This window comes from Lolium perenne, chromosome 2 (assembly GCF_019359855.2).
Source record: "Lolium perenne isolate Kyuss_39 chromosome 2, Kyuss_2.0, whole genome shotgun sequence".
Lineage (NCBI taxonomy): Eukaryota > Viridiplantae > Streptophyta > Magnoliopsida > Poales > Poaceae > Lolium > Lolium perenne.
In genome coordinates, this window is record NC_067245.2 from 60,655,213 (window position 1) to 60,798,824 (window position 143,612).

At 44.8% G+C, this 143,612-nt stretch overlaps 8 protein-coding genes, 1 long non-coding RNA gene and 1 other non-coding gene across 11 annotated transcripts; 6 read left to right on the forward strand and 4 right to left on the reverse strand.

Annotated features, from left to right (window-relative positions):
• The first annotated feature begins 19,110 nt into the window (after positions 1-19,110).
• LOC127332724 (glycerophosphodiester phosphodiesterase GDPD6) lies at positions 19,111-20,777 on the forward strand. The gene is made up of 4 exons (XM_071825115.1): positions 19,111-19,584; positions 19,683-19,757; positions 19,851-19,960; positions 20,084-20,777. Exons 1-4 carry the CDS (start codon positions 19,398-19,400, stop codon positions 20,633-20,635), a joined length of 924 nt encoding a protein of 307 aa, XP_071681216.1. The 5' UTR covers positions 19,111-19,397; the 3' UTR covers positions 20,636-20,777.
• Positions 20,778-23,923: 3,146 nt separating this feature from the next.
• LOC127332725 (LRR receptor-like serine/threonine-protein kinase RPK2) lies at positions 23,924-27,534 on the reverse strand. The gene has a single exon (XM_051359055.2). The coding sequence runs from the start codon at positions 27,506-27,508 to the stop codon at positions 24,146-24,148; it is 3,363 nt and encodes a 1,120-aa protein (XP_051215015.1). The 5' UTR covers positions 27,509-27,534; the 3' UTR covers positions 23,924-24,145.
• Positions 27,535-54,051: 26,517 nt separating this feature from the next.
• LOC139835492 (uncharacterized) lies at positions 54,052-55,138 on the forward strand. Its single transcript, XM_071825349.1, has 3 exons — positions 54,052-54,432; positions 54,484-54,775; positions 55,041-55,138. Exons 1-3 carry the CDS (start codon positions 54,052-54,054, stop codon positions 55,136-55,138), a joined length of 771 nt encoding a protein of 256 aa, XP_071681450.1.
• A 1,180-nt stretch (positions 55,139-56,318) lies between these two features.
• Positions 56,319-57,122, reverse strand: LOC139835157 (uncharacterized). Its single transcript, XR_011750886.1, has 4 exons — positions 57,086-57,122; positions 56,913-57,012; positions 56,710-56,838; positions 56,319-56,617 (listed from the first exon to the last, which is right to left on the reverse strand). It is a non-coding gene; the product is annotated as an uncharacterized lncRNA (long non-coding RNA).
• Positions 57,123-59,331: 2,209 nt separating this feature from the next.
• Positions 59,332-62,818, reverse strand: LOC127328598 (uncharacterized). The gene is made up of 5 exons (XM_051355188.1): positions 62,568-62,818; positions 62,075-62,156; positions 60,704-60,896; positions 60,469-60,584; positions 59,332-59,706 (listed from the first exon to the last, which is right to left on the reverse strand). Exons 1-5 carry the CDS (start codon positions 62,642-62,644, stop codon positions 59,332-59,334), a joined length of 843 nt encoding a protein of 280 aa, XP_051211148.1. The 5' UTR covers positions 62,645-62,818.
• Positions 62,819-64,547: 1,729 nt separating this feature from the next.
• Positions 64,548-68,392, forward strand: LOC127332726 (uncharacterized). The gene is made up of 5 exons (XM_051359056.1): positions 64,548-64,671; positions 65,041-65,183; positions 65,284-65,352; positions 65,445-65,551; positions 66,717-68,392. Exons 2-5 carry the CDS (start codon positions 65,072-65,074, stop codon positions 68,040-68,042), a joined length of 1,614 nt encoding a protein of 537 aa, XP_051215016.1. The 5' UTR covers positions 64,548-64,671; positions 65,041-65,071; the 3' UTR covers positions 68,043-68,392.
• Positions 68,393-72,326: 3,934 nt separating this feature from the next.
• Positions 72,327-73,912, forward strand: LOC127332727 (fasciclin-like arabinogalactan protein 2). Its single transcript, XM_051359058.2, has 2 exons — positions 72,327-73,053; positions 73,495-73,912. The coding sequence occupies exons 1-2, from the start codon at positions 72,452-72,454 to the stop codon at positions 73,535-73,537; spliced, it is 645 nt and encodes a 214-aa protein (XP_051215018.1). The 5' UTR covers positions 72,327-72,451; the 3' UTR covers positions 73,538-73,912.
• A 2,374-nt stretch (positions 73,913-76,286) lies between these two features.
• On the forward strand, positions 76,287-77,540 carry LOC127330030 (fasciclin-like arabinogalactan protein 2). The gene is made up of 2 exons (XM_051356393.2): positions 76,287-77,061; positions 77,319-77,540. The coding sequence occupies exons 1-2, from the start codon at positions 76,439-76,441 to the stop codon at positions 77,413-77,415; spliced, it is 720 nt and encodes a 239-aa protein (XP_051212353.1). The 5' UTR covers positions 76,287-76,438; the 3' UTR covers positions 77,416-77,540.
• A 4,786-nt stretch (positions 77,541-82,326) lies between these two features.
• Positions 82,327-82,400, forward strand: TRNAN-GUU (transfer RNA asparagine (anticodon GUU)). Its single transcript has one exon. It is a non-coding gene; the product is annotated as a tRNA-Asn (tRNA).
• Positions 82,401-82,988: 588 nt separating this feature from the next.
• On the reverse strand, positions 82,989-96,736 carry LOC127332728 (histone deacetylase 5). Of its 2 annotated transcripts, XM_051359059.2 has the most exons (13): positions 91,052-91,313; positions 90,281-90,482; positions 90,034-90,180; positions 89,804-89,916; positions 88,182-88,393; positions 87,529-87,593; positions 86,968-87,138; positions 86,777-86,866; positions 85,779-86,117; positions 84,449-84,642; positions 84,179-84,332; positions 83,557-83,621; positions 82,989-83,431 (listed from the first exon to the last, which is right to left on the reverse strand). In XM_051359059.2, the coding sequence occupies exons 1-13, from the start codon at positions 91,216-91,218 to the stop codon at positions 83,266-83,268; spliced, it is 2,085 nt and encodes a 694-aa protein (XP_051215019.1). In that variant the 5' UTR covers positions 91,219-91,313; the 3' UTR covers positions 82,989-83,265. The 2 variants fall into 2 exon arrangements, with proteins under 2 accessions (XP_051215019.1, XP_051215020.1); XM_051359060.2 differs by lacking the exons at positions 90,281-90,482; positions 91,052-91,313 and adding an exon at positions 96,621-96,736.
• Positions 96,737-143,612: the final 46,876 nt, after the last annotated feature.

A 143,612-nucleotide genomic window follows, 5' to 3' on the forward strand; every position in this document is an offset into this window, starting at 1 on the left:
TGGTGAGGATGATCAGTGGTGAGAGGGGAGTCGAGTGGTGTGAGAGGAGCTTGCTGGGAGGGCCTCTATTTATAGCGGCGAGGGGTGCCGCGGGGTGCTGCAAGGGCGCGGCCATGGCGTGGCGGTTCCAGCGAGCGAAAGGGCAAGCGAAGGACGGGAGCGTGTAGGCCTTGTCCCGGAGATGCTCAAGGAGTAGCCGGCGCGGCAAAAGGGGGATGGGATCGCTCGGGCGCGTGCATTGTCCATCACCGGGCGCGCGGCATCATTTCGTCTCGGCGCCGGCGACGGTGCAGGCGTGCACGGGCGTTCGTCTAGCTCGTAGAGGGTGCAGAGGCGATGCTCGACGCGGCGGTAGGGATGCGGTGGCGAGGACGAGGGCGTGCAAGTGGACGACGTCCTTGCGCGTCCAGTGGCGTGATCACCACGCCGGCCGGCACGTCCCGGAGCGTTTTGGACACGGGCGTTCGGGCAGGGCCGTGCAATGGCGATTGATTCATGGTACGGGCGTGATCCTTATGTATCATAGATGCTCAAGGACACGAAGAAACGACGAGGGAGTGGCCAGGGAGAGGAGTGCCAAAGGTGGCCGGCATGGCATTGTTTGGCATGGTTTAGTGTTTCTCCTCCACTTTTATCAGCCATGCAAGTACTGGGCTAGAGGCAGGGGGTGTAGGGGAGGCTGATGATCACTTTGCCAAAGTGGTTTAGGGTCAAAACTGCTGGATAATAGCATGTATCACTTAGTCTAGAGGCTGCCTGCCACCTGTTCGACCAAATGCCCGCATGAACTTTTATTTTGAAATTTGAAATTCTCTTTGGTGAATCTCATTTATATAAACATTGTGATGTATTGGTGGTGGTGGCACTCAATTTGGAATTGATTTGCAAGTTTTCAAAATTTGGGGTGATCTTCTTCTCTCTCTCGGGTTCCCTCTTTGCCCTCTTATTCTGGTCAACCTAGTCAACTTTAGGGAGGGTGGTCAACACCAAAGTTACTCACCTTGACATGGTCTTGGATGACCTGGCTTTAGTTGACCTTGCTTAGTTCAAGATTTGAGAAATACAGAGGGGTGAAGAGGTGAAGAAAATATTTTTGTGAGATGTGACCATTATCACATGTGTGAAGAAAATTTGATTTCTTTTGGTTTGATTCTTGATCCAAGGATGCAAAAGGGTTAGTTTATCACATTGATGCATTTTAGAAGCAATGGGGCAAGCTAACTTGGCCTTGGTTGAGGATTGGTTATTTTACATAGAGGGTATGTGAGTGAGAGAGGGGTTTTTCCCAATTTCTTTATTTCTCCCCAATTTAGGGTTTAGTGAACTTTGTTAGGGTTCTCAAAGCAAGGTTTACACATACTAACACTCATCATGGCAATTGCACAAAAGAAAGATCACTCATATGCATTTATCTATATGTGGGCCTATATGCATAGAAAAAGTTTTTGTTAATTGCAAAATTTGAGTTTGGGGAGTTTCTCTTTCTTGTTTATTATTGTTGAAACTTGAGATGTTACAGGACCTCACTCGAAATTTCCTGAGCTAGGGTGAAACATGAGATCATTTAGTATTTGTCAATATGATAAGATATAAGTGCATATCATACATCCCAATTGGAAGCAACAATCCCCTGAGAAAAATAGCATGCCACTTAGGACAAATGTGTATCAAAAATAATCATAAATGTGTTCCAAAAATAATCATAAATAACTAAAAAAAAATAAGGATGGTGGTGAACCTAAATAACTTTTTTGTAGAAGGTAATATGTTAATATCAAAAAGATATAAAGTAACCCGGCCTCTTCGACAACTCAGTATCATGAGAAATTCAAACATCAAGTTTTATTATTTGTAAATTTTTATCTAACTAGTTTACTCTGCTTTATAGATGTGTTTGAGCAGTCTTGGAGTGGTGAATGTAGGAACTTTGCACAGGGGGTGTCACGGTTTATATGTATTCCATATAATGAATGCATAACACAGATTTAATATGTTAGTTTACATTTGTATAACACTACATGGAAAACAGCTATAGAAATCGGCTTACCCGTGACGCATTGGAAATATGGTGCCCTACGGGTATGCGCTATGGGTAGTAACTTAGCCGTGGCGCACCGTTAGAAGTGGTGCGCCATGGATATTTTTGCGTTGGGCTGGCCGGTCTTGCCCCTTTTAGCCGTGACACACCACATCCATGTGTGCCACGGATATATTTGGTACCGGAGGCGCACATGTATGTGGTGCGTCACAGCTAAGAAGCTAAATTTAAAATTTAAAATTTGGGTCACCTATCCGTGGCGCGTGCCATGGCTAAGTTAGCCACGTTTTGGTGCCCCTCCCCCGTGTAAGCTTTTTCAGTTTTAAAAAAGTTATATGTAATTCAAATTTTAACTTTTTTTTTGTTGTAGTTATGTTGTGTAATGTACTTGTTAGGAAAAATAACAAATATGAATTTCATTTTTTTTTGCAAAAACATGTCATATTTGGAGAAAACGGCTGTAGATTTCGCGTGCGACATCGGATGAAAAAGTTTTCGCATGAAAAAGTATCTACATAAAAAGTTACATCCAAATTTAACCGCCCAAGTCCATTTACCGAGCTTTTAGAATCCTCAAAATAAAAAAGGTAAATAGTGTCTTCTAAGCTTTTAGATTTCGCTGAAAAACAATTTGAAATTTTATTCCCGTGACGCACCTAGAGTATGCCCCAGCCCGGCTATATCAGCAGAACATGACAACAACCTTCGCAAGCATCCCACTCCCCCTTCTCCTTCGTTCCGCTTCTCCACCAAAGGGAGACGCCCATGCCTCCTCTGGCGCCTTGCTCCGCCCCAGTGGCTCCTCCTCAATAGATCACGACCTGCTCCTCTACCCTTCCAAGGACGTCGGCATCCTACTCTACCCCGGCTGCTTGTCCTCCTACGACCGACAACGCCCTACTTCACCCCTACCATGGACGCCGGCGACCTGCTCCGTCCCGGCTGCTCGTCCTTGACCGATCATGCCCAACTCGGCCCTGCCATGGACGATGTTGTCGCTAACTCCTTCTCCCTACCATCCGACGAATATGAGGACATGATGGCAAAAATGTTTGGTGATGCAAGGGCTAATCACAAAAGTGTCATCGGATCTTGATCTAGGTTTCAAAAAAATTGAAAAAAAATACTTGTGACGCTCCAACTTTTAGCAGGGGCGCGCTAGCCGTGGCGCACGCATAGTGCGCCATGGGTAGCAAAAAGTGCCGCGCCATGGATGACCTTATTTCTAGTAGTGTAAATTACACAACAAATAATATATTTTGGTATAAACATTATCATAATTTTGACAAATACTCTTAAATATGCTTTTATATTTTAGACAACTAGTGCTAAATATGTACCCCCTCCGTTCAAAAACATGTGAATTAATTTTCTCTAGATACGGCCACACAATGAAATGCGTTTAGATATATTCATATCCGCAAAAGGTTGAGTCACTTATTTTCTGCATAGAAGTTGTAGATTGTTTTGCGTTTTAGTAAGGGGTCCCATGGCACCCATAGAACCCTTAGTAGTTTCGTCCATGCAGCTTTGTATCAACCTAACTTTAGAATCCGTATGTAATACTTAAATTGTCTTGATCCAATGGACGGTTCGTCTCAAAATGTAGACCACAAGCCAATTCTCTTTAGGAATTTGTGCCAAATAAATATATAGCTTCCAATGCATATACTTTATATATCATGGCAAAAAAATCATTTATAATTTGTGTAAAATATTGAAAATGTTCACGCGCATAGAAATTTGTGCCTAGACATTTTTTTGATAAATAATAAGATCATTTGCTATATTTTTAAAAATAAAAATTGTAACTTTTTTACAAATAGTAGGAGTGTTGTTTGGCATTGAAGTGTTCTTTATAAGTATTGCAAGGAATACTATGGTTTTCACAAATACCCCGGTGGTTTTGTATACTATGAGGTGTTAGGCAACCTTAAGTACAAAAGTTTTGTAAACCTTGGTTTCTCTAATACCGTAGTAATTTTTGTGTATTACAGCATCTCCAACAATATTGGTATTTTGCAATGCTAAAAATAGAGTATAGCAAGAGGAGAGAGAAGGTTTAGAAATCCCTCCAAAAGTTTCTCCGAGAGCATCCGATAAATTTAGCAATCCAACTCAATGACAAGTGGGGACTGGGAGCTGTGCGGGGCAGCATAAATCCCGAGGTTGTACGGCCCACTTGTCAATGGAACAAAAAGATTTAGGGACCACTTTTAGATGTTTTAGCCATTGGAGAGAGAATGAGCAAATATGCTCATCCCGGCCACTGTTTTTTACTCAGCTTCCTATAACTTTTTGATGGAGGCACTTATACCAGTGTTGCTGGAGCAAGGTTTTTACCCCAAATTGCTAAACGTGGAGTTTATAGGGATTGGGGCAAGTATAGAAATATTGTTGGAAATGTTCTTGGAAAATGAAGTCAACCCTCTTTTTTCCCTTGGTTTTCATAAATTCTGTATTTTGATATCAGTGGGTTCAAAAAAATCCAGTCTAAATTGTCTTGCACATGTTTATGTATTTGCACTTTTGCAGCCCAACTTCACATACATTGTGTTGTTATAGGACTGAAAAATATTATTATTTTGAAGCAGGGCAAAAGCTTTGCCCTATTTAATTAATTAAAAAAGGAGTTCAAACAACGTACCCCCAAGTGTCATATTACAAAAAAGGTTTTACCTCCCTAAATTAATTTACCCGTTCGCTCAGCGCCCGCAAGCACCCACAGTTTGGCCTTGCCTTTGATCTTTTTAAGGATAACTACCAGAGGTGCATGCTTACTTTTGAAAACCCTCGCGTTGCACTCCTTGAAAATTCGCCAAGACCCAGGAAGGGTGATGGAGGGTAAGTCTTTGTGCTTCGTCGTTGTGAGCAACCAAAAGGAGGTTGTTTGTGCGTCCCAGCTGTCCATGTCGATGAAGTGGAGATCTAGCCAAATCTTGATTTGCCCCCATAGCCTTTTGGTGTATCTGCAATGGATGAGTATGCGCTCCAACGACTCTGGAGCTGGCTTATAAAGTGGACAAAGCTCACAGTTTGGCCATCTTCACCTTTCAAGATGGTCGGCCGTTGAAATACTATTTTGAATAACAAGCCATGTGAAAAACTTAATTCATGGAGGTAACCAAACACTCCACACAAAGGATCTAATAGGAGAGGATGTCGCCCCCAAGAATCGAGCTTTGTAAGCGGTACATAACACAAGAGGGAAGCACACTGCTGTACTGGCCTAGCCTTTGCAGCGCACCAGTATCTGTTAACTGATTTTACCATTTACCATTGTTCTTGTGAAATACGGTCTCACAACTACTTCGTACGAATTAGGTAATTAGAACTAGTTTGCGTCTACAAGCATGCAGGTTCCATTCCAGCTGTAGATAGACAAGATCTAATTGGTTTGCAGCATGTGGGTTTGCAGTCTTGTACCGATGCTTGGTTTATATTTTAGCTTGGGTCCGTCATCCGTACCTGGTTGGCCTGCTGCTACAATCGTTTATCGTTCGATGAACAACAGTAGTACTACAACACTAATCTCTACTGCAAAAATCTTTACTATTAAGCTCCAATGCGACCGTGGTACGTCCTGGTTTCGCACGATCAAGTCGACCATGTCACTATCGCTAAAGGCCCAACAGCCCAGGCCGTGGTCACAATTGAACTCAATACATGGGCCAAAAAATAAAAATAAAACGGGCCAGTGTTTCGTGAGAACCACCAGCCAGGCAGCCACACGCATGGGGGTTGTGTTCTCGTTTTTGCTACGATTTGTACTCCTCAATTAGCAAACCTGTATTCAGACCTGATAGACTGCGAAATATTGATTGTATTGATATGCGATAATTGGTGATTACATTAAGCCTCTTGGGCTGTTTATATAGTACTAGAGACTTGGAGGGCAAGAAGCTTAGTAGAGATAGAATTGGAGTACAATCTTAAACTGCCTAATATAGCCTAGACGTGATATACTCTAACACCCCCCGCAGTCGGATCGGTAGTGACGCGAATACAGCAAGAGCGTCGCGGACGGTCCGACTGGAGCATAAGCCGAAGGCGCCGACTGGAGAGGGGGCCGGTGGATGATAGCCCTTGATGCCGATGTCGATGTAGCCGGTAGCCAGGGCGTTGTAGTCGCGATCGATGGAGCCGTGTGTGATTTAATCGCCGTTGATGAAGTTGTTGATGTTTGATGTTGTTGTGGTCGGTGTCGTCTTGAGCCCGGGGGAAGTCGCCATAGTGATAAAAGAAAAGGCGGTTGCAGCGGTAGTCAACTCGAGGTAGACGTAGTTGGATTTGTGGTAGTTGAGGTAGGCGACACGCCGCGCCGAACTTGCCGGGCTCGGGAGCGCGTCGGGGACGAAGGCACGCGCCGGTGTTGCCGGTACCGGGCGTGCGAAGACAGGGACCACCATGAACCATGCACGCCAGAGTTGGATGGAGTAGCAGAGAAGGTCTCCGTGTACGGTCGGTTGCGCGCCGTATGCGCCGGAGTAGACGAAGTGGTTGCAAGAAGAAAATTGAGCACATGCGGTGCAAACAAAAAATTAGACTGCAACTCTGGCGGTATGGTCATTGTGGACGAAGATGACGAGGTGGTTGTCGATGGCGATTGAACTGTAGCGGTAGTAGATGTCGGGGATCGAACCCGTTTTATTCATCTACATGCAGGAGCGCGGCGACGCAGAACCCGTTGGCGTTGACGAAGACCTTGATTGGTGATGACGGCGACGATGCAGTACATGCGGCAGAGTTGTTGGTGTAGATGGTGGTTGGCGATGATGACCAGCGACGATGATGCGGCCCTTTGTTGATGGCGAGGCGCATAGTTGGGACGGGTGTCCCGATTGGTGTTGGCGAAGATGATCCGACATGGTGGCGGCGTGAGGTTGGAGTAGAGAGGCGATTTTTTTTAAATAATACGAAATTTTTATTTAAGTGTAAGAATAGCGCGCGATTTGGAAGAAGTTGAAAAGTGTGACTTGGTCGGTCATTAGCTGACCGATCGGTCAGTAGCAGACCGAGTGGGAGTCGGCCGCCGCCACTGTCAGGGGAGAGAACTAGTTGGTCGATAGCTGACCAATTGGTCAGCTACCGACCAATTGGTCAGCTACCGACCGGTCGGCCATCTAATCTTTGCATGGATTCAGTTTAGGTTTATTAGCACTGATATGTCCTGGCACTTCTCCCCCATTTTTTTCCCGCCACCGCTTTCCCGCCATATTTTCTCCCTCAAAATGGCCACGATGGACGCAGGGAATGTAGTGTGATGGGTCGTACTGGCTATGTATCTTAATTTCAGGTTTAGTTTATCGTTGTATCTTAAATTCCGTTGTAGTGATAAGCTGTATTTTAATTTCAGCTGCAATGTATCTTAATTTCAGTTTTGTATTAATGTGAAAAGGAAGGCGACGAAGTCGTCGCTGTCGCCCTGGGCCTCCTCGTTGTGGTAGGCCAGCGCGCCGCAGTCCTCGTCGACGTCATCATCCTGTGGAGGCGCCGGCGGCTGCCGTGTTCGACGACAAGGCGGCGGTGGCCGGTCAAACAGGAAGTCCCTATCACCGAGGAAGCCCGCCTGCACCGTATCTCGTCGCACGGCGTCCAATTCTGGTGCATGAGCCGCGCCACCTCGATGAGCAGCAGCACCCTATTTGGTCGCGCCTCCTTCTTGATGCCGCTGCCGGACGCCTCGAAGTCGTTCTTCTTCTTCCCCATGGTGATGCGGCAGCGCGCGGTGGTGTGGGTGCGAGCGGAGGTGTCGGTGGTGTGGGCGATGGCAGGGACGATGCCGGTCGGCTTTTAAAGACCAGGCGCGCGTGAGACACGATGCCATTGATGGAGGCGCAAAAGCCCAGCCGCCGCCCGCCAGTGCGCGTGCAGAAGAGGCAGCCGTGACATTGATAGTGAAGGTTGCGACGTAGACGCGGAAGTGATGACCACCGAAGCGACGTCCACGGAAGCAGCGGCCGCGCCAGCCGATCGGCCAAGCCGGCCTCATTCACACACACACAAATAGTGGCTTGAGTGCTAGTGTAAGCAGTAAGAGTTGTTTTGGTGAACTTAATTGAATTGACCCCACCGACCTGACTCAGTTTTGTACATAAGAGCATCTCCAGCGAGGCGATGCATACAGCCGCCGAGCGATCGTTTGTATCCGCGTAGGCCAAAATTTAGGTGTAGTGGCCCGACGTATATTGACTGGGCCGTTCGCGGCAACGCAAACGCGGTGCATATTTACGCATGGGATGCGTCGCGGCGGACGCCCCAAGTGACCGCTCGCTTTTCCACCGGGCCCGTCTGACAGCGAGCCATAGGGCTGTATCGAGTGCATCGCTTCGGCGGTCATCGCTTCCGCGTCTACGCCGCAGACTTCGCCATCAATATCGCGGAGCGGACGCACAGCGCGCCGCTGCCCGTCGACGTGGTGCGGCTCATGCACATGAACTGGACGTCGTGCGCGGGCTGGCAGGACGTGCACCTGCCTGGCGGCGGCTGGCGGCTCAGCCGCCTCCGGGTGCCTATCCCGCCCGTGCCTCCGCGTGAGCCAGACAGACCGAGAAGGATCCACCACCGCCTCGTCATCGAATACGGCAGCCACCGACGCCTCCACAGGACGACGACTACAGCGACGTGTTGGCCTACCACAACGAGGAGGCCAAGGACGACAACGACGACTACGTTGCCTACATTTTCCAGGAATGTCAGTTGGCCATGGCGGAGAGCCGGGAGTTCGAGTACCCGTCGACAATGACGGACGACGAGATCGAGAGGCTCGGCATCCTCGTCTCGAAGGTGGACCGACCGGTGCAGCCGCCGCTGCCCCTGTACGCCACAAGAATCATGCCGTCGGGCCTCACGGAGGAGGAGGCCCTACGATGGGCGCTCGAGGACTCAGCCCCGCAACCGGTGCAACCACCGCCTCCACCACCGACGTGGTGTGGTCCACCTCCACAACCGGTGTGGGCTGCTCACCCTCCAGCACCGGCGTGGGCTGCTTAACCTCCACCATCGACGTGGGCTCCTTCCACCTCCACCACCGCCGTCGGCACCGGCGTATGTTCCGCCGGTTCCCAACTGGCCATGGCCGGTACCGGAGTTCGTCGTGATCGACGACGACGAGTAGGCGCAGACAAGGTTTTATATTTTATTTTCCTTTCTTTACTATGTAATATGTTTTTATGTTCAAAAAATTCAAAATCGAAAAAATGTGTCATGCCGCTGGAACCACCCGACGCAAAGAGACGCGCGGTCGATTTCGATCATTCGGGCCGACACAAACAGACGCTCGCGAACATTTTGATCGTCCGAAATGCGTCGTCCTGTTGGAGATGCCCTAAGAGAGACACTGTTGTTGTCGGCCCGCCTAGTTCGCTGATTTTCTTGCTTTGAAGATAGTGGCGAGCATGCATGTATGCTATCAAGACATCAGGTACATGCTAATTAACGTGAGGAGTGGTCGGTGTACTGGGAGCCCGGTCGGTCGGTAGGTGACCAATTGGTCAGCTATCGACCAACTACTTCTTCCATCTGACATGCATTAACAGCAAACTCCCAGACGGACTACTAGTGACCGATCGGTCAGCTAATGACCGACCGGGTCACACTTTTCAAAAAAATTGAAATCGCGCGCTATTCTTGGAGTTAAATAAATAATTCGTATTATTTTAAAAAAATCCTCGGAGTAGAGACGCGTGATGACAACATGGCGAGCAGACTATTTGGTGGCTAAAGAAAAAGAGAGAAAGAAATAGATCTGAAACAAAATTTGCTAAACTACGAAACTAATCTAAAGAAAAACCTAGCAACGAGATCGGATGCCCCCGGCGGAGATCATGGAGATCGATCTCCCCGGGGGCGGCGGAAGCGGTGGGTGCCTAAAACCTAGGTCGCAAAAAGAACCGCTCTGATACCATGATAGACTGCGAAATATTGATTGTATTGATATGCGGTAATTGGTGATTACATTGAGCCTCTTGGGCTGTTTATATAGTACTAGAGACTTGGAGGGCAAGAAGCCTAGTAGAGATAGAACTGGAGTACAATCTTAAACTGCCTAATATAGCCTAGACGTGATATACTCTAACAAGACCTATATTTTTAAAATCTAAAGACACGGGGAGAAATTCTTCCATTTCTCATAGTTCATCATCATCATCATACACAAAATTGCACGATCATACATTGGATCGCGACTTTTAACTAAAACTTAACTGACCTGGATCTACCACCGCCGCTGCCGCAGTCGTCGGGCGCGCCTACTCGAGGATGATCACCCCTGCTAAGGTGCGTGACTGCTCTGCCTCCCTCGCATTGAACGCCTCCACCTCGGCGATGGCGCGCGCCTCCTCCTGCCGCTCCTCCTCCTCCTTCATCTCGAACTCGGCCTTGGACTCGGCGATGGCCTTAGCGACGGCGGTGGCCTCCTCCACGTCACCGAGTCCAAGGTGCTCTGCGACAGCCGGTGCTCCTTGATGTCTACGGGTGCTTCTATTCTTGTAGACAGTGTTGGGCCTCCAAGAGCAGAGGTTTGTAGAACAGCAGCAAGTTTCCCTTAAGTGGATCACCCAAGGTTTATCGAACTCAGGGAGGAAGAGGTCAAAGATATCCCTCTCATGCAACCCTGCAACCACAAAGCAAAAAGTATCTTGTGTCCCCAACACACCTAATAGGTGCACTAGTTCGGCGAAGAGATAGTGAAATACAAGTGGTATGAATGAATATGAGCAGTAGTAACGGCGCCAGAAAAGTGCTTTGCTGTCCAGGACTGGCGTGTGATTGATGGTGGTAATATTGCAGGCAGTACAAATGCAAAGAAAACAAGAAACAAGCAGCGATAGCAGTATTTGGAAACAAGGCCTAGGGATTATACTTTCACTAGTGGACACTCTCAACATTGATCACATAACAGAATAAATAGATAAATGCTATACTCTACACTCTCTTGTTGGATGATGAACACCACTAATTGTGTAGGATTACACGAACCCTCAATGCCGGAGTTAACAAGCTCCACAATATTCGATATTCATGTTTAAATAACCTTAGAGTGCATGATAGATCTTTGCAATTACACCAAGTACTAACATAGCATGCACACTGTCACCATCACACTATGAAGGAGGCATAAATCACATCAATACTATCATAGCAATAATTAACTTCATAATCTACAAGAGATTACAATCATAACCTACGCCAAGTACTACACGATGCACGCACTATCACCATTACACCGTGGAGGAGGAATAGACTACTTTAATAACATCACTAGAGTAGCACATAGATGAATTGTGATACAAAACTCATATGAATCTCAATCATGTAAGACAGCTCATGAGATCATTGTATTGAAGTACATAGGAGAGAGATTAACCACATAGCTACCGGTACAGCCCTTAGCCTCGATGGAGAACTACTCCCTCCTCATGGGAGACAGCAGCGTTGATGAAGATGGCGGTGGAGATGGCAGCGGTGTTGATGGAGAAGCCTTTCGGGGGCACTTCCCCGTCCCGGCGGCGTGCCGGAACAGAGACTCCTGTCCCCCAGATCTTGGCTTCGCGATGGCGGCGGCTCTGGAAGGTTTCTCGTACCGTGGCTTTTCCCTCTCGAAGATTTAGGTCAGGGACCTTTATATAGGCGAAGAGGCGGCGTCAGAAGGTCAACGAGGCGACGACACAACAGGGGGGCGCGGCCCCCCCTTGGCCGCGCCAGGGTAGTGTCTGGTGGGCCTGTGGCCCCCCTCTGGCTCCTCTCGGGTGTTCTGGAAGCTTCGTGGGATCCTAAGATGCTGGGCGTTGATTTCGTCCGATTCCGAGAATATTTCCTTACTAGGATTTCTGAAACCAAAAACAGCAGAAAACAGGAACTGTCCCTTCGGCATCTCGTCAATAGGTTGGTTCCGGAAAACGCATAAAAACGACATAAAGTATGCATAAAACATGTAGATATCATCAATAATGTGGCATGGAACATAAGAAATTATCGATACGTCGGAGACATATCAGCATCCCCAAGCTTAGTTTTTGCTCGTCCCGAGCAGGTAAACGATAACAAAGATAATTTCTGGAGTGGCATGCCATCATAACCTTGATCATACTATTGTAAGCACGTGTAATGAATGCAGCGATCAAAGCAATGGTAAATGACATGAGTAAACAAATGAATCATATATGAATAGTACTTTCAAGACAAGCATCAATAAGTCTTGCATAAGAGTTAACTCATAGAGCAATAATTCAAAGTAAAGGTATTGAAGCAACACAAAGGAAGATTAAGTTTCAGCGGTTGCTTTCAACTTATAACATGTATATCTCATGGATAGTTGTCAATATAAAGTAATATAACAATTGCAATATGCAAGTATGTAGAAATCAATGCACAGTTCACACAAGTGTTTGCTTCTTGAGATGGAGAGAAATAGGTGAACTGACTCAACATAAAAGTAAAAGAATGGCCCTTCGCAGAGGGAAGCATTGATTTCTATATTTATGCTAGAGCTTTGGTTTTGAAAACAAGAAACAATTTTGTCAACGGTAGTAATAAAGCGTATGCATCATGTAAATTATTTCCTACAAGTTGCAAGCCTCATGCATAGTATACTAATAGTGCCCGCACCTTGTCCTAATTAGCTCGGATTACCTGGATTATCATCGCAATACATATGTTTTAACCAAGTGTCACAAAGGGGTACCTCTATGCCGCCTGTACAAAGGTCTAAGGAGAAAGCTCGCTTTTGATTATTCTCAACTTAGACATCCATACCGGGACAACATAGACAACGGATAATGGACTCCTCTTTAATGCATAAGCATTTAGCAACAATTAATGTTCTCATATGAGATTGAGGATATTTGTCCAAAACTGAAACTTCCACCATGATTCATGGCTTTAGTTAGCGGCCCAATGTTCTTCTCTAACAGTATGCATGCTCAAACCATTCAACTCATGGTAAATCACCCTTACTTCAGACAAGACGAACATGCATAGCAACTCACATGATATTCAACAAAGGGTAGTTGATGGCGTCCCCAGGAACATGGTTATCGCTCAACAAGCAACTTATAAGAGATAAGATGCATAGGTACATATTCAATACCACAATAGTTTTTAGGCTATTTGTCCCATGAGCTATATATTGCAAAGATAAAGGATAGAAATTTAAAGGTAGCACTCAAGCAATTTACTTTGGAATGGCGGAGAAATACCATGTAGTAGGTAGGTATGGTGGACACGAGTGGCATAGTTATTGGCTCAAGGATTTTGGATGCATGAGAAGTATTCCCTCTCAATAAAAGGCTTAGGCTAGCAAGGTTATTTGAAACAAACACAAGGATGAACCGGTGCAGCAAAACTCACATAAAAGACATATTGTAAACATTATAAGACTCTACACCGTCTTTCTTGTTGTTCAAACACTTTACTAGAAATTATCTAGACCTTAGAGAGACCAATTATGCAAACCAAATTTTAGCAAGCTCTATGTATTTCTTCATTAATAGGTGCAAAGTATATGATGCAAGAGCTTAAACATGAGCACAACAATTGCCAAGTATCACATTGTTCAAGACATTATACCAATTACTACATGTAGCATTTTCTGTTTCCAACCATACAACAATTAACGAAGCAGTTTCAACCTTCGCCATGAACATTAAAAGCTAAGAACACATGTGTTCGTATGAACCAGCGGAGCGTGTCTCTCTCCCACACAAGCATTTATTCAAACAAAAGCAAAAACAAAAACACACAGACGCTCCAAGTAAAGTGCATAAGATGTGACCGAATAAAAATATAGTTTCAAGAGAAGGAACCTGATAATTTGTCGATGAAGAAGGGGATGCCTTGGGCATCCCCAAGCTTAGATGCTTGAGTCTTCTTGAAATATGCAGGGATGAACCACCGGGGCATCCCCAAGCTTAGAGCTTTCACTCTCCTTGATCATATTGTATCATCCTCCTCTCTTGACCCTTGAAAACTTCCTCCACAGCAAACTCGAAACAAACTCATTAGAGGGTTAGTGCATAATCAAAAATTCACATGTTCAGAGGTGACACAATCATTCTTAACACTTCTGGACATTGCCTAAAGCTACTGGAAGTCAATGGAACAAAGAAATCCATCCAACATAGCAAAAGAGGCAATGCGAAATAAAAGGCAGAATCTGTCAAAACAGAACAGTCCGTAAAGACGAATTTCTAAGAGGCACCAGACTTGCTCAAATGAAAATGCTCACATTTAATGAAAGTTGCGTACATATCTGAGGATTACTCACGTAAATTGGAATAATTTTCTCAGTTACCTACAGAGAATTAGGCCCAGATTCATGACAGACAGAAATCTGTTTCTGCGCAGTAATCCAAATCTAGTATCAACCTTTCTATCAAAGACTTTACTTGGCACAACAATGCAAAAAAATTAAGATAAGGAGAGGTTGCTACAGTAGTAACAACTTCCAAGACTCAAATATAAAACAAAATTACTGTAGCAAAATAAACACATGGGTTATCTCCCAAGAAGTTCTTTCTTTATAGCCATTAAGATGGGCTCAGCAATTTTAACGATGCACTCACAAGAAATAGTAGTTGAAGCAAAAGAGAGCATCAAGAAGCAAATTCAAAACACATTTAAGTCTAACATGCTTCCTATGCATAGGAATCTTGTAAATAAACAAGTTCATGAAGAGCAAAGTGACAAGCATAGGAAGATAAAACAAGTATAGCTTCAAAAATTTCAGCACATAGAGAGGCATTTTAATAACATGAAAATTTCTACAACCATATTTTCCTCTCTCATAATAACTTTCAGTAGCATCATGAGCAAACTCAACAATATAACTATCACATAAAGCATTCTTATCATGAGTCTCATGCATAAAATTATTACTCTCCACATAAGCATAATCAATTTTATTAGTTGTAGTGGGAGCAAATTCAACAAAGTAGCTATCATTATTATTCTCATTATCAAATATAGGAGGCATATTGTATTCATAATCAAATTTATCCTCCATAACAGGTGGCACCAAAAGGCTACTATCATTATAATCATCATAAATAGGAGGCAAAGTATCATCAAAGTAAATTTTCTCCTCAATGCTTGGGGGACTAAAAATATCATACTCATCAAAACCAGCTTCCCCAAGCTTAGAATTTTCCATATCATTAGCAACAACGGTGTTCAAAGTATTCATACTAATAAGTTCCATGGGTTTTTTAATTTTCGGATCAAACCATCCATGTCTTAAATCAGGAAATAGAATAAGAAGCTCATTGTTGTCCATTATGCCTTACTAGTGTAAACAAGAAACAAAAAGATGCAATTGCAGGATCTAAAGGAAATAGCTTCGAGCACACACACAATGGCGCCAAAAAAGTACTTAGTTACCTGGAACCGGAGTATGAGTGCCTTTTACCTTTCCTCCCCGGCAACGGCGCCAGAAAAGGGCTTGATGTCTACGGGTGCTTCTATTCTTGTAGACAATGTTGGGCCTCCAAGAGCAGAGGTTTGTAGAACAGCAGCAAGTTTTCCTTAAGTGGATCATCCAAGGTTTATCGAACTCAGGGAGGAAGAAGTCAAAGATATCCCTCTCATGCAACCCTGCAACCACAAAGCAAGAAGTCTCTTGTGTCCCCAACACACCTAATAGGTGCACTAGTTCGACGAAGAGATAGTCAAATACAAGTGGTATGAATGAATATGAGCAGTAGTAACGGCGCCAGAAAAGTGCTTTGCTGTCCAGGACTGGCGTGTGATTGATGGTGGTAATATTGCAGGCAGTACAAATGCAGTAAAACAGTAAACAAGCAGCGATAGCAGTATTTGGAAACAAGGCCTAGGGATTATACTTTCACTAGTGGACACTCTCAACATTGATCACATAACAGAATAAATAGATAAATGCTATACTCTACACTCTCTTGTTGGATGATGAACACCACTAATTGTGTAGGATTACACGAACCCTCAATGTCGGAGTTAACAAGCTCCACAATATTCGATATTCATGTTTAAATAAAATTAGAGTGCATGATAGATCTTTGCAATTACACCAAGTACTAATATAGCATGCACACTGTCACCATCACACTATGAAGGAGGCATAGATCACATCAATACTATCATAGCAATAATTAACTTCATAATCTACAAGAGATTACAATCATAACCTACGTCAAGTACTACACGATGCACACACTATCACCATTACACCGTGGAGGAGGAATAGACTACTTTAATAACATCACTAGAGTAGCACATAGATGAATTGTGATACAAAACTCATATGAATCTCAATCATGTAAGGCAGCTCATGAGATCATTGTATTGAAGTACATAGGAGAGAGATTAACCACATAGCTACCGGTACAGCCCTTAGCCTCGATGGAGAACTACTCCCTCCTCATGGGAGACAGCAGCGTTGATGAAGATGGCGGTGGAGATGGCAGCGGTGTTGATGGAGAAGCCTTCCGGGGCACTTCCCCGTCCCGGCGGCGTGCCGGAACAGAGACTCCTGTCCCGCAGATCTTGGCTTCGCGATGGCGGCGGCTCTGGAAGGTTTCTCGTACCGTGGCTTTTCCCTCTCGAAGATTTAGGTCAGGGACCTTTATATAGGCGAAGAGGCGGCGTCAGAAGGTCAACGAGGCGACGACACAACAGGGGGCGCGGGCCCCCCCTTGGCCGCGCCAGGGTAGTGTCTGGTGGGCCTGTGGCCCCCCTCTGGCTCCTCTCGGGTGTTCTGGAAGCTTCGTGGGATCCTAAGATGCTGGGCGTTGATTTCGTCCGATTCCGAGAATATTTCCTTACTAGGATTTCTGAAACCAAAAACAGCAGAAAACAGGAACTGGCCCTTCGGCATCTCGTCAATAGGTTGGTTCCGAAAAACGCATAAAAACGACATAAAGTGTGCATAAAACATGTAGATATCATCAATAATGTGGCATGGAACATAAGAAATTATCGATACGTCGGAGACATATCACTCCTCCTCCTCCGCTCGAACTCCCCTCGCCCGGGAAGAGCTCGTGGCCCGCGAAGACGTACCTGGGGATGGGCGGCGCGATTCCCTCCTCGCGTGCGCATACGCGGCACAATCTTCCTCCTCCGCCGTGAACTCCTCCAAGAAGGCCGCCTTCATCGGCTCCATCGGAGGCTGCTCTTCGTAGTAGGCGCCGCCGGGCTGGTACAAGGAGAGGTTGCCAGGCGCAACCTCTCCCCAATTCATCCACTTCTTCGCCGACCGCCGCTTCGCTCCGACGAAGCGGACGAACTTCCTCCGCCTGGCTAAGGAGGTCGCCACGTCCCGCGTGACTGGCCGCCTGTCCGCTACAGGATCCAGAGCTGCTCATGGTGGTGGAGGAGGGCTAGGGTTGAGCTAAGGGCGACCAATTGCTCGCCGGAGTAGTTGGCGGAAGGGCGGTGGAGCTAGGGCTGTGCATGAGGGTTTTAATCCTCACTCGCAGCCGCAGCCTGTACTTGTACAGGTTGAGAAGGGCCATGGAGGGGGGGGCCTGTATTCGCAGCGCACGGGTCGGGCCGTATACGGGCTCTGCTAATTCGCCATTTTGGCCGAGAGCCCGTAAACAGCCGAAACTATAAGGGTCTGGCGGCATTTATGGGGCCTGCTAGACTTGCTATTAGTTTTTAAACCGTAGCAACGCACGCGTATTTAGCTAGTAATGCTATTCTCAGAGAACATGCAACAAAAATGCTAAACCTATGGAGATTTTTGACGGCGTTTTTACCGAATGCTGAGCTACACTTAAACGTGGCCATCTGCTTGAGAACGTGATCGAATTTGGTCCGTCTTTTTTTTAACATAGTACAATACGAACGGTCACAAATACACACATATATATGCACAATCTATCCTACGAGCACGCACGCACATCCAACCCCTACCTCTATGAATGCATGTACGCGTAGCCATAGACCTCTTGCTATCGACAAAAACATCACCTCCTAGTGAATAATTATTTCACTTTTATGGAACATCAAAATATCAAATTTAGGATTTAAACTCTCCTCCTAACCATTCAACTTCAGGCTGCAAGTGGGACACGACGCGGGGGCCCGCATGTTTTCTGCATCAGCCCGCAGCCAATTAGTGGGCCGCCTGCGGCAGCCCGCATGGACGCGGAGACCGCTTCTTCCGCAGCGAATCAATCGGCTTTCTTCCTCCCTGCCTTTGCTAGTAGTACTACTGCGACGTTTCTTGTCGCCGGCGACAGAGCGCGGGCGCTCGCACAAGGGGGTCATCTCTTGCCGCCGTTCCGGTCGTCCACACGCCCGCGGCGGAAGCTGTACTCCGACCCAAGACCCCCGCCGACACCGCGGCGGAACAGGAAGCGCAGCGCGGCGGCGGACGCCGCGGAACCGTGCAGGTGACCTTGGGAGAGGAGAGCTCGACGGCCTCCATCCTACCACGTCGGGCCCCGGACGCCGCCGTCGGACCCGTCGGGAACATGTGACTGGACCGCCTTGAGGCTCCCGGAGACGAGCGCAGCGGCGGTGCCGGTGCCGGCGCCGCCGCGGCCGGGGATGTAGGCCTTGGAGGAGGCGGAGGGGCGCAAGCCAGAGTAGACGATGGAGGGGCGGGAGGTGAAGCAGAGGAAGAGCTCCGTGCCTCCACCGCCGCCGCCCCGGTCCGCATCCGCCGCCCCGAGCTGCGATTCGCGGCTGGCCCGCATCCGCCGCTTACTTTTCTTCATTATCTGTGGGAGCCCGCGTATGTACTTAAATGGGCCTAAATCTGTAGCGCCGCAGACGGCCCGCTACCGCTTGCACCCTCAATTCAACTGGGTCCCTCTCTCTTCCACCGCCATATCAGCACCTAGAAATGTCCATCTAGCAGATCGGACGTCTGAGAAAAAGAGTTTCCCGATATTATCTGCAGTATCCAAGCAGGCGCAAAATCAGGATTTTGTTTTTGCTTGAGGGAATAGGATATGGGATATTCCTCCTACTTTCCTCGTATATACACTCGGCGTCGCCACAACCCTAACTAGCTACCACAACCTAAGGCGGCCAGCGGTAGCGCCACGCCGCCAACAGGATTTCGCGCACCGAACGGGAAAATGGCTTCCCTTTGTACGTGCACACGCCGCCGACCTCTCCCGTGATCCCGCCGTGATTCGACGAATCAAATCCTCGTGCATATACTTCTGACCTGATCACCAATGCGTGTGCATGTGCAGGGATCGTGGTCGCGGCGGCGCTGCTGGTCCTCGGGTGCGCGTGCGGCGGCGCCACGGCGCGGCCGCTGGTCGGAGCCGCGGGGGCGAAGCAGCCGCTGCAGACGTCGCGGCCGTTCAACATCGCGCACAGGGGCTCCAACGGCGAGCTCCCCGAGGAGACGGCGGTGGCGTACATGCGCGCCATCGAGGAGGGCGCCGACTTCATCGAGGCGGACATCGCCGCCACCAAGGACGGCCACCTCGTCTGCTTCCACGACATGACGCTCGACGACACCACCGACGTCGCCGACCACAAGGAGTTCGCCGCCCGCCGCCGCACGCTCGAGGTGCAGTGGGCCAACGTCACCGGATTCTTCATCAGTACGCCCCGCCCTACAGTCGATCTATCCATTAACCGTCGACCTGATCTGTAGTGACTGTCAGTTAATCTCCAACGAACTCCCCCTGATTTCTCGCAGCTGATTTCACGTTGGCCGAGCTGAAGACGCTGAGGGCGAAGCAGAGATGGTCGTTCCGTGAACAATCACACAACGGCACGTACATCTATCACATTGATCCAGTTTTTTTAGTGAACGGTCAGTCTAGATTAAATCTCTTAATATTTTTTTCGTTTATCTTTTCTGCAGGCATTTCTCCCATCATCACCTTCGACGAGTTCATCAACATCGCTCTCAACGCCAAGAGGGTCGTCGGGATCTACCCGGAGATGAAGAGCCCTGTGTTCGTCAACCAGCACGTACACACTTAACCTACATAAACACAGCTACAATCATCGTATATATAACTAGCATTCCAATCCCTGAATCCTGATCGTTAATTTACGATGAACTCTGTGTGTCGGTCGATGACAATGATGCAGGTGAAGTGGGCGGACGGGAAGAAGTACGAGGACAAGTTCATCGCGACGCTGAAGAAGTACGGGTACGGCGGCAAGTACATGACCAAGCCATGGCTGGAGAAGCCCGTCTTCATCCAGTCCTTCGCGCCGACCTCGCTCATCTACGCCGCCGGCCTCACCGACTTGCCAAAGGTGTTTCTCATCGACGATCTGACGGTGCGCACTGAGGACACCAACCAGTCCTACGACGAGATAACCTCCGACGAGTACCTCGACTACATGAAGGACTATGTCGTCGGCATCGGGCCATGGAAGGACACCGTGGTGCCGCCCACCAAGGCCAACCGCCTCGCCACGCCCACCGACCTCGTCGCCATGGCGCACGCCAGGGGCCTGCAGGTGCATCCCTACACCTACCGCAACGAGAACCGCTTCCTGCACTACAACTTCAGGCAGGACCCCTACGCCGAGTACGACTACTGGCTCAACAACGTCGGCGTCGATGGACTCTTCACCGACTTCCCAGCCAGCCTCCGCCGTTTCCAGGAATGGACCACCAAAACCAAAAACTGATCAGGAAACCATACGTTCAGTTCAGATAGTAGAATTTTCTTACCCCTGTTCTTCCTCCTATTAAGTTGGGTATTGTTCTCACGATGTGAGATAAACTAATCTCAGGATTTTGTATTGGCGATACATCGATTCATTATTACATTGGGGCTACATTCTCTTTTTGTCTGTTGTGGTTGTGTTTTTTCTTCTTCTGGGGATTTATTTGATTCCACTAACAGACAGCAGTTTAAAAGAGACCAACTGTGTTTTAGATCATAAGATCCAAGGTTGTTTCCGCAGTGATGCTAACAGAGTTACAGGCTAATTTTCTGTCATATGATCTCTTGATTCTGAGAGTTTTCCCAACATACTAATCTCACCATTGTAGAATTTCTTACCCCTGTTCTTTCTCATATTAAGTTGAGTATTGTTCTCACGCTGAGATAAACTTATCTCAGGATTTTGTATTGGCGATACATCGATTCATTATTACATTGGGGCTACTTTATATTATTCTGCGTTTGCTGTGGTTACTCTTCTTCCGAGGAATTTATTTGGTTCCACTAACAATCAGCAGGTTACACAAGAGCAAATAGGAAACAAATCAACTGAAAATGTTCTTTAGGTGATCCAAGGTTGTTTCCCTAGTGGCCCTAACAGACTTACAGACTAGTTTTTATGTCCTATAAGAACTAGTTTCCCCAGGCATACTAAGGGCATGTACAGCGCAGAGCGCTTATACAGGCGCTAGGAATTTGATCCTGCCAGTTTTGCCCAATTCCCAGTCGTTTTCTTGGCATCGACGCACAAATAAGAGCTAGGCGCTTGAACAATACACGCAAAGTATGCCTACGAGCCGGCGGGGGCTTGTATGCATCTAGTAACTGCTCAATAAGTGTCTAGATAAGCGCTCAGGCGTTGTACATGGCCTAATGTCACCATTGTCTAACGTTCATATGCATGGTGCTACTGGAAAAGAAAGTGTGCAGTAGTCTTTATATAAAATGGTAAAGAGGGCTCTTCTAGGATCATCCATACAAATACGAAACAAGATTTTATCCTTACCAACTAGATCTTGTTGCACCTGGTAACAAACTTTCATAAACCATATCTCGAAGTACATGTCCTGATAGCCCAAAATCTCGATAGTTAGCTTTAGGTCTTCCGGTCAAAAAACAACATCGATGAAGGCATGTATGTGCACTAGTATGTGGTAGGGATTGCAATTTTTCTCGCATTTTCATTTTGTTAAATGAGAAAGAAACTCCCTAGGGCAAAAGTACGATAAATACAAGATATAGTAAAGAAGGCAATGCTTTACAGACTAATTTTTATGTCATATAATCATTGATCCTAGAACAACTAGTTTCCCCAGGCATACTAATATCACCATTGTCTAACGCTCATATACATGGTGCTACTGGAAAAGAAAGTGTGCAGTAGACGCAAAACTGTAACTCTAAGAAAATGAGCCCTCCACTTCTTCAGAAGCAAAAGCTTGACATGCTCCTGCCAGCGTGATGGTGCCACCTATTCTCAGTTACAGAAGCGACTAGCAACAATATCAGTCCATGTTTCTTTGCATTTTCCTTCAATTGGTGAGAACTGCCATGTTTCTTCAATAGATATCCCAACGATGCAAAAAAAAAAAGTGCCGGCTTTATAGCCGGCGTCCACGGCCTCTTCACCAACTTCCCTGCCAGCCGCTTCCAGGAATGGACCACCAAAACGAGAAACTGATCAGGCCTGAGACCACCATACGTTCAGTTCCGATAGTAGCTTGTTTTCCCCTGTTCTTCCTCCTATTAAGTTGTGTATGGTTCTCGTTTTCGCGATACATTGATCCATTATTATTACATTGGGGCTAGCTACTTTCTCTTATTGTGCACTGGCTTTGCTTTCTCTTCTTCTGAGGGTTGATTTAATTGCACTGACAACCAACAGGTTAAAATAGAGCAAATAGGAAACAAATGAACTTGCAACTGTTTCTAATGACGCTAACAAATTTACAGATTTTTTTCCTGCACTATGATCCATTGATCCTGGAACGACTAGTTTTCCCAGGCATACTAATGTCACAGTTGTCTAATGCTTATATGCATGGTCCTACTGGAAAACAAAGTGCAGTAGAGACATAACTGAAACTCTGAAGAGAATGTGCTTCTGCCAACGTGATGGTGTAACCTGTTTTTAGTTACGGTAAGCTACTAGCAACAATATTAGTTTTCGTTAAATTGGTGAGAGTTGCCATGTTTCTCTAATAGATCTCCCAACAAGGAAAAACTGAGGGTGGCGGCTTTATAGTGGCAGTTATTGACCTTTCTAAGAAGTGGAGCTGCAAATCACTAACAAAGACCCAAAGGTGTCAACTAAACCAAAAGTTGCAAATTCATCTTGCTGCTCCTGGTTGCTGCTGTACATAATGTCTACTTGCTGAATTAATTGACTGCAGACGTTTTGTATACAAGTTCAGTTCAGATAGTATTTTCTTTTACCTTAGTTCTTCCTATTAAGTTGGGTATGGCTCTCACACTGTGGGACAATTTGATCTCAGGGTATTGTTTAGGCGATACATCGATTTGTTGTTTTCTCTTCTTCTGAGGACTGATTGGATTGCACTAACAACCAGCAGGTTAAAAGAGAGCAAATACGAAACCAATGAACTGAAACTTTTTTTTAGATGATAAGATCCAAGGTTTTTTCCGTAGTGACGCTAACAGATTTACAGACTAATTTTTCTGGAATATGATCCATTGATCCTGGGAGTTTTCGCAGACATACTAATGTCACAATTGTCTAACGCTCACATGCATGCAAAGTGCAGTACATGCAAAACTAAAACTCTGAAGAGAATGAGCCCTTCACTTGTTCAGAAGCAAAACCTTGACATGCTCCTGCCAACGTGATGGTGTCACTTGTTCTCAGTTACAGTAAGCTAGTAGCAACAATATAAGGAAAAAAACTGAGTGTGGTGGCTTTATAGTGGCAATTATTGATCTTTCTAACAAGTGGAGCTACAAATCACTAACAAAGATCCAAAGGTGTCAACTAAACCAAAAGTTGCAAATTCATCTTGCTGCTCCTGGTTACTGTACATAATGTCTACTTGCTGAATCAGTTGACTACATCAGGACGTTTTGTATACATGACCAAATAATCATAAGCAACAATGAGAAATATTTTTATACAAACACTTGAGCAGATTATGGATGCTAAAATTTGCATGAAGACATCAAACTTTTGTAGATGCATTTTCCTGCATTGACGCTGACACACTGAAGAATCTTTAAATACAATAACATGGAGTCAGCCAATCGTAAATGAAATCTTTAGAATTAAGATTGTTAATTTACATCTGCTCTTCTTATCAGCAGACACATTAGTGGGCAATTAAATTAGAACTGCATTATACAAAGCTGGCATCTACAATATGAAATCTAGTTAAGCAAATGATTAGCACAAAACTCGTCAAGGGGCCCAAGTTGCAGCTATCTGTACCTTCTAAATGTTCAGTATGTGAAGCATGCACCCTTATCTGTGTTCCCGTATTGGAGGCTGAAGTTGCTTTAGCCGTTGAACAACTTGCTTCATAGTTGGTCTCACAGAGAGCGATTCCACAGTGCACATCACTGCTAAATGCAGCACCTCTATCAAGTCATCATGTGGGCCCACATCCCACAGACCATCAACAAAAAATTCACGACCACGGCCTTGACGGAGCAGCATGCATGCCCAAGCAACTATGTTAAACCCATTACCATAAGGCGAAAATGATGGATCCAGGGCCTTCTTGTCTGATATTAACTCCATCAGTACAACGCCATAGCTATACACATCGGCTTTATCTGAAACTCGGCAAGTCATAGCATACTCTGGAGCAACATAACCAAAAGTCCCCGCTACACCAGTGGTCGCATGAGTTTCTGAATTTCCCAAGAGCCTTGCCAGTCCGAAATCTGAGAGGTAAGCATTATGGTTAGTGTCCAACAAAATATTGTTTGGTTTCACATCACGATGGAGGATCCTAGGAACACAAGTGTCATGCAGATAAGCAAGTGCTTTTGCAATGTCCAGAGCAATCTTGTGCAGCCTCTTCCAGCCTACCGGTCTCTTGGATCTCTCTTGTATGAATCTCTCAAGGTTTCCTCCAGGCAAGTAGTTATATATGAGAAACATTTCAGACTCACCAAGATGGTAACCTACCAAGGTAACAAGATTGGGATGTCTTAATCTCCCAAGAGTTTTGATCTCAGCATGGAACTGCTGCGCTCCTTGGAATCTCCCAACAGAGAGCCTCTTTATAGCTACCAGCACTCCAGGTGAAATTTCAGCTTTGTAAGTGGCTCCAAAACCCCCACTTCCAATGCAATTGCTTGCGTTGAAAGTTCCGGTAGCTCGAACAACAGTCTCATAAGTGATCGGCACCCCGATTTCTTGGAAGATTATAACTTCTCTTCTTCCAGATGACCGAGCTGACATACAGGGTACACACTTTCGTGTGTAAATAAATAGTACAATCAGAGCAAGAAGGACTGCAACAATAGCTGTTGCAGATGTTATCGAAGCTATTTCAATTGCATTGAACGAACTGCTGTCTCCTTGATTTTGTGGATCCACAGGCGCCGTGTCGTTATCATTTGAATTCAGACCACGACCCTGCTGACCAGCCGAAGGAACCATCAGGGTATACATGTGACAAGACTGTAGCAAAGGATTCCCCATAACGCTGTCACATCCAACTGCGCTGCTATTTGTTGGCACTGGACCAGACAAGTTGTTGAATGAAACGTTAAACTTGGTAAGAGATGCCACATTAGCCAATTCAGCTGGTATCTCCCCAGTAAGTTTGTTATTATCAAGGAAGAGGTCAGTCAGATTTGCCAAGCCAGCAAGGGCACGAGGGATCTCCCCTGCAAGCAGGTTTGAGGACAGGTCCAGAACCTTAAGAGAGTGCAGCTGATTAATATCATCTGGAATAGTTCCATTCAGAAGGTTATGGCTTAAAGAGAGGAGCTCCAAATGCGGTAATTTCTTCACAGAAGCAGGAATCTCACCACCAAGCTGGTTCCTACTCAAATCCAATCTGATAAGATAATCCAACTGCCCAATGCTTGTCGGTATCAAACCAGAAAGGCGGTTACCAGCAACGCCAAGAACAACAAGAGAACGGCACAATGACCCAATCTCTGCGGGAATCCCTCCTGTGATCAGGTTGTTGCTAACGTCCACAATGAAACCCCTTGAACTGTTGCACTTACCGAATAGACCAGGTTGCAACTCGCCAGCAAGACTATTCCCATCAGCCAGGAAAGCATAGGCCCCTTGCATTCCCAGCTTCTCGGCAGCAATCGGCAATGATGTCACAGTTCCAGTAAAATTGTTCCTGGCAAAACTATGGTAGCTCGTCAGACCAGTAGCCATGACTCCCGGAGATGAAACGAAGCCGGCGATCGCCTGATATGCAAAGAAGGAAGTGTACTCCGACACCAAGTCATCAAACGGGAGGAGCTGGGCTGAAGGACAGTCCCTTGAGAGGAACACCGGAATCGAGCCGGACAGCCGGTTCCCGCTGACATCAAACACATCCATGCAAGGCACAGGCAGCGACGGATCGACCGAACCGGTGAACTTGTTGGAGCTCAAGTTCAAGAACTTGAGATGCGCGCAGTCCAGCAGGCCTCTAGGAATTCCACCGGAGAACAGGTTCTCGCCCAGGTTCACCATCTCCAAGCTCTGGCAGGACCTCCAGTTCCCCGGCAGCTCCCCCTCGAGGGTCGCCCGTGGCGCCCACAGCACCCGGAGCTTCGGCAGCGCGGCGACGGCGCCTGGAATCCCTCCCTGGAAGTAGTTGAAGTCCTCGACATCCCCGTCGTCCGTCAGACGACCGTCAACCAGGACGTAAGGGTTGGAGAGAACTAGGACCGAGAGTTGCGCGCAGTCGCCGAGCTCGGGCGGTATGGCGCCGCTCAAGCTGTTCCTTGACACGTCCAGGGCGCGGAGGTTGGCTAGACGCCCGATCTCCGGCGGGATGACGTCGTCGAGCAGGTTGGAGGAGAGCAGGAGCGCTTGGAGGTTGGTGCAGTTGCCGAGGCTCCGGGGGATGCCGCCGACGAGGAGGTTCCCGGAGAGGTCGAGGAGCCGCAGCGCGGGGAGCGCGCCGAGGGAGTCGGGGATGGCGCCGCCGAGCCGGTTGGCGGCGAGGGAGAGGCGGCGGAGGGCGGGGAGGGAGCCGAGGGCCGCGGGGAGGGACCCGTTGAGCGCGTTGTGGGCGAGGTCGAGGGTGCGGAGCGCGGCGCAGGGGAGGGACGCCGGGATCTCGCCGTGGAGGTGGTTGCCGGAGAGGTCGAGCGTCTGGAGGCGGCGCAGCGTCCAGATCGCGGGCGGGAGCGCGCCCGCGAGCGCGTGGGAGGGGAGGGCGAGGGTGTGGAGGTTGCGGAGGGTGGCGAGGGACGGGGAGAGGGTGCCGGAGAGGAGGTGGCCTGGGGAGGCGGGGAGGGTGAGGGAGATGATTGAGCCGGAGGGGCTGCAGGTGATGCCTGGCCAGCGGCAGTGGGAGGGCGAGGCGGGGGTCCAGGCGCGCAGGAGCCCGCCTGGGTCGGAGGTTACGGCCGCCTTGAACTTGAGCAGGGCCTCCCGCTCGTTGTCGGCGGCGGCAGATGGTTGAGCGGCTGTGGTGAGGAGGAGCAGGAGGAGGAGGAGAGTGGGTAGGGTTTGGGGGAGGTGGGCGGCCATGGGGAGCGACGGCGGCGGGTGCCGCCGTCGCATTGGAGTGGGGCAGTTGGGGAAGCTCGGGAGCCGGTGGCAGGGGCGGCGGCGGCGGCGGCGGGCAAGGGGCCGAAGTTGGGGTTTTGCGACGGGGAGCTGGGGGTTGCTTGGTGTGGAAGGTGGGAGCATGTGGGCGGTGGTGGAGTGGAGTGGTGGGTGTGGTTGGCAGCGAGCGAGGGGAGACTCTGGTTACTGTCACTGTGTCACACAGTCACGCTGCACTTCCGACGTGACGGCTGGATTTTGGTTGGATAGCGCCAGCACTTTGATATACAATCATCTTAATTTCTGCCAATTGCTAACTGAGTTTCCGGTAACACACACGAATGAATTTTAGAATCGACTGCAGGCATCTTTTCTGTGGGAACATAAACTGATGGCACAAGATCGCCGTGGATCGCCGGTCCAGTGTAGTCGACATCGGCGCGTGGATGTTGGCACCTAGAGGGCAGGGTGAGAATGTGAGATAGAGCCCTAGAGTGATAGATAGACTGCTAGTATTAACCAACGGCGACACTTGGATGTCGGCATGTCGTGTATTGTGGATGTGGTAGTAGCCAAGATATCAGTGAAGAGGAGTCGCCGCCACTCATTATTCTGAAAATTGATCATTCACAATTCTTCATTAATCTTTATTGTAAGAAGAAAAAATATTGTCATTTGTAAATATCACATGACTAGGTTTATAGTGTATTTACAATTAATGATTTATATAAAATAGATATGCATGGCAAGCAACTATTTAAAGCGGGTGGAGTGTGAACTAATACATTCAGCAGACCGAGCATGGCAACTATTTCCTCTATACTGGTTGAGAAAATTGCAGAAACCAACTACTCTTGGGGTTATTGTTGCAAAGACCAATGAATTAAATTTTTCGTTGCACAAACCAGTCACTCTGGGGGGGTGGTGGGGGGGGGGGGGTGATATAATAACCATCAGAAAAAGGAAATAAATTATATCAATACATCTTGATTGTGTAACAAAACTGGAGCAATATAGCTTCATATATGGCAGCGATATATCACAAATATGAATTACTTAAAATATAATTGCATCCAATTGGTACCCGATGCAACCAAATCTATGTGTCCGATGACACACACACGTCTATTAAAGGCACTGCCTGGAGGTGGTTCTAACCCATAACAAAATGGACCAGCTCCAAACACTGCCCCATGGATGGTTCTTTTTGTATAGGATCCGCTAAAGAAATAACCTCCTCCAACAAAATATTTTTAGAGGTGCTCAAAATTAAAACTCGTCTCCAATAATTTTTGTGGTGGTCCTAAGCTAGGACTCGTGGCGACTACGATAACGATGACTCCTATATCGGCATGTACGCTCTGGTTTATTCCCCGGCGGTGTGATAATATTCGTACGTTCTGACCGCTGGAGGCAACAACTGTGAAAATACGGGTGGCCCGTAGAAATCCGGACGACCCATATATAACACATGCGGGTGGATTATTCGGACGTTGCTGCCGCTCCGGTTTGGTGTTTTTACACCGACTGCAATGTCTTTGGGACCCCCGTAAACTATCAGGCACCGCGGAGGTGTTAATGCGGGGCGTATATTTCACCTGACTCCGAAGAATGGATCTTTAGAGGTGGTAAAAAAAAACCGACCACATGCGTACTTTCGAGGCGGCACAGAAAACCGTGTGCAAAAAAAATTATATTATCAGCGACTACCGCTAGGAGACAGAATGGATAACCGCCGCCGGCATATGGTGGGGAACCGCCTCTGGTGGCCAGTTCTGTACTAGTGATTCATATTATTCGGGTTTTAGTTTTCAAGTTCCTGTTTTTGACATAGAGAAATAATTTAAAAAAAGTGTGTCTCTATTATTCTACTTAGTATCGGCGGGACAATACTCTTATTTTAGCACGCAAACTGGTCTGGCTTAGTCCATGCTTTTGATTTATTTATTTTTGTATGGGATGTTCACACGCTGCCATGTCACTTATAAGGTGGGTTCTCATTTTCTAATACACTGCTAGACAGTATAAATAGATCATCATAGCTTCTTCTATGCAGTTAACTCTAGATTCAGTTTGTGCAATAAAAAATTTGAATCACCGGTTTGTGCAACAACAACCTTAAGAGTTCCTTCTCATACTGGTTTACTTGGCTTATCTTACCGAGGGCTGCGACAGTGGCGGAGCTTGCTACAATTTTTTTTTTTTGGGGGGGGGGGGGGGGGGGGCAACCAAAAAAAATTCATGATTGAAGGGGCAAAATGTTAAAAAAAATTCCTTCACTAAATTTGTACAACCTATGGGGGCGGTGCCCCCCCCCCCCCCCCGAGTTGTACATAGCTACGCCAGTACGCTTCGAACCAGGTCTGTGTCTATTGGTGTAGGAAATCTTCGGATACATGAGAAAATATGTTCGATTGTAGTGCAACCAAATCAAACGGAAATGGGATGTGATCGCGCATGCATTGGATGAAATTGTTGCCACCGGGGTCAAACAATTAAAGATTGATCATAGGTTTAGGAAATCTGGCATAATGAGATTTTTCTTAAATTTCACTAAAAGCCTAAACATGTATGGATGGAGTAACCATGTTTATCCGGCTAGTCCGCGATACATCACCTCATGTCTTTTCGCCCGCTCCAACCGCGCCGGGGTTGGGGGGAGTACATTACTGTGTGTGCGAAAATGACAAGATACGATGGGTTTTGGTGTGTTCGTATTTTTAATTGTCAAATCTCATCATTTCCGCGCAGCCAAGAATATATGGAATGTCGAGTTGATTTTTGGGTTGATCAATGTCCTTTGGATCTTTGAAATACAGAAGTACTGGACGGAAAGTACCATGTGCACATGAGCACAAGTGCTCCTTGGACTTTTGGATTTTTGAAATTTTTTAAAACCTTGCTCTTTTATGTTTTCTAAAATTATGGCATTAAATATATAGATAGATTTAGACACGAGGAGTGTAGTAAAAAAAGTCCCATTAAAAAATACTTTGTATTTTGGAAAATACAAAAAAGACAAATTTCTGACTATAAATAGTAGTACAATAGTACGTATATTTTGTCAGTGTACTGTCAGAAATTTATCTTTTTTGCATCTCAAAAAATATAACGTATTTTTTGACGAGACTTTTTTGATTCCAATCCTCATATACACATCTATCTACATATTTAATGTCATAATTCTTGAAAGCAGAGAAATATGAGAATCTGAAATTTTCAAAAATCCAAAAGTGAAGTGAGCACTGACTCCCATGTGCACAAAATCCTTGTCCCGTACTGGAGTACAATAGAGTGGTGAATGCGAGCGTATCCGCGAAATTTGTTTCACTGAATCAGAAGCATAGAGCTGATGCTGTTTGTCGCATCTTTTGGAGATAGAAGTAGTGATGAAGTATGCCTACCACCAGTGATGCGTACCACCCGCACCGATCCGAATCTAGGCTGCCTGCCACGGCCGTGTGCAGCAGTCCATACGCGGTTGCGGTTTCGGGTAGTACGTCCAACTGTCCAAAGGCTGGCTGGGTGCGCGCACGCGCTTGGCGTCTCGCAGGTGTGGTGCGGCGATTTACACAAAAATAATCCTTTGTTATAACTATAGCACAGATTGACCCTTCGGCAAACTATTTCATTCATCTAACCATTTTGTGTGGCGCTCCTCTCATGGGCGCCACACATGTGCCTGAGTGGCGCATGGGCGCCACACATGTGCCTGAGTGGCGCCCATGCCTTCGGCGCCACTCTCCCAGCCGATGTGGCGCCCTCGACGTTGAGCTGGTACGTCGATCCGACGTGGCAGGATGTGTGGCGCCGCTCCCATCGGCGCCACACATGCACTTGTAATTGCCCAAAACATACTGTAAGACAAATCGCCTGGGACTTAGCCGTTTTGGCGAGGCTCTATGTGTGGCGCCGATGCCACGGGCGCCACAGAAACAGCCTCGTCAAAACGGCTAAGGACCAAGCGTCCGGAGCCCCTGAATGTTTTCGACATATAAACAACATATGCGGCACCGATGCAAAAGAGTGATCGGTTACCTGCTCAGCGGTAATAGTGTCCAACTCCTCAGTGTAGTGCCTGTACATGATCTTTGAATCGATCGTCATCTCGGAGACGTTGTCCCAAAGGTATGCCCAAGTGGGCTCCCGATCAAGGTAGTTCCGGTGATGAGGCCATGACCTCTCGTTGAGTTGATTGGGCCACCCAACTGATAGGCGGTCCCAGCTCCATACGGAAAGTAGGAGCAAGCATCCACCAATACCGCCGCTCCCAGTCCTGCGACAAGCTTCGTCCAACTGCGTACATAAGACATTTCGTTAGTACTTTGTCTAGCACACTACTATAGAAGAATAGTACATACAACAAATCATCACCTGCCGGTAGAGGTAGGCAAGTGCCGCTGTTCCCCAACTCCACCGGTGCTCCAACACCGTAAGCGCCTTGAGCCAACACCAATGGGCCAGCTTCCCATCACTGTCAGCAAAGAGAGTCCTCGAAATCATGTACCATAAGTACACGCGGGTGTACGTCCTCAGAGTGTCCAAAATTAAGCCTAATCCAAGAGAAAGCTGCGCCGGCGGGAGCTCTCGCCTTTGGATCTGCTGGCTCCGGAGGAATAAGCGCCTCCATCTGCTGGCGCCACCCATCAGAAGTTGTGTTCATACACAGTGGGTCGCCCTGAATAGAAAGTCCAAGAATCATGGAAACATCCTGGAGAGTAGGGGTCGTCTCGTCGGCCCTCAAGTGGAAGGTGTGCGTCTCCGGTCTCCACCGGTCGACAAAGGCGGTGAGTACCGCGGCGTTCATGTTCGGCCCCCCACGGCTTACAAGCGATATGAACGGGAGAAGACCGGTAGGCTCGATGAACTCCGTGTACCTCTCGTCATACGCTATATCCACTGTGCCATGGTAACGAATCTTCAAAGGTTGAAGATCCGTTCTCCTCTCCGTCATATGAAAAGCCCGGTGATCTCTGTCATACTCTTGATCTAGGAGCCACACCATCCTACATGTTTACACAAATACACCATATTATGAGTCATTCCTAACAAATATGAGCAACACATACATGAGAATATATCCAAATAAGCCATCACACATACATCACATACATACATATATATACTTATCTATGTTTCGTACACATACACATTCATGAAATTTGATGTCTAGGGTTCCTCCACAAATCTAGGATATATACATATCTAGGGTTCCTACACATACACATTCAACACATACATGGCCATTTCAACACATACATAGCCATTTCAAATCTAGTTTCCATGTCTTGGATTCATGTACAAATCTAGCAAGATCTATGAAATTAGTGGATGAATGTGAGGGATTCGAAGGGGATTACCTTGAGGAATGGATGGGGAAGAGATTGGCCGGTCAGATCTGACGAAATCGTGGCCGATTTGGTGGGGGAGAGGGGGGAGGAGGAGGAACCGCCGGCCGCCTTGCAATCTTGAAGCCACAGAGAAGAGAAAGAAGAAGATGGTCGGGCTGGGGGCGGGCGCAGGCGCCACACTTAAGTGGATGTGTGGCGCCCGTGGCATCGCCGCCACACTGTGAAGTGTGGCGCCCGTGGCATCGGCGCCACACATAGAGCCTCGCCAAAACGGCTAAGTCCCAGGCGATTTGTCTTACAGTATGTTTTGGGCAATTACAAGTGCATGTGTGGATCGGCGCCACACATCCTGCTACGTCGGAACGGCGCACCAGCTCAGCGTCGAGGGCGCCACATCGGCTGGGAGAGTGGCGTGGAAGGCACGGGCGCCACTCAGTCATGTGTGGCGCCTATGAAAGGAGCGTCACACAAAAGAATTAGATGGGGGGTCTGTGCTATAGTTGCAACAAAGGCTTATTTTTCGTGTAAATCGCCGTGTGGTCCGGCCTCTCACCCGCTGCTTTCGGCGTCGAGTTCCGAAAGCGAGGCGGCCCAGAGCCCACCACCTCATATCCTCACGTACGGCCCCGCAGGCAGCAAGGGATTTGGGATTGGCGGTCCGGCGACAAAGGGTCGGCGCCCGTGCTCTGAGTGGACCGACGTGGGGCCCGGCAGCCGTCAACGACGGGTAGGGGCCAGTCAAAACTGCGGCTGCGGATGGTGCCGTGTTCGTCGTTCCAGACCACCAGTTAAACAGATCAAATGCTTTGCTTGCCCTGAACCGAGCACGAGCAATCGTGTTAGGCGGGGAAGCCTCTTGCTACGTCGATCGATGGCGACGGACGATAAGATTGTTCGTGACGGCAAGAGGCTTGGAGCCATCGGTGTAGCTTTGTTGGCTTTGGAATAAAGAAGCGCAGAGTACACACCAGCGGACGGAAACCGTTCAATTTTTCCGGCGGCATATCAATCAAAATCCAACATGTCGCCCCCTTCCCATATCAACATCACTTGTATGTCTAGGCTGAAAGAAGAACGGGAGAGGCCTCCTTCCTTCGTCCCGTTCGTTCTCTTTGGCAAGTTGGCCATAGTTAGGCCCGTCTGGCTAAGGGTATGTACAAGTACAATGGTGTTGAGTTAGCCGTATGTAAATCTGCACACGTCAAAAATTTGATTACGTGGAAGAACGAGAAAAGGAAAAAAGGCAGAGGCTGTCTGTATAATTAACGACGGTCTATTCTCGTAAATATCATGGCTTAGTTTTCCCCATTGTATGGAGGGTGTGCAAGATCTTGTCTTCCGTGGAACAATCTCTCCTCTTTCCCGTGAAAATTATTCTCGCGTGATGGAAATCTTAGAGCTCCACCTCTTCTTCGGCACGATTTGCTTGTTCCCCACCTCTTCTCCTTCACACAAGAGTTGTTAGCATAGAACCACCACATTTCTAGGTAAATGTAGATTTTGGTACAAGTTTATATTCTGGAAGCAAAAAAAAAAAACTACCACATTTTGCTGAATTTTTCGCAAAAACACTAATCCTTCTCTGAAAACGAATTGACACGATTTCTGACATATCGGGCCCACCTGTCAGTGCCAAATTTTCCTAACGTGTAGTGGAACCCACCTGTCAGACCCAATTAAGAAACTCAAAATATCTACTGAAAAGAAGAAAAAATAGTGAAAATAAAAAAGCAAAAAGTAATCCCTGCCAGTTCTCCACCCGACGCCCCCGCACTCCTCCCCCACCCCAACCGCCGCCGCGGCCGTTCTCCGGTGAAGGCTCCCGCGGTCATGCTTTTGCAAAGCAGGTTGCGGTCATAATCCGTGTAACACCCCAAGTTTTGTAACCTTGTTTGTTTGTCCAGAGTGCAAAAATTAAAGGGAACATAAACTTTTTCTAATGGTAAGGTTTGATGAATTGCCTTGATCTGTTTGTTAAGATGAATTGCCTCGACCTATTTATCAAGATGAATTGCCTTTATCTGCTTCTAAATGAATTGTCTTGATCTGCTTGTTTAAAATTTTCTTGAGATACCTCTTAGCAAAACCTTTCTAGAAGTAAAACCAATTAGCAACTCATTAAACACCCTATCTGTTTGGTCAAGGAAAACTCTTTCTCCTTCTCACTACATCTGCCCCTATGACAACTTTCACTAGGGTTTTCTCGAAAGGAACATCAACACATCAAGATCAAACCTACACCACCAAGTCTTGGCTAGTCCAAAAGTGTATATGGATTCAATCTTTTCTACTCCAATTCAAACCTTTTCACTTGTGGCAATGTCAATGTACCTAACTAGAATTCATATTTGTGATGTGTTTTACCTCACCATATCCTTGATTCAAGGTTTGTGATCATCTACTCCCAACTCCATCTTTCTCTTGTCCCCTCTTCAACTATCCTAGCTAGAAAACAAAACCAATTTTGACTAAGTCCTAAAATTGTTATCACATACAATTTTGGAGCCATTAGCTTTATTTATCCTTTGCCATCTCAGGCAATGCACTTAGCCCTTAAGCTACCTTGTGGTGTGCACTTCCCAACCCTACCAATGCTTGGGACCAGATCACCCATCTACCCACTTATCTTTGATGGATTTGAAGCCAAGTCAATAATCTAATTTGGCACTGTTAAAATATTCAAACTTTAGAAGTTGTTTCCTAAGCCCTCACAATTGTTTTAGGTGAACTCAAGGCATGGACCTCATCTACGCAACTCCCTCTACAGCTTCCATTTCTTGCATGTTCCATGGGTCCTTGCAACCCATATACTCAACTTGATCTTATACCCTATCCAATGTTTTAGGTCTAAATCCCTTCTCCCACTCTGATCTTTGTTTTCTTTAAATTCAAGTTTAATTTTCACAAAACCAAGAGTGAAAATGATGGCTAAATTATCTAGTAATCATCTACCCTTGAGAAAATACTTTCCCAAAATTATTATATATCAAATCATGTTATTTCGATTTCTTTCCAAAAATTCCCAAAACCCTCATTTACGTTCTCCTCTATTTTGACCACAAAATTATATCTAGTTTTATCAAAACCTTTTCAAATTATTTTCTCAAATAAAATATAAAACGTGGGTGGTATTTTATATCACCTTATTTCCACCCAAAAAAAAATTCTATATAATTATTCTCTTGGTTTACTTTTGACAAAAAGGCATGTTTATGACACTTACGCCTTTTCTTGCTTTTTATTGCTTCTTTTAAATATGAGAAAATATACCTTGCTTAATAAAGTGAGTAGAGAATTTTGAAATCCTATGTTCTACCTAGATTCTTGTAATGTCCCAGGTTTAGAGACGATCGAGGGGTAGATTTTAGAAAGGGATGTGCATTGCATAGTAAATTCTGGGGAAATTTCGCGCTTTTAAACAAAAACTGCATCGAAGGGGGACAAGTTTCTCTCTCGACACCTTACAGGGTTAGGGTTTCGAGAGTGCGACAAACTTGCATCTCACTTCACTAGTTTAGGGTTTTGAGAAGAGAGGGGAGAGTTTACTTGATTGAATTCTAAATGATATGACATGGTTGAATTCAAACCAAGGTTGAATTTGAATTTCAAATTCAAACATTAAATAATTACTTAAATAATTCAAATGAAGAAATTCATTAAGTAAATGATCAATAATAAACAAGATGAACAATAATAATAAAGTAAAGCTCATTAGGGAAAACTTTGAGCTTTATTGATCATCACACAAGATACATTGTCTTTACAATATTCATAATGGAAATAGATGAATATTACAACTCATTACAAGAATTGGTGAAATTGAAAATAATAAAAGGAAAATAGGAAAAATTACAAGTTAATGATCCTAGTCTAAAATCCACTAGATCATCTTCATTTGATCTTGGTTGTGATGAATTCCAAATCCATTTTGATCCATTCTTGATCCCTGCACAAAAATCACAACAAAGAGAAGTTATGCCAAGTGGCATAGCCACTTGGCAGGTTAAAAATCAAATGGAAATGGTGGATAATATCACAGCTCTGCCGAGCTGATCCACACCAAGCCAAGTGCAAAGTATCTGGTTCACACAGACACACAAGCAAAGACACACATCATGTGTGCATGCTCAACACCTACCACCGGGTGTGCATGCGGCACAACACACTCACACATCATCAAGTGAGTCACCAAAGTGACAAGCAGGAGTCGTCGACCAGGGATGCAAGAGAGCACCATATATAACCTTTACAGAGCCAAACCCTAGCCATTTGTTCATCCATCGACAGCAGCAGTGGTAAGTTCACCAAGAACACCAAGAACACCAAGAACACTTAGAACAGAAGAACAATAAGCCACCGTGAAACCATCCAGGACAAGCTTTCACCAAGAACTCGTCAACCTGTGAGCAAATACCAGATGGAGTAAAGCACCACAAGCTTGTAAGGAGGAGAAGGGCAAGCAAACCAAGCATCACAGAAGCAATCCTCTACAACAACACTTAATTCTAGGAGCTGGAGTGAGGTATACCACACAAAAGCCTGAGCAAGATCATATCTTGCTCATAAATAAGCATACAATGCATCATCGGAGCACGTAAGGGTAGAATACCCTATGTGTGTCATCATCCTGCTACTGTGCCATTTGGTGCAAGCATAGATGGGTAAGACCACTAGGTAAACATCCTAGGGGAACAACAGCTTATGCAAATCCATGCATAACTAGAGGAATCCAGCCAAGAATGCAACCATAGCTAGCCTAACCCACTCACTAATCACCTACACTAGCTAGGCCATCAGACTATAGACAAATTCTTGTCTATAGAATTTCTCAACATCAAAAGCCACTGGAAGTCCAGTATTGGATCAAGCCAGTGAGCATCTACCCATCACTGAAAGCCACCAAACAGGGGAGCCATCCCAGGGCAAAGACATAAATACCGCCAGGATCACCTCAACCACTTAACCAATTCCAACAAAGAAACCATGCACGATATCATCACCCAAAGAGGGTTCAAAAGGGGCTAGGGTACCCAACCAGTGGTTGGCATCCCGCTAGCCCTAACAAATTCATTGAAATGATCATCACTGAATCTCAGTTCACATTATTTATCCATTTAATCAAGCAAGGTTAAACAGATAAATAAAAGAGACAAGCAATTGATGCACCAGGGTCTTGCAAATGATCAAATGGATCATGACAGGCATCAATTGATGCTTAAGCAAGCAACAGCACACATCAGGCCAGGCTTGTGTGATACACAAGTGAGCAACAGTGAGGCACAGACACCAAAGGGCAGCTGTTATTACAAGCAACCGGTGATCATATGAACACTGAAGCTTGTTAGAGCATGCTACCGCATGCTAGAACTCATTCTAAGCAATTAACACATGAACAGATAATTAAATAATCGAACAATTGCATCACAGATAAGGGCATCGTGCTTTATAATTATATCCAGAAGCACATCAAAGGCTGGATGAACCAAAGGATCATAATACACAAGAAAAGCACATATCAATTCATCACTGGATCACACTGCTAAGCCAACAGTAATGCTCAATTGAGCATAATCATGAATCTGAACTAAATGAACTAGCCCAGAGGCACTGGCACTTGCAAGTATGCAAGGATTAACCACCACAATCAAGCCAGGGACAAGATTAAGCACACACAGTATGCCCTAGTGACAGTAAAAAGAATAGGAGCATGCCAGTAGGCCATGAGCATCACTGGATGCTCATGAGCAATTATAGGAGGACCACAGCCAAAGATTACAATGAACAGAAATAGCTAGGAAGCACAGTGAGCAATTGAGCAAGAACAGCACAGCCCAGTAAGCTAGGATCTATGGCGATGCTAGAAGCCAAGCACAGCAGAGCATCAACAACAGCAGGCCAGCACCTCCACAAGGAGGGAAGCCATGGCCAGGGATACTGGAGGAGGAAGAAGAGAGGCACAGGAGAAAGAGGGTGGCGGAACACTTACCTGGAGCAGCAGCACTACAGCTTGCCATGGCGGCACGGCGGTACGGACCGGCCACGGCAGCACCAAGCCGCGGCCAAGCCAGGCGGTCGCCGAGGCGCAGGGCTCCAGCGCAACCACGGCGGGGCACACGGCCACGCCACGGCGTCAGGATCAACGGCTGCGACGAGGTGGCCGCGGAAACCCTCGGCCATGTCGCAGAGATGTTGGGGAAGAGCGGTGGCGGCGGAGGAAACACGGATCGGCGCGGACCAATCGACGCGCCGTCGTGCGGCCGTTCGATTGCGTCCGATCTCGCCGGCGGGGACGGCCGGTGGCGGTCGGAATAATTCGGCGACGGCGAGGCGACCACGGTGTCGCGAGAGCAAGAGAGAGATTAGGGTTTCGCGCGAGGAGAGGGGAGAGAACGAATGGGCCGACCGAGCCCAAAGGGTGGCTCGGTGCGACCTAACTCCGCTGGGCCACCCCCGACAGGTGGGGCCCAAGGGCATTTAGGTCATTTCCTAATTCCAAAAAAATACAGAAACTTTGAAATTATGTAAGAAATGTTAAATAGCTCTAAAAAATAATTAAAAATATGAAAATAGATCAACATAAAATTCTCTATCCAAATAAAATATCAGAGAGAATTTTTGAAGACAATGAAGAATAAGTCTTAATTTGATGACTTAAAATACTGATTTAAATCACACATATTAATTTCAATAATGAAAATAGTCCAATAATGCATTTGGACTTTAAAAACACCTTGACAACATTTCAAGGTTGTATTTTACCCTAATTCAAGTATTCCCAAATCATTCTTAGTATTAACCTCTTACATGAAATAATAACGACATCGGAAGGGGGGAACAAACCCTAAAAATGGAATCATGCATAATTGCTTCTTTAACCATTGCCCTTATCGGACAATGATGCTATTTTTCAGAACAAGAGGACAAGGGTCAGTCCCATACCTTCCAACCGCAGAACTTTGCAGTTGTTCTGTGCAAGTTCATCACTTGCTCATGTCATTTGAGTATTTTTACCAAATTACTTGCAAAGTATTATGTTTATCACTATTGCATAAAAAACCAAAACCACTATTTTCATAACTATGAATATGACTATGTGGTGGGCAATGGAACCATGGATTGTGTTGATATGGTGGAGGTTCCATTGCAAGGGTTTATATCCATCTAGGATTAAACAACAAATGTCGCCAGTGATTCTTGTGCCGTAATACCCGTGTTAACCATAAGATCTGGAGTGGGACGGAGTAGTCAAAAGTGTTTCCACCTCTCGTACATCCACGGATGCGCTTACCGTAGACACTTGACCCAGGTTGGGCAAGCGGTGGGGTGGGGATCCCATTCTAATTCCCCACGGTAAGTGGTCTATGATGGGTTGCAGCTACCGGCGAAGGAGTTTGGTTAACGAGTCCCAAACTGTTGTCGTGGTCGGGGTCCATCCTTAAGTGGTATAAGAGGACCGACGAGGACCTGTGGTCGGGGTATGCAACAAAGGGTGGGTGTGCGAGGTAGCGGAGGAACATGATTGGCTAGACCTTATACCGGCCTCACACCAAAGGAAGTGTGGACGGGAAAGCTGCCCGGTTGGCACCAAGGTTAAGATCTCTTATGGGTAAAGCAACACACCTCTCAGAGTGTAAAGAATCGTGACTGTCACTCCCTCGTTCCGGATTGAGGAATCGCGAACGCGGCCGGAAAGGAGCTCCATGAAGTTCTAGTAAACCGGTGAAGGCTGACGGACATAGCTCTTTGAAATAAAAGCAATCTCTTGAAGAAATGTTTATTAAAACTTGCATTGGTGTTAGAATTTCTGGTCTAATATCGTAGCTAGTGCATTAAACACCTCTTATCTATAATGAACTTGTTGAGTACGCTCGTACTCATACCACTCTTAAATCCCATGCTTAGATTGTCTGAACCGTCTGGAGGAGGACTACGACAACAATGAAGGAGCCGAGGTTATCGGCTATGATGCACCTGACCTCTCAGGAGGAGTTGAAGGCGTAGACTACATCATCGTCTACGGATCCGGGGAGGCTTCCGGAGAAGAACAAGCCTAGAGATATCTGAGGAGTAGTAGTAGCCGAGCAGCACAAACTCTTACCATGTAGCTGCTCGATTAAATAAATGTTTTGTTTAATGAGACAATGGTATTGTAAGTTAAGTTGGGTTCACCTCGAACCCAGGAGATATCCTCTTAGGACCCAAGAGGAGCTTCGAGACGACTTGTGTATGTGTATTGTAATAATATGTGAATGAGTTATGGACCTTGCTATGTTCTGTTGTACTACTCTGAGGGATGTGATATTTGCGGAATGGTACTTCGCGAATGTTATATCAACGATCGGCATACTACAACATGCGGTGGTATGTGGTCACCACAGTTGGTATCAGAGCAAAAGCTTTGACCTTAGGTTGGAACCTAGTAAATGGGACCAAACGTTAGGAGTCAAATAGGATTAGTAAAGAATTCTCTAAAAATATGGTGTATATTCAATTGAGAATACAACAATCATATCTTTTAGTGCGATAATTCTTTATTATCTCTATTATGATGCATTATTACTAATCTTATAATCTTCTATTTCTACAGCCAACATGGCAAGTGCACGACCGGGAAGAAACGTGAAAGTTATGGATTCCACATTGAACGAATACTAAGGAGGACTTGCTGATATCCTACGAGCCATGCTATTGGAATTTGGGTGTGATCCCCAGATTCCAGTAAAGAAGTACATGTTCTATGATGGACCGGTGTTGGCCAAGTGCAGAGTAGGACTGCGACTTCCCGAATCTTTGGGAATGAGCATAGTCATGCCAGCTGGAGAAGCTAGGACAACCAACACAGCCTATCATATAGCTGTTATGAGAGCCATAACCGACATACGGGAACATAAGACAAAAGAGCTTATGGATTCCGAGTTCTCCCATATTCCTCATAATCAGGAGGAGGAAGATCCCATGCTCAACCACTACAAATACGCCAAACGCAAACCCATAGCAGCGGCAAAATATATGGATAATAGCCGTAACTTCATATCATTACTCTTTCAGCTGAATCATCATCTGATAGGAGCTATTGATACGATGCTAGAGGAATTTACCGAACCCAAGGAGGAGAGTAGGGAGAAAGAACCTATGGATAATGTAGTGCACACACCAGTTTATTCAGCTGGTGACTACATCAGCTTTGATCCACTTGCACGTGAACCTACACCTGCTACACCTGGGAACTACCTGGGTAGTTCCTATGGGGGATACGAAGGCGGAGAGGAATCCGGAAACAACCAGCGTTCCGAGACTCCAATCGAGAATTCCAGGGGTTGGCGTTGGGGAAATGATACTGGAACCCATAGTACTACTGAGTATTATGATGGAGAGATGAACGATGATGCAACAACCCAGAACCAGAGTTATCCTAGTAATGAAGGAGTGGATGGAGGATATCCGACACAGGTTGAGTCGGGTATGGGTTTTGGTAACCCTTATGGTGGGGCTACAGGAGAGTACACCCGATGGGTGGACTATGATGCACTCAACGATCAGTTTGTGAACACTGATTTCTCCTTAGGGTCATCATCGGATTCGGACTACAAGCCAACGGGGAGACCTTATGTTCCAGGGTCTATCAGGAGGACGACACGTTCGACCGGATGGAAGCCTGGAATGTACCGGGAGTGAAGACCGATTAGAAGTCCACCAAGGGAGGCATGGCTATAATACACAAGTACCACGTGTATTATAGTTTGTAATATTTGTATAAATTTGTACATATACTTTAATAAGTGAGTTTGCATACTCACATCGACTTGAGTATTGTAATAAGACCACTTATGTATGTATATACAGGGTATATGTTTTGTATGATTTGGATTTGCTTCTTGATTTCCATTGCGTGACTAGTTCTGTGCACAAAGTTGAGCTCAGAAAACTTGCGCATGGAGTAATTATGAGTATCATCTTGTGTTGCAGAACTAGGGGAATTATGTCGGGAACGTTAGGAAACGAGACTGAAGCGCAGCGCATGGAGCGCGAAGCAAAAGAAAAGGAAGAGGCTGAGGGTGCAGCCAGAGATCAGTTTCCACCACCACCACCACCCATGACGCAGCAAAACTTTATCCAGTACATGCAGCTGGCGGAAGAGAGGCAGCGTGTAACACTAGAGCTGCAGAACAAATTCCTTCAGGATCTGATGCAGCAGAATAGGGTAGAGAGACCTGAGAACCAGGGAGTCACATTAGCAGACTTCCAAAACACCAAGCCGATATCTTTCGCATACGCGCCAGAGCCTATGGATGCGGAAGATTGGCTGATGGATACTGAGCGCAAGCTCAACACTGTTGGATGCAATGACCAAGAGAAGGTTCGATATGCTACCCATCTGTTATGTGGACCTGCAGCATCATGGTGGGACAATATTGTAGCCGTTTACCCGGCTGGAAAGGTATTTACCTGGGAGGAGTTCGCAAGGAAGTTCAGGGAATCCAATGTCCCTGAAAGTATTGTGGAACTGAAGCGTCGAGAGTTCGAGAGTCTCGAGCAGAAGGACAAGGCAATCCTGACCTATGTCGTGAGTTTTCAAAGCTGTCCCGGTATCTTTGTTGAGGAAGTCAACACCGAGGACAAGAAGAAAAAGAGATTTCTGAGGGGGTTAAGTCCCCAGTTTAAGGTGCAGCTACGGATGATGAGAGCAACGGAATTCCAAGAGTTGGTGGATGCAGCCATCACTCTTGAAGATGACTTCAAACAACTGCAAGAAGAGAAGAGGAAGAAGGCCAAGTATGAGCCTAAGAGGTTTGTTAGTAACAAGCCCAATACCAGCTTGAGTTTCAAGCCACGGTATAACAACAACAACAACAACAACAACAGCAATCAGAGGAGGAACCAAGGATATCAGTCTGCAAATCAGATTATATGCCATTCCTGTGGATTCAAAGGACATGTCATGAAGGATTGTAAGAAACCCAAGATCATATGCTTTGGGTGTCGTCAGGAGGGGCACATGCTGAAGGATTGCCCCAAGAAGAATAGTGGAGGAGGTCACCAGAGGAGGAGGAAGCCGAGGAGGAAATACCGGAGGCAACCGGAAGAATAAGAAGCCCTTCGGCAAGCTGAACTGCATGCCCGGGAGGAGGTGGTCAACTCTGACCAGGCGGTGATAGGTACGCTCCAGATACTCACTCATCCTGGCAAAGTACTTTTTGATACTGGTGCAACTACATCATTCATTTCTCAACAATTCATCATCAAACATGGGATTAGTTGCACTAAGTTAGATACACCCATAACCATACTTTCTGCGGGGGGAACGATAGTAGTAAACCATGTCAAACAAAAACAAGTCATTATGATCAATAAGTGCGCGTTTGACGCGGACCTGTTCATTTTACCGATGAAGGACATTGATGTCATTCTTGGTATGAACTGGTTGGAAGTTAATGGAGCATTGATCGACTGTATGAACAAGACGGTGTCATTGAAAAGTCCCGATGGAGGTAGAATGATCTACCAAGGCGACAAACATACACAGATTGAAGTGGAGCTACAGCTGAATAGCATGAAGGAGGTGAAGTTAGAAGATATACCTGTAGTAAATGAATTCCAGGATGTGTTTCCTGCGGAATTACCTGGTATGCCACCAGATAGGGAGATAGAATTCACTATCGACCTAATTCCAGGAACAGCTCCGATTGCCAAGGCACCATATAAAATGGGGCCTAAGGAGTTGAAAGAACTTAAGGAGCAACTGGATGACTTGGAACAAAAGGGATTCATCCAAGAGAGTGTTTCACCATGGGGATCACCTGTGATCTTCGTGGATAAAAGGGATGGAGGAAGAAGGATGTGCGGAGACTACAGAAATCTGAACAACGTCACAATCAAGAACAAGTATCCACTTCCAAGAATACAAGATCTATTTGATCAGGTTAGAGGAGCGGGAGTCTTTTCCAAAATTGATCTAAGATCGGGTTATCACCAGATAAAGATCAAGAAGGAGGACGTTCCGAAAACTGCCTTTGTCTCAAGGTATGGACACCATGAATACCTTGTAGTACCTTTTGGATTGACCAATGCCCCAGCAATATTCATGAATCTCATGAATAAGATTTTCATGCCATATCTTGACAAGTTTGTCATCGTATTCATCGATGATATCTTGATATATTCCAAGAACAAGGCGGAACATGCCGAACATTTGAGGTTAGTGTTGCAAACACTAAGGGAACACCAACTTTATGCCAAATTCAGTAAGTGTGAATTTTGGCTAGATCAAGTGGAATTTCTTGGTCATGTCATTAGCAAGGATGGAATCGCTGTCAACCCGAGCAAGGTAGCAGCAGTTCTAGAATGGGAAGCACCCAAGACTGTCAAGGAAATCCGAGGATTCCTAGGAATGGCAGGATACTATCGGAGATTCATTGAAGGATTCTCTAAGATAGCAGGACCTATGACAAAGTTGCTAAGGAAGAATACGCCATTCATGTGGTCAGAGGAGTGTGAGAAGAGTTTTCAAACTCTGAAGGAGAAACTCACCACGGCACCGGTGTTAGCAGTTCCGGAAGTTGGCAAGGATTACACCATGTACTGTGACGCATCCAAACATGGATTGGGTTGCGTACTCATGCAAGATCGGAAAGTGATATCCTATGGATCGAGGCAACTCAGACCTCATGAAGTGAACTATCCAACACATGACTTGGAATTAGCAGCTGTCGTGTTTGCATTAAAAACTTGGAGACATTTTCTCTATGGAGCTAAGTGTGAGCTCTATACAGATCATAAAAGCCTCAAATATTTCTTCACTCAGAAGGAACTCAACATGAGACATAAAAGATGGTTAGAATTGATCAAGGATTATGATCTGACAATCAATTACACACCAGGGAAGGCTAATGTAGTAGCAGACGCCCTGAGTAGGAAAAGCACCGGAGGAGTGGAACAAGAAATATCACCGGAGTTGAGGAAGGAAATAAGCCAAGCCCAAATACAACTTTGGGAGAAGGAAGCCCATGAAGGATTATCGGCGTTGCAAGTAGCCGATGAGTTGAATGTCAACTTGAAGAATGAGATAATGATGGGTCAGATGGACGATCCATTCATTGTAGAAGAGATGAGAAGAATAGATGAGGGGAGGCCATCAGAATTTCACCGAGGAGAATCTGGATCCTTATGGTTCCAGAAAAGAATTTGCGTTCCGGATATTGCTGAAATTAAGGAAGTAATACTCCGGGAAGCTCATCAAACACCATATTCAATACATCCGGGAAGTACAAAGATGTACATGGACTTAAAGGAATTATTCTGGTGGAATAACATGAAGAGGGAGATAGCACAATATGTGGCAGAATGCCATACCTGCCAGCGAGTGAAGGCTGAACATCAGAGTCCGGCAGGGAAGTTACAACCTCTACCTATTCCAGAGTGGAAATGGGAGGAAATAGGGATGGATTTCATCACCGGACTACCCATGACTAATAAAAAGAAGGACATGATATGGGTAATCGTGGACCGGTTGACGAAAAGTGCACACTTTTTAGCGGTAAACCAGCAGGATAAAGGAGAGAAACTTATCGATCTTTACATCAAAGAGATCGTGAGTAAGCATGGAGTGCCTAAGAAGATAGTATCGGATCGAGGATCCGTGTTCACATCAAGATTCTCGGGAAGCAGCCTTCACGAAGCTTTAGGATCCAAGTTGGATTATAGTACCGCGTATCATCCACAAACAGGTGGACAAACTGAGAGAACCAATCAGATCTTAGAAGATATGCTTAGGGCTTGTGCCCTAGACTTCGGAGGATCATGGGAGGAGCATCTACCTTTAGCAGAGTTTTCATACAACAATAGTTATCAAAGCAGCATCAAGATGGCACCATTTGAAGCTCTGTATGGGAGGAAGTGTAGATCACCAATATGTTGGTATGAAGCCGGAGCAAGCAAAGAGTTCAACCCTGACTATGTCAAGGAAAAACAACAAATCATTGACATTATCAGAGACAGGCTCAAGATAGCCCAGAGTCGGCAAAAGAGTTATGCCGATCAAAAGAGAAGGACATGGGAGCCACAAGTTGGAGATATGGTTTATCTTAAGGTAAGCCCGATGAAAGGACTCCAGAGATTTGGAGTTAAAGGGAAACTCAGTCCTAGATATATAGGACCTTTCAAGATACTGAGTCAGAATCAAGGTTTAGCCTTTGAGTTGGATTTACCGGGAAGGTTAGCTCAAGTTCATAATGTATTCCATGTGTCACAACTTCGGAAATGTTTGAAGACCCCAGATGAACCAATATCACATGAGGAGCTTGAGTTACAACCAGACTCCGACGTACATTGAGAAGCCAGCCAAGATTCTCGAAGAGAGCTGGAAACAACTCAGAAATAAGGCGATCAAGTATTGCAAGATACAATGGAAGCATCATCCCGAGAGGGAGGCCACAGGGAAAAAGAGGAAGACCTGAGGAAAACATACCCCGAGCTGTTCAGGTATTACAACCACAACTTCGGGACGAAGTTTTCTTTAAGGGGGAAAGGCTGTAATGTCCCAGGTTTAGAGACGATCGAGGGGTAGATTTTAGAAAGGGATGTGCATTGCATAGTAAATTCTGGGGAAATTTCGCGCTTTTAAACAAAAACTGCATCGAAGGGGGACAAGTTTCTCTCTCGACACCTTACAGGGTTAAGGGTTTCGAGAGTGCGACAAACTTGCATCTCACTTCACTAGTTTAGGGTTTTGAGAAGAGAGGGGAGAGTTTACTTGATTGAATTCTAAATGATATGACATGGTTGAATTCAAACCAAGGTTGAATTTGAATTTCAAATTCAAACATTAAATAATTACTTAAATAATTCAAATGAAGAAATTCATTAAGTAAATGATCAATAATAAACAAGATGAACAATAATAATAAAGTAAAGCTCATTAGGGAAAACTTTGAGCTTTATTGATCATCACACAAGATACATTGTCTTTACAATATTCATAATGGAAATAGATGAATATTACAACTCATTACAAGAATTGGTGAAATTGAAAATAATAAAAGGAAAATAGGAAAAATTACAAGTTAATGATCCTAGTCTAAAATCCACTAGATCATCTTCATTTGATCTTGGTTGTGATGAATTCCAAATCCATTTTGATCCATTCTTGATCCCTGCACAAAAATCACAACAAAGAGAAGTTATGCCAAGTGGCATAGCCACTTGGCAGGTTAAAAATCAAATGGAAATGGTGGATAATATCACAGCTCTGCCGAGCTGATCCACACCAAGCCAAGTGCAAAGTATCTGGTTCACACAGACACACAAGCAGCACACACATCATGTGTGCATGCTCAACACCCAGTCACTGGGTGTGCATGCGGCACAACACACTCACACATCATCAGTGAGTCACCAAAGTGACAAGCAGGAGCTGTCGACCAGGGATGCAAGAGAGCACCATATATAACCTTTACAGAGCCAAACCCTAGCCATTTGTTCATCCATCGACAGGCAGCAGTGGTAAGTTCACCAAGAACACCAAGAACACTTAGAACAGGAAGAACAATAAGCCACCAGAAACCATCCAGGGACAGTTTCACCAAGAACTGTCAACTGTGAGCAAATACCAGATGGAGTAAAGCACCACAAGCTTGTAAGGAGGAGAAGGGCAAGCAAACCAAGCATCACAGAAGCAATCCTCTACAACAACACTTAATTCTAGGAGCTGGAGTGAGGTATACCACACAAAAGCCTGAGCAAGATCATATCTTGCTCATAAATAAGCATACAATGCATCACTGGAGCACAGAAGGGTAGAATACCCTGTGTGTGTCATCATCTGGCTACCAGGCCATTTGGTGCAAGCATAGATGGGTAAGACCACTAGGTAAACATCCTAGGGGAACAACAGTTATGCAAATCCATGCATAACTAGAGGAATCCAGCCAAGAATGCAACCATAGCTAGCCTAACCCACTCACTAATCACCTACAGCTAGCTAGGCCATCAGACTATAGACAAATTCTTGTCTATAGAATTTCTCAACATCAAAAGCCACTGGAAGTCCAGTATTGGATCAAGCCAGTGAGCATCTACCCATCACTGAAAGCCACCAAACAGGGGAGCCATCCCAGGGCAGCACATAAATACTGCCAGGATCACCTCAACCACTTAACCAATTCCAACAAAGAAACCATGCACAGATATCATCACCCAGTAGGGTTCAAAAGGGGGCTAGGGTACCCAACCAGTGGTTGGCATCCTGCTAGCCCTAACAAATTCATTGAAATGATCATCACTGAATCTCAGTTCACATTATTTATCCATTTAATCAAGCAAGGTTAAACAGATAAATAAAAGAGACAAGCAATTGATGCACCAGGGTCTTGCAAATGATCAAATGGATCATGACAGGCATCAATTGATGCTTAAGCAAGCAACAGCACACATCAGGCCAGGCCTGTGTGATACACAAGTGAGCAACAGTGAGGCACAGACACCAAAGGGCAGCTGTTACAAGCAACTGGTGATCATATGAACACCAGAAGCTTGTTAGAGCATGCTCGCATGCTAGAACTCATTCTAAGCAATTAACACATGAACAGATAATTAAATAACTGAACAATTGCATCACAGATAAGGGCATCAGGCTTTATAATTATATCCAGAAGCACATCAAAGGCTGGATGAACCAAAGGATCATAATACACAAGAAAAGCACATATCAATTCATCACTGGATCACACTGCTAAGCCAACAGTAATGCTCAATTGAGCATAATCATGAATCTGAACTAAATGAACTAGCCCGGAGAGCCTTTGGCACTTGCAAGTATGCAAGGATTAACCACCACAATCAAGCCAGGGACAAGATTAAGCACACACAGTATGCCCTAGTGACAGTAAAAAGAATAGGAGCATGCCAGTAGGCCATGAGCATCACTGGATGCTCATGAGCAATTATAGGAGGACCACAGCCAAAGATTACAATGAACAGAAATAGCTAGGAAGCACAGTGAGCAATTGAGCAAGAACAGCACAGCCCAGTAAGCTAGGATCTATGGCGACAGCAGTAAGCCAAGCACAGCAGAGCATCAACAACAGCAGGCCAGCACCTCCACAAGGAGGGAAGCCATGGCCAGGGATACTGGAGGAGGAAGAAGAGAGGCACAGGAGAAAGAGGGTGGCGGAACACTTACCTGGAGCAGCAGCACTACAGCTTGCCATGGCGGCACGGCGGTACGGACCGGCCACGGCAGCACCAAGCCGCGGCCAAGCCAGGCGGTCGCCGAGGCGCAGGGCTCCAGCGCAACCACGGCGGGGCACACGGCCACGCCACGGCGTCAGGATCAACGGCTGCGACGAGGTGGCCGCGGAAACCCTCGGCCATGTCGCAGAGATGTTGGGGAAGAGCGGTGGCGGCGAGGAAACACGGATCGGCGCGGACCAATCGACGCGCCGTCGTGCGGCCGTTCGATTGCGTCCGATCTCGCCGGCGGGGACGGCCGGTGGCGGTCGGAATAATTCGGCGACGGCGAGGCGACCACGGTGTCGCGAGAGCAAGAGAGAGATTAGGGTTTCTGCGCGAGGAGAGGGGAGAGAACGAATGGGCCGACCGAGCCCAAAGGGTGGCTCGGGTGCGACCTAACCCGTTGGGCCACCCTGACAGGTGGGGCCCAAGGGCATTTAGGTCATTTCCTAATTCCAAAAAAATACAGAAACTTTGAAATTATGTAAGAAATGTTAAATAGCTCTAAAAAAATAATTAAAAATATGAAAATAGATCAACATAAAATTCTCTATCCAAATAAAATATCAGAGAGAATTTTTGAAGACAATGAAGAATAAGTCTTAATTTGATGACTTAAAATACTGATTTAAATCACACATATTAATTTCAATAATGAAAATAGTCCAATAATGCATTTGGACTTTAAAAACACCTTGACAACATTTCAAGGTTGTATTTTACCCTAATTCAAGTATTCCCAAATCATTCTTAGTATTAACCTCTTACATGAAATAATAACGACATCGGAAGGGGGGAACAAACCCTAAAAATGGAATCATGCATAATTGCTTATTTAACCATTGCCCTTATCGGACAATGATGCTATTTTTCAGAACAAGAGGACAAGGGTCAGTCCATACCTTCCAACTGCAGAACTTTGCGGTTGTCTGTGCAAGTTCATCACTTGCTCATGTCATTTGAGTATTTTTACCAAATTACTTGCAAAGTATTATGTTTATCACTATTGCATAAAAAACCAAAACCACTATTTTCATAACTATGAATATGACTATGTGGTGGGCAATGGAACCATGGATTGTGTTGATATGGTGGAGGTTCCATTGCAAGGGTTTATATCCATCTAGGATTAAACAACAAATGTCGCCAGTGATTCTTGTGCCGTAATACCCGTGTTAACCATAAGATCTGGAGTGGGACGGAGTAGTCAAAAGTATTTCCACCTCTCGTACATCAACGGATGCGCTTACCGTAGACACTTGACCCAGGTTGGGCAAGCGGTGGGGTGGGGATCCCATTCTAATTCCCCACGGTAAGTGGTCTATGATGGGTTGCAGCTACCGGCGAAGGAGTTTGGTTAACGAGTCCCAAACTGTTGTCGTGGTCGGGGTCCATCCTTAAGTGGTATAAGAGGACCGACGAGGACCCAGGGTCGGGGTATGCAACAAAGGGTGGGTGTGCGAGGTAGCGGAGGAACATGATTGGCTAGACCTTATACCGGGCCTCACACCAAAGGAAGTGTGGACGGGAAAGCTGCCCGGTTGGCACCAAGGTTAAGATCTCTTATGGGTAAAGCAACACACCTCTGCAGAGTGTAAAGAACTGTGACCTGTCACTCCCTGTTCCGGGATTGAGGAACTGCGAACGCGGCCGGAAAGGAGCTCCATGAAGTTCTAGTAAACCGGTGAAGGCTGACGGACATAGCTCTTTGAAATAAAAGCAATCTCTTGAAGAAATGTTTATTAAAACTTGCATTGGTGTTAGAATTTCTGGTCTAATATCGTAGCTAGTGCATTAAACACCTCTTATCTATAATGAACTTGTTGAGTACGCTCGTACTCATACCACTCTTAAATCCCATGCTTAGATTGTCTGAACCGTCTGGAGGAGGACTACGACAACAATGAAGGAGCCGAGGTTATCGGCTATGATGCACCTGACCTCTCAGGAGGAGTTGAAGGCGTAGACTACATCATCGTCTACGGATCCGGGGAGGCTTCCGGAGAAGAACAAGCCTAGAGATATCTGAGGAGTAGTAGTAGCCGAGCAGCACAAACTCTTACCATGTAGCTGCTCGATTAAATAAATGTTTTGTTTAATGAGACAATGGTATTGTAAGTTAAGTTGGGTTCACCTCGAACCCAGGAGATATCCTCTTAGGACCCAAGAGGAGCTTCGAGACGACTTGTGTATGTGTATTGTAATAATATGTGAATGAGTTATGGACCTTGCTATGTTCTGTTGTACTACTCTGAGGGATGTGATATTTGCGGAATGGTACTTCGCGAATGTTATATCAACGACTGGCATACTACAACATGCAGTGGTATGCAGGGTCACCACAATTCTCTCAACTTTCTCAAAATCCACTTCAATTGAATTCCTTTGCAATTGTCCATAGAAATTTGAGGTGATTCAGATACCTATCAAATGAATTCAAATTTAAATGTCAACCCTTGGACAACAAATGCACTTCTCCGAACTACCTATCAACATTAGCATTTTCACCAAACCATGAGTTGATAAAATGCCATCATCATCAACCTTGGCACTATTACTCATTCTCCTCTCTATCTCCCTAATACTTTCCACTCAACCCTAATCCCTCTTTCTTAACTAAAACCACCAGAACCAACTCTTGTTAACCTAAATGATCATTGGATCAACATGGGCATCTTGTGGCCGGCCATTTTTCTCAAGTCTTGGTGCCATGTACCATCTCTTTTCCTCGTCTATCTCACCCTAATTAATAGGATCATCACCATCCCACCACTTGACCCTCCAGCACACTCACCCTTCTCTGGTCAATACCACTGTAGAATCACTGTTCATATTTTTCCTTTTGTGCTTGGAGGAAGAGGAGGATGTCCATGCCAACCTTGGCATGAGGGCACCCCATACCAATCTCTCTCTCTCTCCCTCTATCGCATGCTTGGTCTAGCCAGTGAAAAAAAACGAAGTAGAAGCCCACCTGCGCCCCTACTTTCCATGCATGTCCCCTCTACAGCCCTAGACTCTCTCTCTCTCTTGACTTGGGAACCGATGGGGAGACGCAAATCTCCCTCCTCCCTCTCTGCACTGCACATCAAACACTGGTGGAAACTGACCCCCAGGACTCCTCTCTCCTTCATGGACATGTCCTATCTCACTCCACCTCACTGCTCTACCCAGACACCCCCTATGCCGGTCAAGCACGCCATAGTGGACACGACCACGCCCGCGACATCACGCTCCCTCCTTGTCCCCTTCGACCTAGTATGGTGGTGCGGCCATGTACAACGCACACACACAGAACGAAGAACCCTTACCACGCCCTGGCCAGCAGGCCCTAGTCCACGCCGTTTCCGCAGACATTTACTCGAGCACCTGGTAGACCGACGCGACCTCTTTGTTCCCATTCGCTTCCAAGCTCCACGGACAGCAGCTTCGCTCCAAAACATGTGTTGCGGCCTGGACTCGTGGTAGCACCACCCCTCCGAGCCAGTCGTGTGTCGCCGCTCTCCTTCTCACCCTTGCACACACCCAGTTCATCATGCAGCGGCTCACACTCTTTATAAAAGTCCACAACTCCTCTCGTGCCTCTCCACTTTGCCATCCCACCTCTCACACTCCTCCTTTCCACCACTCAGAGCCAGAGGAGCTCTGTGCTCCTCCAATTCTCGAGCCCGTCCTCGACATCCGGGAAGAAGAGGTGGGGGTTGATGTCGCCTCCGTCCACCATTTGCCCTCCCTTATGCTTCCCTCGATGCGCCCTTCTTTCCTCTCTCTAATGCACCCTTTCTTTACCCTCCGGTTGGCCTCACGACAACAGGAACGTGAACAACATGGAGCATGCCATCGACGACCGCCGTTAATAACGTTGTTGTTTTCTCCGCCCCGAACGACATTCGAAAGCCCCTTCTTCACCGCATCAAAATGCGTATTTAGCCTATTTAGCCTAGATTTGTACGTATTTAGTTCCTCATTTTGCCACATCAAAATGCTTAGGCCGAACTGCAGAAGCTATTTGTTCAAGCGGGTGCCCTAGTAGCTGTGATTTAGCCATGGGTGTTTTGTATGCACACGAGAGCCATCTTTCACCACATTAGGCCCAGCGTGACATATGCACAAATGTTTGTCCGCGACGAAGATAGGATGAACAACCCGAACATCATCTACAACAATGGTGATGTGGAATCTGTGAACATGTTGAGGATGAAAAAAGTTGCCTTCAACCAACTCGTGAACACATTAAGAGGTAGGCAGTTGCTCAGGGACATCATCCACACCTGTATCGAAGAGCAAGTGGTTATGTTCCTTCATGTCATTCGGCACAACCAACGATTCCGAGTCATCCATAGCACATGGAGGATATTGACTGAGATAGCTTCTAGGTACTTCAAGGCAGTCCTCTATGCTATTGGAGAACTAAGGGGAGAGATGATCAAGCCTGCATCTTCCAGCACTCCCACCAAGATCGCTGAAAGTCACCGTTGGTATCCATATTTCAAGGTGAGCAACATTTTGTACAACTGATTTACACATTTGTGCATCTTTTTTGAGGGTGAACCTTGTTCTCTTGATGGCCAGTACAACACAAATGCCTTAACATTTGTTCATATTCATGTCAGGATTGTGTTGGGGCCATTGATGGGACTCATATCACAACGAAAGTGCCAAGAAGCCATTATCTTGCTTACAGGGAGAAAGCACTACACCAGCCAGAATGTGTTTGCTGATGTGGACTTCGATATGAAGTTCACATATGTGCTTGCTGGGTGGGAAGGATCAACTCATGATGCTACCATTCTGGTTGATAGCTTGGAGAGAGCAGATGGCCTCAAGGTCCCTAAGGGTAAGTTCTACCTTGCTGATCCAGGCTATGCTTGTTGCCCGGGTTTTCTCAAGGTACCAACTCAATGAGTTCTTTGCAAGTTTCTACCCCAAGAACGCCAAGGAACTCTTCAATCTCAGACACTCTAGCCTCAGGGTCACCGTCAAGAGGGCATTTGCAGCTATGAAGAACAGATTTAAGATCCTTGACCAGAATCCTTTCCACACCTTCTCCACCTAGGTTAAGCTAGTGTTGGCTTGTTGCATTCTGCATAACTGGATCTTAGGCTGGGGTGTTGATTCGTTCTTCCCGGGCGAGGATGAGGTCCAGCCTGACGAAGTTGATGTTGGACATGGTGTTGTTGCCACCGATAACGCGACCTGAAAGAACAAGAGGCAGGAGTGGGCAGACGCTATATGGGGCCATACCAGAATCTGAAGAAGAAGAGAAGCATTTTTGTGATGTGGGTTGTGCTATGAACTACTCCTAGTTATGTGTATGACTCGACTATTTGTGCGCTCTAAACTACCATTCGTGCTTAGCTAGGACTTAACTTGTTGTGTTACACTGCTATTTGGAAGTAGCTAGGACTGAAGACGTTATATTAGTCATGCTTGTTAGTTTGATTCGCTTTAAGGTGCCTCTTTGCTCGAACTGATGAGGGGTAATGTCAAAGTGGTGACTAGAACTAGGTCCTGTAAATTACCAATCAGCCCAATTGCATAGTTGACACACATATTGCAGTTTAGTTGCAACCAAACAAGACGCACAATCGGGCTGAAAAAAACTTTGCTAGGAACCAAACAAACTGTCATTTGAGTATATGAACTTGGTCAAATTAAATATGGCACTGGGGAGAAAATCTCGCCCGATGCAGGAAAGTGATGCGACCAAGGAATGAGGCCCTTAGAATAATTGATGGATTAAACTATTTGAGCCAGCAGAGTTTATTGCTTTCTGTTGCTCTAGGTTAAAGACTTCCACTCATAGATAGATGTAAATTCATTTTTTTCTTGTCTTAAAATGCATTTTCTTTGTTGCATTTGACTAAATAAGAAATGGCCCGTGACATGGAGCAAAAATAAAAATAAAAATCGCAAACCATCATGTGGAAAATGCGCGCAGCAAGGCGCGGAGGTCCTTCTAGTAAGTTTCAGATCTCAGATGTAATCGGCGAGTTTGCTGCGCAAGAGATCCTTCTAGTAAGTTCCAGATCTCAGATGTAATCGGCGAGTATGGTTTCACCAAGAGGGTGCGCACAGAGTCAATAGTCAACGGGTAAACTAAACTAGGGGTCAGGGCCATGAACTTAACATTCGGGTACCTACAATTCCTACTCAACATAGTGCTCAGGTTTTCGGGTTCCGGATTTGCGTTTTATGCGCACCAAGAGACGATATGCCATACGAAGGATGAGGCACCACAGCATGTGGAAATCAATCAAAAAAGATAGAGCCAGCGGAATTCAGAGAACGTGGCTGCATCGATTAATCACATGGGGGCAAAGAGCAAAATTTGAGGATAATGAACTGATGCTGTACAATGCCCCAAAATGGCTAACAGATTGTACACAAGGCAAAACAAATTAAAACTCAATAGTAGTTCCAACTCACAGAACATGGAACAAGTGATGAACCTTCATCATCTAGTGACATAATATTTCCTAGGTTGCGGTCCAAGTGACATTGCAAGTTGCAACATCTAGCTGCAGACAAACTGAAACATAGACAGGTAAACCAAGCGGCATATACATAGTCAAGACACAAATTAACTTTTTTCTGCTACTTGCAATTGGGGTTGTCTTTGGATGAGCCGTTTGAGGAAGTTCCACCTCCAGCCAATGCCAGTGCTATTTCCAAATACCTACAAATTCACGAGGGGTCAATATAAATGCAATAGAAGAATTGTTCAAACAAAATGCATCAATGGAGCAATAGAATAAAATGCAATGAGACCTTTTGGTGATAGGCCCAGGTCTTCCATTCGGCATGGCAGCCAAGGATTTGGACTTGGGAGGGGTTCCTATTGCAGCTACAGTAGGTGGGCCAGGTCGGGAAGTTCCACCTCCAACCAAGGCTGGTAGTCTACGCACCAAGGAATTAGTGAGATAAAACGCAATACTTCAACTCCTCAAGCAATGATGCAAATGTTATAATACCTTCTGGTGGTAGGCCCAAGGGTTTCATTCCCCCGGGTAGGCAAGGGAGCAGGTATGCCAGGTGACACAACATTTTCATCCAAGGCTCTTGTTGGTGTGGCTATATGACAATACCATAAGCCAACAAACATAACACTAATCCAATATAAAAAAGCTAAGAAAAGTTATCTAACCTTCTTTGCTTCCACAAGTAAATCCACCCTTGCAGGGGGAGTGCTCCGGTGTCCCCCCCTACGCCAATAATAAAATTGAAGGGGCAAGTTTACTGAAAGAATTATACATACCCCATAACTTTTAGAAAATAGACAAATAACCCCTCAAGTCAAAACCGAACCCCCTTTTTACATGGTGTGGCAGTTAAATAAAAACCACCCAATTCCACGTTCGACTAGGAGGATTAAAATTCTCCTTCACCACAATCATCCTTGGCCTCTCCTCGCCCCCTAAATCCCCATAATCCGGCGATCTTGCTCGCTCCTTCGGCGCGGCGACCATGGAGGCGCTCATTCTCGTCGTGTTCCTGACCCTGCTAACTGTTGTGAAGTGTATATGTGGATTGCCTAGCCCTTTCCATAAGTTCGGACTTTTGGTTCATGTGGCTAGTGCATGAAGCTTAACATGGTATCAGAGCCCCAGGTCTCGAGTTCAAATCCTGGTTTTCGCAATTAAGCCTAAAAATTGCTGTTTCCCCCCTCTTTAGCCACCGCTGATGCCCTGTTTCGGTGTGCTCTTCTTCTTTCACGTGTTGACTTTCTCTTCTCCCGTCACACGCGAGTGGGGGTGTTGTGAAGTGTATATGTGGATTGCCTAGCCCTTTCCATAAGTTCGGACTTTTGGTTCAAGTGGCTAGTGCATGAAGCTTAACACCACTCTCCGTCTCTCCGTTTTTGACCATGGCGGGCAGCGCGCATCGGCAGCCTCGTCTTCTCTGTCCATAAGAGCATCTCTAACAGAGCCCTTATTAAACCGAAAAAATAAAGTTCAATCTCCCGAAAATTAATTTTCGAGCAGTTTAGAAGGTGGCGCGGAACATCACCCATATTCCGAACCGAAAAAATGCAAATTCAAATTTGGCGGTAAGTGATCATCGCAAACAAGTTTAGAAAAGTGAAATTCAAACTACATAGTTGCATATTTGCATAGTTGCGGTTGCAAAAGAGATTACATTTAGTCTGGTCGTCGGCGACCAACTCCTAACTAAGCTAATTTCGCCCGTTGGCGACCTACTCTACGCGCGGTAGAGGATGACGCCGTCGGCGGCCTTCGAGGTCGATGACCTCCTGCTTCACGCGGCGGACGGCCGCCTCCTTCTGTGCCACCTCGTACGCGCGCACGACACGGATGGCTTTCGCCTCCTCGCGACGGAAGCACGCGCGCGCCTCGGGCTTCGAGATGACGGCGACCTGTTGGATCACCGTCCCTTCCTCCTTGTCATTGAGGACGTAATCCGCCAACTGTAGGACAGTGCGTGCCGGCGCCACCGCCGCCTCCTCCTCCTCCTCCTCCTCCTCCTCCTCGATGTTGCTGTCGGTGACTGGCGGCGCAAGCGCACGGCCCGACGCGCCGAAGGAACACCCTCGCCGTTGTTGGCGTACCGGGCGAGATTCCCCGGCGGCGTCAGGCTCCAGTTGGTCCAGCGACGCGCGCTGCGCTTTCGCGCGCCCTCCGAGCGGTTCCATTTCCGCCGCTTGGCCTCGGAGTGGAAGATGGGGAGCGGGGCGCGGCAGCGAGTTGCTCCCGCCAATCCGCCCGCTTCCCCTCCCACCGCTGCCCGTGTCAACCATGCGGTCGCGGTGGAGGTCGCGGAAGTGGAGATGCAGCAGCCGCAAGGGTGCGATTGCTCGCCGGAAGTGGAAGCATGCGTGGCGGAGGAAGTGAACGCGGAGGCGGGGAGTAGGTTTGGAACCCTACTCCACTCTGTGGCATGTATAAATACGGCGCGAGCCTCGCGTTTCTCGGGCCCCCGAGATATTTTTACGGGCCGGGCCACCGATCCGGGTTCCGTTCTGCGATGCTTTGGGCCCGAACCCGTATATCCGCCAAAAAATTCATTTTCGGCGGCATTTACGGGTTCTGTTAGAGTTGCTCTAAGAGAGCCTCCGGCGGCCGAGCCCCATTTTGATGCACAACTCATTCCCTATCTCCCCGGACCTCTGTGCTTAATTAATTGAACATCTATGTGCTCCTTGAGTTGCATCGACCGAAACCGCCACCGTCGATCTCCGGTTCATGGCGAGCTCGACGAAGCATCGTCGTTCAGTTAATCTAGTGGGAAGGTTCCTAGTATCCTAGCTTCCGCAGCACCGAAAGTTCAAGAAGAAGCCCACATCATCCACTTCATCCGCGCTCACCATTGCGGTGGAGGCAAAGGTCCAGGGCCGGTTAACATGTAGGAGGCCGTCCCCGTCGACCCCAGTAGTCATACTGCCTTGACCTTTGCCTCAGTCCAAACGTCGTCCCAGCGAGGGTCATTGTCGAGCTCGAACTCGGCGGTGGCGCGACGGCGGCGCCTGGCTGACCTACGCTGCGCCCTGAGGTCAGCGAAGAAGGCCTCCGTGTTGTCGATGTCACTGAGGAACTGCGCCTTCCACTGGCGCATCAGCTCCTCGTCGCGCTCGGCGATGGCGATTCGGTGGTGCGCCTGATGGTAGCGGCGACGGTCCTCCTCGTTGACGAGGCCCGGCGCGGCCGCTAGGAACTCTGGCTCCTCCAGCGACTCGACATCCTGGAAGTTGAGGTCGCTCCGTGGCCGCCGGAATCGCCACACGGCCGCGTCGTAGACGCGCGCCGCCAGCTCCGGCGCATTGTAGGTGCCGAGGGTGAGGCGGAAGCCGCCGGCGCGAATCTCCAGGTAGGACGTCCCGTTCGGACGCGCTCGGACGCCGCGAAAACCAGACGATCCGCGGCGGCATCCCGGCGACGAAGGAGAGCGGCGGCGACGCGTGGCGTGGGGAAGCGGCGGGGCGAAGCGGTGGAACTTTCCGTGGCGGTTTGTTGCGCGCGCACGCGGCGCTTTATAGCGCGCGCGAAGCGACGCGGCAAGTTTGGCGCTCGGGATACCACGATAGCGCGGGGGAAAAGTTTCCTTTCCTGTGCCGGTTTGGCACGTCAGCTGGAGACGCGTGGAGGGTGCGCGCAGCAAAAAAAACGGTTGAAACGCGATGGCGCACCAGTTTCGCGCATCTGTTGGAGATGCTCTCAGAGATGCTCTTACGGACAGAGGAGACGAGGATGCCGATGCGCGCTGCCCGCCATGGTCAAGAACGGAGAGAGGGAGAATGTGTTTGCGAGTGGTCAGGAAATAAGCGCCTCCATGGTCGCCGCGCCGAAGGAGCGAGCAAGATCGCCAGATTCTGGGGATTTAGGGGGCGAGGAGAGGTCAAGAACGATGGTGGTGAAGGAGAATTTTAATCCTCCTAGTCGAACGTGGCATTGGTTGGTTTTTATTTTACTGCCACACCATGTAAAACATGTAAAACAGGGGTTCGGTTTTGACTTGAGGGGTGTTTGTCTATTTTCTGAAAGTTATGGGGCATATATAATTCTTTCGGTAAACTTGCCGCTTCAATTTGATTGGCTTAGGAGGGGACACCGGAGCACTCCCCCCCTTGCAGGGATGCAAAATGCCACTATGGGAAGGACATGCGTTACAGGTATTGTCGACGTCATCATCTAAAGGCAAAAGAGAATCATGCATAATCACCCAGTATTAAAGGACAAATCAATCGTTCATAATTGCTGAAGATCAGTGACTTATTTTCTTAAAAGATATACAACTAACAAGTACATACCAAGTGCAATGCATGCTGTAACAGTGTCAGTCTTCCCTTGAGTCCTGTTGATCTCAAGAAAGAAATACTGTCGCATCACTTTTGAAGGAGTTTCTCTCTTACAGCCCACAAGATTGCAGTGGTACCACATGCACTTATTAGACAGTATAGGAAAAAAGGTCATCTTGCTAGCAACCAAATCATATTCAGAGTCCTGGTTGGAAGAATTGATGATCAGTAAGAGGCTACAAGATAGGAAGTTAAATGTAAAATTCTGCATGAAACATAAAATCACTACACTGTTTTGTAAATGATTCTGAAACAAATTTTACGGAACGAAAAACATGTGTAAAACATAAATTATGGCAGATATAAAACAGGTGATACAAAGAGAATATTATTTGGGGGCTTAAAGATGGTGTTTACGATCCGCAAAAATAAAACAGGTGATACAAAGAGAATATTAGTTGGGGCCTTTAAAGATGGTGTTTATGATCCTTGCAACATGTAAACGCACAATGTAATCTAAATGTCTCTGACTTATCCTGTGAAAAGTGATCACTTAATGGTTCAAATTTACAAAATGGAGTAATGTATGCCCATCAATGAACCTTAAACTCAAGTCTCCGGATCAAACAAGAGGACCAATCTACCATCACACCCAGCAGTTAAGGACAGTGGAAATCAAACAATGACAAAACCTATAGAAGGCACCCAATCAACAAGTCAACATTGATCATCCAAAATTATTACTTATATAACTTTACATAGGATAATCTATTTGCAAAACTAGTCATCTGACGTTTTGAAAGCATCTTTTGAGCTGAGTTTAAAAGTGAACAATATTCCCCGCTACTCGATTGGGCCAGCAGATTGTGATCCCACTCCCTACGGAATCTTTGTGATTTGCAAAGTGAAAAGGAGCTCAGACATAGAACCGTATACCAATTTATTTTAGCTGTGCACTTCAACTGCTGGAGTAGCAAGCATGATTGGACAACTGAGAAGGTGGTTTAATATCGTGTAGACGTTTGGGCGAGGGAAGCTTCCAAGCCTTATATTTCTAAGCTATGTCCTACCCTGTGGCAGAATCTGGTTAATGTGAAGGATATTCTACGGTAGCAAGTTCGTAGAATTTCAAGTACACAGTTGGATATAGCAAATCAACGGATACTATTAAGTATTAACGTTAGACAGTATTACTCCCTCAGATCCATATTAGTTGCCACTAATATGGATGTGTGGCAAGCAATATGAATCAGAGGGAGTACTATATAGTTGCATTGACAAGAAATAATATGTAAAGACAATATGCTATGTAGTTATCAATTTGCAGTGAGAAACTACTAAAAACAGTGTACATGAAAGAATATCAACTAAGTAATGGATCACCATGTTTTGAACTTTCCGATATTCCATAGCAGCATTCCAGAGGGCTCTCTCTTTCTCAAGCAAAATCTCCTTATCAACAGGCCTAGAATCAGAAAAACAAAATTAGGCCAAACTGAAGTAAAGATCTGAAAAGGTCAAACGAGAAATAAAAAAAAAAAATGCATATTAATTAGTAAATTAGTACCAAAACTATTCTCACAGCGCCCTGATGTTAGCTAAAAGATGAAATTTGAGATGAAAGTCTCGTAAACTGAGATCATGGATGAAGCAAAAAAAGGAAGTCTCTGAATGTTCGCACATGATGGTTACAGAGAAAGAGCAACCCTACGGCTGAAGTTATCTTTTCGGAAGCCTCCCTCGCTTACAGGACGTCTCCTATCGCAACTCTCTTGCTTTGGCTAGGCACCATGGTGAAATCCTACCGAAAAAAGAAGATATATTCCAACAACCAAAAAAAAATTAATTTCAATATTCAACTAACACTACTCATTACCCGCTTTCCCATTTGATTTCATCACAGTTGCTGTTGCGACTGAGCAATTCACGAGCGTCCAGGTTCTTGCAGTACATGCATGAGAGTGGCAGGACGGCCGACCTTCCTCATCAATTTCATTCTTGATAGTACAATCTTCAAATATTCCTTTCTTGCTGCCTCGATCTCCGCCCTTTCTTCCTCCTTAAGCCTTTGTTCCTTCTCCATGCGATTTTGTTCCTTATCTTTCTTATTCTGTTCCTCCTCCGTCTCTTTGTTGTGCCTCTTGGCTATGCCTAAGATGTACTGGGGAAGAGGTGGTTTGGTGACGGGCAGAGGCTTGATTAGCACATCCAGTGGCTGGAAAAACACAGGCACCTATGCGGCGCGGGTGGCGGCGGCTTCTCGCGGCGAATCGTGCGCCTCGTTTGTTTGTTTTTTGTTTATGGAGGGAATCGTGCGCCTCGTTTATTAGGGCAAGTGCGACTAGGACCAGTTGAGGTCTTGTGGGGGACAGGGACTCGGTGCCGGTGTCGGAGTCGGACAAACCTGGCCCAAGAGCCGGCCCGCCACGGAACAGAACCAGCACCGTTCCTCGCGTGGGCACGTTAAGCCGCGGGCCGCGCCGTGCGGGGGCTGCTATTTACCGCTTTAAGCGGCGAAAAAGATTCGGCCCGCTTCAGGAATTCGGAAATGCGCCAGGCCCATATTTCGTCCGCGAAAGGACCTGCTTCCTTCTCTGTTTCTGTTTCCACCAAAACAAAAATCTCTACACACATATCTCTAAGTCGAAAACAAAACCTAAATAAAAATCTCTAGGAAACCTTTCACGGACGATTAAGCCAATTGAATCTCCACGGAGACGATGCAGATGAGTTCATCTAGGAAAAAGAACAAGAAGAGAAGAAGAAGAAGAAGATGATGATGATGAATAAACCGCCTACGTCAACGGGGAAGGCTAAGTACGTGGCTCGCAGTCTCTAAGGTACATACTTAGAGGGGTTTTAGTCATAAAAATCTTTATGCTGATATGAGATCAGCCTGGAACCATGCTAAGGTGCGGCCTCCTCGGGGCACGATGACTTTGGTGGTGAGACGCCGTATGAGTCCAGGCTTCGCATGAACATGAGCTGCACGCCGCTCCTCTGCTACAACGGGAGGAGAGGGCCCGCAACCTATCCATGTACAACCGCGAGGGGCTTCGGGAGCAGGAGTTGCGTTTTTCGCTGTGGTGGCTCCCCTTTCTTCAGCGGACAGGGAGCAAGATTTGGTTGTGCCCATGGAGGTTGAGGCGGCGCGGACCCCTAGAGAAAGGGGCATCCTTTACCGGATCTCTGATGTGGAGAGTGCAGAGAGGGCGTTGCGGTGGGGGCTTGGTGGTTTTTGGCCGACTGACATCCTACTCGTCTTCGATTCCAGGGCCAATAGGGACACCCTTCTTTCCACCGCCGCCAACCCCTCTCGACGGGAGGGAATTTAGTTGTAGGCGACATGACGCTTGTTCCGCTATCAGGTTCATCTGGAGGTGGTATGCGTGCCACCGGTGGCTTGGAACCTGGACACCGCCAATGCCATCCTTGGGTCCTCTGGTTGGGTGGAGAGGATAGGCACATCCAACCACGCCGACATGGGAAGATTTTGGCGTGGACCGACGATGTGGCGTTGCTCCCCAAATCAAAGCAGCTTTGGTTGGCGGAGCCGTTGCTCTTTGGAGACAATGATGACGACCTTCTTCTCGATTATTCCCTTTTTGAATGTAACAACAAATATCTTGTTATGTAAGCCTTGATTTATATTCCGCTACATATCCTGCACACTTTATTTTATCTATCTAGAAAAATAAAAAAAAATGCAAAACAAGGCCCTTCACATTTTGTGTGTGCGGAACAGCCCATTCACGCTCTCATTCTCTTGCGTACAGGTCGCATCGCAGGGGTTTAAGGAACAAGCCTACCGGTAGGGTTTAAACAGGTAGGTTTAGGAGGGGAGCCGCCTCGCCGCCGAAACCCTATTCCCCCCACCCAAGCACCCCTGCTACTTCCTCGGAACTCGATTCTCTCGCAATCCTCCCATCCCCGGATCCACATCTACTGACGGTGTGTTCCGGACGCTATTCCTTTCGCTGGTAAGGATTACGGAACCCTAGCTTGCTCGGATTACTGTTCAACTTCTTCCCTTTCGTTGCGGTGAACAATCAGATCGAACCAGATCTCCTTCCTCGACACTGGACTGGCCTCAGTTGACCCTGTCCCGTCGATTTGACGGACTATCGGGGCGCGGCGGCTGCACCCGCCGTGCATTTGTTTATTTCCGCATCTAAAATCTGCTTTTGAGACCCCCCGTATTAGTACTCCCAGTAGCAGTCCAATTTTACAAAATCCCAATTTTTGTAAAAAAAAGGGATTTGGGGTTTCAACTGGATCCCCATTTCGGATTGATCCTTTTGTATTAGCGATTGCGAATTTGTCTCATGACATGTTTTTTTCTTCTTCAGTGCCCCAGGTCTGTAGCAGGGGATCTGTGCAATGGCTTTCGCTAGTAGACTGGGAAGTGTGCTGAGGAGGACATCGGCGTCCTCGAATTCGTCGCTGCTCCAGGCAGTAAGATGCATGTCTTCTTCCAAGCTTTTTGTTGGAGGTATGCTCAGATGGATTACTGGTTCTAGCTCAGGTTCTTGAATATTACATATTGCTGGCGGATTATCTAGTAACATGTCTGGTTGTCTACCTGCTTTTAGGACTATCATATAACACTGATGACCCATCTCTGAGGGATGCCTTTTCTGGCTATGGGGATGTCCTTGAAGGTTCTGCTCCCAATTACTGTGACACATTTGATACACATTTTGGCATGTTTCCCATGGCCCTTAACACTTCATTTTGTTTGGGTTGGATTCAGCGAGAGTCATCATGGACAGGGAGTCTGGCAGGTCAAAGGGTTTTGGATTTGTTACTTACACATCAAGTGAAGCTGCAGCGGCTGCCATCAGTGCCATGGATGGCAAGGTGATTTTGCAGATATGCTATGCCACTCACGTCTATTCTTTTGTTTATATCTGTCTGCCTCACTTTGCAAAGATAGTTTGAAATTCCATGTTGGATGTTTTTGCTTGAGGAGCAGCTTGTCCTGCTTGCTGTCTATTCATTGTTATTGCTTACTGCGCTTTACAGGACACATGTCATGCGCTGCAATTTCCAAACTGTTTTATCAATTTAGTGATACAATATAATTATCACTACTGAGGTGTTGCCTTCGATCTGATGTAGAATTGTGTTAACTGGCATTGACTCACTAATGATAAATTGTGCTTCTCTTCTTAGTTTAAGCTAATAACCATTGCATTCTTTTCTGTACATCAAAACCGAGCAACCGGACAATTTCATTGATTCATTTTCGACCCTTTCCCTCTTGGTTCACATCAAACCTTACTAGAATGTGCAGTCAAAAGACACCTCTGAAACAGAAATGAAGCGAATGTCAGATGACAAACACACAAGAGTTAGGACAACATCACAGTACTTAGTTAGCAAAGGAAATTAACTATAGTAAATGCTAAATGAAGCAGAGGAATTCTTTCCAACTTCCTGATATGCGAGGTACATAAACATCCGCGGTTAATAAGAGCAAAGTTCACCCGCTATACAAGTATTGGTCCGATTATGCTAAAACTTGAGGCTTTTGACATTTTGATTGGCATATTGTTGTTAACACATTCTTGTAACTTGTACAATCCTTTTTTCTTCAAACGTTGACTTGTAAGAATCTTAAGCTGATGGCACTTGTTTCCTAGATGCATGATTCCAGATGTTTAATCTCATGATTCATGAACACTAGTGTAGCTACAAGATCAGAGCAGCAAGATAATGCATGTTTAGGGAATAGCTGACTATCTGCAGATTGTGGCGTATCAATGATGACACAATATTTTAATTATTTTGACTTACTTTATGGCTAGGGTATTCTGCTCAACTGTAAAAGTGACCTGCCCTAATTCCTCTGAAAATTTTGTTCTGCTATCATAAGTTGGATTTTTTTTTTGTTCTGCTTTGATTCATGTGGCACTGCTTATAGCAGATGCATGTCATCACCAAACTAGATGTTATGTTCTTTTTAGCACATCGAGTCACGCTTATTTTTGTTGCAAATGTGTAACACATCCATCTGCTTTAGGACCTTCAAGGACGAGTGGTAAAGGTGGACTACGCCAATGACCGTGCTGGTGGAATACGTGGGGGTGGATACGGCACTGGAAATTACGGAGGTAGCGGATATGGCACTGGTGGATATGGCAGCACAGGACATGGAAGTGGCGGTGGTGGATATGGAGGCAATGGTGGTGGTTATGGAAGTGGAGGGCATGGCAGTGGTGGGGCATATGGTAGTGCAGGATATGATGGTTACAGTGGTGCAGCTGGTGGCGGTGAGTATTCTAGCATCCCCAACAATGCATCTGCTGGTGGATATGGCAGTGGCGGAAGCTACAGTATCCCAAGCAACTCGGATGGAAGTACTGGTAGCTATGGCGGTGCTGGTGGGGGCGGTGAGTATTCTAGCATCCACAACAATGCAGCTGCTAGTGGATATGGCAGTGGTGGAAGCTACAATAATGCCAGCAACTTGTCTGGAAGTACTGGTAGCTATGGTGGTGCTGGTGGTGTTGGTGAGTATTCTAGCATGCACAGCAATGTGGCTGCTAACGGATATGGCAGTGGCGGGAACTATAGTAATGCCAGCAACTCGGCTGGAAGTACTGGTAGCTATGGCGGCGCTGGTCGTGGTGGTGAGTATTCTAGCATCCACAACAATGCGGCTCCTGGCGGATATGGCAGTGGCGGAGGCTACAATAGTGCCAGCAACTTGGCTGGAAATACTGGTAGCTATGGCGGCACTGGTGGTGGCGGTGAGCATTCTAGCATCCACAACAATGCAGCTCCTGGCGGATATGGCAGTGGCGGAAGCTACAATAGTGCCAGCAACTCGGCTAGAAATACTGGTAGCTATGGCGGCGCTGGTGGGTACAATTCTCCCAACACCTATGGCACCAGCGATTACAACAACGGAGGTGGCAGCAATGCAGTCTTCAGCGGAAGCACTGGTGGGTACAATTCTCCCAACACCTATGGCACCAGCGACTACAACAGCGGAGGTGGCGGCAAGGCAGTCTTCAGCGGAAGCACTGGCGGTTCCAGCAGTGGAAATTCTGGCTTTGTTGGCGGCAATTTCACAGGAAATGTGAGCAGTACTGGCAGCTTTGCTCGAAATGTTACTGATACCAGCAGCCCCCATGGCACCAGTTATGCCAGAGGATTCGGTGGCGGCGAGACTACTGGAGCTACTGACAAGGTACAGTACAGCCCCAATAGCAACAGCTATGCAGGAGGGTTTGGTGGCGGTGAGACTATTGGAGCTAACAAGGTACAGTACAATGGCCAAGACGAACTTCTGGGTGATGACTTCTTTGAGTCGGAGGAGCGTCAGGCAAGCAGGTCGGCATAAGCTCTGGTGTCGCACCCTTGCTTATTGCAGTGAAGCATCCTGAGCCAAGGTAATCAATAATACCTGGTGGTGCTTCTTACAGCACATGAAACACTCTTTGTGGGTATGTTAAGAAGTATTTAGTTATTCTGCTTTGGTTTTGCATGCTATTTTGAGAGAAGTAATAAGAGATGGACAGATGGTGCTTTTGGCAACGATTGCAGTTTTATCTTGTATTGAGAAGGAAATGCCTGGCAGCCCGCTGATGGCAGTGACCATATGTCACCCCAGAGCATGACCATATGTCAGGTTCATCATGTTGTGTAGGTGTCATTCTAACACAATAATGCATAGATAATCTTGTAACATGAGACTGATTATTCGCAATATGCCTAATAACTCGGTACACATAAGCGATGGGCGCTGGTGTTGACAACTTGACATTGATAAGGGTTGCCTACTGCCGGCGAGCAACTGCCTTCACTCCCCAGTCCGATGGATGACGTTACCCGATTTGAGTCTTGCCTAGTGCCAACTGCCGGCGAGCCACTGCCCTCGCTTCCTGGCGGCACGCCACTTTGATGCTGATCTGCTGTAGGTGCAGCCTTTAATTACCTCGTGACTTGCCTGCCTCGATACGGCGCAGGTACCAGATTATGTACTCGTCTTGTTTACGCTCCATATGACCGTGCATTCTGAAGTTAACTCGATATCTGGTTCAGTATAATCTCGCCGTCTTGGTTATAGCAGCATGTGCACATTTTCTGCGGAAATTTAGGGGCCAAACGATCTGTATGAGACCGAGTTTCATTTTGATGGCATGGATTTTATTGATTTCGTGTGAATTTTCATTTTCTCTAGCGGAAGTAAGTTGCTGTTCTAATCGTCATAACTGTTCTCTATGAGATTACCTTCTCTTTGGGTCAGTCTAAGTGTCTCACGATTCCTTCAGTCTCATTGTCTTATCTGCTCGGCAATGGTTGATGACATGCCTGCAGAAAACATTACATGTACATAGATCTATCATGTCAAGCAGGGTTCTGGGCAGGAGTAGAGCTGAAATTATCTGTGAGCTTGAACACATGGTAGAGGTCGTGGGTTTTTTGATATCACGTTGCCCCGGAGGCAAGATCTATGGTGGATGTATATACTAATTGGAGGCTAAATATCGTTTTCAGATTTTGATTGTCTCACAAGTTTCAGACATTTTGAAAAGCTAAATCCAACTTTGAACAAGATTCAGATAAATGTCAGTTCAGTGCCACAAAGGTTTCACAGAAATTAGCAAAAGTTCCGATGTTCCATCATTAGGATTCAAAAATGAAGATTTAATCCATGCTCCAGCATATTATAGACAAAGTTACACACAGGTTATATTTCGTTCTGAGATTCAGAATTCACGTCGATAAATCCAAACATACATGATAAATATTGGTAGTACCATATCGTTTTATTTGTAGGTGTAATAAACACCATCGGCAACACCTCACAGCTACCATTTTCAGTTAGTAATGATATTTATTGAATGCTTAGACCTGGGTGTTCTTATTGTATGATTAGGGAAGGGAAGTTCCACGGGCTTATTCTATAACACAGCAGGTGCCCGTGGAGCATTATGCAGGATTCAGCAGTGATACCACGCCACAGCAGAAAGGCTGCAGTTAGTAGCCCCTCTCGCTGAGGCCGTCCGGATCGAATTCGTCAGCAGGTTGCTGCTCCGGCGCCTGGGGCATTGGCATTGGCTCCGGCTCGGCCTGGGCCGCCGGCGTCGGCTCGGTCGGATCGCCGCAAGGCAGCTCCGGCTGCGGTGGAGACTCCGGCAGGTGAGGCGCGCGGTGGCGCGGGTGATCTGGAATCTCTAGATGAGCGACGTGGGGCAGCGTGGAGGCACATGGTCCAGTGTGAACCTTGGCTACCGCCGACGAGCAGTTGTTCCCGCCACAGTCTAACGCCGGCGTTGCCAGCGCCCCGAGGAGAAGGGACAGGTAAAATGACACTCGCAGCGCCGCCGCGAACGACGCCGCCGACGGGCGACGGCCTCATCTGTCACGGTCACGGGGCAGTGGAGTCTCGGCTGTGTTAGATAACTTAGCTTGTGATTGGGCGATATTTTGGTGCTAGCTCTCTGCTGCTATGGTTTCATGGCGGTTGCCCGCTGCCCGGAGATTTATAGCGCGCGTGCCTACTGTACTTCCTTGTGCTAGTTCGACTGCATGCGCCGCCGCGATGGACGGGCAGGGGTAAGTACGTACGTACCACCAGCTCATGGTGGTATTCTTTTCTCTGCAAGCAAGGTAGTATCTGTACGTACCGGCCGTGCATATTGAAATCAGCTGAGTTGATATTTGAAGAGCAGGCGAAGCAATCGAGAATCATGGTTTGGACCGGAGGTACACCTGATCCCAACTTCAATTTTTTTTTCTTTCGAAAAACATATTTCCGACTTTTGAAAATTAGGAAAAAATCACACACATGCGTATGTAGGTATATATAGGCTAGGAACATCCTCTTGCAAATTTCGATGCCAACTTATGAAAATTTACGAACTGTGTAAAAATCACAATACCAAAAGCCACCGTGTATAAGTTGTAAACTTAGAACTTTGGTATGCAACACAATCATTTTGGATCCTTTACGTGGACAATTTTTTTTTATTTTCTAAAACTTCGAAAAATGATTTATCTCTCCTTCATATTGGCTCAAACTTGGATTCAAACTTGCGAATATTCCCCCCAAAGAATTAATCCGGTATTGTTGGTGCACTATTACAGCGAATGAGTACATGTGCACTATTTCTCTCTAGGGCCAAACCCTTACATATGCGATTTTGAGGTTGCCTGCCAAGTAGATGCGATTTTGAGGAAATAATGGCTCCCAAGCAAAGTAAGTTTAAACTGTTTGAGGTGATGCTGATTTTTCTCAAGTTATAAGAATAAGAATGGTCATTGGAGACATAAAGTCCAAGAATGAAAGGGAAAAATAGAGCTCAATTCTTATTGAACCACCTACCTCAACACGAGATGAACACATCAGCCAAGAGAAGCAACCTATCCAAGAACAAGTTCCAAGCCCGCAACCAAATGAGCAAGATCAATAAGGAGAACAAGAACAAATACATTCTCTTGATCAAGCACAACATGGAGCTCAAGAACAAGATCAAGATCCATTCGGTTGTACCAATCAATTTTTGTGCAACAGTAAAGTGGTAGTTTTCCGAACAGTTCGCACAAACATGGTGGTTTCATGCTATGAACCTGGTCAATTTTGGATGTCAGGTTGAAAGCCAAGTTCATCTTTCTCCCGTGCTCAGGACTCAGGTAAAACAAAAATACCTAGAGAAACCGGTACATCTCCGGGAAATCCAATTTGGATCACGGATGCATATGAACCCGTTATGTGAAAACACATTTTAGAATGTAAAAGAATTAAATTAAATTTGACATGCACATCTAGACATTCTATGTCCCGTACACAAGTTTTCGGAAAAGATAACACTATTGGTGTCCCATGTAAAAAGGACAATTTTTTATGCTCTGATATGATTATTCGCGAAACATTCTTTTTGCATTTTTACACAACGCACATAAAATATTCATTTTCCCATGACCTAGAATCTCCGGATGTACACTGAAATTATATTTCAGATTTTTGGACATTTTTTTGATTTGGTTTTTATGCATTTTTCATAATAGGTTCATATCATATATGAGTCAAAACACCACCTTACATCTCCGTCCTTCATTCTCACTGTTCTCTAGCAATCAGGCATACTCCGATACTCGATCTTGCACAAAGTTATAAATTTGAAAAGTTAACTTACTCGCTAAACAAACAACCTATAGGTCATCCCACTCCATGCGTTGCTGCAAAGTTACAAGTCTGGGAAGGAAACTGTTTCACCGTCCAACCTTTTGATTTCCAGCAGTGTACAGTCTCCTCAATCATCCGTACTCCATCTTGCTCAAAGTTGAGCTCCGCGGCATAGTCATGGTTTGAAAGCTACCCCACACGAAGTTTCGTAGAAACTCGCAAGGTTTGATAGATCAAACAACCCTCCATTCAGCAGTGCACAGTTTCCTCAATCAGCCATGGTTTGAAAGCTAATAACCACTTTTTTGTCACGCAATCCGGCGAAGATGAAATTCAAAGCAGCAGAGCACCTAGGTGCTACAAATGCACCATGCCATTTACTGACCAACATCATCTCTTCGAGTCCTGGCCCCAACGTTTCCATTTCCATGCAAGGAGGAAATGGCACCCAAGCAAGGCCTGGGCATCGCACATGGACGCGGCTATCGCGATCTCTAGGCATATAGGCCGCCTGAGAGCCAAAAACCCTTCTCCCAACACAGTCCACCACTCCCCTGAAGAACAGAGCCAGGCCAGGCCAAGCACCCAAGAATCCTAGAGGCTGAGAGAAATCTTGCCCAATGTCGCTCGTCGGAGCCATTGCCACCTACAGCATCCTACTCCTCCTGCTGCGCGCCCCCTTCGCCGAGGGACAGTCGTCCGGGAGCTTCATGATCGGGCAGATCTTGTCCGACAACGGGTGCGGTGCCTTCGGCGGCCTCGTCGCCGCGACAGCCGCCGCGGGCGAGGCGTTCCTCGCGCAGATGGCCGGCGACGCGGGGCTCACCATCTTCTGCCCGGACGACGAGGCGGTGGCGGCGTTCGGCCAACGCAGGTTCAGCAACCTCAGCGCCGACGACCAGGTCGCGCTTCTGCTTTACCACGGAGTGGCGACGCTCTACTCCGAGGAGGCGCTCGGGGCGATGTTCGACACGGAGGTGGCCACGCTCGCTAACGGGCGCGGGGACTACGACATCTACATCTTCGGAGGCACGGTGACGGTGATAGTTTCTTCCTCGGTGAACGGGGCCGTCGTCACCAAGAAGGTCTTCGACATCGATGGCCTAGGCCTAGATGTCTACCTCATCGACTCTGTGCTGGTTCCGGAAGAGCGGACGGCGTTCTGGGACTGGAAACTCGTCTTACTGCTGGTGCTCTGCATAGTCATGGGGCTCGTGCTGTTGTGAGTTTTATTGCCTTTGTTACCCAATCTTGTGCTGTTAATTCTACTAGCACTGACTAGCTTCTGCACTACATCCACCCAACTCACCACTTCTCTGAATTTATCTATCGGTGGAATGTGTTATTGCTTAGATCGTTCTTTAGTGCAAGAAGTTGGACTTTGGAGAAGACTCGAACCACAATCCCTTCTTTTAGTAGATCGGTTGTCGGACAAGATCTGCTCGATTTGCTGCCTGTATCTCCTAGCATTTGGTGCTTGATTTGCCTAGCATTTGTGCTTGATTAGACACCCATAGCTAGCTTACAGGTGCAAATTTAAAGGGTAACCTGCATTGGACCATGTTCTTGAGAATCATGCTTAAACCGTTAAAGCGGTGCTTGAATCGCTTCAGTTTTTCTGAATCTATTACACACTTTAACTGTATCTATTTCTCCTCTGCAGAGTCATGCTGTTGATTGGACTTGTACGTCTCTGTGTCGGCTGAGGTGATCGTGTCAAGATTGCGCAGCTACCGACGTTTCTACCGCCCGTGTGCTGAAGGTGCTGCAAGATGGGTCTTCTAATAGCTCCTTACATGCGTCTTCTTCAAAGCCGATGTTTTCTTAGTTTTTACGCTCATTTCCGCACCTAGTTTGTGTACTTGTGATGGGTTGTTCAGTTACATGTCGCGTTTCCCAACTCAGGGTAGTCGAAGAGTATATATGTTGGTGTCACGTTCATGTTTTATCGGTTGATGAGGCCCGTAGTCATTTGTTTTGCACGGTGTGGGTAGGTGTTGTTTCTTGTGACCGTAACTATCTCTCCGTTTGTGACTCGGAGGAGACTATTTAGTACTTATTTATATCATGTTCTTTTCCCATATTGTTTGGTGTATTATGCATATTACTTACAACTTACCTTCACCATAAAATGTCACAAATATATTTAGAAATTGGTTAAATGGAATTGAAAAAACCGAAAAACTAAGGGTAGAGCGCGGATAGGCATTTTAGCTTTATGTGTCGATTTAGACTTGCAGGAGTTACTTTAACAAGACTAGAGTTTTTCACAAAAAAATCTAGTTTATCACAATGGCCACTCATCGGATTCAGTTATGGTCCTATCTTCTCCCTCCAGATCAGCAGATGCTTATTGTTTTTGGATGCAACTGTTTGAGAAGATTCATGTTGGCAATTTTCATCAAGTTTTGTCATGTTTTCGTGAACTGCAGAAATACTAGACCAATTAAAACATAGTGAAACTTGATTAAAAAAAATGCATGCTAGCTAGCGTGCATGCTAGAAGAAATTTCTCGGCGTTACACATTGGCAGACTGACGGGGATGATAGGTTGGTCATTGGATGTTGGGTTGAAAGCTTTCTCCCGTACCCAGGACTCAGCTGAGACAGAGAAAAAAAAAAGGACTCAGCTGAGACAAAATACCTGAGAGAAACCTGCACATCTTCTCCCTTCTTCATTTCTCATTGATTTCCAGCAGTGTGCAATTTATTCAGTCATACTCAATTTTGAACAGAGTTCAGCCATGCTGCATGTTTATCATGACGTATTAACGTAACAAATCCACCCAAGTTTCGTAGAAACTCCCAAGATTTGATAGCTAAGAGCATCTCCACCGGCGCCCCCCCAAATAGTCGCCGGCAGGGGCGCCGGCACTGCCGTATGGGGAGCGCCGGCACTGCATCCTCTATTAGGGGAGTTGTTTCCACACCGGTGGCCCCGATAGGATTTTTTTTACACAAACTAAATATTTATACTTGTAGTTCCATTTTAATGTCATTCGGGATGGAGTAATGAATAATATTTTAGGGCAAATCCGAGTAAAACATTATTCACTCCTCGACCCCGGATGACATGTGAAACCTGCTTATCTCTAGCCTACTACCTACTGGCCACTCGACTCTGTGGAGGTGGACGATCGCCCGCAGCTCTCTCCGATGCTCTCTCTCATGCTCTCTCCGTTGCTTCTCCGTCGTCGATCCCCCGCTGCTCTCTCCGCCACGAACGTCAAGTAGGCGGATCTATCCGCGGCCACCGCCTCCTGACGCAGCAGCTGCTCCAGCTCCTCCCGCCGCCGATGGTGATCCAACTCCTGCCTCTGTAGCCGGAGCCGCATCTCCGCCAAACGCCGCCGCTCGTAGACTTCATCCTGACACCGCCGCTCGTAGACTTCATCCTGACGCCGCCGCTCGTAGACTTCATCCTGACGCCGCTGCTCCTCCCGCATCAAACGCCGCAACGCAAGCTGCTCCCACCCGTGCTGCTAGCGCACCTCCCACCGGCGCTGCCGCTCCGCCTCCCGCCGCCGCCGCGCCTCCTCCCGGTGCTGCTGCTCTGCCTCCTGGTCCTGTCGCTCGTCAGCGACAAAGGCATCTACGGTCGCCGCTAGCGCCGCCTCCTCCACGCCTCGTACTCTGCGAACTGCGGGTCCGCCTCCACGACTTCTATGGTCGTCTCTAGCGCCGCCTCCTCCCACGAATCAAACAATGTGGTATTTTTTAGGGTTTAGATTTTTGCACCAATGAGGCGGGGAAGAGGGATAATATAGACCGGTGGCGAGGCAGGAGAGTTTCCCGTGCGGCGTCGTGGCGGGAGAGTTTCCCGCGCGGCGTCATGGCGGGAGAGTTTCCAGCCCGGCGTCGTGGCGGTAAAATCTCCCGCGCGGCGCCCTGGCGTCACTGACAGGCGGCTCCCACGCCCAAAAAATTTCGCCTCGTGAGGCGTCGGCGCGCCCGATTCGCGCCCTTCGCCAAGGGACCGGAACGGGGTTGCCGGCGCTTCTCTTGGGCTCGAAAAACCGCCGACGCTATTTGAGGCGCGCCGGTGTGAGCCCAAAACGTTATCGGGGCCGCTATGAGACGTGCCGGTGGAGATGCTCTAACTAATCCAGCAGTGTACAATCTCCTCGATCAGTCACGCCCAATCTTGCGCAAAGTTGAGCTGCGCGGCATTTTATCATGACGCGTTAACCTAACAAATCCACCCTAGACGAAGTTTTGAAGAAAGTCCCGATCTTTGATAGATCCTGAAGTTCGGCAGTGCACATTTTCCTCAATCAGCAACGGTCTGAAAGCCAACCATTTCTTGTCACACTACCGGCAAAGTTGAAATTCAAAGCAGCAGAGCAGCTAGGTGCTACAAACGCACCATGCCATTAACTGACCAACATCATCTCTTCGAGTCAGAACCCAACGTTTCCATTTCCATGCAAGGAGGGAAAGGCACCACAGTCAAGGCCGGGCATCGCACATGCATGGACAGAATCAGAATCGACGAGGCTGTTGTTGAGGCAGCCTGAGAGCTAAAACCCCTTTTTCCACCTCTGCTCTGAAGAACAGAGCCAGGCCAAGCACCGAAGAATCCAAGAGGCCGAGTGAAACCTTGCCCAATGGCGCTCGCCGTCGCCGGAGCCATCGCCACTTGCAGCATCCTGCTCCTGCTACGTACGCCCTACGCCGAGGGACAGTCGTCCGAGGCGACGTCGGAGGCCTTCATGATGGAGCAGATCTTGTCGGACAACGGGTGCGGTGCCTTCGCCGGCCTCATCGCCTCGACTGCCGCCGCGGGCGAGGCGTTCCGCGCGCAGATCGCCGGCGGCAGGGGGCTCACAATCTTCTGCCCGGACGACGAGGCGGTGGCGGCGTTCGGCTCAGGCAGGTTCGGCAACCTCAGCGCCGACGGCCAGGCCGCGCTTCTGCTTTACCACGGCGTGGCGACGCTCTACTCCGAGGAGGCGCTCGGGGCGATGTTCGACAGGAAGGTGGCCACGCTCGCTCACGGGCCTGGGGACTACGACATCCACATCTTCAGAGGCCCGGGCATTCCGATGATACTTTCTTCGTCGCCGAACATGGCCTGCATCACCAAGATGGTCGTCAACGATCGCCTAGTTGTCTTCCTCATCGACTCCGTGCTGGTTCCGGGAGAGCGGACGGCTTCGGCGTCCTGGAACTGGGACTGGGAACACGTCTTGCTGGTGGTGGTTTGCATAGCCGTTGCGCTCGTGGCGTTGTGAGTTTTATTGCCTTTTTTTACTTGAATCTTGTGCTCTAAATTCTCTGCTGGTACGAGTACTGCTTAGCTCCTCAGTTACATCCACACCGGACTCGACATTTCTCTGAATTTATCTAGCCATGCTAGCTACTAGCATACTCCTTTAAAGTGTAGCTTGCATTGGACCGTGTTCTTGCGAATCGCATTGAATTGCTTCAGGTTTTGCAAATGTATTCATACACATTAACTAACCCGTATCTATGTCTCGTCTGCAGAGTCGCGCTGTTGATTGGGCTTGTGCTGTTGAAAAGATTGTGTCAAGATTGCGCTACTGCCTACGTTTCTGCATCCCGTGTCACTCCACATGGGTGACAGACACAAGGGCGACCCGAACCATTGCCGTTCCGGTGGTGTTGCGAGCACAGATAGTTGAATCCGCCCCTGCCGTGTTGCAGGATGGGCGTCCACGTATAGTTTCTCCGTCCTTGTCCATTGATGTACATTACATATGTCTTCTCCTAAGAAGATGCTACTTAGTTAGCTAGCTCGTGTGCTTGACTGCTTGCGATGGGGTGGTGTACTCTTGGATGAATCAGTCGTTTCTCGACTCGGGGACTCGGGGTAACTGAAGAGGATATATAGTATATGTTGGTGGCAGGCTTCATGTTGTATCGGCGGCCGGTTGATGAATGATGCGCAAGTCTTGGCGCCCTTGTTCTCCTCTGCGCAGGTTCCGATCCTCCCTTCACCGCCCATGTCCTCCCCGCCCACTCGCCCTTGCCCAAGGAGGAAGACGATGGCGGGCACAACCATTGCCCGCACCTACGGGTTCTCGCTGCGGCAGGCCAAGTCCAAGGAAAATGCTCGGCGCAAAGCCGCGCCTGTCACCAAGAACGCAGAGCTCATGCTCTGCAAGGGGCTGGGCATAGTTCAAGATGGTGAAGTGATCACGGAGAGGGCGATGCAGGAGTTCGCGAAGCGCTTCCAAGGCAGGATCCCTGACGACATCCTGGGCGCCATGAGGGCCCTCTTCAAGCTGGATGATGAACAAGACGACGAGGTGGACGAGGCCCTCCTGGCCCATGGCGGAGCGGGCGCCCTGGACCATGACCTGGCACCGGCCAGCGTCGGTGAAGAAGTCTGATGCTGCTGTTCACTGTTCGATTAGGAGTCCATCTGTTCCTATGTTAGAACAAGACTATGTTCGTATCTGTTGTGTTGCTTGGGTCGCCCTCAATGCCTGGTGTCTGTACCAGCTGGTGGGCAATGTATCGAGTATTGTTGCTACCTTGTGTGATGTTCTGGTCAGTTCCCTGTTGCTGTTGCACTGCTTCCTCCGTCTCGCTGTGAAGCTAGACAACCGCTTTGCTTGGGTCTGTTTGGGTGGCCAATGTTAGACAAAGTCGTCAATATCATGGGTTGGAACACTAGAGGGCTTAACGACCAGGATCGTCGGGACGCAGTCCACGAGATCATATCCACTTCATCCTGTCACATCGTCTGTCTTCAAGAGACTAAGCTGGGAGCCATCTCTCAGCGAGATGCTTGCTACATAGGAGGGAACCGTCTCCAAAGCTTCGCGGAAAGGCCGGCCACTGGTACGAGGGGTGGTATACTCCTTCTTTGGGATGCTTCCGTCGTCACGATCACCAATGTGACCACCACGGAGTTCTGTTTGTCCGCTGACGTCCGCGTGCTTAACTCCAACAACAATGGGGACTTCAAGATTACGGGGGTGTATGGGCCAACTGCCTCCGACCGGAAGGATGAGTTCTTCGCCGAGCTCGTCTCTCAAAAGCCACCCTCCGGCACTAGGTGGCTTGCCCTCGGGGACTTCAACCAGATTAGGCGGGCAAGAGACAAGAGCAACAACAACATCAACCGCAGTCGCATCAACCGTTTCAGGGCCGCCCTCCAGACTTGTGAGCTTACTGAGATCCACCTTCAGAACCGTCGTTTCACGTGGTCCAATAGACGGGCAAACCCAACACTTTGCAACCTCGACGCCTTCTTCTGTAATGCGGATTGGGATTTGACCTTTGATTCACACGTCCTCATGGCCCTATCCTCCTCCCTCTCCGACCACTGCCCCCTTCTGCTAGCGGATGATAGCGGCCCACGACGACCGCGAGTGTTCAGATTTGAAAACTTCTGGTTGCGGATGCCTGGTTTCGATGGGGTGGTCCAACAGGCTTGGGCTGCTCCCTCCACTCACCTCGAGCCTTGCCAGCGCCTGTTCCACAAGCTCAGGACCACTGGGCGAGCCCTTGCCAAGTGGGGTCGTCACCTTTTCTCCAACACAAAGGTCATGTTGCATGCGGCTCTCTTGGTCATTCTGCATCTTGACATGGCTGAGGAGCATCGGAAGCTTTCGGTTGGGGAGATGGACCTAAGGGACAAACTCAAGAGGAAATCCGTGGCATTATCGGTCATTGAGAGGGCCAGGAAAAAGCAATGTGCTAGGCTGGCATGCATCAAGGAAGGCGACGCAAATACTAGATTCTTTCACCTTAGGGTGAATGCAAGGCGCCGGAAAAACCACATCCACAGATTAAGGGACAACAACAATGGTTGGGTTACTGAACATGAAGCCAAGGAACACATCATACACACCCATTTCAAATCGACCATTGCTCGCGGGCCACCAAGACAGTGTGATTTCAATTGGGATGTGATGCACTTCCAGGACTTGGACTTGCAAACCCTTGGGGATCCTTTTTCGGAGGAGGAGGTGAAGAGCGCTATCTTTACCATGCCTTGCGACAAGGCCCCGGGGCCGGATGGCTTTACTTTCGCTTTCTTCAAGCGATCCTGGGACACCATTAAGGCCGACATCATGGAGGTGGTGCACGCTTTTGGCACCATGCATGCGGACAACTTCCATTGGCTCAACTCCGCAAACATTGTGTTGATTCCAAAGAAAGAGAGCGCGGACGTGATTACCGATTATCGGCCGATTAGCTTGATCCACTCCATCGCCAAGATCATAGCCAAAATGCTAGCGCTTAGACTCACCCCGCACATGGATGACTTGGTCTCCAATGCCCAGAGTGCGTTTATCAAGAAGAGAAGCATCCATGACAACTTCCTCTACGTCAAAAACTATGCTACAAGACTACATAAAAACAGGACTCCGGCGCTTCTCTTCAAGCTCGACATTCGCAAGGCCTTCGACTCTGTTAGATGGGAATACGTTGTTGATCTCCTCCAGCGTAGAGGTTTTCCTAGCACGTTTCGCAATTGGGTGGTTGCCCTCCTCAAGACCTCCACCTCCAGAGTTCTCCTGAACGGGATTGCTGGTGACCCTATCGGCCATGGCCGTGGCCTACGCCAAGGGGATCCTTTGTCACCCCTGTTGTTCGTCCTCGCCATTGACCCCTTATCGCAGATCCTAGACATTGCCACCGATCATGGGCTGCTACATAAGCTCCGGGGCCGAGGCGCCAGAGTCAGGACTTCCCTTTATGCGGACGACGCGGCGGTTTTCGTTGCTCCCATTAAGGAGGACATCCAGAACCTAGCGTCCATTCTTCAGAGGTTCGGGGAGGTCACGGGCCTTTGCACCAACTTCCAGAAGAGCTCGGTGGTTCCCATACGCTGCACCGATCTTGATCTTGATGATATTTTGGGGGGAATTCCGGCGATCAGGGCGTCCTTCCCTCTCACATACCTGGGTTTGCCGCTATCAGTGTGGTGCCTCAAGAGGAGAGACATGCAGCAACTAGAGGACAAATGCGCAAGCAGGTTACCCACTTGGAGCGGGAAGCTCATCACCACGGCCGGTCGGACGGCCCTTGTTAGGTCTGTCATCACCTCGCAAGCCATCTACTACCTCACGCCTCTCGCCATCCCCGCCGGTACTCTCAAGTTTGTCAACAAGATTCAACGGGCCTTCCTTTGGGCCGCTAAAGAAACCACCACCGGGGCGAAGTGCAAAGTTAATTGGGAAAAGGTGTGCCGGCCCAAGAGGCTGGGTGGGCTCGGAGTGCTGCATCTGGACAAGTTCGCGACGGCCCTTCGCCTACGTTGGCCGTGGCTTGAGTGGAAGGACCCATCCAAGATTTGGGTTGGCTCCGGCAACCCGTGCTCGGACTATGACATGGACCTTTTCTACTCCGCGACCACAATCAACCTTGGGAATGGTAAAAAGACGCCTTTTTGGCACGCGCCGTGGCTTCAGGGGAGAAAGCCTATTGACATTGCACCCCTAATTTTCGGCTCGTCCAAGAGAAAGAACTGGAAAGTCGCCCAAGCTCTCCACAATGATGCTTGGGTGAGCAAAATTGACTTGGAGGGCAACTTCACCATCGACCATATGGCGCAGTTCATCGACCTTTGGACCCTCATCTCCACCATCCATCTTGATCCGGATGTTGATGACGACATTGTGTGGAGGCTCACGGCTAATGGCCATTATTCCGCCAAATCGGCCTATGAGTTGCAATTTTTGGGCTCGCTGCTATCTCCTATGAACAAGCTGATTTGGAAGGCTTGGGCCCCCCCAAAGGTGAAGTTCTTTGCATGGCTCCTATACCAAAACAGGATTTGGACGGCTGATCGCCTCGCCAAGCGTGGATGGCCAAACTGCGGGTTGTGCCCCCTTTGTAAACAGTGCACCGAAACTCATGATCACCTCTTCGTCCATTGCCGCTACACCACCCGCCTTTGGGGCTTCGTCAAGGATTGGATGGGCACCAATGCGATCACCCCCTTACAATGGGCAAATCATGACATTCACTCTTGGTGGGACTCCATGACGGGGGGGCATGTGCCTAATCGGAAGGCCATGGCCTCGGTGGCGCTTCTCGTGTCCTGGGAGCTGTGGAACGAGCGCAACGCTAGGGTCTTCAACGCCAAAAGTGCTCCGCCGCAGGTAGTCTTCGATAAGATTAGGAAAGAAGCACACCTTTGGGTGTTAGCGGGTGCCAAAAGGTTGGGCAACATGATGCCGCGAGAGTGATTGTTGTATCCCCGGACTTTGTGTCCGTTTGTTTTCTTTTCCTTTCGCATGATCTCTCATGTAAAACTCCTTCTTAATTAATAGATTGGGGCAAAGCTTTTGCCCCCGTTTCAAAAAATGAATGATGAGGACCCGTAGTCATTTCTTTTGCACGGTGTACACCGACACTGCTCTCTTGCGTCTTTCTTTTGAATGTATATTCTACTTTAACACACAATATCATATGCTTCAACCTTCAAATAACGTGCGAGGTAAATGGCGATGAGGTGATGGACTACGAGGGATGATTATTATTAGTGCTTTGGTGGCTTAGTAATCACACAGCTGGAATAGCTCAGTTGGCTAGAGCGTGTGGCTGTTAACCACAAGGTCGGAGGTTCGAGCCCTCCTTCTAGCGTCCACTTTTTGTGCCCCCGTTTATCTACCGGATACTGGAACAGGTGGGTGATTCCTCGTTTCACTGGTTCATGTTCACATATCGGAACCTTCGATTCAGTTCTGCTATTGTCCAATTTGGAATATTGGAGCCATCCAATTCCCATAATTTATTGGCCTGTATGGGTACGATGTGTTCGAAAGTAACGGGTGAGCGTCCACTTTTTGTGCCCCCGTTTATCTACCGGATACTGGAACAGGTGGGTGATTCCTCGTTTCACTGGTTCATGTTCACATATCGGAACCTTCGATTCAGTTCTGCTATTGTCCAATTTGGAATATTGGAGCCATCCAATTCCCATAATTTATTGGCCTGTATGGGTACGATGTGTTCGAAAGTAACGGGTGAGTATCATGTGCATATAGCAGGCAGCAGCAACAAATCATACATGTGTACATACGTCACTTGCAAACATAATCTTGGAAAGTGCAATAATCTTGGAAAGTGCAGGCAGCGGGCAGCAAGTCGCAGGCACATTTCATGTGCGTATCAGCGTATATGGGCAGAGCATTCTGCCGCAGCGGCAATGGCAATAGCAACAGCCACATATAAACATGACACCAAAATATGACTGGAGTAATTCGGGCAAGTTTGGTTTGGTGTGCTGGGAGAGAGATTGCGTCTTGTTCTTCTGAAAGTTGTTCCATACATGGAATTCTCTCGATGATCAAACCACGTCAAACTCTGAAAGATCCTACTGAACCTAATCAAACCCAATGTTATCCGCTGGCACAAAGCGATGCATCTATGGATCCCCTAGTCCTGAATCAAGCTCTACGTCCTTCCTTCCCAATGGCTGTACAAAACACGAGCAGCTTCCACAAGTTTACAGGCCTCTTACAGCAGCATCGTTGATGTAATTGGCAGCTTCCTTCGTGTCCAGCTGCTTCCCTTCCACGAGTCCCTTGATTAGAGTGGCGGAGTAGGTCTCAGATGGAGGAGCTAACGGCAGCTCGCCGGATTTGTGCCGCGCAACATCTGTTGAGGGGCATCTGCAGGGGAAAACAAACAATTTTACACTATCCATGAAAAGTTCTTGATCTTTGCATCTCTTATCACTTCCCTTCAAGCATGCCTCAAATGGTATCTAAAAGAACAAGTGAAGACTGGAACTTACGTCATAGTTAGAATTGGAAGACCATCCTCCTCTCCAAGATGAAGTACATTGGAATACCAGCTATCCTGCAGGAAATTTGTAACATGAAAAATATTAATAAGTTACACAAATGATCGTCTGTCATGAAATATCAGTAGACTCAGAATTATTTTTAAAACTAACTAGTGTCAGCTATATGACCATGGATGAAGCCGGCATTAGAAAAAATGTTAGTTATTCTTTTCAGTCTGTACTGTACCGATACAAGACTCTTTAACCTCTCATGGTATCAAATGCAATCTGATCTAGCCATCAGGTCCCAGGTATACAGGCACTTCTAAGTTGAGATTAACCTAATAGGCCAAAGAGGCATGACATGGCATTTCCTTACCAAAGGATCCACCAGTAACAGCAGGCATTAGACTTGAAATTTAAAGTTCATCTGGAAGAGTGACAGATTTGCCAGTGATAGCCATGGAAGAAGTCGGTAGTGTCCTTTATCAAAGTGCCACAAGGGCAGTCACATTTAAGAGCATTTGTTTTTTAACGATTTAATATTATCTATTCTCATTAATAGCCATATAGAATATTGTATGTGGAAGATAAGAGTATGCTTGTTGATGTGGAAAGCAGCAAATCCAACCTTGATAGATTCAAGATGAAGAGCTTTGTTTGAAGAGATAGACTCCATTTCCGACAAGCCAATCAAAGGAGAGTCCGGAAACTCACTTTTCCCATCTTCGCTGCTATCCACTAAACGATTCTCTTGAAACAATACATCATTGAATTGCTCAAGCCTGTCAAAAAAAAAAAAAGGAAATTCATGATGGAATCAGAGCACTAATCAAAGATCATGTGCCAACCAGCCCTGATTCAAGGATCGATAAAATGTAGATGTGGTAACTATACATACGTTATTTTGTACATGCAGATGTATGACTTATCATTGTAGTTTATCTCAGGGTTGAGGAAAGCAACACCACCAGTACCCCAGCAGGGGGTAGAGGATCTCCCAAAAAACAATCTGTGAGGCACATTCTTCCACATGGTACCCCTTGGTGGGCTTGTGTCATGTGATCCAAAACATGATATACTCATACCATCCACCTGCCACAGATCAAAGTAGATAACAATCTTTTACACAAAGAACTGCTTGCCAGAAAAGGAAAATACAAGGGTTACAATAAGGAAGACAGAAAGGAATACTGCATTCATAAAGATTATAATAACTAATACTAAGGCGTTTATGCATTTTACATTTGTGGAAAGCACTAAAAACACTTATCTCGGATCAAAATATCCCCAAAAAAGGGTTCCTTCAGTACAACCCTTTAGAAAACTTACAAATTTGTGTGGATCGGTGGTGGGGATTAGACCAAGTCACTTACGACACCATAAAGATTAATAATATTGTCGGTTTCTAATGTTGGGATAGTCAGCATGGTTAACCCACGCAGCCTAGGCTGCGTGGGATTGGGCCTGGAGGTTAGAGAGACAGGAGCGAAGATACGACAATCGGCGGAGCTTCAGGCCAAATATGGAGGGGCTAAGCATTAATTGAGAAGTAAATTGTGCACTAAACCGAAGACTTGGCCAGCAAAAACTATACTCCATCTGTCTCAAAATAAGTTGCTTAACTTTTTCTAGATACCGATGTATCTACACACTAAAAATATGTCTAGATACAACTGTATCTAGACAAATTTGAGCAGCTTATTTTGGGACGGAGGGAGTAACTTCTTTCTAGTTACGGTTTGTCTAGCCTAAGCTCTGCCACTGTCAGCAATGCAGAGTTTAATCTCTTTCATCATTGCTACAGCCAATGGTCATGACGTTTTACATTCATAGACACTGATCCTCATGTCGAATTATGCACATAGTGCTAGATTGAAAAAACTAAGAGGAGCGGCAAGGGAAGGATGAAGAGCCATGGGGCAGAGCAGGTTTGTTCAACCGCTGTGGGGACAAGCATGAGCAGCCATCGTTCTGGGCAGCGACAACTTATCCAATTGAAGTAATTCACCTTCGCGTAGCAGACTAATGTATGAGGCCAAGAAATATTTACTCCCAATTTGTGAGAACAGTACAAAAGTACCCTCCATAAGTGATTTGGGTATCATAACCTATTTTCCAAAGGGATGTACCGAGGATGCGATGAACGCAGTGACACGTTACAAAAAATTCAAACAGCGGAACGTAATGGTCCTACCAAGATATAAAAAACGGTGTGTTTTCAACATTACCTTCCCACCTTCAATGTAGCACAAGAACCTTGGTGTCCACATGTTTGAACCAAAGCTAGCATACCAAACATAAACTTTTGACAATGCTGATCTCCAAGTAAATGAGAGATCATATATTCTTGTAGGCGCCACCACAGATCCATCATTTTGCGCTTGAACTGAATCAGTTGGACTTTGTTCAACTGTTGTGCAGCTTGAGGTGTTCTTTGTTGCAACATTATCTTGGTCAAGTTTCAACATTGTGATGCGTTCACTTAAACCATCATCAACAGAGGAAACAGCATCAGGAAGCTCATCAACATCTTCAACATCAGACTCAGAACCAGAGGAAGCGTACGGCTGATCATTCCCCGACGGAAAAAACAAGAAAGATAAATTATTCAAGGGCATAACACCACTGGGTTAATATTTCCTATAATTCGTCTCAGCTATGCAGTAAGTCTCCATGCATCAAGCCGTATAAATGGTAAATCGAATGTGAGACTAGTGACACAAGATAAATTAAAGACGCACAATATAAATACAGTTAAGCTGTATAACTCTGTGTGCTTTTGCAAGAGTTAAGACTTGATAGGCATCTCCGAACATAAGAATATGTATACATGACGCATTTATCAACAACAACAGCGAAGAAAGGTTCATCAAGTATGGGCTGCCTGCGGACAATATGGAAATAGCCTATCAACTGAGTTGTGCAACACAGACCACATAACTCATGAACATGCATTCATCTATGGAATTGGGCTACATTATGGTACTTCAATAAAATCCTGGAACAAAAAATAATTTTCCATTCAGAATGCGGTTTGAAAACTGCAACTATAGATATGACATGTCTGCAGAAAGAGAGGAGGTTGTCAAGTTTCCCAGCAAACATAACTTGATCTGGAACAAAGCGATCCACATCTCGTACATAAGAGCACAATTCATTATCGGGGGGCTAGACCAAGTAGGCCCCAAAGTCTCCAAGAAAAGAGAAACAAAAAGAGGAAATTTACCTCGATATACAAGGGCGCACTCCTCAAAGGTACATTCTTCGGAAGCTTACTGCTCAAAACAGGCCAGTATGTCTTTAATTCATCACGTACCTGGGCAATGCATAGGGGTGTGGGGGGGAATGGGGAATCATAATTATAGGTATCCATAGGGAGATGGAACTACACAGAAATAGTATAGTGCAGACCATTACCATTTTTATAACTCTCCACGTAGATTCAAATGGTCGCTTCTCTCGAGCGTTAAATGCAAACTTATCTCCCAGCAAAACTTTTGCACAAGCACAAACTGAGTTTGCTATGGACTTAAGGTTATAACCTCCTTCAAGAGCCATCACCACCCTTCCGTTTGCAAAACCCAGCAGCTGCAGGTAACAGGCATAAGCATAAGTGTCGATCAGCTGAATAGAAAGTCCAAGAAATATATAAGAGATATTAAAAAACTGATGAGATCAATGGAAATTTCTAACATGTGATACCAAAGCATGACAACAACAACAACAACAACAACCACCAAAATTGTCACAAGAGATACATTACTCCAGCAAACCTAGGATGGAAATTTCTAACAGGTGATACCAAAGCATGACAACGACAACAACAACAACAACAACCACCACCAAAATTGTCACAAGAGATACATTACTCCAGCAAACCTAGACTCCAAGGTCAAGCGTGATCAATGTTTCTTTATGGCCAGGAGAGTGTGTGGTGTGGTGAGTTTAATAAAAGGTCATTTTGCTATGAGTGCATACCTTTGTTAATAGCAGTGCATATCCATTTGGAGTGATACAGCAACCACCAAGAGGATCACCCAGGGCTACCAAGAAAATAAGTGAAAAGAAATTCAAACTAGCAGTAATAAAAACAGGCATGCTACTAGATGAGACAGACAGAAGTTCGCTGACAGCAATATAATACTCCCTCCGTTCCTAAATATAGGCCGTATAGTTTTTTGCACGAATATTAAAGAATGCACATTGAGGAAAAGATACACCAGTTTTGCGCGAGATTACCCATGACTAATTGGGGTGAGAAAAATAGAGGAGTTTGCATGAGATAGAAAACGTAATCAAATCCCTAAAAACATTCTCCAGGCGAGTGATGCAACGCATTATACCTTATATTTCGGAATTTTTTTCTCAATAAACTACATGTCTTATATCAAGGAACGGAGGGAGTATAATACAACGGTTCCAGAGACTGTCAAAATATCACCACTGAAGATCATTTGCTATGCAACATAGAATCCAAGTACATGAGGCGTACTAGTCTAAGAAGTGCACATCTAACTCGCAGAAATAAACTAAAAGTTGTCAGTAGCAGTCAAGCTTAATGAGAAGTGCCTAAATTTAGTTAGATGTTTGAATTGTAGGGACTAGTTCTAAGAATTTCCCAACTTGTTTACCTGCATCAAACCCAGCAGACACTAATATTATATCAGGATCAAATGCTTCTGCAATAGGAAGCAGTATATGGTCCCATACAGCGAGATAATCTGCATCACCACATTTACCATGCTCCCAAGGCACATTAATGTTGTACCCTTGACCAGCTCCTTCCCCAATGAAGCAGTGAGATGCATCCCCTTGAGAAGGGTAGAAGCTTCCAAAATCAAATCTACAGAGCAAACATTGGAGTGGCGCACAATTTATACTATCGAAGGATCAACAGAATACCACATGCCAGAAAAGCTGGCTTTTATAGCAAGTGATGGAACGACTGAGTAAGTTTGAGGTTTCGCATTATCAGAATTGGTTGGATAGTTCTCAGAGAGGCCTTATTCAGATGACAAGTTACAATGATTCATCCTAAGGAAAGCTAAAACGTAAAGTTGTAAACTTAATCAATAAGCAGTTAGAAGACTAGCTTTCCTCAGATATCTATTATATTAATAAAATAATGTTAGAAGAAGCTTGTACCTTGCATCTGGCAGGCTACAAATTCTCGCAATCAGAGGGGGAAAAGGATAAAATATCTACATTGTGTGTTTTGGTTGCTCCAGATAATGTCGGTGCAGATTAATTAAATAAATATTAGAGCAAGAGTTGTATAACAAATACAACTCGGTTTTCAATCAGAAGCAATGAAGTGCATTACAAACATCTCTATTTTTACTACTGTAAACATGCATTACAATATAGACATGATCAAGGGCCAGCAGGAAATAATGCAATATACTATGCTGATTTGAACAGATAAGTGAGGCCAATCCAGTATTAGTAGTGTAGATGCAGAAAGTATAGCAGTAAAATGGCTAGGATGAAGCAGAAAATCGAATAAGCCTACAGCATAGAGTTATCAGTTATGGACTCTTCCACCGACAAAGTAATAATTGGGTTGAAACCTAATAGGTTCCTTTGCACATTACTCAAAAACTAGTCTCAAGCATTTTCATTGTGTTCACAGCCCGATCAAAACAACTAGCAGTCATTTGCAATAGACAATACGTGACAGGAATTTTGATCTGATCTACATCCTAAAAGAGCATATAGTGGATTGGTGGTGCGTGGGAACTTAATGTCAACTGTTACAGGTACTATATCCAACAGCACTACAGCAAGGCCAGCTCAGTCTAATACCATGTCAAAAAATGGAGCTTGTAAATTTATATCAACTGCGAGTATTTACTATTAAAATGTGTCTAGAGATTTGTGTCAAGTAATATATGTTGGAGGGAGTATTACAAAATGTGTTACACGTGCTACATCCATTCAAAGAGCAGTAAACCTTGAAAATGTAGGCAACAGAACTGGCATGATTTTGCAGATATGATATGGTGAAGATCATGAAACTAGTCTCAAATCTAAACAAAACTACAAAATCAATGTCAAGGTGCCAAGGTTTTTGAGTCGCTGATTAGTCACCGCGTAATCGCCAAATCGTTTTCTCAAAATCAGGGTGACTCTTGACTATTCAGCAACTTATAGCGACTATACATTGACTTCCGTCGACTAATCGCCGAGCTGGAGGGCTGGCAACTCGACTTGCCTCGGCGACTCAAAAACCATGCAAGGTGCTCTGTCATACCTGTGAACTGAAAAGAACAACACACGAGGGTCATCATAAAACATCTTCTGGGTGCCATTTCCGTGATGAACATCCCAATCGACGATTAGTATCTTTTTGATACATAAGTCAGGCTGCAAGTAAAAGGAGAATGTCAGAATATGACTTGACCTTCTCAGTAGGTCACATGATAACAAATACTAGTTGATTGCTCCTATAGAGGAATGAGCAGGGAAATTTCGACTACGCACCCTCTCATTCAAGAGGTAATTAGCTGCAACAGCCACATTATTGAAGAGACAAAACCCCATTGCCGCATCATGTTCAGCATGGTGGCCTGGGGGCCTGACTAGAGCAATAGCAGAATTCAGCTCACCAGCCGCAACCTTCTCAGAAACCTACTTGCCAAATGAGCCATACTGTTAGTGAACGGATTGACACAGCCAAAACAGTTGTACAAGACCACAAAATGATGCAGGAAATGTAGGTGCTAATCACCTCTATAACAGAACCAGCTGCAAGGAAAGCAGACTCCGAGGAGCCCTCGTTGAAGTAAATAGAGTTGAACCCCTTTGCGATATCATCTCGACTGGAATCGTACTCCTTTGAGCTGATATCCCTCATCAGCTTTATGTGGTCCTGGGTGTGGACAGAGGCTATGTGGCTCTCATTGGCTTCCTTCGCCTCCAGGACCTGACACCTGGGAGAAAATGATGTTACGGCTGCAGCCACAACAGAACCTTGCGAAGGCATACACAGTTAAGCTAATCAAGTGATGCACGGAGTGGACAGCACTTTTTAAGTTATACTAATGCTGGTGTTTGAACTTACCATCCAAGTTATTACTGTACATAAGCAACAGCTTGGCTACCCCAAAATTGCGCGAATAACAGGAAACTATTTTGTTCAGCGGTACAGTGCACAAATGTTTGGACCAATTTATGACGAGTTTCTCTATTCTCCCTTTCTCGGAGCCTTGGAACACTTCAGATAGTCCAGACCTAAGCTAACAGTTCAAATCATGGTGCTAACATTTTCCTGGAGACTATAATAATGCAATGTCCAGTAGATCGAAGTGGGCATGGCTACAGCCGAAAGAGGAGCAAACTAAGCAAAGGAGAAGCGCGCGAGGACCTCGACTCTCCCGGTGGAACCGTACGCGACAAAAAAAAAAAAAAAGCAGATACGAACGCCTCGGAGTCCGGACCGATCCCCGCGCAGAAAATCAGGCTGCTCTCGCTGAGGGAAGTCGGGGGAGGCGCGTAGTACCTGGATGCGATGCCCTCGGCGGCGAGCTTGCGCCAGATGGCCCGCAGCCGCTCGGGGTTCTCCGGGTGGTCCTCCCCGTCGGGCGTCGCGTGCGCGCACATCCGGTTGTCGTAGAGCAGCCCCACCCTGGGCGCCGCCGGGACCGAACCCGACGCCGCCGCCGCCATCCTGTGCCGGCGATCCCCCTCGCGCGGGCGGCGGAGAGACCGGCGGGCGAAAGGGGCGAGACGGGTCGGAAGTCGGGGTGGAGCGGAAGGAGACGAGGGAGACGACTGGGTGGGACTACTGGGGTGTGGGCCGACTGGGCGGTTTGCTCCTCTCGTTGGTAGAGCCTCCTGGCGTGCGTGCGTGCGTGCGCGATGCGTGGCCGGGTCCCGCGGGTGGGCGTTCGGGGCCCACCTGGAAGTGGGAGGTCCGGCTTTCCGTGTTTGATCCGGGCGAGACTTCGAATTCCCGTAGCGGCAAAAGATTTGGTAGAGCCCAAATGCCCACGGCTCGTCATCGAGCATCTTCCAACAAAAGTGAGGAGCCCTATATATAGATTTGTTAAAATTTGGATATATGTAGACACCAAATAGCATCTAGATACATTTAAAACAAGTTTCGTAGGACGGAGGCGGTATGTTCTACATTACTGAGCAATTTGTTAAAATTTGGATATATCCGGGGTAATGCATATTTTATATCAAACTCCTCGTCGAACATCGTGTGGCCGGCCATAGGAGCGTGCAATGCAAGAACCATGGCAATGTCTTCTTTCTCTTCCATGTCAAACTCCTCGTCCGACGTCGTGTAGTCATAGGAGCTCAAACTCTTGGTCAAAGACATCTACATTTGCCAAATGGTTGTGTCAATTAATTGACTAAAAGAGTACACCATACTTTAGAAACTAAAATTGGTAGGAAAAGAGGAAAATTTTACATTTGACAAACTGTTAAACACCGGCTGTGCAACGCAAAGCTCCGTGGCCGACGGTGGTAGGTGTATGTGTCGACGGCGGGGCAGAGGAGCTAGAGGCCGGCGGTAGCCTTAGCTACATCCACACAGAGCGGGCGAGGCTGGCAAGCGACGGTGAGACGTCGCGACCTTTTCTCTAGCCCATACCACGGGAGAGGTCACCAAAGGTGAGCGCCTACTCGAATGGTGCCAAAACAAGGCGACGGGTTCTTCCGCGGGGAATCTCGAGCATACCCTGTGGAGGAGTCTGCTTTTCGGAGACTGGCATATTTGAACGCCAGGTGCGTGAGCCCGGGGATCCATCGGGTCTATTTATCGAAAGATTCATAGTTGAAGTACCGTAATAACAAGATATGTCGTACATTCGGGGAATGAAAAATATTTGCTTTTGTGCTTTCAATGCTGCGACAGTTGGGCTTGGAGCGACCAGGAAGCGAACCAACACTCTGTCAAAGGTCGTGGTAATTCACGAACTGAAACTCGGTGCGGCCCTGACCACCGCCAAAGACCTTGATGGAGAACTTGATGTGCCAAACCAACAAGAAGAGGACGGGATCTCCGAGGTCCAAATGATGGGAGGAAGCGAACCCCTCCCAACCGCGACATTGGAACGGCCTGCCCGCAGCATCAACGTAGATCTTCACTGACCACTTCTCGCGACAACAGCCGGCGGCCCTCATCTTGACACGGCCTAGGGCTGGGCCCCGAATGCATCCGCCATGGCAAGCGGGAGCTCAAGCGACCCCTCGTGGGCACGCCGAAGAACTCGGAGCCGGTAAGATGAGGTCACCCCCTCCGAGGGAGTGGTCGTCAGCGGGGGGCTGATATGTGCATTTTGTATCATAATAATAGCAACTTATAAGACTAGTTTGTATTGTTATTTTCATTAGTATATCATTAATTGTGCATTTTTAGATGGTTTGTGGGACTTTCCTATAAACTTCCTTTATTTTGGTTTTAACATTGTATGGCAACACCTTCGTTAGTATTTGAGCATTACAAGAGCTATGAGACTCCAAAAAGGGCAAGATCAGAGGCCAAGCTTTGGAATTTTCAAGACGAACAAAATGGGCTAAAGTGGGCCACCAGGAGATCAACAGGCAGAGAACAAGAGCGGGTGGCACGGGCCCCTATGTATGTCGCGCCACATAGGCCCTTTCTAGCCTCAGACGTCGCCTCACCTCCTCCTTTCACATACCTCCTTATATACCCCGAAAACCTATCCTCCCAGGAGGACGAACCTTTTCGTGAAACAAAGCGCCACCGCCACCATAATCTCCATTTCGGAGTCAGATTGGTCCTGCTCTCCACGCCGGAGAGGGGGATTTCGATGTTGTCTTCACCACCATCGTCATCAACCATGTTCACACTCTCCATCACGATGAGTGAGTAGTTCTGTGTAGGCATGTGAGGTGGATGGGGATTGGATGATATTGATCATGTAATCATGCATATGTATCGAGATTTGAGGTATTTATCTTAAGGATATTCTTGTATGATGTTGATACACCTTTGCTATGTTTAGTGCTTGTTGCTAGGACCCAGTGACATGATTTTAGTACTGAACTTTTATTTCTCTATCATATATGAGTTTGGTATGTATCTGCATAGTATATTGACTACTATTATGTTGAACCTACGAACGCTAAAATGACAGTCAGGGAAACCAAGGTGAATATGTGGTAGTTTGAGAATATTGTGTGTTCATAGAGTGCTAATGCATTATTTCGGAATATTCAAAAGGGTAGACCTTAATTATTTGTAGTTCTAAGTTGGCCCCGGCGAAATGGGCGGGTAGAACAATAGATGTTGTGTAAAATATCTTGGTTAGTACCCATAACTATATTTGGAACACGTACATACACACAACGGAGTTAGAGATAAACACTATGTTATTTATATCAACCTTATTCATGCAACACCCCGCTATCACCTAAAGCCTACGCTTTTAAAAATTGGAAATCTGCTATGATCCAAGCTAACCTGAATATTGTGCTAGTAAGACGATGCTACTATATATGATCCAAGTTGGCATAATCATGTATAAAACACATAATATGTGAGAGGGGCTTTGAACAGTTGGTGATATAGCATGAAGAGGTAAAAAAGATCAAAATAGAGTATAGAGGATGTTCTAGAATATGGTGAGACGGTGTTTTGAGGAATTCATATGAGTGATTATTTTCCATAAATTTAAATGATTCATATACATACTAGTGATATTATCTTAGCATAACATTTGTGGTTGTTGTTGTAGAATCCCATTTAGAAATTAGTATATTTTTAATATTTATAGAACCATAAATTTATTTCTTGGACACATGGAGTGCGCTTAAGACGATGCCCTCGTATTTGCGAGGGTCACCTAGCTAGTTTAGTAAAACAAGTATTAACATGTCGAATATAAAATATATTGTATTAAAATCACTACAAAGTATGTTTTTATATTATAAGTATTTTTTATGATGAACATTTATATATTTTTTATATTCTTAGTCAAAATTTATAAATTTTCACTTCAACTAAATCTAGAACGCATAGTAAATAAATACATAGGAAGTAATTTGAAGGGTGTGACTAGTTCTCAATCATTATCAGTTACAACTAATGGTGTAACTCACCATTAGCACGGACCACGAAGCAAATCTAATGGTTTGGAGGCATTTTTCCCGTAGTTGCAATCCCACATGCAAATGGAAAATTTGAGTTGCAGTTCCACTTGCAACTGGAAAAATATCAGTTGAAACCCAACTTGCAACTCAAGAGTAGGAGTTGACTGAGCACTAGCTTAGTTTTCAATCTAACCTCGAAATGAGCCCGACTTTGAATTAAAGAAGTCACCAATCGGCTACGAGTTACACAAGAGTTACAACACACAGATCTGCAAAGCGCACACTAACAACAGAAGATAATAAAAAAAGACCCTAGGCCGAAGTGCCAACATGCACTAGGTTGAGGGAGCCTTGTCTTATGTTGCACCGAAGCTATCACGACCATGTTCGGGCAAAAAACCCTCCACCGCACCAAACAACATCCCATGGAGAACTCGATGACGGGCCAGTAGCCTAGCAGAACTTGATGATCCAAAGAAGGAGGGGTCTTGCGGCGATGCCTCCAAGAAGATGCATGGCGCGAGAGTGCATCATCATCGTCGGCAGAGACCAAGGTCCTGCAAAGCTTTCACCCAGACCCCAAACCACCCCTACAACTCGAGCTAGGTCTAGGCCAAAAACACAACATCTTGCAGTGGCGTTCGTATAGAAACACCGACAACAGCTAGGTCATGATGCCGAGCTAGCAAAGCCCCAGACGCTAGGTAGGCCACCAACCGCCGAAGCAGGACCGTGTAGAAGTAGCTAGGCCAATGTTGCAAGAGGACTGTGACACAAGCGAGATATCAAAGGGTGATCAACAAGATATTGCAAGAGAAATTTGCCCAACGCGAGGCCACCATGAGGGGCCGTTTGAGATGGAGGGACGGAATCCATCAAACCAAACCAGAAGATCATTATTGGGACACCTTCAACAAGGGAACGACACCCGGAGGTGACGTCGTTACCTGCATTGGCCAAAGCCAAGCTCAGCTTTCGCCCAGATCCAACCGATAAAAAATCCAAACACAGGTGCGAGGACGCAGAACGGACAAAGCAGAAATAGTTGCCGCACCACCAACCTAAGATGTATTACGATCTAGTCCCGACTAGAATCACCTGCATGATGAACGCAAGAGCTGGCTGGCCAGACCCAGCCAGACCCCGATCCAGACGCCACAAATGGCGCTAGCTCGGTGGCACCACGACAGGATCACCGTCCTAGCACGTCTACACCTGCACCAGCGCAGCCTGATGGTCGGTAGGAAAACCACAGTCGCGAAAGCGACTGCAGCACGAGACCTACTACAGTACTACCTACCTGGCTAGCATGCCCCGGACCCGAGACACCACCCATGCGAGCCGGCTAGGGGTTGCCCCTAAAATGTCAGAATGGCGTATGCCTCTCAAGAACAACAGGCCTATAACACAAACGGGCGAACATGTCGCCAAATTCAGACACGTCCAACCCAGAAGGTGAACAGGATATTGATGGGGGCACTGTGGCTTAGGGTGACTAACAACGGGCTCACACCCACAGACCAACCCAGATCATGCAGATCCCAGCCAGGCCCGCCAAGCCCAGATCGAGGCCCGCAAGACTAGATCTGACTACTAACCACACGAGCTCTGATGAGTCCATATTTCACTACAAGAAAACCATGTCTACAACAACACATTTATGTGTATCTAAGTGCCTATATAGGCGTTGCTAGGGACCGTACCAACGGATAATAATACGTTGCATTTTTAGGTGTTGCAAGGGTACAATGCAACGCATATACGTGTGTTGGTAACCATTGGATTAAGCGTTGTAGAATAGCTACAAAAGTGAAGCCAGCGGTTATATGAGTTGGTAGATGTATACTGTACATATTGAAAATTCTGTTTCACAAAATAGTATACTGCATGGTTTGATCGATCTAGACGGTGGAATATATATTTCTCGCAGAGAGTAATATAGAACGGGCTAATCACCTCTATAACAGAACCAGCTGCAAGGAAATGTACGTGCTAATCACCTCTATAACAGAACCAGCTGCGAGGAAAGCAGACTCCGAGGAGCCCTCGTTGAAGTAAATAGAGTTGAATCCCTTAGCAATATCACTTCGACTGGAATCGTATTCCTTTGAGCTGATATCCCTCAGGGCATCTCCAACCGGTTGACCCAAAGGGACGCACTGGGCCATCCGTTTTGGGCCGTTTGGGTGGCCAAGCGGACACCCGGACAGCGGCCCGCGTCCGCGTGTCCGTTTGGGTCGCGCGCTGCGCCCAACGCCCGGACGCAGCGCATTTGTAATAAAATAAAACAAAAATGAAAATAAAAAAGGAAAACAACAAAACATAAATTTAAACTAGTTGGTCATTAAACTTAGCCCTATTTTGGGCAAATTTTACACAAAAGAAAGCCATATATGGCTTTAAACTAAATAAAAACCCTAGCCAGGGTTTGCGAGCACGCGGTGGCCGCCGGCAGTACTACCCCCAGTAGTACTCGTCGTCGTCGGCGTCGATGACGACGACGCCCCCCGGCGGCGACGCGCTGTTCCGGCTCGAAACGCCGGAGGGCACCGAGGACTCCGGCCAGGGCGACCACTGCGCCCTTTCCCAGGCGGAGTCCGGGTTCGTGCCGGCGCGCATCGTGCTCCACCTCGAACCACAAGTCCCAGTTGGGACTTGCGTCGCCGTAAGCGGGGTCCTGCTGGAGGTCCGCCGGCAGCTGCGCGCGGCTCCTCCGGATCTCCGCGACGCGGGCGCGGCCGGACGTCGGGATGGGCGGCACCGGAACCCGATCTGGGCTCAGGTGCCAGCCGTGGGGGAGGTGCACGTCCCCCTGATACGTCCAATTTGCATCACTATTTTATATCATAATTTGCTGTTATTCATTGATATATTTCATATTTGGATACAATACTTATGTTATTTCATCTATCTTGCATGTTTCATCATTATTGGAGGATCAAGCACCGGAGTCAGGATTCTGCTCGAAAAAGCACCGTCAGAACGCAATATTTCGGAAGATCAACTGTGGAAGGAAATTATACCAAAAATCCTATTTTTCAAGATGACGAAGGAAGCCAGAAGGAGGAGCTGAGAAGGCCCAAGGTGGGGCCAGACCACAGGCCGGCGCGGCCCATGGCCTGGTCGCGCCACCTTGTGGTGTGGGGGCCCCACAGCCCCTTTCGCCTCCTTTTCTTCGTGAAACCCTTGGTCCCGAAGACCTAAGCCACAGAGGGTACCTCACGAAGAGTTACAGCCGCCTCTGCGGGGCGGAGAACACCAGAGAGAAAAGAGCTCTCCGACGGGCAGGAATCCGCCGGGGAAATTCCCTCCCGGAGGGGGAAATCGACGCCATCGTCACCGTCATCGAGCTGGACATCATCTCCATCACCATCATCATCATCTCCACCATCATCACCGCCGTCTCCACCGCTGGACACCGTCACCGCCGTAGCAATTTGGGTTTGATCTTGATTGTTTGATAGGGGAAACTCTCCCGGTATCGATTTCTACTTGTTGTTGATGCTATTGAGTGAAACCATTGAACCAAGTTTATGTTCAGATTGTTATTCATCATCATATCACCTCTGATCATGTTCCATATGATGTCTTGTGAGTAGTTCGTTTAGTTGTTGAGGACATGGGTGAAGTCTAACTGTTAGTAGTGAACTATGGTTGAGTAATATTCAATGGTATGATATTTAAGTTGTGGTGTTGTTCTTCTAGTGGTGTCATGTGAACGTCGACTACATGACACTTCACCTTTATGGGCCTAGGGGAATGCATCTTGTACTCGTTTGCTGATTGCGGGATTGCCGGAGTGACAGAAACCTAAACCCCCGTTGGTATATCGATGCAGGAGGGATAGCAGGATCTCAGAGTTTAAGGCTGTGGTTAGATTTATTCTTAATTACTTTCTTGTAGTTGCGGATGCTTGCAAGGGGTATAATCACAAGTATGTATTAGTCCTAGGAAGGGCGGTACATTAGCATAGGTTCACCCACACAACACTTATCATAACAATGAAGATTATTTAGCCGTATGTAGCGAAAGCACTAGACTAAAATCCCGTGTGTCCTCGAGAACGCTTGGTCATTATAAGTAATCAAACCGGCTTGTCCTTTGTGCTAAAAAGGATTGGGCCACTCGCTGCAATTGTTACTCTCACACTTTACTTACTCGTACTTTATTCAACTGTTACATCAAAACCCCCTTGAATACTTTTCTGTGAGCATTTACAGAGAATCCTTCATCGAAACTGCTTGTCAACACCTTCTGCTCCTCGTTGGGATCGACATTCTTACTTATCGAAAATACTACGATACACCCCCTATGCTTGTGGGTCATCAAGACTATTTTCTGGCGCCGTTGCCTGGGAGTGAAGCGCTATTGGTAAGTGGAATTGGTAAGGAAAATCTTTACTGTTTGTGCTGATTTTATTTCTGTCTGCTGCTATAAGTCATTATGGAGAGATCTTCTCTTCAATTTCTATTTGGGAAATCTACTACTACTGCAAAGGTAGTGGATGAGGCGCCAGGTGAGGAAGTGATACCATATAAAATACCTATGAAAATTATTGAACGTGTTATGGATAACCGCTATGAAGGGGATGGAACTGTCCACCCTGGAGATCATTTATTGTTCTTACATGAATTATGCGGTTTATTCAAGTGTGCAGGTATTGCTATAGATGAAGTGAGGAAGAACCTATTCTCTATATCGCTGTCTGGTAAGGCGGCGCATTGGTATAAATTACTGGATAATGGGGATTCTCTTGAATGGAATGATATTGTGCCCCGGTTTTATTCTAAGTTCTATCCTCCAAGTGAAATTCACAAGGATCGGAATCGCATATATAATTTTTGGCCTCATGATGGAGAGAGTATTGCCCAAGCTTGGGGGAGATTGAAGTCTTTAATGCTCAAATGCCCCATTCATGAGCTTCCTGGTAATGTTATTATTGATAATTTCTATGCAAGACTTTCTTTTCAAGACAAGACCTTGCTGGATACTTCTTGTTCTGGATCATTTACACGTAACAAAGAAGAGTTTAAAAGGGACCTTCTTGATCGGATCAAAGAAAATACTGAAGGTTGGGAGAACGACAAGGATAGAGAATCAGGTATAATTTATGATTATAAATGCATTGAAGCTTTTATGGATACTGATAAATTTCGTAATATGAGTGCTACATATGGTCTTGATTCTCAAGTTGCTGCAAATCTTTATAAAGCTTTTGCCTCTCATTGTGAATTGCCTAAGAAGAATTTTGATAAGTATCATGAACCGTATAAAGATAAAATTGATTCATCTATTAATAAATGCGTTGTAGTTGAAACTGCTGATCATGTTATTCCTGAAGCTTATATTGAAAAAACTCCTTTCTCTGCTAAAATGAAGGAGTACTCTGTTATAAATAGTGCGGTTCATAAAAGTGAAAAGAAACCTGTAGAACCTGAAGAACAAATAAAAGTTGAACCTGCTGTTGCAATAGTTAAAGATCTTGTGACTGAAAATGTGGAGGATGGTCATATTATTTTCTGTGAAGATGCTTCTAATATTGTTTCACATCCTAATAAACCCAAGCAAGCTAGTGTTCCTATGCTATCTATTAGAATTGGTGATCATTTCTACTATGGTTTATGTGATATTGGTGTAAGTGTTAGTGTTATTCCTTATGAGCTTTACACGGAGATTATGCACGAAATTGGTTCTTGTGAACTTGAAGATATTGATGTGGTTATTCAGCTGGCTAATAGAGAAACTATTTCTCCAATTGGTATTGTTCGAGATGTGGAAGTTTTATGCGGTAAGATTAAATATCCTGCTGACTTTTTGGTACTTGGTTCTGCTGCTAGTAATTATTGTCCTATCATTTTTGGTAGACCTTTTCTAAATACTTGTGGAGCTATAATAGATTGCAGGAAAGAGAAAATTTTGACTAAATTTGCTGGTGAATTTTATGAGTTTAACTTCTCTAAATTTACCAAAACTCCTTATAAAGCTGATTTGCCTAGTGATGATTTTAAAATGGAGCAGTGTGCATCTATTGTTCTTGTTCCTAATAATCCTTTGCAGCAACATTTGGAGGATAGCGAGAGTGAAGTTTTTAGGAAAGAAAGAGATGAGCTTGAGGAAATTTTTCTTCGCCAACCTATTCTTAAGCATGATTTACCGGTGGAAGATCTGGGTACAACACCGCCACCAAAGGAAGATCATGTCTTTGATTTAAAACCATTGCCTGATAATCTTAAATATGCTCATATTGATGATAAGAAAATATATCCTGTTATTATTAGTTCTAAGCTTACAGAGTTTGAAGAAGAAAGGTTATTGGAAATATTGAAGAAACACCGAGGAGCTATTGGCTACACTCTTGATGATTTGAAGGGGATTTCTCCTTCTATTTGCCAACATGCTATTAATATGGAAGATGATGCAAAGCCTGTTGTTGAACATCAGCGTCGTCTAATTCCGAAGATGAAGGAAGTGGTAAGGAATGAGGTATTAAGACTTCTTGAAGCTGGTATTATATATCCTATTGCTGATAGTAGATGGGTTAGTCCTGTGCATTGCGTTCCCAAGAAAGGAGAAATGACTGTTGTGCCTAATGATAATGATGAGCTCATCCCTCAAAGAGTAGTTGTAGGGTATAGAATGTGCATTGATTTTCGAAAAGTTAATAAAGTTACTAAGAAAGATCATTACCCTTTACCATTTATTGATCAAATGCTAGAAAGATTGTCTAAAAATACTCATTTTTGCTTTCTTGATGGTTATTCCGGGTTTTCACAAATTGCCGTTAAAACTAAAGATCAAGAGAAAACCACTTTTACTTGTCCCTATGGAACTTATGATTATAGACGTATGCCTTTTGGTTTATGTAATGCTCCTGCTACTTTTCAAAGATGCATGTCTGCTATTTTTCATGGTTTTTGCGAGAGTATTGTAGAGGTATTCATGGATGATTTTTCCGTCTATGGGAATTCTTTTGATAGTTGCTTGCGAAACCTTGATAAAGTTTTGCAGAGATGTGAAGAAACTAACCTTGTTCTTAATTGGGAGAAATGCCACTTTATGGTTAATGAAGGAATTGTATTGGGACATAAAATTTCTGAGAGAGGTATTGAAGTTGATAGAGCTAAAGTTGAAGCAATTGAGAAGATACCCTATCCGAGGGATGTTAAAGGTATTCGTAGTGTTCTTGGTCATGCTGGGTTTTATAGGAGATTTATTAAAGATTTCTCCAAGATTTCAAAGCCTCTTACTAATCTTCTTCAAAAAGATGTACCTTTTGTTTTTGATGATGATTGTAAGGAAGCTTTTGAAACTCTAAAGAAAGCCTTAACAACTGCTCCTGTAGTTGAACCTCCTGATTGGAATTTACCTTTTGAAATTATGTGTGATGCTAGTGATTTTGCTGTAGGCGCTGTTCTTGGACAGCGGGTAGATAAAAAACTGAATGTTATTCATTATGCTAGTAAAACTCTTGATGCTGCTCAAAGAAATTATGCTACAACTGAAAAAGAATTATTAGCTGTAGTCTTTGCTTGTGATAAATTTAGATCTTATATTGTTGATTCAAAAGTTACGATTCATACTGATCATGCTGCAATTAGATACCTTATGACAAAGAAAGATGCTAAGCCGAGGCTTATTAGATGGGTACTTCTTTTGCAAGAATTTGATTTACATATTGTAGATAGGAAAGGTGCTGATAATCCTGTCGCTGATAATTTGTCTAGATTAGAAAATATTGCTTATGATCTTGTTCCTGTTAATGATAGTTTTCCAAATGAACAATTGGCTGTAATAAAGGTGAGCTCGCGAGACAGTCCTTGGTATGCTGATTATGCTAACTTTATTGTTTCCAAGTACTTGCCTCCAACCTTTTCAGCTCAGCAAAGGAGGAAATTCTTTTATGACTTGAGGCATTATTTCTGGGATGACCCACACTTATATAAAGAAGAAGTGAATGGTATTATGCGAAGATGTGTTCCCGAATACGAACAACAAGAGATATTGAGTAAATATCATGGTAGTGCTTATGGAGGACATCACGCCGGAGAAAGAACCGCGCAAAAGGTTCTACAATCAGGTTTTTATTGGCCAACTCTCTTCAAGGATGCGAGAAAGTTTATTTTATCTTGTGATGAATGCCAAAGGGTTGGTAATATCTCCAGACGTAATGAAATGCCTATGAATTATACTCTTGTTATTGAACCATTTGATTGTTGGGGATTTGACTTCATGGGACCTTTTCCCTCTTCAGAAGGTAACACTCATATACTTGTTGCTGTTGATTATGTTACTAAATGGGTGGAAGCCATACCTACAAAAAGTGCTGATGGTGAGACCTCTTTAAGAATGCTTTTAGATATTATTTTTCCTAGATTTGGAGTGCCTAGATATATTATGACTGATGGAGGTTCTCATTTTATTCATGGAGGTTTTAGAAAAACTCTTGCTAGGTATGGTATTAATCATAGAATTGCTTCCTCTTATCATCCTCAAACTAGTGGGCAAGTAGAATTATCAAATAGAGAGATTAAATCTATCTTGCAAAAGACTGTTAATAAAACTAGAAAGAATTGGGCTAGTAAATTGAAGGATGCACTATGGGCTTATAGAACTGCTTATAAAAATCCCATGGGAATGTCACCTTATAAAATGGTTTACGGAAAAGCTTGTCATTTACCTTTAGAACTAGAGCACAAAGCTTATTGGGCAGTTAGAGAATTAAATAAAGATCCTAAACTTGCCGGTAATAAGAGGTTCTTGCAATTGAGTTCTCTAGATGAATGGAGAAGTGAAGCCTATGAAAATGCTAAGCTCTTTAAAGAGAAAGTTAAAAAATGGCATGATAGAAGGATTATCAAAAGAGAATTTAATATTGGGGATAAAGTCCTATTGTATCGGTCTCGTCTTAGATTCTTTGCAGGGAAATTACTCTCGAAATGGGAAGGACCATATGTTGTCGAGGAGGTGTATCGTTCAGGAGCAATCAAAATTAGCTCTCTCCAAGGCAATGCTACGCAAGTGGTGAATGGACAAAGACTCAAGCATTATATCTCGGGTGATTCTTATAATGTTGATGTTGATATTATTCAAGTGGAAACACCGGAGGCTTTCATCAAAGGGCAAATTGACAGTCCGCCAGAACTCGACTTTGAATAGGTAACGGTACTGGTAATGAAAAGTACGCAATTTACTTTCTGAACAATATTTTTGCTGTTTTTGGAAAATATGAAAAATTACGAGATCGAAACGGAGTGGAAAAGACGCACGAGGGCGTGCCACCATAGGCCGGCGCGGCCTGACCTGGGCCCGCGCCGACCTATGGTCTTGCCGCCTCGTCGCCCCTTTCCGACTCTAGTTCGATCTGGTACTTTCCTTTTGTCGTGAAAATATTTGCTATATAATCCCCCGGACCCCTGGAGGCCCGTATATCGTTTTCTCGACGTGTTTTGTTTCGAGCTGTTTCTGCCAGGATTTGCTTCGGATCTAGAGCCATCATGTCTTCGTCGGAAACTCCGAAGGACAGCTCCTGCAAGGATGTTGGCAACTTGTACATGGAGGAGCTGAGGATGCACCCCAAGGAGTTGCTGCTCGTTGAGGCAGAACTGCAGATCAAGGATGTCCAGGATCCTAAAGGAGAAGGAAGCTTGGAGGAGTGCCGCGGTATCACATCATCACTACCTTTTACTTTTTATTGTCAAGTAGTGTCATATCATGAGTAGGGAAGTTATCATATAAGATGGTTGCAGTTTGGAAGTATCTCTCCTTTAGTTGGTTGTCTATGTATCCCTTGGTGTGAGTTATCGTTATGGAATATTAATGAGAAGTCTTATCATTTACATATTGCACATCTTATTTTAGTTTGCAATCTCTATTATATGATTTATCTTGTCATTAGTATTGGTATCACTTTGGGAGCATTGAATAAATCTATTTGGTTTTGGCAAACTTAGCATTGGTCAATAGCAACAACACTTTGAGGTTTAAGTAGAAAAGAGAAATACATGTAGTTATTTCATTGTCTTTCTTTCTTTCTTGTTAGCTCATAGCTTATTATTCTGAAGTTAAAATTGTTTGTGCTTACAAGGAAGACGCATGATTGTTTCTATCACATGTATATTTGTTTGTTTCCTTCAACTCTTATGCTTGCTAATTAACCTTGCTAGCCAAAAACCTGTACTGAGAGGGAATACTTCTCGTGCATCCAAACCTTAGCCCAAACCTATGTCATTTGTGTCCACCATACCTACCTACTACATGGTATTTTCTGCCATTCCAAGTAAATACTTCGTGTGCTACCTTTAAACAATTCAAAACTTATTATCTCTTATTTGTGCCAATGTTTTATAGCTCATGAGGAAGTACGTGGTGTTTTATCTTTCAATCTTGTTGGGCAACTTTCACCAATGGACTAGTGGCTTCATCCGCTTATCCAATAAATTTGCAAAAAGAGCTGGCAATGGGATTCCCAGTCCCAAACTAATTAAACTAAATAGACACTCCTCCATGGTATGTGATTGATGGACGGCACCCGAAGGATTCGGTTAGCCATGGCTTGTGTAAGCAAAGGTTGGGGGGAGTGTCATCATCATAATAAAACTAAAATAAAAAAAGCACTCCTTCATGGTATGAGATTGTTGGCAGGCACCCGAGGATTCGGTTAGCCATGGTTTGTGAAAGAAAGGTTGGAAGGAGTGCCACATAAAATGAAAATAAAATGGGAGCCGCTCTTTGAAGGTTGTCTGGCAAGGGGGTTAGAGTACCCGCTACCAGTCGTTGACAACAACAAACACCTCTCAAAATGTTACTTTTATTCTCTTTATATGATTTCAAAACTGAAAAGCTCTAGCACATGATTTAATCCCTGTTTCCCTCTGCGAAGGGCCTGTCTTTTACTTTATGTTGAGTCAGTAAACCTATTTCCCTCCATCTCAAGCAAGCATTTGAGTAGTTGTGATCAAACCATTATATTGTGATTTGCTTCATCATGTCTTTTACTTTTCCTTGTTTAGTTCAAGTTTTATCTGAATGAATATAGCTTTGCAAGTTATCAATGATTATGAGGAGACTATTATGATTGAGTATGCAAGTTGTGCAATATAAACTTTAACATGAGAGCATTGCTCGATAGATAAATATAACCTGTTAATTGTTCTTTGACCAAGAACAAAGTTTGCCATCACCAACTATGATTTCTTATGCACCTTTATTTGTGATTACCTTATACTTGTTTCAAGTTGAGTTATATGAGGAAGTTGTTTACTATAATGTCTTGTGTGAATGAATATGATGCTTCTTGTCCGTATTTTATTTATCGACTCTTCACTCTATAAACATGTGGTCCTGTTTACCGAGTTCAGTTTCGCTTGGGGACAAGCGAAGTCTAAGCTTGGGGGGAGTTGATACGTCCAATTTGCATCACTATTTTATATCATAATTTGCTGTTATTCATTGATATATTTCATATTTGGATACAATACTTATGTTATTTCATCTATCTTGCATGTTTCATCATTATTGGAGGATCAAGCATCGGAGCCAGGATTCTGCTGGAAAAAGCACCGTCAGAACGCAATATTTCGGAAGATCAACTGTGGAAGGAAATTATACCAAAAATCCTATTTTTCAAGATGACGAAGGAAGCCAGAAGGAGGAGCTGAGAAGGCCCAAGGTGGGGCCAGACCACAGGCCGGTGCGGCCCATGGCCTGGCCGCGCCACCTTGTGGTGTGGGGGCCCCACAGCCCCTTTCGCCTCCTTTTCTTCGCGAAACCCTTGGTCCCGAAGACCTAAGCCACAGAGGGTACCTCACGAAGAGTTACAGCCGCCTCTGCGGGGCGGAGAACACCAGAGAGAAAAGAGCTCTCCGGGCGTGAATCCGCCGGGGAAATTCCCTCCCGGAGGGGGAAATCGACGCCATCGTCACCGTCATCGAGCTGGACATCATCTCCATCACCATCATCATCATCTCCACCATCATCACCGCCGTCTCCACTGCTGGACACCGTCACCGCCGTAGCAATTTGGGTTTGATCTTGATTTTTTGATAGGGGAAACTCTCACGGTATCGATTTCTACTTGTTGTTGATGCTATTGAGTGAAACCATTGAACTAAGTTTATGTTCAGATTGTTATTCATCATCATATCACCTCTGATCATGTTCCATATGATGTCTTGTGAGTAGTTCGTTTAGTTCTTGAGGACATGGGTGAAGTCTAACTGTTAGTAGTGAACTATGGTTGAGTAATATTCAATGGTATGATATTTAAGTTGTGGTGTTATTCTTCTAGTGGTGTCATGTGAACGTCGACTACATGACACTTCACCTTTATGGGCCTAGGGGAATGCATCTTGTACTCGTTTGCTGATTGCGGGGTTGCCGGAGTGACAGAAACCTAAACCCCCGTTGGTATATCGATGCAGGAGGGATAGCAGGATCTCAGAGTTTAAGGCTGTGGTTAGATTTATTCTTAATTACTTTCTTGTAGTTGCGGATGCTTGCAAGGGGTATAATCACAAGTATGTATTAGTCCTAGGAAGGGCGGTACATTAGCATAGGTTCACCCACACAACACTTATCATAACAATGAAGATTATTTAGCCGTATGTAGCGAAAGCACTAGACTAAAATCCCGTGTGTCCTCGAGAACGCTTGGTCATTATAAGTAATCAAACCGGCTTGTCCTTTGTGCTAAAAAGGATTGGGCCACTCGCTGCAATTGTTACTCTCACACTTTACTTACTCGTACTTTATTCAACTGTTACATCAAAACCCCCTTGAATACTTGTCTGTGAGCATTTACAGGGAATCCTTCATCGAAACTGCTTGTCAACACCTTCTGCTCCTCGTTGGGATCGACATTCTTACTTATCGAAAATACTACGATACACCCCCTATACTTGTGGGTCATCACCCCCCACGGCATTGGGACGCCGGCGTCCCAGAACATCTGCGCCACCGCTACGGTGACGTAGATCCGGTCGCGCCTGGGCGTCGCCGGCGGGCCCATGGCGAACGGCGCCGGTGCGACTGGCCGGCTGCTGCCGGCCTCGTGGTCGTTGGCGGACGGCTGGAACTCGCGCTTCAGGGCCATGGCGGCGCGGAAGCTTCGAACTCGCGCGTGCGGCCGGAGTGGAGAGAGTGGGGACAGGATAGGGACAGTCCCCTTCCCCAGTCCACATTTAATAGGACTGGGGCACCGACAGGTGGGCCAGTCACGCAGACGAGGCGGACACACGAGGACGCCGCGTGCCATCCGCGGCCACGCAAACCCGGCCCAGATTTTGGGCCGGGTTTGCGTCTTTCCGGACGCCGCGGCCGTCCGCTTTTGCGGTGCGTCCCCGCGTTGGGCCGCGTTTTTGTCCGACTCGACCCAAACGGACGCGCGGGGGCAGTTTGGGTCGCGCGGTCGAAGATGCCCTCATCAGCTTTATGTGGTCCTGGGTGTGGACAGAGGCTATGTGGCTTTCATTGGCTTCCTTCGCCTCCAGGACCTGACACCTGGGAGAAAATGGTGTTACGACTGCAGACACAACAGAACCTTGCGAAGGCATACACACAGTTAGGCTAATCAAGTGATGCACGGAATGGACAGCACTTTTTAAGTTATACTAATGCTGGTGTTTGAACTTGCCATCCAAGTTACTGTGCATAAGCAAGAGCTTGGCTGCCCCAAAACAGGAAACTATTTTGTTCAGCGGTAAGTTGAGTTGCCAGCCCTCCGGCTCGGCGATTAGTCGATGGAGAAACTCGTCATAAATTGGTCCAAACATTTTTGCGCGTGCAAAAATGTTTGGACCAATTTATGACGAGTTTCTCCATTGTCCCTTTCTCGGAGCCTTGGAACACTTCAGATAGTCGAGACCTAAGCTAACAGTTAAAATCATGGTGCTAACCTTTTTCTCGAGACTAATAATGCAATGTCCAGTAGATCGAAGTGGGCATGGCTACAGCCGAAACAGGAGCAAACTAAGCAAAGGAGAAGCGCGCGAGGACCTCGACTCTCCCGGAGGAACCGTACGCGACAAAAGTAGATACGAACGCCTCGGAGTCCGGACCGATCCCCGCGCAGAAAATCACGCTGCTCTCGCTGAGGGAAGTCGGGGGAGGCGCGTAGTACCTGGATGCGATGCCCTCGGCGGCGAGCTTGCGCCAGATGGCCCGCAGCCGCTCGGAGAGACCGGCGGAGGAAAGGGGCGAGACGGGCCGGAAGTCGGGGTGGAGCGGAGACGAGGGACGACTGGTTGGGACTACTGGGGTGTGGGCCGACTGGGCGGTTTGCTCCTCTCGTTGGTGGAGCCTACTGGCGTGCGCGATGCGTGGCCGTGGCCCGTGGGTGGGCGTTCGGGGCCCACCTGGAAGTGGGAGCTCTGGCTTTCCGTGTTTGATCTGGGCGAGACTTCGAATTCGCGTAGCGGCAAAAGATTGATAGACCCCAAATGCCCACGGCTCGTCATCGAGCATCTTCCAACAAGATATTTGTTAAAATTCCAATATATCTAGACATCATATAGCATCTAGATATGTTTAAATTTTAATAAATCGCAGAGAAGTTTCGTAAGACGGAGGTGGTATGTTCTACATTACTGAGCAATTACATATCACTTGTTTTTTCTCTTCTTCAGTTTTTGCATTATTAATTTTTTTTTTTAGAATTCTGATGATGCAAAATACATTACCTATGCTCGGAATGTGCTCCAATAGATGATGTATTTTACATCACCATCCGGGGTAATGTATATTTCATGTCAAACTCCTTGTCGAACATCATGTGGTCATAGGAGCGTGCAATGCAAGAACCATGGTGATGTCTTCTTCCTCTTCCATGTCAAACTCCTCGTCAGACGTCGTGTTCATAGGAGCTCGAACTCTTGCTTGAAGCTGAAAGGATCGTATGCCACACCTAGATGGGGGTAAATAGGTGCTAACGAATTTTTAGTTCTTTTTCAATTTAGACTTGACACAAAGGTAAATTCTCTAGATATGCAACTAAGTGAATTTACCTATATGACAAGGTAATCAACTAAGCAAGATATAGCTACGCAATATAAGAAATAGAATAGGATAGAGGTAACCGAGAGTGGAGCACGCGATGACACGGAGATGATTCCCGTAGTTCCCTTCCGTTGGAGCTTCCGGGGGGCCGGATAATCCGGCCTAAGTAAGGGCCGGATAATCCCCCCCCCCCCCCCGAAAAATCCGGCCTCAGGGACAAAACCTGGTAAATATCCGGCCAAATGTCCAGCCCCTGTCCAGAGCTGCTTTTCTTCTGGTCCTTAGCCGATTTCGAGGGGGCCGGATATTTTGGAAATATCCGGCCCGGATAATCCAGCCCTGGAACAAATCCGGGCAAATATCCGGGCAAATGTCCGGCCCCTGTCCAGAGGCATACTGAGCCGCAACTCCTCAAGTCCTTAGCCGAAAAATGGGGGGCCGGATATTTCCAAAATATCCGGCCCGGATTATCCGGCCTGGTGATCTTGTTCAGCTTCTTTTTGACACGACTAACCACATCCATCACACATATAAATGTATCTATATAATCCCTGTACCACTTAGACAAATATTAGTGTATCACATACATTGACATCAAACACACAAAACATAATATGAGAGATGTTCTTTCAATCTCCCTCTTTTTGGTGTTTGATGACAATATACGGATTTGCAAGAGAATCACTATAGAGACAAGCATGACGGTAAAACATGGAGGCACTCCCCCTACATGTGTGCATATAGGTAATTTGCATTTGAATACAAATACACAACACATAGGTGCGAGGTGCCTCAACACTAAAGGTATCCAACATGAGCTCTAACAAGAGAGACATAGGCATATATGAAGCTGAGATAAGGTGATAGAAATCATACCCATGTGTAGATATATAATACGGAGATATAGCATCACACACAATATAATAACCTTGATATCAACATATGGAAAATCCGAAAACCTTAACAATGTCTCACACCACATAACACATAGTTCGAAACGAAACACAACCAAACCAAATAGTTCAAATAAGAGGGAACACAAGCAATAGAAGAATGATAAACGCATATTCTTGTGCCCAAACCATGCAAATCCCCGAGAGAAGTCCTAATAGAACACTTCTCCCCCCTTTGGCATCGAGACGCCAAAAAGGGGACAAGCACGATGCTACTCGCCCCATGGAGATCACTCAGAGCCATCTTCGTCATCGGACTGGTACGCCTCTTCCTCTTCTTCATCTTCAGTGTCAGGGGCATCCGGAGAGCGGCGAGTGTAGTTGGCCCTTTGAACGCAATCCTCAAGATCACTCCACGGAACCTGAGAAGAATGCCACCCACTGTAACCTGGGTGAACTGAAGACTGAGGCGGGGGTCCTTGCTCACCACTGAGCTTATGCAGAATGACCGCCTGAGTATGCTGAATCTCAGAACGCTCTCGGCTGGCCGCATAGTTCTCCTTATGGATCTCAATATTCATGCAAAGGATGTGACGCTGAAACCAACTAAGCCTCCTCACTTGCATCTTCATGGCAGGGAGGTCAGCATGGCGGGCAGGAGCAAAACCACTAGAGCGAGCATCTCCCATAAAGGAGTCAGGAGCAGGTGCAGCAGTAGGAACTGGCTTAAACTTGTAAGCCTTCTTGACAGTGTGCTTCTCCAATGGGAACCGGCTTAAGTCTTCACCATCCATGGCCACAGAGTTGTTGATGAGGAGCTGGATATATGGTGCATAAGGTATGGTGGTCCGGGAGACCATGGCATCATGAATCTCATTGAAGATGAAGTCCATGACATCCAGAGAGAAGTCACGTTCCTCATTACCATCACGAGCACACCAAAGGCTGAGGTGCATAAGATCCACAAGAGCTCCCCGGAGTGCATCATTGTTACCACCACTTGGAGAAATGATGGCCCGAAAGAACTTGAGCAACTGACCGTAGATGGGAAGCAGCCCTTGTTGGAGATATGCCCAAGAGGCAATAATAAAATGGTTATTATAATATATCTTTGTGTTTATGATAATGTTTGCATACCATGTTATAATTGTATTAACCGAAACATTGATACATGTGTGTTATGTAAACAACAAGGAGTCCCTAGTAAGCCTCTTGAATAACTAGCTTGTTGATTAATAGATGATCATGGTTCGTGATCATGAACATTGGATGTTATTAATAACAAGGTTATGTCATTGATGAGTGATGTAATGGACACACCCAATTAAGCGTAGCATAAGATCACGTCATTAAGTTCATTTGCTATAAGCTTTCGATACATAGTTACCTAGTCCTTAGACCATGAGATCATGTAAATCACTTATGCTGGAAGGGTACTTTGATTACATCAAACGCCACTGCGTAAATGGGTGGTTATAAAGGTGGGATTAGGTATTCGGAAAGTATGAGTTGAGGCATATGGATCAACAGTGGGATTTGTCCATCCCGATGACGGATAGATATACTTTGGGCCATCTCGGTGGAATGTCGTCTAATTAGCTTGCAAGCATATGAATGGTTCATAAGAGACTACATACCACGGTACGAGTAAAGAGTACTTGTCGGAGACGAGGTTGAACGAGGTATAGAGATACCGATGATCAAACCTCGGACAAGTAAAGTATCGCGTGACAAAGGGAATCAGTATCGTATGTTAATGGTTCATTCGATCACATTGTTCATCGTTGAATATGTAGGAGTCATTACGGATCTCCAGATCTCGCTGATGATTATTGATCGGAGAGGCGTCTCGGTCATGTCTGCACATTCTCGAACCGTAGGGTGACACACTTAAGGTTGCGATGTTGCTAAGGGTAGTTTCGGGATTAAAGAAATAGTTTTGGAGAGTTACGGAATCGTTCCGAGAAGATGATTAATGATTTATTAATTAATTGAATTAGTAAATATTAATATATATTTATTTAGTAGAAATAAATATGAGGCTAAAAGTAGCCTGCCACTTTTTTTGCTAATGGGCTAACTAAGAAACCCGTATTGGCACTTTGGCAGACTATATCTAAAAGAGGCAAAGCAAAAAGAAAAAAGGAAAGAAAAGGATGCACGTGGGCTTGACCAAGGAAGAGTCCTTGCCGTGGGCTTGCAAATCACCCAGGCAGGCGCGTCGCTGCCTTGGTCGATCGGCTGATCGTTCCTTGGCCCGCGCGTCTCTGCATGGGGCCGATTAGATCGGTTTGGCAGGCACTTCAGCCACCGCCTCAAACGCCTATAAAAAGAGCACGCGTCCGGCGCAAAAGATTCAGATTTTTGTTCCGCGATCATTTGCTCCGTTTGCTCCACCTTTTGCCTAGTTTCTTCCACCCAACGCGTACAGGCGAAGCCCTGTTCGCGCAAACTCTCCACCACCACCACGCCGTCGTGCTGCTGGACTAGATCCCTCTACCACATCTCTCCGCTTGCTGTAACAAGGAGGAGGTGTCTTCATCGAGCTGTACGTGTGACCGAGTACGGAGGTGTTGCCCGACTGTGGCACCGTCAAGATCTTCTACGCGCTTTTTGCAAGCGGCAAGTGATCGACTACATCCACCACGAGATCTAATCTCGTTAAGCTTTGCGATCTTCAAGGGTTAGTCTCTTGATCTTCTCGTTGCTACCATCTACTAGATTGCATCTTGGCTTGGATTGCGTTCTCATGGTACGAAATTTTTTGTTTTCTATGCTACGAATCCCAACAGTGGTATCAGAGCCATGTCTATGCATAGATGGTTGCACGAGTAGAACACAATTGTTTTGTGGGCGTTGATGCTTTGTTGTCTTTAGTTCGAGTACTTTGCATCTTTGTGGCATGGTGGGATGAAGCGGCTCGGGCTAACTTTACATGACCGCGTTCATGAGACTTGCTTCATGTTCGACATGCAACTTGTATTGCATAAGTGGCTTTGCGGGTGTCTGTCTCTCCCACCATAGTGAAGATTCAATTTACTTTTCTATTGACAACACTAGTATCACCGTTGTGGTTCATGTTCGTAGGTAGATTGGATCTTACTCGAAAACCCTAAACCACGTAAAATATGCAAACCAAATTAGAGACATCTAACTTGTTTTTGCAGGGTTTAGTGATGTGATATGGCCATGATGTGATGATGAATATGTATGAGATGATCATTATTGTATTGTGGCAACCTGCAGGAGCCTTACGGTTGTCTTTAAATTTCATGTTGAGTAGTATTTCAAAGTAGTTGTAATAGTTGCTACATGAGGTGAACAACCATGACGAAGGCGCCATGGACCTTGACGCTACGCCGACGATGATGGAGATCATGCCCGTTGATGATGGAGATCATGTCCGTGCTTCGGAGATGAAGATCGAAGGCGCAAAGACTAAAGGGCCATATCATATCACATATGAATTGCATGTGATGTTAATTCTTTATGCATCTTATTTTGCTTAGAACGCGACGGTAGCATTATAAGATGATCCCTCACATTAATATCAAGATAATAAAGTGTTCTCCCCTCGTATGCACCGTTGATATAGTTCGTCGTTTCGAAGCATCTCGTGATGATCGGATGTGATAGACTCAACGTTCACATACAACGGGTGTAAGCCATGTTTGCACACGCGGAATACTTGGGTTTGCTTGATGAGCCTAGCATGTACAGACATGGCCTCGGGACAACGGAAACCGAAAGGTTGAACACGAGTCATATGGGTGATATGATCAACATGTTGATGCTCACCATTGAAGCTACATCATCTCACGTGATGAGGTTTTGGTGTAGTGGATTTGGATCGTGTACCACTTAACAACTATGAGGGATGTTGTATTAAGTAGGATTTCATTAGTAATTAGATTAAAACATGAACTAATTATCATGAACATAGTCTGAGTAGTATTTTGAATTAATTTTGTAGTATTGGCATCCGTTTTCTACCATGCGCTAGTCTTGTAATTGAGATAGAAATACTGTTAAATCTGACAAGAAACTTTACGGACTGGTACCGTATTGTTAAAGAATCAAGAAATGATTAAGTCCTATTGCAAATTTTTAGTAAACCTCACATTGTTGATTCAAAGAACTATGGTTTCAATTAGTACCTAAAGCTATCTTGTCTCCGTGAAACTTGAAGTTCAAATCCGTTTGAAAAGTAAGGAGCTGAAAATTTAGTTTTCAGAAATAATCAAGGTATGAGATATATTTGATATCTAAGACCTTATTGCAAGATAACAAAATATAATTTGGTGAGACTACATAAACTCATAAGTTTTATGGGAATGTATGAAGGTTGAAGACGCAAGGCGTCCCAATCCTCCAACTATTGGGGCACTAACGATATTCGCATATCCATGAAATGATCGTCCTTAGTATGCACCGTTGCTAAAACTCGTCATTTCGAATACTGAGGTATAGATTCTACATGTGCATACAACGGGTGCAAGCCAGATTTGCACATGCGAATACTGAGGTTAAACTTTACGAGCCTAGCATGTACAGACATGGTCTCGGAAAGTCGTCATGAAATGATGGATAAAATTATGAGTAAAATTGTTCATCATATTACAAAGTTACTAATAGTGAAATCTAAAATACTTGTCATATGATGATCAACTTCAAAGTAAGAACCTCAAGGTTATTGGTATTTGACCAACAAACCTAGAAGTTATTGAAGGTGAAGTGTTTTCTGAGAATGAGGAAAGCTAAAATAGAAACTACAAAAGATATTTTGGCAGAAAGAAAAAGACTAGAAAGTCTAGCTCAGGTGTATATAAATGATATACATGTTATGAATGTATTCCTAGTTTGGTCACACAATGAAATTCTTGGGTATTAGTACCATATTGGTTGGTATGAAGTGTCATACAAAACAACGCAATACAAGAATACAATGGCCTAAGTGACTGACAAGGAATATGATAGGAATGCACATTTGGAACAAAAATAAAGTGTTATTATGTTCGTCGTTGGCATTCTATCTAGCCCTTAGAATTTATAATAAAGAACTTAATAATTGTTATTTTGCTCTGGTAAAATAAAAACAATGAGTTGTTCAAATTATGACATTACTCCATGTACGATGGATAAGTTATTATAAATCTTAATGGTGAAACACACATACATAACACTGACGCTGAAATGCCATAAGGCAAATGATTTGAATTTCACTTATTTGTGGAACCGCCATTTAGGTCATGTTAGAAAGGAACGCATGAAGGAACTTGACACGCGTACAGCACGCGACCGTTGGGAACCCCAAGTGGAAGGTGTGATGCGTACAGCAGTAAGTTTCCCTCAGTTAGAAACCAAGGTTTATCGAACCAGTAGGAGTCAAGAAGCACGTTGAAGGTTGATGGCGGCGAGATGTAGTGCGGCGCAACACCAGGGATTCCGGCGCCAACTGATACGTCCAATTTACATCACTATTTTATATCATAATTTGCTGTTATTCATTGATATATTTCATATTGGGACACAATACTTATGTTATTTCATCTATTTTGCATGTTTCATCATTATTGGAGGATCAAGCACCGGAGCCAGGATTCTGCTGGAAAAAGCACCGTCAGAACGCAATATTTCGGAAGATCAACTGTGGAAGAAAATTATACCAAAAATCCTATTTTTCAAGATGACGAAGGAAGCCAGAAGGAGGAGCCAGGAGGAGCCAGGGTGGGCCCACACCCTAGGGCGGCGCGGCCCATGCCCTGGCCGCGCCGCCATGTGGTTTGGGGGGCCCACGACCCCTTTCGCCTCCTTTTCTTCGCGAAATCCTTCGTCCCGAAAACCTAAGCCACAGAGGGTACCTCACGAAGAGTTACAGCCGCCTCTGCGGGGCGGAGAACACCAGAGAGAAAAGAGCTCTCCGGCGGGCTGAGGTCCGCCGGGGAAATTCCCTCCGGGAGGGGGAAATCGACGCCATCGTCACCGTCATCGAGCTGGACATCATCTCCATCACCATCATCATCATCTACACCATCATCACCGCCGTCTCCACCGCTGGACACCGTCACCGCCGTAGCAATTTGGGTTTGATCTTGATTGTTTGATAGGGGAAACTCTCCCGGTATCGATCTCTACTTGTTGTTGATGCTATTGAGTGAAACCATTGAACCAAGTTTATGTTCAGATTGTTATTCATCATCATATCACCTCTGATCATGTTCCATATGATGTCTCGTGAGTAGTTCGTTTAGTTCTTGAGGACATGGGTGAAGTCTAAATGTTAGTAGTGAACTATGGTTAAGTAATATTCAATGGTATGATATTTAAGTTGTGGTGTTATTCTTCTAGTGGTGTCATGTGAACGTCGACTACATGACACTTCACCATTTATGGGCCTAGGGGAATGCATCTTGTATTCGTTTGCTAATTGCGGGGTTGCCGGAGTGACAGAAACCTAAACCCCCGTTGGTATATCGATGCAGGAGGGATCGCAGGATCTCAGAGTTTAAGGCTGTGGTTAGATTTATTCTTAATTACTTTCTTGTAGTTGCGGATGCTTGCAAGGGGTATAATCACAAGTATGTATTAGTCCTAGGAAGGGCGGTGCATTAGCATAGGTTCACCCACACAACACTTATCATAACAATAAAGATTATTTAGCCGTATGTAGCGAAAGCACTAGACTAAAATCCCGTGTGTCCTCGAGAAAGTTTGGTCATTATAAGTAAACAAACCGGCTTGTCCTTTGTGCTAAAAAGGATTGGGCCACTCGCTGCAATTGTTACTCTCGCACTTTACTTACTCGTACTTTATTCAACTGTTACATCAAACCCCCCTGAATACTTGTCTGTGAGCATTTACAGTGAATCCTTCATCGAAACTGCTTGTCAACACCTTCTCGCTTCCTCGTTGGGATCGACATTCTTACTTATCGAAAATACTACGATACACCCCCTATACTTGTGGGTCATCAAGACTATTTTCTGGCGCCGTTGCCGGGAGTGAAGCGCTATTGGTAAGTGGAATTGGTAAGGAAAACCTTTTACCTTGTGCTGATTTTATTTCTCGCTGCTATAAGTCATTATGGAGAGATCTTCTCTTCAATTTTTATTTGGGAAATCTACTACTACTGCAATGGTAGTGGATGAGGCGCCAGGTGAGGAAGTAATACCATATAAAATACCTATGAAAATTATTGAACGTGTTATGGATAACCGCTATGAAGGGGATGGAACTGTCCATCCCGGTGATCATTTACTGTTTTTGCATGAATTATGCGGTTTATTCAAATGTGCAGGTATTGCTATGGATGAAGTGAGGAAGAAACTATTCTCTTTATCGCTGTCTGGTAAAGCGGCGCATTGGTATAAATTACTGGATAATGGGGATTCTCTTGAATGGAATGATATTGTGCCCCGGTTTTATTCTAAGTTCTATCCTCCAAGTGAAATTCATAAGGATCGGAATCGCATATATAATTTTTGGCCTCATGATGGAGAGAGTATTGCCCAAGCTTGGGGGAGATTGAAGTCTTTAATGCTCAAATGCCCCATTCATGAGCTTCCTGGTAATGTTATTATTGATAATTTCTATGCAAGACTTTCTTTTCAAGACAAGACCTTGCTGGATACTTCTTGTTCTGGATCATTTACACGCAACAAAGAAGAGTTTAAAAGGGACCTTCTTGATCGAATCCAAGAAAATACGAAGGTTGGGAGAACGACAAGGATAGAGAATCGTATAATTTATGATTATAAATGCATTGAAGCTTTTATGGATACCGATAAATTTCGTAATATGAGTGCTACATATGGTCTTGATTCTCAAGTTGCTGTAGAATCTTTATAAAGCTTTTGCCTCTCATTATGAATTGCCAAAGAAGAATTTTGATAAGTATCATGAACCGTATAAAGATAAAATTGATTCATCTATTAATAAATGTGTTGTAGTTGAAACTGCTGATCATGTTATTCCTGAAGCTTATATTGAAAAAACTCCTTTCCCTGCTAAAATGAAGGAGTACTGAGTTATAAATATTGCGGTTCATAAAAGTGAAAAGAAACCTGTAGAACCTGAAGAACAAATAAAAGTTGAACCTCTTTGTTGCAATAGTTAAAGATCTTGTGACTGAAAATGTAGAGGATGGTCATATTATTTTACGTGAAGATGCTTCTAATATTGTTTCACATCCTAATAAACCCAAACAAGCTAGTGTTCCTATGCTATCTCGTTAGAATTGGTGATCATTGCTATTATGGATTATGTGATATTGGTGCAAGTGTTAGTGCTATTCCTTATGAGCTTTACACGGAGATTATGCACGAAATTGATTCTTGTGAACTTGAAGATATTGATGTGGTTATTCAGCTGGCTAATAGAGAAACTATTTCTCCAATTGGTATTGTTCGAGATGTGGAAGTTTTATGCGGTAAGATTAAATATCCTGCTGACTTTTTGGTACTTGGTTCTGCTGCTAGTGATTATTGTCCTATTATTTTTGGTAGACCTTTTCTAAATACTTGTGGAGCTATTATAGATTGCAAGAAAGAGAAAATTTTGACTAAATTTGCTGGTGAATCTTATGAGTTTAACTTCTCTAAATTTACCAAAACTCCTTATAAAGCTGACTTGCCTAGTAATGATTTTAAAATGGAGCAATGTGCATCTATTGTTCTTGTTCCTAACAATCCTTTGCAGCAACATTTGGAGGATAGCGAGAGTGAAGTTTTTAGGAAAGAAAGAGATGAGCTTGAGGAAATTTTTCTTCGCCAACCCATTCTCAAGCATGATTTACCGGTGGAAGATTTGGGTACAACACCTCCACCAAAGGAAGATCCTGTTTTTGATTTAAAGCCTTTGCCTGATAATCTTAAATATGCTCATATTGATGATAAGAAAATATATCCTGTTATTATTAGTTCTAAGCTTTCAGAGATTGAGGAAGAAAGGTTATTGGAAATATTGAAGAAGCACCGAGGCGCTATTGGCTATACTCTTGATGATTTGAAGGGGATTTCTCCTTCTATTTGCCAACATGCTATTAATATGGAAGATGATGCAAAGCCTGTTGTTGAACATCAGCGTCGTCTAATTCCGAAGATGAAGGAAGTGGTAAGGAATGAGGTATTAAGACTTCTTGAAGCTGGTATTATATATCCTATTGCTGATAGTAGATGGGTTAGTCCTGTGCATTGCGTTCCCAAGAAAGGAGGAATGACTGTTGTGCCTAATGATAATGATGAGCTCATCCCTCAAAGAGTAGTTGTAGGGTATAGAATATGCATTGATTTTCGAAAAGTTAATAAAGTTACTAAGAAAGATCATTACCCTTTACCATTTATTGATCAAATGCTAGAAAGATTGTCTAAAAATACTCATTTTTGCTTTCTTGATGGTTATTCTGGGTTTTCACAAATTGTTGTTAAAGCTAAAGATCAAGAGAAAACCACTTTTACTTGTCCCTATGGAACTTATGCTTATAGACGTATGCCTTTTGGTTTGTGTAATGCTCCTGCTACTTTTCAAAGATGCATGTCTGCTATTTTTCATGGTTTTTGTGAAAGTATTGTAGAGGTATTCATGGATGATTTTTCCGTCTATGGGAATTCTTTTGATAGTTGCTTGCGAAACCTTGATAAAGTTTTGCAGAGATGTGAAGAAACTAACCTTGTTCTTAATTGGGAGAAATGCCACTTTATGGTTAATGAAGGAATTGTATTGGGACATAAAATTTCTGAGAGAGGTATTGAAGTTGATAGAGCTAAAGTTGAAGCAATTGAGAAGATGCCCTATCCGAGGGATGTTAAAGGTATTCGTAGTGTTCTTGGTCATGCTGGGTTTTATAGGAGATTTATTAAAGATTTCTCCAAGATTTCAAAGCCTCTTACTAATCTTCTTCAAAAAGATGTACCGTTTGTTTTTGATGATGATTGTAAGGAAGCTTTTGAAACTCTTAAGAAAGCCTTAACAACTGCTCCTATAGTTGAACCTCCTGATTGGAACTTACCCTTTGAGATTATGTGTGATGCTAGTGATTTTGCTGTAGGCGCTGTTCTTGGACAGCGAGTAGATAAAAAACTGAATGTTATTCATTATGCTAGTAAAACTCTTGATGCTGCTCAACGAAATTATGCTACGACTGAAAAAGAATTATTAGCTGTAGTCTTTGCTTGTGATAAATTTAGATCTTATATTGTTGATTCAAAAGTTACGATTCATACTGATCATGCTGCAATTAGATACCTTATGACAAAGAAAGATGCTAAGCCGAGGCTTATTAGATGGGTACTTCTTTTGCAAGAATTTGATTTACATATTGTAGATAGGAAAGGTGCTGATAATCCTGTTCTTTGATAATTTGTCTAGATTGGAAAATTTTGCTTATTATCCTGTTCCCGTTAATGATAGTTTTCCAAATGAACAATTGGCTGTAATAAAGGTGAGCTCGCGAGACAGTCCTTGGTATGCTGATTATGCTAACTTTATTGTTTCCAAGTACTTGCCTCCAACCTTTTCAGCTCAGCAAAGGAGGAAATTCTTTTATGACTTGAGGCACTATTTCTGGGATGACCCACACTTATATAAATAAGGAGTGGATGGTATTATGCGAAGATGTGTTCCCGAATATGAACAACAAGAGATATTGAGTAAATGTCATGGTAGTGCTTATGGAGGACATCACGCCGGAGAAAGAACCGCGCAAAAGGTTCTACAATCAGGTTTTTATTGGCCAACTCTCTTCAAGGATGCGAGAAAGTTTATTTTATCTTGTGATGAATGCCAAAGGGTTGGTAATATCTCCAGACGTAATGAAATGCCTATGAATTATACTCTTGTTATTGAACCATTTGATTGTTGGGGATTTGACTTCATGGGACCTTTTCCGTCTTCAGAAGGTAACACTCACATACTTGTTGCTGTTGATTATGTTACTAAATGGGTGGAAGCTATACCTACAAAAAGTGCTGATGGTGAGACCTCTTTAAGAATGCTTTTAGATATTATTTTTCCTAGATTTGGAGTGCCTAGATATATTATGACTGATGGAGGTTCTCATTTTATTCATGGAGGTTTTAGAAAAACTCTTGCTAAGTATGGTATTAATCATAGAATTGCTTCCGCTTATCATCCTCAAACTAGTGGTCAAGTAGAATTATCAAATAGAGAGATTAAATCTATTTTGGGAAAGACCGTTAATAAAACTAGAAAAAATTGGGCTAGTAAATTGAAGGATGCACTTTGGGCTTATAGAACTGCTTATAAAAATCCCATGGGAATGTCACCTTATAAAATGGTTTATGGGAAAGCTTGTCATTTACCTTTAGAACTAGAGCACAAAGCTTATTGGGCTGTTAGGGAATTAAATAAAGATCCTAAACTTGCCGGTGATAAGAGGTTGTTACAATTAAGTTCTCTAGATGAATGGAGAAGTGAAGCTTATGAAAATGCTAAACTCTTTAAAGAGAAAGTTAAAAAAATAGCATGATAGAAGGATTATCAAAAGAGAATTTAATATTGGGGATAAAGTCCTATTGTATCGGTCTCGTCTCAGATTCTTTGCAGGGAAATTACTCTCGAAATGGGAAGGACCATATGTTGTCGAGGAGGTGTATCGTTCAGGAGCAATCAAAATTAGCTCTCTCCAAGGCAATGCCACGCAAGTGGTGAATGGACAAAGACTCAAGCATTATATCTCAGGTGATTCCTATAATGTTGATGTTGATATTATTCAAGTGGAAACACCGGAGGCTTTCATAAAAGGGCAAATTGACAGTCCGCCAGAACTCGACTTTGAATAGGTAAGATCGGTAATGAAAAGTACGCAATTTACTTTCCGAACAATATTTTCACTGTTTTTGGAAAATATGAAAAATTACGAGTTCGAAACGGAGTGGAAAGGACGCACGAGGGCGTGGCACCATAGGCCGGCGCGGCCTGGCCAGGGCCCGCGCCGCCCTATGGTCTGGCCGCCCCGTCGCCCCTTTCCGACTCTGGTTCGATCTGGTACTTTCCTTTTGTCGAGAATTTTTTTGCTATATAATCCCCCGGACCCCTGGAGGTCCGTATATCGTGTTCTCGACGTGTTTTGTTTCGAGTTGTTTCTGCCAGGATCTGTTTTCGGTCTAGAAGCACCATGGTCTCCAAGAACAAGGGCAAGGAGTTTCCGGATGAAGATGATCGAGATCTTGGGTGGAAAGAGGAAGACAAGGACGTCAAGGAAGAGGATGAAGAAGAGGGGGAGGAAGATTCGCGCGCACACCCGCGTGCTACCATCGCAAGCATCAAGGTGGTGGACAACCCTTTTAGTGCAAACAAGAGCGCAAGAATTCGCACTGGAGGAGGGGTTCCACGTCATTGCCTAGCTTCGAAAACATCTCTATCAGGCATTCACCATCCCTTCCACAATCTAATTTTCAATAATCAAATTGAAGGGACTCCAAAGGCAGCATTGCCTAGCCAGTGGGATATAGATCGTTCTAACACTGCAGGAGAAAAGGAGCCTGAGGCTGAAGAGTGGGGAAATAACTCCAAGAGCTGGGACTCGCCGTCGGACAGACTCCTTAACCGCGTCGAGCACAATTCAGAGATGATTCGCAATCTCATATACAGGATTGATGAGCTTCAGGAGCTTATTGAGAAGCTTGTCAGGAATTCTTCACCACCATCGCCAAAGGAGTAATTCATCATCGGTATTGGCATCCCCTTGGTTTGTTCCAAGCTTGGGGGAGTGCCGCGGTATCACATTATCACTACCTTTTACTTTTATTGTCAAGTAGTGTCATATCATGAGTAGGGAAGTTATCATATAAGATGGGTTGCAGTTTGGAAGTATCTCTCCTTTAGTTGGTTATCTATGTATCCCTTGGTGTGAGTTATCGTTATGGAATATTAATGAGAAGTCTTATCATTTACATATTGCACATCTTATTCTAGTTTGCAATCTCTATTATATGATTTACTTTGTTGTTAGTATTGGTATCACTTTGGGAGCATTGAATAAATCTATTTGGTTTTGGCAAACTTAGCATTGGTCAATAGCAACAACACTTTGAGGTTTAAATAGAAAAGAGAAATACATGTAGCTGTTTCATTGTCTTTCTTTCTTGTGAGCTCATAGCTTATTATTCTGAAGATTAAAATTGTTTGCGCTTACAAGGAAGATGCATGATTGTTTCTATCACATTTATATTTGTTTGTTTCCCTCGACTCTTATGCTTGCTAATTAACCTTGCTAGCCAAAGACCTGTACTGAGAGGGAATACTTCTCGTGCATCCAAACCTTAACCAAACCTATGTCATTTGTGTCCACCATACCTACCTACTACATGGTATTTTCTGCCATTCCAAGTAAATACTTCATGTGCTACCTTTAAACAATTCAAAACTTAGTATCTCTTATTTGTGTCAATGTTTCATAGCTCATGAGGAAGTATGTGGTGTTTTATCTTTCAATCTTGTTGGGCAACTTCCACCAATGGACTAGTGGCTTCATCCGCTTATCCAATAATTTTGCAAAAAGAGCTGGCAATGGGATTCCCAGTCCCAAATTAATTAAACTAAATAGACACTCCTCCATGGTATGTGATTGATGGACGGCACCCGAGGATTCGGTTAGCCATGGCTTGTGTAAGCAAAGGTTGGGGGGAGTGTCATCATCATCATAAAGCTAAGATAAAAAGGCACTCCTTCATGGTATGAGATTGTTGGCAGGCACCCGAGGATTCGGTTAGCCATGGTTTGTGAAAGAAAGGTTGGAAGGAGTGCCACACAAAATGAAAATAATATGGGAGCCGCTCTTTGAAGGTTGTCTGGCAAGGGGGTTAGAGTACCCGCTACCAGTCGTTGACAACAACAAACACCTCTCAAAATGTTACTTTAATTCTCTTTATATGATTGCAAAACTGAAAAAGCTCTAGCACATGATTTAATCCCTGCTTCCCTCTGCGAAGGGCCTGTCTTTTACTTTATGTTGAGTCAGTAAACCTATTTCCCTCCATCTCAAGCAAGCATTTGAGTAGTTGTGATCAAACCATTATATTGTGATTTGCTTCATCATGTCTTTTATTCTTCCTTGTTTAGTACAAGTTTTATCTGAATGAATATAGCTTTGCAAGCTATCAATGATGATGAAAAGACCATTATGATTGAGTATGCAAGTTGTGCCTTATAAACTTTAACATGAGAGCGCTGCTCAATGAGATAAATATAATCCGTTAATTGTTCTCTGACCAAGAACGAAGTTTGCCATCACCAATTATGATTTCTTATGCACCTTTACTTGTGATTTCCTTATACTTGTTTCAAGTTGAGTTATAAGAGGTTGTTTACTATAATGTCTTGTGTGAATGAATATGATGCTTCTTGTCCGTATTTTATTTATCGACTCTTCACTCCATAAACATGTGGTCCTGTCTATCGAGCTCAGTTTCGCTTGGGGACAAGCGAAGTCTAAGCTTGGGGGGAGTTGATACGTCCAATTTACATCACTATTTTATATCATAATTTGCTGTTATTCATTGATATATTTCATATTGGGACACAATACTTATGTTATTTCATCTATTTTGCATGTTTCATCATTATTGGAGGATCAAGCACCGGAGCCAGGATTCTGCTGGAAAAAGCACCGTCAGAACGCAATATTTCGGAAGATCAACTGTGGAAGGAAATTATACCAAAAATCCTATTTTTCAAGATGACGAAGGAAGCCAGAAGGAGGAGCCAGGAGGAGCCAGGGTGGGCCCACACCCTAGGGCAGCGCGGCCCATGCCCTGGCCGCGCCGCCATGTGGTTTGGGGGGCCCACGACCCCTTTCGCCTCCTTTTCTTCGCGAAATCCTTCGTCCCGAAAACCTAAGCCACAGAGGGTACCTCACGAAGAGTTACAGCCGCCTCTGCGGGGCGGAGAACACCAGAGAGAAAAGAGCTCTCCGGCGGGCTGAGATCCGCCGGGGAAATTCCCTCCGGGAGGGGGAAATCGACGCCATCGTCACCGTCATCGAGCTGGACATCATCTCCATCACCATCATCATCATCTACACCATCATCACCGCCGTCTCCACCGCTGGACACCGTCACCGCCGTAGCAATTTGGGTTTGATCTTGATTGTTTGATAGGGGAAACTCTCCCGGTATCGATCTCTACTTGTTGTTGATGCTATTGAGTGAAACCATTGAACCAAGTTTATGTTCAGATTGTTATTCATCATCATATCACCTCTGATCATGTTCCATATGATGTCTCGTGAGTAGTTCGTTTAGTTCTTGAGGACATGGGTGAAGTCTAAATGTTAGTAGTGAACTATGGTTAAGTAATATTCAATGGTATGATATTTAAGTTGTGGTGTTATTCTTCTAGTGGTGTCATGTGAACGTCGACTACATGACACTTCACCATTTATGGGCCTAGGGGAATGAATCTTGTATTCGTTTGCTAATTGCGGGGTTGCCGGAGTGACAGAAACCTAAACCCCCGTTGGTATATCGATGCAGGAGGGATCGCAGGATCTCAGAGTTTAAGGCTGTGGTTAGATTTATTCTTAATTACTTTCTTGTAGTTGCGGATGCTTGCAAGGGGTATAATCACAAGTATGTATTAGTCCTAGGAAGGGCGGTGCATTAGCATAGGTTCACCCACACAACACTTATCATAACAATGAAGATTATTTAGCCGTATGTAGCGAAAGCACTAGACTAAAATCCCGTGTGTCCTCGAGAACGTTTGGTCATTATAAGTAAACAAACCGGCTTGTCCTTTGTGCTAAAAAGGATTGGGCCACTCGCTGCAATTGTTACTCTCGCACTTTACTTACTCGTACTTTATTCAACTGTTACATCAAACCCCCCTGAATACTTGTCTGTGAGCATTTACAGTGAATCCTTCATCGAAACTGCTTGTCAACACCTTCTGCTCCTCGTTGGGATCGACATTCCTACTTATCGAAAATACTACGATACACCCCCTATACTTGTGGGTCATCACCAACGTGGAACCTGCACAACACAAATCAAGTACTTTGCCCCAACGAAACAGCGAGGTTGTCAATCTCACCGGCTTGCTGTAACAAAGGATTAGATGTATAGTGTGGATGATGATTGTTTGCAGAAAATAGTAGAACAAGTATTGCAGTAGATTGTATTTCAGTAAAGAAAATTGGACCGGGGTCCACAATTCACTAGAGGTGTATCTCCCATAAGATAAATAGCATGTTGGGTGAACAAATTACAGTTGGGCAATTGACAAATAAAGAGGGCATGACCATGCACATACATATTATGATGAGTATAGTGAGATTTAATTGGGCATTACGACAAAGTACATAGACCGCTATCCAGCATGCATCTATGCCTAAAAAGTCCACCTTCAGGTTATCATCCGAACCCCTTCCAGTATTAAGTTGCTAACAATAGACAATTGCATTAAGTATTGCGCGTAATGTAATCAATAACTACATCCTCGGACATAGCATCAATGTTTTATCCCTAGTGGCAACAGCACATCCATAACCTTAGAGGTTTCTGTCACTCCCCCAGATTCACGGAGACATGAACCCACTATCGAGCATAAATACCCCCTCTTGGAGTTACTAGCAAAAACTTGGCCAGAGCCTCTACTAATAACGGAGAGCATGCAAGATCATAAACAACACATAGATATAAATTGATAATCAACATAACATGGTATTCTCTATTCATCGGATCCCAACAAACACAACATATAGAATTACAGATAGATGATCTTGATCATGTTCGGCAGCTCACAAGACCCGACAATTAAGCATAATGAGGAGAAGACAACCATCTAGCTACTGCTATGGACCCATAGTCCAGGGGTAGACTACTCACTCATCACTCCGGAGGCGACCATGGCGGCGTAGAGTCCTCCGGGAGATGATTCCCCTCTCCGGCAGGGTGCCGGAGGCGATCTCCTGAATCCCCCGAGATGGGATTGGCGAAGGCGGCGTCTCTGGAAGGTTTTCCGTATCGTGCCTCTCGGTACTGGGGGTTTCGCGATGAAGGCTATTTGTAGGCGGAAGGGTAGGTCAGGGGCATCGCGAGGGGCCCAGGAGACAGGTCGGCGCGGCCAAGGGTGGGGCCGCGCCGGCCACCCTCCTGGCCACCTCGTGGCCCCACTTCGTTGACTCTTCGGTCTTCTGGAAGCTTCGTGGCAAAATAGGACCCTGGGCGTTGATTTCGTCCAATTCCGAGAATATTTCCTTACTAGGATTTCTGAAACCAAAAACAGCAGAAAACAGAATCGGCACTTCGGCATCTTGTTAATAGGTTAGTTCCAGAAAATGCACGAATATGACATAAAGTGTGCATAAAACATGTAGATATCATCAATAATGTGGCATGGAACATAAGAAATTATCGATACGTCGGAGACGTATCAGCATCCCCAAGCTTAGTTTCTGCTCGTCCCGAGCAGGTAAACGATAAACAAAGATAATTTCTGGAGTGACATGCCATCATAACCTTGATCATACTATTGTAAGCATATGTAATGAATGCAGCGATCTAAACAATGTAAATGACATGAGTAAACAAATGAATCATATAGCAAAGACTTTTCATGAATAGTACTTCAAGACAAGCATCAATAAGTCTTGCATAAGAGTTAACTCATAAAGCAATAATTCAAAGTAGAGGTATTGAAGCAACACAAAGGAAGATGAAGTTTCAGCGGTTGCTTTCAACTTATAACATGTATATCTCATGGATATTGTCAACATAGAGTAATATAACAAGTGCAATATGCAAATATGTAGGAATCAATGCACAATTCACACAAGTGTTTGCTTCTTGAGGTGGAGAGAAATAGGTGAACTGACTCAACAATAAAAGTAAAAGAATGTTCCTTCAAAGAGGAAAGCATCGATTTCTATATTTGTGCTAGAGCTTTGGTTTTGAAAACAAGAAACAATTTTGTCAACGGTAGTAATAAAGCATATGTGTTATGTAAATTATATCTTACAAGTTGCAAGCCTCATGCATAGTATACTAATAGTGCCCGCACCTTGTCCTAATTAGCTTGGATTACCGGGATTATCGCAATGCACATGTTTTAACCAAGTGTCACAAAGGGGTACCTCTATGCCGCCTGTACAAAGGTCTAAGGAGAAAGCTCGCATTGGATTTCTCGCTATTCATTATTCTCAACTTAGACATCCATAACGGGACAACATAGACAACAGATAATGGACTCCTCTTTTATGCATAAGCATGTAGCAACAATTAATTTTCTCATATGAGATTGAGGATATATGTCCAAAACTGAAACTTCCACCATGGATCATGGCTTTAGTTAGCGGCCCAATGTTCTTCTCTAACAATATGCATGCTCTAACCATAAAGGTGGTAAATCTCCCTTACTTCAGACAAGACGGACATGCATAGCAACTCACATGATATTCAACAAAGAGTAGTTGATGGCGTCCCCAGGAACATGGTTATCGCACAGCAAGCAACTTAATAAGAGATAAAGTGCATAAGTACATATTCAATACCACAATAGTTTTTAGGCTATTTGTCCCATGAGCTATATATTGTAAAGGTAGAGGGTAGAAATTTAAAGGTAGCACTCAAGCAATTTACTTTGGAATGGCGGAGAAATACCATGTAGTAGGTAGGTATGGTGGACACAAATGGCATAGTGGTTGACTCAAGTATTTTGGATGCATGAGAAGTATTCCCTCTCGATACAAGGTTTAGGCTAGCAAGGCTATTTGAAACAAACACAAGGATGAAGCGGTGCAGCAAAACTCACATAAAAGACATATTGTAAACATTATAAGACTCTGCACCGTCTTCCTTGTTGTTCAAACTCAATACTAGAAATTATCTAGACCTTAGAGAGACCAAATATGCAAACCAAATTTTAGCATACTCTATGTATTTCTTCATTAATAGGTGCAAAGTATATGATGCAAGAGCTTAAACATGAGCACAACAATTGCCAAGTATCACATTATCCAAGACATTTTAGCACATTACTACATGTATCATTTTCCAATTCCAACCATATAACAATTTAACGAAGAGGAAACTTCGCCATGAATATTATGAGTAGAGCCTAAGGACATATTTGTCCATATGCTACAGCGGAGCGTGTCTCTCTCCCACACAAAGAATGCTAGGATCCATTTTATTCAAACAAAACAAAAAACAAAAAACAAACCGACGCTCCAAGCAAAGCACATAAGATGTGACGGAATAAAAATATAGTTTCAGGGGAGGAACCTGATAATGTTGTCGATGAAGAAGGGGATGCCTTGGGCATCCCCAAGCTTAGACGCTTGAGTCTTCTTGATATATGCAGGGGTGAACCACCGGGGCATCCCCAAGCTTAGAGCTTTCACTCTCCTTGATCATGTTGTATCATCTCCCTCTCTTGATCCTTGAAAACTTCCTCCACACCAAACTCAAAACAACTCATTAGAGGGTTAGTGCACAATCAAAATATACATGTTCAGAGGTGACATAATCATTCTTAACACTTCTGGACATTGCACAAAGCTACTGAAAGTCAATGGAATCGAAATATCCATCGAACATAACAAAACAGGCAATGCGAAATAAAAGGCAGAATCTGTCAAAAACAGAACAGTGCGTAATGACGAATTTTATTGAGGCACCAGACTTGCTCAAATGAAAATGCTCAAATTGAATGAAAGTTGCGTACATATCTGAGGATCACTCACGTAAATTGGCATAATTTTATGAGTTACCTACAGAGAATTTTGCCCAGATTCGTGACAGCAAAGAAATCTGTTTCTGCGCAGTAATCCAAATCTAGTATGAACCTTGCTATCAACGACTTTACTTGGCACAATAAAACACTAAACTAAGATAAGGAGAGGTTGCTACAGTAGTAAACAACTTCCAAGACACAAATATAAAACAAAGTACTGTAGTAAAAAAACTTGGGTTGTCTCCCATAAGCGCTTTTCTTTAACGCCTTTCAGCTAGGCGCAGAAAGTGTGCATCAAGTATTATCAAGAGATGGAGCATCGTTATCATAAGCTCCCCCATCTGTAGTGGTACTAAGGGCTTTGTCAATTTTAGGCCTATAATAATATTTTTTTGGTTTAGGTACTTTAGAGACATACATAAACTTTTGCTCCTTACCCACATAGGCTTTCTCCTTATATTTAAGAGAAGAAAAGGTTGATCCCAAGGTTCCCATTGCCTTTTCAAGTTCGCCGATCCTATCGGTTTGATTATCATGGATAACACAAGTTCCTAGGACACTAATTCTTTCATCAATTCCTCCTAAGGATTTATCAAGTTCATCAGTTTTATCAAGTAACATTTCCAATTTAGTTTCAATACTTGGAAAAATTTTCTCTATGGTTTCCAATTTTTTCATAACATCTTCAAGAGAGATTTCAATTTTAACTTCATCAACAGGGGGTATTCCAAATAGACTCTCAATAATGCAACTAGCTTCTAATGCAGGAGTACTTAGGAAGTTACCTCCTGTGAGACAATCAAGAACATACCTATTCCAGCTAGAGATACCAACATAAAAATTCCTGAGTAAAATAGTGGTGGAGTGTTTCTTAGTGCACCTATTATGGGCATTACTAATTCTATACCAAGCATCTCTTAAACATTCTCCCCCTTGTTGCTTAAACGAACGAACTTCAACTTCAGGATTACTCATTTTAGCAATAGTAAATAAAGCAAACTAGATAAAGTAAATGCAAGTAACTAATTTTTTTGTGTTTTTGATATAGCAAACAAGATAGTAAATAAAGTAAAACTAGCAACTAATTTTTTTGTATTTTGATTTAGTGCAGCAAACAAAGTAGTAAATAAAACTAAACAAGACAAAAACAAAGTAAAGAGATTGGGATGTGGAGACTCCCCTTGCAGCGTGTCTTGATCTCCCCGGCAACGGCGCCAGAAATTTAGCTTGACACGCTGATACGTCTCCGACGTATCGATAATTTCTTATGTTCCATGCCACATTATTGATGCTATCTACATGTTTTATGCACACTTTATGTCATATTCGTGCATTTTCTGGAACTAACCTATTAACAAGATGCCGAAGTGCCAGTTGCTGTTTTCTGCTGTTTTTGGTTTCAGAAATCCTAGTAAGGAAATATTCTCGGAATTGGACGAAATCAACGCCCAGGGGCCTATTTTTCCACGAAGCTTCCAGAAGACCGAAGATGAAACGAAGTGGGGCCACGAGGCGCCCAGACTACAGGGCGGCGCGGCCTAGGGTTTGGCCGCGCGGCCCTGTCATCTGGGGCCCTCGTGTGGCCCCCTGACTTGCCCTTCCGCCTACTTAAAGCCTCCGTGACGAAACCCCCAGTACCGAGAGCCACGATACGGAAAACCTTCCAGAGACGCCGCCAACGCCGATCCCATCTCGGGGGATCCAGGAGATCGCCTCCGGCACCCTGCCGGAGAGGGGAATCATCTCCCGGAGGACTCTACGCCGCCATGGTCGCCTCCGGTGTGATGTGTGAGTAGTCTACCCCTGGACTATGGGTCCATAGCAGTAGCTAGATGGTTGTCTTCTCCCCATTGTGCTATCATTGTCGGATCTTGTGAGCTGCCTAACATGATCAAGATCATCTATCTGTAATTCTATATGTTGCGTTTGTTGGGATCCGATGAATAGAGAATACTTGTTATGTTGATTATCAAAGTTATATCTACGTGTTGTTTATGATCTTGCATGCTTTCCGTTACTAGTAGATGCTCTGGCCAAGTAGATGCTTGTAACTCCAAGAGGGAGTACTTATGCTCGATAGTGGGTTCATGCCTCGCATTGACACCGGGACGGTGAGAAAGTTCTAAGGTTGTGTTGTGCTGTTGCCACTAGGGATAAAACATTGATGCTATGTCTAAGGATGTAGTTGTTGATTACATTACGCACCATACTTAATGCAATTGTCTGTTGCTTTGCAACTTAATACTGGAGGGGTTCGGATGATAACCGAAGGTGGACTTTTTAGGCATAGATGCAATTGGATGGCGGTCTATGTACTTTGTCGTAATGCCCAATTAAATCTCACTATACTCATCATGATATGTATGTGCATGGTCATGCCCTCTTTATTTGTCAATTGCCCAACTGTAATTTGTTCACCCAACATGCTGTTTGTCTTATGGGAGAGACACCTCTAGTGAACTGTGGACCCCGGTCCAATTCTCTTTACTGAAATACAATCTACTGCAATACTTGTTCTACTGTTTTCTGCAAACAATCATCTTCCACACAATACGGTTAATCCTTTGTTACAGCAAGCCGGTGAGATTGACAACCTCACTGTTTCGTTGGGGCAAAGTACTTTGGTTGTGTTGTGCAGGTTCCACGTTGGCGCCGGAATCCCTGGTGTTGCGCCGCACTACATCCCGCCGCCATCAACCTTCAACGTGCTTCTTGGCTCCTCCTGGTTCGATAAACCTTGGTTTCTTTCCGAGGGAAAACTTGCTGCTGTGCGCATCATACCTTCCTCTTGGGGTTCCCAACGAACGTGTGAGTTACACGCCATCAAGCATATTTTCTGGCGCCGTTGCCGGGGAGATCAAGACACGCTGCAAGGGGAGTCTCCACTTCTCAATCTCTTTACTTTGTTTTTGTCTTGCTTAGTTTTATTTACTACTTTGTTTGCTGCACTAAATCAAAATAAAATTAGTTGCTAGTTTTACTTTACTTGCTATCTTGTTTGCTATATCAAAAACACAAAAAAATTAGTTTACTTGCATTTACTTTATCTAGTTTGCTTTATTTACTGTTGCTAAAATGGCCAACGCTGAAAATACTAAGTTGTGTGACTTCACAACCACAAATAATAATGATTTCTTATGCACACCTATTGCTCCACCTGCTACTACAGCAGAATTCTTTGAAATTAAACCTGCTTTACTGAATCTTGTTATGCGAGAGCAATTTTCTGGTGTTAGTTCTGATGATGCTGCTGCCCATCTTAATAATTTTGTTGAACTATGTGAAATGCAAAAATATAAAGATGTAGATGGTGATATTATTAAACTAAAATTGTTCCCTTTCTCATTAAGAGGAAGAGCTAAAGATTGGTTGCTATCTCTACCTAAGAATAGTATTGATTCATGGACTAAATGCAAGGATGCTTTTATTGGTAGATATTATCCCCCTGCTAAAATTATATCTTTGAGGAGTAGCATAATGAATTTTAAACAATTAGATACTGAACATGTTGCTCAAGCTTGGGAAAGAATGAAATCTTTGGTTAAAAATTGCCCAACACATGGACTGACTACTTGGATGATCATCCAAACTTTCTATGCAGGACTAAATTTTTCTTCGCGGAATTTATTGGATTCAGCTGCTGGAGGTACCTTTATGTCCATCACTCTTGGTGAAGCAACAAAGCTTCTTGATAATATGATGATCAACTACTCTGAATGGCACACGGAAAGAGCTCCACAAGGTAAGAAGGTAAATTATGTCGAAGAAACCTCTTCCTTGAGTGATAAGATTGATGCTATTATGTCTATGCTTGTGAATGATAGGACTAATATTGATCCTAATAATGTTCCATTAGCTTCATTGGTTGCACAAGAAGAACATGTTGATGTGAACTTCATTAAAAATAATAATTTCAACAACAATGCTTACCGGAACAATTCTAGTAACAACTATAGGCCATATCCTTATAATAATGGCAACGGCTATGGTAATTCTTATGGAAATTCTTACAATAATAATAGGAGTTCACCCCCTGGACTTGAAGCCATGCTTAAAGAATTTATTAGTACACAAACTGCTTTTAACAAATCTGTTGAAGAAAAGCTTGGGAAAATTGATATACTTGCTTCTAAAGTCGATAGTCTTGCTGCTGATGTTGATCTTTTGAAATCAAAGGTTTTGCCTAATGAGAATCATCATAATAAAATTGTTACTACAGCAAATGCCATCCAAGTTAGAATTAATGAGAATATAAGATTAATGGCTGAACTGCGTGCTAGGTGGGATAGAGAAGAAAATAAAAAACTAGCTAAAGAGAAGAATACAGCTAAAGTTTGGACTATTACCACCACTAGTAATGCTAATGCTACACATGTTGCTGCACCTCCTACTAATACTAATAAAAGAATTGGTGTTAGCAATGTTTCCACTTCTAATGCAAAGCGCGAAAAACTGCTGAAATCTGCTAAAGCCGAAACTGCCTGTGATAAAGCTGCTGAAATTTTTTCCAACATTGGGGATGATGATCCCATTGCTTTAGATTATAATGGTTTGAATTTTGATGATTGCCACATCTCTGAAGTTATAAAGTTCTTGCAAAAACTTGCTAAAAGTCCTAATGCTAGTGCTATAAATTTGGCTTTCACGCATCATATTACAAATGCTCTCATAAAAGCTAGAGAAGAGAAACTAGAGCGCGAAGCCTCTATTCCTAAAAAGCTAGAGGATGGTTGGGAGCCCATCATTAAGATGAAGGTTAAAGATTTTGATTGTAATGCTTTATGTGATCTTGGTGCAAGTATTTCTGTTATGCCTAAGAAAATTTATGATATGCTTGACTTGCCACCGCTGAAAAATTGTTATTTGGATGTTAATCTTGCTGATCATTCTACAAAGAAACCTTTGGGTAAAGTTGATAATGTTCGTATTACCGTTAACAATAACCTTGTCCCCGTTGATTTTGTTGTCTTGGATATTGAATGCAATGCATCTTGTCCCATTATATTGGGAAGACCTTTTCTTCGAACTGTTGGTGCTATCATTGATATGAAGGAAGGTAATATAAAATATCAATTTCCTCTCAAGAAAGGTATGGAACACTTCCCTAGAAAGAGAATGAAGGTACCTTTTGATTCTATTATGAGAACAAATTATGATGTTGACACTTCGTCTCTTGATAATACTTGATGCACACTTTCTGCGCCTAGCTGAAAGGCGTTAAAGAAAAGCGCTTATGGGAGACAACCCATATTTTTACCTACAGTAATTTGTTTCTATTTTGTGTCTTGGAAGTTGTTTACTACTGTAGTAACCTCTCCTTATCTTAGTTTTGTGTTTTGTTGTGCCAAGTAAAGTCTTTGATAGTAAAGTAAGTACTAGATTTGGATTACTGCGCAGTTCCAGATTTCTTTGCTGTCACGAATCTGGGTCTACCTCCCTGTAGGTAGCTCAGAAAATTAAGCCAATTTACGTGCATGATCCTCAGATATGTACGCAACTTTCATTCAATTTGATCATTTTCATTTGAGCAAGTCTGGTGCCATTTTAAAATTCGTCAATACGAACTGTTCTGTTTTGACAGATTCTGCCTTTTATTTCGCATTGCCTCTTTTCGCTATGTTGGATGAATTTCTTTGATCCACAAATGTCCAGTAGCATTATGCAATGTCCAGAAGTGTTAAGAATGATTGTGTTACCTCTGAATATGTCAATTTATATTGTGCACTAACCCTCTAATGAGTTGTTTCGAGTTTGGTGTGGAGGAAGTTTTCAAGGATCAAGAGAGGAGTATGATGCAACATGATCAAGGAGAGTGAAAGCTCTAAGCTTGGGGATGCCCCGGTGGTTCACCCCTGCATATATTAAGAAGACTCAAGCGTCTAAGCTTGGGGATGCCCAAGGCATCCCCTTCTTCATCGACAACATTATCAGGTTCCTCCCCTGAAACTATATTTTTATTCCATCACATCTTATGTGCTTTGCTTGGAGCGTCGGTTTGTTTTTGTTTTTTGTTTTGTTTGAATAAAATGGATCCTAGCATTCACTTTATGGGAGAGAGACATGCTCCGCTGTAGCATATGGACAAGTATGTCCTTGGTTTCTACTCATAGTATTCATGGCGAAGTTTCTCCTTCGTTAAATTGTTATATGGTTGGAATTGGAAAATGATATATGTAGTAATTGCTATTAATGTCTTGGGTAATGTGATACTTGGCAATTGTTGTGCTCATGTTTAAGCTCTTGCATCATATGCTTTGCACCCATTAATGAAGAAATACATAGAGCATGCTAAAATTTGGTTTGCATATTTGGTTTCTCTAAGGTCTAGATAATTTCTAGTATTGAGTTTGAACAACAAGGAAGACGGTGTAGAGTCTTATACTATTTTCAATATGTCTTTTATGTGAGTTTTGCTGCACCGGTTCATCCTTGTGTTTGTTTCAAATAAGCCTTGCTAGCCTAAACCTTGTATCGAGAGGGAATACTTCTCATGCATCCAAAATACTTGAGCCAACCACTATGCCATTTGTGTCCACCATACCTACCTACTACATGGTATTTTCCGCCATTCCAAAGTAAATTGCTTGAGTGCTACCTTTAAAATTCCATCATTCACCTTTGCAATATATAGCTCATGGGACAAATAGCTTAAAAACTATTGTGGTATTGAATATGTAATTATGCACTTTATCTCTTATTAAGTTGCTTGTTGTGCGATAACCATGTTCACTGGGGACGCCATCAACTATTCATTGTTGAATTTCATGTGAGTTGCTATGCATGTCCGTCTTGTCTGAAGTAAAAGAGATCTACCACCTTATGGTTAAGCATGCATATTGTTAGAGAAGAACATTGGGCCGCTAACTAAAGCCATGATCCATGGTGGAAGTTTCAGTTTTGGACATATATCCTCAATCTCAAATGAGAAAATTATTAATTGTTGTTACATGCTTATGCATAAAAGAGGAGTCCATTATCTGTTGTCTATGTTGTCCCGTATGGATGTCTAAGTTGAAGAATAATCAATAGCGAGAAATCCAATGCGAGCTTTCTCCTTAGACCTTTGTACAGGCGGCATAGAGGTACCCCTTTGTGACACTTGGTTAAAACAGTGCATTGTGATAATCCGGTAGTCCAAGCTAATTAGGACAAGGTGCGGGCACTATTAGTACACTATGCATGAGGCTTGCAACTTATAAGATATAATTTACATGATGCATATGCTTTATTACTACCGTTGACAAAATTGTTTCATGTTTTCAAAATCAAAGCTCTAGCACAAATATAGCAATCGATGCTTTTCCTCTATGGAGGACCATTCTTTTACTTTCAATGTTGAGTCAGTTCACCTATTTCTCTCCATCTCAAGAAGCAAACACTTGTGTGAACTATGCATTGATTCCTACATACTTGCTTATTGCACTTATTATATTACTCTATGTTGACAATATCCATGAGATATACATGTTACAAGTTGAAAGCAACCGCTGAAACTTAATCTTCTTTTGTGTTGCTTCAATGCCTTTACTTTGAATTATTGCTTTATGAGTTAACTCTTATGCAAGACTTATTGATGCTTGTCTTGAAGTGCTATTCATGAAAAGTCTTTGCTTTATGATTCACTTGTTTACTCATGTCATATACATTGTTTTGATCGCTGCATTCACTACATATGCTTTACAAATAGTATGATCAAGATTATGATGGCATGTCACTCCAGAAATTATCTGTGTTATCGTTTTACCTGCTCGGGACGATCAGAACTAAGCTTGGGGATGCTGATACGTCTCCGACGTATCGATAATTTCTTATGTTCCATGCCACATTATTGATGCTATCTACATGTTTTATGCACACTTTATGTCATATTCGTGCATTTTCTGGAACTAACCTATTAACAAGATGCCAAAGTGCCGATTCTTTGTTTTTACGCTGTTTTTGGTTTCAGAAATCCTAGTAAGGAAATATTCTCGGAATTGGACGAAATCAACACCCGGGGGCCTATTTTTCCACGAAGCTTCGGAAGACCGAAGACGAAACGAAGTGGGGCCACGAGGCGCCCGGACTACGGGCGGCGCGGCCTAGGGTTTGGCCGCGCGGCCCTGTCATCCGGGGCCCTCGTGTGGCCCTCGACTTGCCCTTCCGCCTACTTAAAGCCTCCGTGACGAAACCCCAAGATCAGAGAGCCACGATACGGAAAACCTTCCAGAGACGCTGCCAACGCCGATCCCATCTCGGGGATCCAGGAGATCGCCTCCGGCACTGCCGGAGAGGGGAATCATCTCCCGGAGGACTCTACGCCGCCATGGTCGCCTCCGGTGTGATGTGTGAGTAGTCTACCCCCTGGACTATGGGTCCATAGCAGTAGCTAGATGGTTGTCTTCTCCCCATTGTGCTATCATTGTCGGATCTTGTGAGCTGCCTAACATGATCAAGATCATCTATCTGTAATTCTATATGTTGCGTTTGTTGGGATCCGATGAATAGAGAATACTTGTTTTGTTGATTATCAAAGTTATATCTACGTGTTGTTTATGATCTTGCATGCTTTCCGTTACTAGTAGATGCTACGGCCAAGTAGATGCTTGTAACTCCAAGAGGAGTACTTATGCTCGATAGTGGGTTCATGCCCGCATTGACACTGGACAGCTGACAGAAAGTTCTAAGGTTGTGTTGTGCTGTTGCCACTAGGGATAAAACATTGATGCTATGTCTAAGGATGTAGTTGTTGATTACATTACGCACCATACTTAATGCAATTGTCTGTTGCTTTGCAACTTAATACTGGAGGGGGTTCGGATGATAACCTGAAGGTGGACTTTTTAGGCATAGATGCAGTTGGATGGCGGTCTATGTACTTTGTCGTAATGCCCAATTAAATCTCACTATACTCATCATGATATGTATGTGCATGGTCATGCCCTCTTTATTTGTCAATTGCCCAACTGTAATTTGTTCACCCAACATGCTGTTTGTCTTATGGGAGAGACACCTCTAGTGAACTGTGGACCCCGGTCCAATTCTCTTTCTTGAAATACAATCTCTTGCAATACTTGTTCTACTGTTTCTGCAAACAATCATCTTCCACACAATACGGTTAATCCTTTGTTACAGCAAGCCGGTGAGATTGACAACCTCAGCTTTCGTTGGGGCAAAGTACTTTGGTTGTGTTGTGCAGGTTCCACGTTGGCGCCGGAATCCCTGGTGTTGCGCCGCACTACATCCCGCCGCCATCAACCTTCAACGTGCTTCTTGGCTCCTCCTGGTTCGATAAACCTTGGTTTCTTTCTGAGGGAAAACTTGCTGCTGTGCGCATCATACCTTCCTCTTGGGGTTCCCAACGAACGTGTGAGTTACACGCCATCACACGCGTACAGCACGCGACCGTTGGGAACCCCAAGTGGAAGGTGTGATGCGTACAGCAGTAAGTTTCCCTCAGTTAGAAACCAAGGTTTATCGAACCAGTAGGAGTCAAGAAGCACGTTGAAGGTTGATGGCGGCGAGATGTAGTGCGGCGCAACACCAGGGATTCCGGCGCCAACGTGGAACCTGCACAACACAAACCAAGTACTTTGCCCCAACGAAACAGCGAGGTTGTCAATCACACCGGCTTGCTGTAACAAAGGATTAGATGTATAGTGTGGATGATGATTGTTTGCAGAAAACAGTAGAACAAGTATTGCAGTAGATTGTATTTCAGTAAAGAGAATTGGACCGAGGTCCACAATTCACTAGAGGTGTCTCTCCCATAAGATAAATAGCATGTTGGGTGAACAAATTACAGTTGGGCAATTGACAAATAAAGAGGGCATGACCATGCACATACATATTATGATGAGTATAGTGAGATTTAATTGGGCATTACGACAAAGTACATAGACCGCTATCCAAAGATGCATCTATGCCTAAAAAGTCCACCTTCAGGTTATCATCCGAACCCTTCCAATATTAAGTTGCTAACAAATGTGACAATTGCATTAAGTATTGCGCGTAATGTAATCAATAACTACATCCTCGGACATAGCATCAATGTTTTATCCCTAGTGGCAACATCACATCCATAACCTTAGAGGTTTCTGTCACTCCCTGCATTCACGGAGACATGAACCCACTATCGAGCATAAATACCCCCTCTTGGAGTTACTAGCAAAAACTTGGCCAGAGCCTCTACTAATAACGGAGAGCATGCAAGATCATAAACAACACATAGATATAAATTGATAATCAACATAACATGGTATTCTCTATTCATCGGATCCCAACAAACACAACATATAGAATTACAGATAGATGATCTTGATCATGTTCGGCAGCTCACAAGACCCGACAATTAAGCATAATGAGGAGAAGACAACCATCTAGCTACTGCTATGGACCCATAGTCCAGGGGTAGACTACTCACTCATCACTCCGGAGGCGACCACGGCGGCGTAGAGTCCTCCGGGAGATGATTCCCCTCTCCGGCAGGGTGCCGGAGGCGATCTCCTGAATCCCCCGAGATGGGATTGGCGGCGGCGGCGTCTCTGGAAGGTTTTCCGTATCGTGGCTCTCGGTACTGGGGGTTTCGCGACGAAGGCTATTTGTAGGCGGAAGGGTAGGTCAGGGGGCGTCGCGAGGGGCCCAGGAGACAGGTCGGCGTGGCCAAGGGTGGGGCCACGCCGGCCACCCTCCTGGCCACCTCGTGGCCCCACTTCGTTGACTCTTCGGTCTTTTGGAAGCTTCGTGGCAAAATAGGACCCTGGGCGTTGATTTCGTCCAATTCCGAGAATATTTCCTTACTAGGATTTCTGAAACCAAAAACAGCAGAAAACAAAGAATCGGCACTTCGGCATCTTGTTAATAGGTTAGTTCCAGAAAATGCACGAATATGACATAAAGTGTGCATAAAACATGTAGATATCATCAATAATGTGGCATGGAACATAAGAAATTATCGATACGTCGGAGATGTATCAGAACTCCATGCAAATGGACTTTTGGAGTCATTTGATTTTTGAATCATTTGGCGCTTGCAAATCTCTTCTAAAAGGAATGACTGAAATACCGTTCATAGGCCAAGAGATGAATGGGCAACTAACTTAGTGGAAACATACATGATGATGTATGTGGTTCACTGGGCATAGCTGTGTGCGGGAGATTCTTCTACTTCATGAAAACTTCTAACAATGAATTGAGTATATATATGTGGATATATTCGATAATGAAGAAGTTTGAAACATTTGAATGGATTCAAATAAATTTCAGGATGAAGTGGAAATCGTCATAATAGAAAAGTCAAATATCTATGAGTGGATCATAGTGGAAATATTTGAATTACTAGTTTTAGCGAACATCTAAGAGAGTTATGAAATTGTTCTACAACTCACGTTTCTTGGAGTATCATAGTGATGATGGAGTATCCGAGAGATGTATCCAAACCTTGTTGGGTCAATGATGAGATAAAATATTGATGCCATTATATTTTTGTGGATTATGCTTTAGAGACTACCGCTTTTACACTAAATAGAGCATCATCATGATCCGTCGAAATGACACCATACAAGTTATGGCATGGGTATAAACCCTAATAGTCTTTTCTTTAAATTTTGGTCTAAGAGTTTACAACCAAAATCTGATGAATGTCTTTGTTGGTTATCCCAAAGAATAGATTGGGAATTCATTCCACTATGAAGTAAAAGACAAAAGTGTTTGTTAATGTTACTTGCTTATTTCCAAGAAATTGTTTTCTAGCGAAGTATTTGAGTGGGAGGACAATAGAACTTGATAAGGTTTATGAACCTGAGCATAATGATCAGAGTAGCGCAACATCGGAATTTGGTTCCGGAAGCGGCCACGACGATCATGGCTCCCATGACTACAAAGTCTTTTAGCCATGGAGATCGAAGTACTTATTGAACCTTGTAGGTATGGTTTACTTTGTGATCAAATAAATGATTTGTGGACAAAGGATTGATTTTGAACAATGATAAACCAACTACAAACAAAGAAGTTATGATGGGCCCTGACTCCGTTAAAATGGCCATGCGCCATGAAATCCATGATAGATGAATACTTTTTGAAAGTAAATGGATCTATAAAATTTATGGACTTGGATGGAATATCCTTGAAGAAGCTCGACTTGTCGAAAATTTGTTTACGACAAAGTTCAAAGAGTTGACTACGATAAGATTAGATCTTCCGTAGCAATGCTTATAGTCTATGTGGATTATTCTAGTAATCGCTACATATTTATTTTATGAGATATGCTAGTAGGATGGCAAAATACATTACTTAACAGAAGTGTGCATTAAAGGTGTATACAAGATACAACCAAGAGTTTTGCTAGTTCGTGGAATACTAGATAGGTATACGAACTTCAATTGGATGAAGTGAGTATCGCGGAGTTGGAATCTTCACCGGATGAAATAGTCAAAAAGTTTTTGATTTCACCAGAAACGATGAAGATGCTTGCATTTGCGAGAAATTAAGTGGGAGCGCTGAGACATATTTATAATACTTTATGTAGATGACATATAGTTGGTTATAAATGATGTAATTATATACTTTATTAAAAGGTTTCATTGATAATTAACTTCAATGAAAGGAAATGGACTAAAACATATTTAGTGTCAAGATCTATGAAGATAGATTGAAACACATAATAAGTTTAAGTCAAAGCACATGAGTGATTATAGATCACGAATAATATGTACACAATCAGATGTCCTGTGCTCTAAAGTGTTATGAGCATGTACCAGAATGATTCATGTGATGATCATTTGACGACAGTAAGAATATCCTTGAGTACTTTAGAAGAACTAAGGATATATATATATAATTTTGTATGGGGTAATGACAAACAAATCGCTGTAAAGTGTTGCACCGATATTAGTTTGATCACATATAAAAATAAATTTCAATCTCAAATTAGGCTAAGTGTTGTTTAAAAGGTAGCACAATGAGCTAGAAGTTGTCTATGCTAGATTTAGACGAGTTCTAAATGTTGTGACGGATTCTACAAACGAAGGCAGAGTATGTCATTGTTTTGACAATGACTGAGGATGTTAAGTCAAGAAGTTCTTTGAGAACTTGGTGTAGTTCCGATAGTGTCAGAACTTTGAAGTTATATTGTGTGTGACAATATTAGTGACATATTTCAGACCGCGGAATTAAGGTTCCACCAGAAGACCAAACATATTTAATGCCGACTCATTTGGAAAATGAATGATGCGTTAAGACGCAAATGAATTGCAAAATACATATGTTTCTGAGCGTGTCAGATCCGTTGACTAAAACCTCTCCCGTGAGCTAAACATGATAAAGCACCGGAAGGCCAAGGTGTTATATCTTTACAAATGTAAACTAGATTATTGACTCTAGTGCAAGTGGGAGACTGTTGGAGATATGCCCAAGAGGCAATAATAAAATGGTTATTAT

Excerpts from the sequence above, each read along its gene's own strand:
- LOC127332724 (XM_071825115.1), top strand. The coding sequence starts at position 19,398 with ATGCGCGCCATCGAGGAGGGCGCCGACTTCATCGAGGCGGACATCGCC. Across the intron at positions 19,585-19,682 it reads CGTCACCGGATTCTTCATCA|CTGATTTCACGTTGGCCGAG; the intron begins GTACGCCCCGCC and ends GATTTCTCGCAG. Across the intron at positions 19,758-19,850 it reads CCGTGAACAATCACACAACG|GCATTTCTCCCATCATCACC; the intron begins GCACGTACATCT and ends TCTTTTCTGCAG.
- LOC127332725 (XM_051359055.2), bottom strand. The coding sequence starts at position 27,508 with ATGCTCCCACCTTCCACACCAAGCAACCCCCAGCTCCCCGTCGCAAAA.
- LOC139835492 (XM_071825349.1), top strand. The coding sequence starts at position 54,052 with ATGTTTGTCCGCGACGAAGATAGGATGAACAACCCGAACATCATCTAC. Across the intron at positions 54,433-54,483 it reads GTTGGTATCCATATTTCAAG|GGTGAACCTTGTTCTCTTGA; the intron begins GTGAGCAACATT and ends ATCTTTTTTGAG. Across the intron at positions 54,776-55,040 it reads TGGCCTCAAGGTCCCTAAGG|GCTGGGGTGTTGATTCGTTC; the intron begins GTAAGTTCTACC and ends ACTGGATCTTAG.
- LOC127328598 (XM_051355188.1), bottom strand. The coding sequence starts at position 62,644 with ATGTACTGCAAGAACCTGGACGCTCGTGAATTGCTCAGTCGCAACAGC. Across the intron at positions 62,157-62,567 it reads GAAATCAAATGGGAAAGCGG|GCCTGTTGATAAGGAGATTT; the intron begins GTAATGAGTAGT and ends TTCTGATTCTAG. Across the intron at positions 60,897-62,074 it reads ATCGGAAAGTTCAAAACATG|GACTCTGAATATGATTTGGT; the intron begins GTGATCCATTAC and ends TCTTCCAACCAG.
- LOC127332726 (XM_051359056.1), top strand. The coding sequence starts at position 65,072 with ATGGCTTTCGCTAGTAGACTGGGAAGTGTGCTGAGGAGGACATCGGCG. Across the intron at positions 65,184-65,283 it reads TTCCAAGCTTTTTGTTGGAG|GACTATCATATAACACTGAT; the intron begins GTATGCTCAGAT and ends ACCTGCTTTTAG. Across the intron at positions 65,552-66,716 it reads TCAGTGCCATGGATGGCAAG|GACCTTCAAGGACGAGTGGT; the intron begins GTGATTTTGCAG and ends CATCTGCTTTAG.
- LOC127332727 (XM_051359058.2), top strand. The coding sequence starts at position 72,452 with ATGTCGCTCGTCGGAGCCATTGCCACCTACAGCATCCTACTCCTCCTG. Across the intron at positions 73,054-73,494 it reads GTCATGGGGCTCGTGCTGTT|AGTCATGCTGTTGATTGGAC; the intron begins GTGAGTTTTATT and ends TCTCCTCTGCAG.
- LOC127330030 (XM_051356393.2), top strand. The coding sequence starts at position 76,439 with ATGGCGCTCGCCGTCGCCGGAGCCATCGCCACTTGCAGCATCCTGCTC. Across the intron at positions 77,062-77,318 it reads GCCGTTGCGCTCGTGGCGTT|AGTCGCGCTGTTGATTGGGC; the intron begins GTGAGTTTTATT and ends TCTCGTCTGCAG.
- LOC127332728 (XM_051359059.2), bottom strand. The coding sequence starts at position 91,218 with ATGGCGGCGGCGGCGTCGGGTTCGGTCCCGGCGGCGCCCAGGGTGGGG. Across the intron at positions 90,483-91,051 it reads GCCGAGGGCATCGCATCCAG|GTGTCAGGTCCTGGAGGCGA; the intron begins GTACTACGCGCC and ends ATTTTCTCCCAG. Across the intron at positions 86,867-86,967 it reads CGTGGAGAGTTATAAAAATG|GTACGTGATGAATTAAAGAC; the intron begins GTAATGGTCTGC and ends TGCATTGCCCAG.